General features: G+C 43.0%; 2 protein-coding genes across 9 annotated transcripts; both read left to right on the plus strand.

The window, feature by feature from the left end:
* Positions 1–3,838: 3,838 nt before the first annotated feature.
* On the plus strand, positions 3,839–31,555 carry LOC147633071 (pentatricopeptide repeat-containing protein At2g33680-like). 7 transcript variants are annotated; one of them, XM_086806080.1, is made up of 6 exons: positions 3,851–4,129; positions 4,263–7,282; positions 7,413–7,522; positions 7,642–7,750; positions 7,851–7,922; positions 31,100–31,555. In XM_086806080.1, exons 1-2 carry the CDS (start codon positions 4,017–4,019, stop codon positions 7,135–7,137), a joined length of 2,988 nt encoding a protein of 995 aa, XP_086662206.1. In that variant the 5' UTR covers positions 3,851–4,016; the 3' UTR covers positions 7,138–7,282; positions 7,413–7,522; positions 7,642–7,750; positions 7,851–7,922; positions 31,100–31,555. The 7 variants fall into 7 exon arrangements, with proteins under 7 accessions (XP_086662207.1, XP_086662206.1, XP_086662201.1 ...); XM_086806075.1 differs by lacking the exon at positions 7,851–7,922; XM_086806077.1 differs by lacking the exon at positions 7,642–7,750.
* A 26,625-nt stretch (positions 31,556–58,180) lies between these two features.
* On the plus strand, positions 58,181–102,871 carry LOC147633072 (ABC transporter B family member 1-like). 2 transcript variants are annotated; one of them, XM_086806082.1, is made up of 11 exons: positions 58,181–58,963; positions 70,011–70,065; positions 70,485–70,660; positions 70,819–71,019; positions 71,234–71,493; positions 73,017–73,330; positions 74,969–75,192; positions 92,306–92,649; positions 92,740–93,329; positions 100,846–101,087; positions 101,201–102,871. In XM_086806082.1, the coding sequence occupies exons 1-11, from the start codon at positions 58,493–58,495 to the stop codon at positions 102,413–102,415; spliced, it is 4,092 nt and encodes a 1,363-aa protein (XP_086662208.1). In that variant the 5' UTR covers positions 58,181–58,492; the 3' UTR covers positions 102,416–102,871. The 2 variants fall into 2 exon arrangements, with proteins under 2 accessions (XP_086662208.1, XP_086662209.1); XM_086806083.1 differs by lacking the exon at positions 58,181–58,963 and adding an exon at positions 68,931–69,299.
* The last annotated feature ends 19,025 nt before the right edge of the window (positions 102,872–121,896 follow it).

Genomic DNA, 121,896 nt, shown 5'->3' on the forward strand with positions numbered 1-121,896 from the left:
ACATGATATAAGCATTCAGAACTGTGTTGCAAATAGCAAGTCTATCATGAAAAGGACTCTCACCCCTTCCCACTTCTTGAGTTTCACCAGAAATCTTTCGATAGCCCACTCAGAGAGTTGTTTATTAGTGACATCCACACCAAAAGGTACTCCCAGATGTCTGACAACCTGGCCCCTCCTAATTATCTCACACCCCCATCTCTGAATATCAAAGTCATTATCCTCTGTTAGGCTGATCATTTTGGTTTTCTGGATATTACACTTGGACCCAGAGGCATCAACAAAATCTTGGACAATAGATAAAGCCCGTCTCAAGTTATCCCCATCAACTCTAAGAAAAAGCAAGGAATCATCAGCAAAACATTGGATGATCAATTGCCCCCCATCTTTTAGCTTCAGAGACCAATAACCTGCCTTTCTCACAAGCCTCTTCTAAAGCAACAATAAGGGGATGGGAGGCAATGGCAAATAGAAGAGGGGCTAAAGGGCATCCTTGTCTGACAGACCTCCTTATTTCAAAACCCCCAACTATTCTACCATTTGAAAGAAGACTAGAGTATCCACCCAGAGACAGAGTGTATATACAAGAAGCAATCCTGGGGCCAAATCCTAATTTCTTCATTACTCTTGCCACATAGGACTAGTGAATCCTATCATAAGCTTTTTCCAGATCAAGTTGAAGCATTATACATTTTGGTTAGTTCTTATAGCTACATCTCTCCCAATCATAGTAGCCAGAATGTTGTCATAAATGGATTTGCCTTTTATCAACCCATGTTGTTTCCTAGAAATCACCTTTTGAATCACTGGGGTAATCCTTAAGGCTATGGCTTTGGCCAAGATTTTATATACCACTGTTAGCAGCAAGTAACCTATTTTGGGATGAGTTTCACCACCCCCTCCTTCAGGTCTTTATCCAAGCCCCCATGATTGAAAGCTTGGCTGCCATGGAGGGCCAAAATGAGATGAAAAACTCTACAGAAAGACCATCCCACCCTGGAGACTTTTCCTTGCCCAACTTAGTAATGGCTACCCAACATTCATCTTGTTCTATGTTCCTTTCGAGCTAGCTGGCCTCTCATGTATCTATGCTATGCTTTACCAGTCTAAGAATTTTACTTTCTGCACTATATCTTGTTCTATGTTCCTTTCGAGCTAGCTGGCCTCTCATGTATCTATGCTTTACTAGTCTAAGAATTTTACTTTCTGCACTATATCTTGTTCTAGAATCATCTTCCTTGAGACTCAAAGTGGAGCCTAAATGATCTACCCATTTATCTTGAATCTCTACCCCATTTTCATCCCTAATACTCCTCACAATCTCCCTATTGTCTCTCTCTTGGGTTCGCTTAAATAAATGTCTTTTAGGTCTCTTACTGGAGGAGAAGGCATTCCCTTTAAAAGCACCCAATCTGTACCTTGCTAGTTTGTCATCTTCTTCTTTAAGGCTTAGTTTGAAGCTTGTGTATAGGCTAATTTCTTCCTCTGAGAGTTTCCCTAGCTGTCTTTTCCTTTGTAGAGCTTCCAGTTGATCACTCCACTTCTTCCTATTCTCTTTCCTCTCATAAACTCTCAATTTTCCTGTTCTCCTTATGACTCCTTGTATTTCAATAGCAAAGGCCCTCTAGGCACCTTCCCAAATGCCTCTTGTCCTTAGTCTACTAATCGCTTCTTCAGTGCTTTTTATAAATAGCTCATCTTTCAATAAGGAATTATTTATCCTTAGCTTTTTGGTTGGGAAATGTCACAGTTTCTCATCATCCCCATTTCCAACATGCCACCCCCATATTAAGGGCATATGGTCAGATAGCATAGGAATTATCTATCCTAATTTCCAAGGTATGAGGCACCCAAGAAGCCTGATGACTGAAAAAAACTATATCCAACCTGGAAGAAGAGCCAAAGTATTGTAAACTAAAGTATGTGTGTCTGGGGTCATTCCTCCATTCCCCAAGACTCCAACCATCTACTAGGCCCAACCTTCCTCTAAGTTCTCCATGTTTCCTCTTCTCTTCCATAAGAATCCCCGAACATTGCAGTCCCATATCCTTCCCCTTTCTTTGTAATTATGAGGTCCATAAATGTTAATAACCCAAAATCTCTCTCCCTTTACCTGGAATTCTACCACCAGCGCTCTACCATTGGGGTGGTTAGCAATAAGGGGCAAGGCTTCATGGATTCCTTTATGATAGTCATAACTCCACTGTAACCTCTATCAGTGCCCCCATAATACACTACCCAACCCTTAAATCTCCCCCTTTTAACCTCCTTTCCACCAAAAAGTTACATTTTTCTTTTTATCCTTGATGCCCTTAACATTCCGTGTACATCCCAACCCCTTATCTCAGACTTATTAATCATTGAATCGCTGTCTCAGGGACCATCTCCACCTCTTGACTATCCTCATCAAGGTTAGGGTTCTGGGCCATTTGCCAGATAGTTTCCACTTGTCGATTGAATTTTTCCATGGAAGAGGTCTCACCATCCATTTCCCCCCAGAGGACTAAACTGGTTAGAATATATCATGGGACTAGGAATCATGGGAGAGTTAACTATACCCTTCTCTTTTTAGGAGACTTATTTCGGGGTCTTCTAGCTTCTTCTTTGGTTGATCTAAGATTGTTTTGCTCATGGGTTTTTCGACCACCTTAGTCTAACCCTCTTCTGTGCACCTACTCCCTTGAGGGTCCTGAACACCTTTCCCCTTATCCTCTTTAGCCTTGCTCCCTTCTTTTTCTATATTATTTAGTCTCTCACCCTCAAGGTCCATGTCCTCCTTAATATCTTCCTTCTCTTTATTTTTGGAATGAGCATCACAAAACCTAGCTATGTGCTCGAGATCACTACATTTAAAACAGGCTCCGGGAAAAGGACCGAATTTGAGAGCTAATTCAATTTTGCCCAGATCCCCAATATCTATCTCTAGAGTTTTCAGAGTTTTGAAGCTAGTGTTCTAAGCTTGATATACATATGTTGTTCGCTTGGCGGCCATAGTCATCCTCTTTGGGGATAAACAGAGGTGGACCAAATGATTTCTCCAACTCTCCTAGAGCCGATCGAAGCTAGGGAGGGAGACCTACCACCTCCACCCACACAGGACAAGCCTTTTTCAAACTATGGTTAACATCAAACAGGGGATCAAATGGGATTGCATGCACTAGCTTGGGGCCCATAAACAGAGGCGCTTTGGAGAAAATATCAGAGACAGCTTGTCCTTTAGAGAAAACGACGTTAAAAAAACCTTTCCCTAGATAAAAGGTACGTAACACCACCTTTTCATGCAGAACATCATCAAGCCATTTTCCCAGTTTAACTTTGGAAGGGGGCCTACTCGAACAAAATAGAATAATACTGCAGTAGGAAAACAGATTAACCTGCTTCTTCACTAGGTCTGCAGAGAACTTGGTGGGGACCGACGGCGGCTGTACTAGTGAAGGATGTAGTCTGCTCGTCGTTACCTAATCAGCTTCCTGCACTCTCTTCTTCTCCTAAGTCTCCTCACCTTCTTCGTGCATCCTCTTCATTTCTTCCAAGTCTTCAGCGCCCCAATCACCCCAACTTTGGGCTTGCTCCCCTCTGTCCCCCATACCTTGCATCCAGTCCGCCATGCGAGTCATCAGCCTCCTTGCATGCGTGACGTACGTCGCCCGTGCACCTCACTTGATTGCCGTCGGCCACGTTTTTAGAGCCCCTCAACATGCAATAATCACCGTGTAAGATTCTCTCTTCCACACCATTTTTTTAAATTTATTAAAAATAAATTACGTGCCGTAGCAGTTTTCACTCGGTTGTATGCTCCAAGGGGGACTTTGGTTCGCACAAGGTATCGATTGAAGATACTATTAAGCAAGCTCATGAATAACCCTCATGAATAACAAGCTTATTAACTAAGGTTAAACACAATTACTTTTCTCTTCCGCGGATGTGAATCGTATAGACTAGTTGGCCTTTGCCTCGCATCGACGTTAAGCGTGCCATAGCCTAGTGCTAACCAAGCATGATACAGACATTGCTTTATGATACAAACTGCCCCTTATGATTGCAAACTTACCAAGCATTTGTGTCCCTTGTACACACTGGACAGAAGGCTTCTCACACCTCTGCTTTACAGGATGGCAGTCTCAGACAGGTGGGTATTTCATGTCATTTTATTGCATACGTTTTGTTCTTGATGTTCTGAAATTTGCCTAGTGGGCCTTATATCTGCATAGACAACATTGCACTGTGGTTCTCACAAATTTTCCCATGCATTGTGTCAAAAGATCTCAGTTTTCGTATCTGCTAGCTTCGAATTCGATGTCTTGTATCAGAGTTTCTGGATTTGCTGATGACATCTGTAAATACCGGAGACTGGATGAAGAGCTTCAGAGTATGGAGCTCATGGATAAACAAGGAGCTCCAATATCCAGAGACAGCATCTATTACTTACTGCAGGAATGCACAACAAAGAAGGACCTGACAACTGGAAGACGTGTTCATGCCCTCATGATCAGAAGAGGTCTGGATTCCATTGCTGTTTTAGGGAATCACCTGATCCGGCTCTTTGCTTCTTGTGGGAGTTTGCGGGAATCAAGTGAAGCTTTCTACAAGGTTTCAAAACCAACAGTATATACGTGGAACGCGCTCATCTCAGCACACCTTCAACATGGGGACACAGAGAGGGCTCTTGCTTTATATCAAGAAATGCAAGAGAAGTGCATGAAGCCTGATATAGTCACGTTTTTGTCCATCTTGAAAGCATGTAGTATCATAGGAGCTGTATTGCTAGGCCGGTTGGTACATGAACACATAGTAAAAAGTGGAGTTGAATCTAATATAGCTGTTGCTAATACCCTTGTTGACATGTATGCCAAATGTGACATCTTAGAGGAGGCACATTGGATTTTTGGAAGGTTGACAAAGCGCACTGTGGTCTCATGGGGTGTGATTATTGCTGGTTGTTCCAAACACGGACAAGGTGTTGTTGCCATCAACCTCTTTGAGAAAATGCAGCAGGATGGCATACACCCAGATAAAGTGATCTTTTTGGGCATCTTTAAAGCATGTGCCAGCATAGGGGCAATAGATCAGGGGAGGCAATTTCATAGTCAGATGATAAGCAGTGGGCTTGATGCAGATATGGTTGCTGGGAATGCTGTTGTTGACATGTATGCCAAATGTGGTAGCCTGGAGGAGGCCCGCAGAGTATTCGACCGCTTGTCAGGGCACTCCTTGGTGTCGTGGGGTGCATTGATTGCGGGGTATGCCCAACATGGGGGTTTCTCCTCTGCTTTTGAAATGTATGAAAAAATGCAAGAGAGGGGGGTAAAACCCGACAAAATCACATTCTTGTGCATCCTGAGAGCTTGTAGCAACATGGGTGCCATTGATAAGGGCAGGTATATACATGAACAAATCATTAATAGTGAATTCAAATCAGATGTCAGTGTTCTAAATGTTGTCATTGATATGTACGCAAAGTGTGGGAGTCTAGAAGAGGCCTTCAAAGTCTTTAACAACTTGCCACATCCGAATGTAACATCATGGGATGCACTGGTTGCAGGCTACGTGCTTAATGGGGATGGTTTCTCTGCTCTAAAGTTCTTTGAGAGGATGCAACAGGATGGCTTAAAGCCAAGTGAGGTAACTCTTTCATGTGCTTTACAAGCATGTGCAACCATTGGAGCCATAGGGCAAGGTAGGGTGATACATGATGAGGTTAGCAAGCATGGGCTTGGTTCAAATGTTGTTATTGGAAACACACTAATAGACATGTATGCCAAATGTGGGAGCCTGAATGAGGCACACCGAGCTTTTGACAAATTGCCAAATCGGAATGTGGTGTCATGGAGTGTTTTGATCTCAGGGTATGTCCAGCATGGGCATGGCCTCTCTGCCCTCAGCCTTTTTCAGAGGATGCAATCAGAAGGTGGAACACCAAGCAAAGTTGCATTTTCATGTGCTGTGAAAGCTTGTGGCAGCACAGGAGCTTTAACCCAGGGCAGGCTGATACATGATGAGATTGTCAGCATTGGACATGAAGCGGATGTGATTGTAGGGAGCTCTCTGGTTGACATGTATGTGAAATGCAAGTGCCTAGACGAGGCGCGTAAAGTGTTTGATGAATTGCATAATCGGGATGCGGTGTCGTGGGCTGCAATGGTTGCGGGGTATGCCTTGCATGGGCGTGGCATTCCCGCCCTCCAGCTTTTTGCAAGGATGCAAGAGGATGGCATAAAACCAGACAAAGTCACATTCTTATGCATCTTGAAAGCATGTGGGAGCGTAGGAGCCATCAGGCAAGGTGAGCTTGTACTTGACCAGATCGTCAGAGATGGATTTGAAGATGACGTGACCATGGGGAACACGATAATCGACATGTATGTGAAATGCGGGAGGCTAGAAAGTGCTCGCAATGTTTTCGATAGATTACCAACTCGAACTGTGGTTGCATGGGGTGGGATGATTACTGGACATGCCCAGCATGGCAACTTCAAGGTGGTCCAGCTATATCTAGACGACATGCGGCATGCAGGAGTGAAGCCGGATGATGTGATCTTTACCAACATTCTTGCAGCGTGTAGTCACGCTGGTCAGCTGGCAGAAGGTCGTCGGTACTTCAATTCAATGAAGGCACAGCATGGTATCACACCAAATGCGGAGCAATATAGCTGTATGATTGATCTTCTTGGGCGTGCAGGATGCTTCAAGGAGGCAGAAGATTACCTCGAGAGCTATCCAGGTTCTCCCGATTTCATAACGTGGGTATCTCTGCTATCTAGCTGCAGATTTTATGGCAATCTCAAGTTGGGAAGGCGATGCTTTGATCAAGTCTGTAAACTGAATACAGATGATGCATCTGGTTACATGCTCATGTCCAACATCTTTGTGGAGGCTCAGCTATGGGAGGAGGTTGATAAGCTTCAAGAGCTCAGGAAAAGTGCACGTGCTTGGAAGAAACCCGGGATGGCATGGATTGAGGTTGATGATTTTGTGCATGAATTCATTGTCGGAGGTGATAGCCACCCACAGAATTCAGAGATCTGTCCCAAGCTGCAGAGTTTGAACAAGGTCTTGAAACAGGATGGGTACTGGCCTCAGTTGGACTCAGTTATGGAGCCAATGGTAGATGAGAACATAACTGTATGGGCATTTTGAAGGAGAGAATTCCAAAGGCTTTTCTCACATTGGGTAATATAGATATTAGAGGGTCAAAAACTCCCATCTCGATGCCTCCCTCCAGAACAACGAGCTTTGGGTGTAGGCAGTACTGTATCACGTGCACAAGTTGCGGGCTTGCGAGGTATGCATGTGGCTATTGTTGATCTTCTTCATGATTTCTATAGACTTATTTGGCTTTGTTGCTTATACTCTTGAAGGGATAGGTTTTATGTTGGGTGCTTGGGTTTACTTTTATCTTTTAACCTGTCCAGGTTTTTGTGTCATGGATGCCTGGAGCCAACTGATTACAGTGGCCGAATGTTCTTTTGGTGCAATATGATATTCAATGAGAGCAGCTCAACCTCAGCCTTTGGTCAACCAGGTGTTTATTGTATTGTTGAAATGTAATTGCATCAATCCCCTGGATATAAGGAAATATAAGGGTCCTTATAAAAGCCGCTATGAGGACTAACCTCGGCAGTTTGCTGGACTGCATGGTAGGGTCAATGCTGTGCAATCCTCACCGGGTCGGCCTAGCACAAGTTTCGCCCTCAAAGTTCCTCAATATAATTCTTTGCCTTGGAAACCTGCATAACAAACCAATAGACTTGTAAGAAGTTAATTTAGCAAAGAAGCAAAGTAAAAAGAAATGTGAAGGTTTGAATTTTTGTAATACTTCTTTTAGTGTCGGATGTTGCTGCTGTCTGCAGGCGCACACGCATCGCACTGTACAGGAGTGCTTGTACATCAAAGGAGAACAAAGTGGTGCCAGACATCTACAAGTGCACCCCCTTGTCATGTCTCTTTCAAATAATTAATTGCTTTCTCAACAACCTCCTGTTCAGCATAATCTGCTATTGAGTACTAGAGCTTATTCTAGGATTTGAGTTGCGCCATACACCTCGAGCACTTGAGCCCTAGAGCACCTTGACCACTTGCACCATAGACCTCTAGCACTTGTGTTTACTAGATCCCCTTAAGGACTACAGTCCAAGATGAGAAACTCTAGGACTCCCACTCGTTTCTCTTTTCTCCTTTGCAGGATGTGAGGACTCTAATATGCAGGATGACACTCTTTTGCGCTACGTAAGATTAGCTGAGTCTGGTAAAAAGCCCCCCCCCCCCCCCAAGAAAAAGCTTAAATTTTCGGCCACACTCCGAGAGACTTTTTTTCAAAGTAGTATCTTTTCAGATACTAAGTCAAATTTGCAAGCTCTGATGATCCCATGCTTGTGCCGCCCAAGAGACAACATAGAGTTTGAATGTGGCAGGTGGCAGGGTGAGGATTGGGCTCTTTCACAAGTGGCAAGGGCATTCGGTAGAGGATCTGTTGTCCAGATCTGGGAAACGGATGGAGAGGGAATAGGAGACGGAGAAAAAGGGGCTGGAAAACGAGTGCGCTTTTCCAGGGCCAAGATCCGCGCCTTCAGCTCTTCCAATTTGGTGCTCTGTTCTGCGAGTGCTTGCATCATCTGCTGGAACATATCCTGAACACTCATGTCTGCCGCCCTTGAAGGACTGCTTGGTGCATTTGTTTCGAAGTTCGTCGTTCTCTCTCTTCGTCGTAGCTCGTTGTCACGTGCACCTTGCACTGGGGTACACAGTGACACACTGGCATGATCTTTAGTGCAGCATTTGTACAGAAGTAGAACCTTTTCTAGGATTATTTGTCGTACGCCATGACCCCATTGTGAGCCCTCAGTCCAGGGACAGTCAGGCACGAGCTACGTAGGTCAGTCTCTTACCTTCTAGGCTCTTGGTGATTGCCTTGGTGAGTTCCTCTTTGATGGCCTCTTTGTTAACTTCCACAATCTCCCCCTCCTCCCGTGGTGGTCGATCCTGTAGAGAGATCACCTCCGCTTTGAGGATGTCTATTGCCTCCTTCATAGTGTCCCGTTCCTTCTTCCATCCCTCTTTCTCCTCTTTCCATTCTTCTTTCTCCTTCTTCCCTCCTTCCTTCTCTTTCTCCCTTTCCTTCTCCCAAGTCTCCTTCTCCCTTTTCCAAGCTTCCTTCTCTTTTTGTAAAGCTTTCGATCTCCTTCTCGACTTTGGAAAGTCGGTTGATGATGTTGTTGATGGCGGAGTCCGCCGTCTTCTTGTTTTCTCTGATGGAGATGTTCACCTTATCCTTCATTTTGACTATCTCCTCTTTGCTTGCACCCTTGGCCATGTCGATGTACCTTGGAGAGATAGAACCCTAACACTTATGTTGCTGCCTTGGAGACCTAAGCTGTTGGGGTAAAGGCATTATGCCCACCCTTATAGTGTGTACAAGCCCATAAGTTATAGTACATAGTACACTTAGTACTTTTAATGTACTAAGTGCACTATGTGTACTAGTGCAATATACATGTGCGATAGGGGAGTCACACACTCAATGCTTGAGTTGACTTATCCCCACAACTCTCTCTCTCTCTCCCTTGTTTCTCTGTGTATGTCTCCCACATGAACTCTAACCCTAAATAACTCTCCCATTCAACTGGTATCAGAGCCTTAAGCTTAACTCAGCAGTGGAGCAGTCGTACTGTTATGCTGAATTCTGATCTGAGCTGAATTCTGGTCGTGCTGAATTCTGATCTGAGGGTCGCCTTGCCTTTTTTTGGTCGCCTTTCTCTGCCTAGCCACCAACAGGCGTGGGCTGCTCAACTGTTGCCCAACAGCTGGGCGTAGGCAGCCCAGCTAGCGTGGGCTGCTCAGCCAGCCCCAGCCAGTAGCGTGGGCTGCCGAGCAGCCACGAGGACTGCCCAGCCACTCAGGCGCAGCCAATCAAGCATAGCAACGAGCACCTGACTTCTTCGCTCGCCTGCCAGGAGTTTGACGCCTTGTAGAAGGTGACGTGGAGCTCAGCGCATAGCACGTGTCAAAGAGCGAGAAGCTGCCTGCCAGCGAGAGATTGGAGGCGCCCGCCGCAAACGCATCCCGCATACTTCAGCGCAACCAGCTCAACGTAGTAGAAGGCTCCCAGCCTTGGATTCTTGAGAAGAAGCGTTGGGCAACACTGTGTGCCCCTCCCCTGCGACCTTCAGCCAATCAATATTTCAGACTGAAGCAGCTCCTTCAATTGCCCACTTGCACAGCAGCAGCATCATCACCCCCTTTTCCTGCAACAAAAACAAAAAAATCAGAAAATTACCTGAGGTATTTGCTTCAATTTTTTTGGAATTTGCATGTCCAATTTGCAATTGAGCAGGTACAATCATCAATTGAGCAGGTCAGGTGCCAAATTGCTCAAATTTTGAGCAAACTTGGCAAAATTGGGTAACAATGGTCACAATCAGGATCAATTTGCAGGAAATTGGATGTCGAAATTTGGGGCTTTTGATGTAATTGTGCAATTAAGCATTCATACATGCTGTATGATGTGAGAAATCACACATTCGGGCAAAATTGCTGCAAATTGCAGTGCAAATCAAGGGGCTTTTGTGCCGATTGGATTGATTTGCATGCAGGCAATCGCATTTGATGCTTTGGGCAACGTGTTGATGCCTGTCAAGTACTCAATGTGCCTGTAAATCAAGGGGCTTTCATGTATTGGATGTATATGTGGCTAGGGGGAAGCACCGTGAAGACTTTGGATGCCTTCATGTGCGTCAATGTACCATGTATGATCAGAAATTGATCTTAAATCAAGGGGCTTTTCAAGATCGTATGCTTGTTGAGCTTGGCAAAGCAGCAGGCAAGACATTTATGCCTTGAATCCTCAGAAATCAGCTTGCAGTCAAGGGGCTTTTGCCCAATTTCTGTTCGGGACTGTTGTATGCAGTGTTCGGGACTGTAAAAGTCTAATTTTCACTCATTTGGACAGCCAGGAGAGCATTTATTGCTACTGTACCTGTTGGTACAGTTTTGGTACAGCTTTGTACGAGTTTTGGCATGGCTGCAAATTGATTTGAGTGAGCAAAAATCTCAATTTCAGTTGCTATACTTGCCGGTACAGGTTTGGTACATCATTGGTGAGCACTTGGTACTGTTGTACAGTACTTTGGAAGGGCAACAGAGCACATTTAAGGTGCTGTCCTAAATCTGCAGCAACCAGATTTTGGTGATTTCATCACATACAGTGGGAGTAGAGTTGCATTTGTGCTTCCGCAGTGGGAGATAAAGCTTGGGAGAACAACTGTGAGCACTTTGTGTGCTTTTGGTGCAGTGTTTGCACATTTTGCAAGGAGTCAGGCATTGACAGGTTGCATATTGCTATGGCAACCATAGGTGAGAGCTCTTCATTGCTTCACATCAAGAAGCTTGAAGGCTCACATAACTATGATATTTGGCAAACCCAGTGCTATAATGTGTTGCTCCAGAAGAAGTAGCACAAGCCTATCAAAGAAAGGGGTGTAATGCCCGCTTCTCTTACTGCTGAAGAGTGGGAAGATATGGATGAGCTGGCAAGATCTACTATCATGTTGTCTGTGTCAGACTCTTTACTTTTTAGCATTCGTGAAGAGAAGACAGCTTGGGGAATGTGGCAGAGATTGCAGGACTTGTATGCCCAGCACAGTGCCTCAAGCAAAGTGTATTGGTTGAAGAAACTCATAGGTCTTCAGATGAAGGAAGGGGCATCTATGACAGCCCATCTAAATGAGTTTAATGGTATTGTCAGCCAGGTCATTAATCAAAAGTTGGCAATGGACGATGAGTTCAAAGCCACTTTTCTCTTATGCACTTTGCCAGAGAGTTGGGACACATTCAGGACAGCCACTAGCAATTCGAATGCTATGCTGTCATATGCAGATGTTGAGGGTGCTCTTCTTCAAGAAGAGATGAACAGGAAAAACAACTCTGTTGGAAAGTCCAATGCAATGAATGCACGTTGGAGATCCCAGCAAAGGGGTAAAAGCCAAGAACGGGGAAGGAGCAAGTCTTGCTCCAAAAAGGACTTGGAATGCCATTATTGTGGCAAGAAGGGACACATCAAAAAGCAATGCTACAAATGGAAAAATGATCAAAAAGAAAAGGGAAAAGGCAAAGACAAAGACAAAGATGAAGCCAAAGATGTAAAGCCAAAGGGCAAAAGTGGAGTCAAGATTGAAGAAATCAATGTGTCACATGCAGGTGACAGTGAGGATGAGGTCCTATTCACGTCTTCACTTGATGCCCGTTCACTTCTTACAGGAGATGGTCATGGTATGCACTCATGGATCATTGATTCAGGTGCCTCCTTTCATGTCATAGATTGCAGAGACTTGTTTGTCAGGTATACTGCTGGCAACCATGCATGCAAGATTCTTGGCAGAGGTGATGTGAGGCTTGTGTTTTCAGATGGCTCACAGCTTATGCTCCATGATGTCAGGCATGTGCCTGAGATCAAGAAGAACCTGCTTTCTACTGGACAGCTTGATGATGCTGATTATGTTACCACATTTGGTCGTGGAAAGTGGAAGATTAGTAAGGGCTCACTGGTTGTTGCCAGAGGCTCTAAGGTGGATACTCTTTATTTCATGCATGCAGGTGTTTGTCACCATGCTAATGTAAATGCAACCGAGCTGCCGGAAATCTCTATGTGGCATAGCTGGTTGGGACACATGAGTGTCAAAGGAATGGAGCAATTGTCTCGTTTGGGTTACTTGCCTTCTCTAAAGTTTTCAAGTTTTCAGTTTTGTGAGCATTGTATATATGGTAGGCAACTCCAGTGCCCCCACAAGAAAGCTCTTGGACAGAAAGATGCTCAGTTAGAGCTTGTGCATACAGATGTATGTGAGATGCCTCAGCTTTCTTTGGGAGGGGCAAAATATTTTGTGTCTTTCATAGATGATGCCACACGCAAGGTGTGGGTTTATCCTCTTCGTTTGAAGAGTGATACATTCTCAGTGTTTTAGAAGTTTGTTGCTCATGTTGAGAATCAAACTGGCAAAACACTGAAGGCTTTGCGTTCCGACAATGGGAGAGAGTATATGTCCAAACAGTTTCAGGACTTTTGTGATGCTAAAGGCATCAAGAGGGAGCTCTCTACTCCTTATGATCCTCCACAAAACGGGACAGCAGAGAGGATGAACATGACCATTCAGGAGAAGGTCCGTTCTATGTTGTCACATGCTGCGTTACCTCATGGTTTTTGGGCTGAAGCTGTTATGACAGCCGTTCATCTTATAAATAGGTCACCTAACACGAGGCTTGGTAGGAAAGTGCCAGAAGAAGTATGGACAGGGAAGCCTCCGTCATACAAGCACTTGAGAGTGTTTGGTTGCGTTGCGTACGTGCACATACGCAGGGAAATGCGCACCAAACTTGATCCTAAGTCTCACAAATGCATATTCCTAGGATATGGTGACAGAGGTGAAATGGGGTATAGACTTTGGGATCCCGTGAATAGAAAGATTATACCCAGCAATGATGTCATTTTTGATGAAACATGCATGTATAAGGAACAGGAGCCACCAATGGGTGATATGCAGGCTAGACAGCAACCTGCAAATGATGGTCATTGGGTACGGAGGTCCACTAGACCCTCCAGAGCCCCTGACAGGTTTGTTCCAAGGGTTGACTACTTGATGCTCACTGACTGTGGGGAGCCCTCATGTTACAAGGAGGCTTTATAGAGGGCAGACAAGGCTCTTTGGGAGCGTGCCATGAAGTCAGAGATGGATTCTCTGCACAAAAATGGAACATGGAAGTTGGTGCATTTGCCTGCAGGCAAGAAGGTTTTGCCATGCAAGTGGGTATACAGGCTCAAAGTTGCACCTGATGCAAAGCCAAGATACAAAGCCAGGTTAGTGGCTAAGGGCTTCAAGCAGGAATATGGTGTGGACTTTGATGAAATCTTCTCTCCAGTGGTCAAAATGACCACACTTAGAGCTGTGTTAGCTTTGGTTGCACATGATGATCTGGACTTGATTCAGATGGATGTGAAGACTGCTTTTCTTCACGGTGATCTCCATGAGGAGATATATATGCAACAACCAGAGGGTTATGCAGTGAGTGGAAAGGAGAAGCTTGTATGCAAGCTAAAAAAGAGTCTTTATGGGCTCAAACAGGCACCAAGGGAATGGTATCATAAATTTGATACATTCATGAAATTGTTGGAATTAGGGTTGCAGGAATGCACACACAACTTCAAGAAGATGAGGAAGCTTGAGCACAACACAGTAGTGTATTATGAGTGCCAAAAATGAAAGATAACAAGCCCTAGAAGATAATGGGCGTATATACAATGCACGGGGGAAAAAACCTCCTAGTGAGGGAAAAAGTGCCCCGGCGGTCCTAAGTGTGTTCACACACATCACTACTATAATATGGTAACAAATCCCCCCTGGAGTGATGCGGTGAACAAGAGCTAGCACTCATGTATAGGGAAGTGTCTAGCTATGTGGACGAATCCACAAAAGGGAGTAAGCCCAAAGCTTTGCGAAAAGCTTCGAACTTCTCACGAGGCAGAGCCTTTGTGAAAAGGTCTGCAAGGTTATCCTGTGTTGGCACATAAGCCAAACTGATCTCTCCTGCAGAGAGTCTCTCCCTGACATAATGGTAGTGCACCTCAATGTGCTTCGTACGAGCATGGAACACTGGGTTCCGCGCAACTGCCAATGCGCTCTGACTGTCAGTGAAGATGGTGGTGGCAGATGGCTGCCCAACACCCAAATCAGCCATAAGGCGTCTGAGCCACACACACTCAACCGTAGCTGTGAAAGCTGCCCTGTACTCAGCTTCACAACTAGAAGTGGCCACAGTAGGCTGCTTCTTGCTCAACCATGATATGCATGAGCTTCCAAGCATGAAGCAAAAACCACTCGTGGACACGCGTGTGTCATAACAACCAGCCCAGTCAGAATCTGAAAAAGCATGTAAATCTGGCGGCAATGATCCCCCCTTGGGATAAAACAACCCAAGATGCCGAGTACCACTCAAATAGCGAAAGATACGCTTCACTGCCTGCCAATGCTTAATGCCTGGGCTATGCATAAATCTGCTCACCTGTGAGACTGCAAACTGAATGTCTGGCCTCGTAATGCATACATAAATGAGGCAACCAACAGCTGTCTGATAGAGTGTGACATCAAAGTGATCTCCAGCATCATGAAGACTCAACTTCAAACCTGTCTCCATTGGAGTAGCAATAGGCTTGCAGTCTTCAAGGCCAAATCTCCGCAACAATGTTTCAATATACTTTGTCTGACACAAAGCAATACCTCCATCACACTGCTTAAATTGTATCCCCAAATAATGATGCAAATGCCCCAAATCTGACATCTCAAAAGAGGCATTCAAATCAGCCTTAAAATCAGCAATATGACTCTTATTTGGTCCTGTGAGCAGCATGTCATCGACATAGAGAGCAATGATTAGATGTACACCATCCACACGTTTAACATACAAAGTGCTTTCTGTTGGACTATTCTGAAACCCATGTGCAGTCAAATATGCATGTATTTTTTCATACCAAGCTCGTGGAGCTTGCTTTAAACCATATAAAGCCTTTTTTAACCTGCACACTTTGTTTTCCTGCCCTCTTTGAACAAAACCACGAGGCTGCGATACATACACCTCCTCATGCAAATCTCCATTTAAGAACGCAGTCTTTATGTCCAGCTGATGTACATTCCAACCATTATGAGCTGCTAATGCACAGATGCTACGAACAGTGGTCATACGACATGTGGGAGCAAAAGTCTCATCAAAATCAATGCCCTTCTCTTGAGCATAACCTTTTGCAACAAGCCTAGCCTTTTGGCGATCCACTGTGCCATCAGGCTTACGCTTCAATTTGTATACCCACTTAGTGCCAATGGCCTTCTTGCCAGGGGGCAAGTCACATAAAGACCATGTACCATTCTTCATAATAGCATCGTATTCTGCTTGCATAGCAGCCATCCAATTTTCTGAACTTTGTGCCTCATCAAATGAAACAGGCTCACTTTCATCGCACATACTAGAAACAGCCAATGCATAACAATCTGACGCATAAGAGGCACCATGAGAGCCAGAACGAGTGCGACTAGACAAAGGGGCATCCAACTTGCTGTCACGCAAAGTCTGCACCAGCCATCTAGGCATATTCCTAGAGCCCTCAATCTCTTGTCTCTCATCCTCAAGTGCATCATGCACATCTGCATCAGATATAGGCTGATCTGTGCCATCATTTAAAACCTGCATAGGCTGAAAAACTGCCTCATGAGGTATTGCACTTGACTGTGCACCACTGAAAAGAGGCAACAATGTATCATAGACATCACGTGAGCTGATATCTGTCTCCTTAGTACATGAAACCAAGGGCTGAACTGCATCTTCCACAAATACAACATCACGGCTAACCAAAATGCGCTTTGTCTGTGGATGATACAAACGATAGCCTTTGCTCTCAGCACTATATCCAACAAAAATACATTTGACAGCTTTGTCATCCAATTTTCTGCGATGTTGCACAGGCACTAATGCATATGCCAGGTAACCAAAAACACGTAAATGGCCAACAGATGGCTTGCGGCCATGCCAAGCCTCATATGGAGTGACAACCTGTAATGCTTTGGTGGGACACCTGTTTAGTACATAAGTGGCACACATGACAGCCTCAAGCCAAAAACCATGTGGTAGACTTTGACTCTTAACCATACATCTTGCCATTTCCATGAGAGACCTGTTTTTCCTCTCAGCCACACCATTTTGCTGTGGTGTATACGGCACTGTACATTGGTGTTTTATCCCACGCTCAGCCAGAAATGCATTAAATTCTGAAGACATATACTCCCCCCCTCGATCTGAACGGAGGGTGCCCATCTTACTTTCTGACACATTTTCAGCCATAACCAAAAACTGTTTGAAGCACAAAAACACTTCGGACTTTGCCTTCAAAGGATATACCCATGCATGCCTGGTAAAATCATCAATGAAAGTCACGAAGTAAAGGTAGTTTCCAAATGATGGAGTTTGCATGGGACCACAAACATCACTGTGAACAAGCTGCAATTTGCGTTCAGCTCTCACTGATCCATCTTTGGGAAAGGAAGCACGCTGCATTTTACCCAATATGCAGCCCTCACAAACATGCTTGACAGGTGCCTCAAGCTTAGGCAAAGAAGACACCATTTCAGATTTCTGCAGGCGCAGCAAACTTGCAAAATTCAGATGACCAAAACGTGCATGCCACAGTTTTGCATTTGAAATAGCCTGCGTATCCATAATAGCACATGCTGAATCCTCTACACATTTGCCATCCATATTGAGCTTATACAGCCCTCGACATAGTGAACCAGATGCTACAATGATGTCACCACAAGAGAGATCATGAACAGTACATCTGTCATCCACAAATTTTACAACCAAACCTGTTTTGGCAAATGCGGAGACTGACAGCAGATTCTTTTTGATCCCTGGCACATACAATGCATCAAAAAGTGTAAAGGTGTTGCCATTTGCAACATTCAGCACAATCTGTCCAACTCCTTTAACGGGATAAGAGGAGTTATTGGCACAAGTGACAGTATTCCCTGTGGGAGCAGACTCAAGGAAAGTGAATAAACTGCGCTGCGAGGTGATATGCTTAGTGGCACCACTGTCAAAGTACCATACATCTGAATCTACTGCAGACATACATGTGTCATGCAAAGATGGGTCATAACTGCACTGCGCATTGAATGCCCATTCTGTATCTAGCACAACATTAGCAGATTCATTGTTAGAAGGAGAGGCATCTGCAACAGCCATACCAGCCTCTTTCTTCTTAGCCTCTTTCGCAGCCAGCTTAGGACACGCTTTGATGACATGATCATTTCCCTTACAGTACTTGCAAAATGTCTTCTGTTTGTCACCCTTCTTCTCATCTTTGTCTTCCTTCTTTGGTTGCGCAGCATTTGCAGATTTCTGCTTACTAGAAGAAAAGCCAGCTTTACCTTTCCCGCTTCTCTGATTAGCAACGAAAGCTTGATCTGCGACACGCATACTATTCCTGTTTTGCCTTGACTGGTCTTCTTGCAGCAAAACAGAAACTAACTCCTCAAATGATAAGGCATTGGGATTGCCTTTCATCATCAAGCGAAGAGTGGAAGCAAAACCCTGATAAGAATCTGGTAGACCATTCAAAACAGTCTGCACAAGTGAACTGTCTGACAGGATTTCATCTGCAGAAATGAGCTGCTCTTTGAAATCCTTGATCTTTGTCAAAAAGCTATCCATAGAATCACCTTCGTTCATATGCTCATTCTCCAACTGTTTTCGGAGATAAGCAACACGAGCCTCATTTCTTGCCTGATACAATGTGGCAAGTACATCCCAAGCATCCTTAGAAGTCCTGCAGGAGCGAATATGTGGGATAATGGTACGTTTGACAGACAGCGCAATCAAGGCATGAGCCTGCGCATCTCTACCATCCCAACGAATCTGCTCTGCTGAAAGTGGTGGTTCTCGAACAGCTGCTACAGCACTTGTGCCTGCACCATCATCAACAGTACCTGTTTCTGATGTGTTTGCAGCATTCCCAGCCACAATAGGACGTGCATCAATACCCTGCACAATATTCCATAACCCCTTTGCTACCAATACATGTCGCATCATATATGCCCACAATGGATAGTTGGTGCCATCCAACTTATCCTCAGCAGCCAACATGCGGAATACATCATTGTTGTCAGCCATGGCCAATGACTGTACTACTAGATGTAAATGCTGTCTGCAAGAGGTAAACCTGTATAAAATCGACCTGTGCTATATAGCACAGCCCAAAACAGACGAATGGGCACCTGTCCTGCAGATTTTAATCTTGACAGAAAATCTGCACAGTAGGACGATTTTGCCTGCGCAGTACTTGGAATGCAAAAACGGAGGGCGAAATGACTTCAGATCAAAATTCTGAAAAAAACGAGCCCTATGGGCTCTCCCACGGCATATACTAACCTGCAGACGCTCGTGAAACCTCGTTGCAATCGGAGGAGATGAAGCGGCAGGTGCCGGTGATGCTGCCCGGGAGGAGGAAGCCTGCTCTGATACCAATTGTTGGAATTAGGGTTGCAGGAATGCACACACAACTTCAAGAAGATGAGGAAGCTTGAGCACAACACAGTAGTGTATTATGAGTGCCAAAAATGAAAGATAACAAGCCCTAGAAGATAATGGGCGTATATACAATGCACGGGGGAAAAAACCTCCTAGTGAGGGAAAAAGTGCCCCGGTGGTCCTAAGTGTGTTCACACACATCACTACTATAATATGGTAACAGAAATCACAGAATTTCAGGAGAAGTGACATAGATCACTGCTTATACACCAAGAAAGCTTTGGATGGCAGTCTATTGATCCTCATCTTGTATGTTGATTGCAAAAAAATCTCGTAAAGAGATGGATGCCTTGAAGAAGAGGCTGCATCAAACCTTTGATATGAAGGATTTGGGTGATGCAAATCACATTTTGGGTATGCGGATACTTCGGGACAGAAATCAGCATGTGTTGTATTTGTCTCAGAAGGAATACATTGGCAAAGTTTTGCAGAGGTTCAATATGGACGGGGGGAAGAAGACTAGTACTCCTTTGCCCTGTGTATGTCTCCCACATGAACTCTAACCCTAAATAACTCTCCCATTCATAAGCAAGGGTGGGTGAGGAAAGGGTAGCGAACATAACCTGGATTGGGCTGGGGCTTCACATGGCGGCAGCAGCAGCACAGGCGGCGACCAAAACGTAGCGACGGGGAGGGGATGCGCAGGCGACGGGGAGAGAGAGAGAGAGAGAGAGAGTTATGTTGCTGCCTTGGGGGCTTCAAGAAGGGTGGGTGGTTGGGTGGGAAAAAGGGTACACAGCGGGCGGCGAAGGGTGGATGGGAAAAGGGGGACACAGCGGGCGGCAAATAGAGAGAGGGAAAGAGAGAGATGGCGTGGTGTGCTGGGCACAACAGGCGAGGCAAAACAGGGGGTGATGGGCAGCGGGCGCACAGTGCGAGAGCGAGCGGGGGCGATCGGGAAACAAGGGGGTGATGGGCGGCGGGTGCAGAGAGGGAGGCGGAAGGGAGGCACATAGGGCGACGGGGAAACAGGGGGTGATGGGCGGCGGATGCACAGAGGGAGGCGGATGCACAGAGGGAGGCGGAAGAGAGAGAGAGATATATTAACGTCTACAAGAGGCCAAAGTGGCCTATGAGACAAAAGTACCAATACATCCAAAACTCAAGGAAACTAAATGTCCCGAGTAGAAAATGAAAAGCATAAATTGAAAAACAACTAGCTATAACATGTGGCCAAAGAGGAACTAGTGGCCTGATACAACTGCAAGAAAAAGGCATATCTGATAAATGTGTGGAATTGGGAAAATGGTAGGCTATGGGAAGCAGCTGAGATAGACTCATCCCATCAGCATAGACAGGCTGAAGCGCCGAGGTCGTGCCAATATCGCATGTATCCTCTGATAATGTCTTGGTTGGGGCCGCGGCCCAGCGGGTTGTGGACGCCGTGCTCTAAATAGCTTTCCAGCTCTATCCAAGGTGACCCCTCGAGGTGGTTGTGTGGGCCCAATCAACTCGTGGTCAACGATACGCGAGGTCGCTGCTGCTCTGAAGAAGTCGGTAAGGGTGCGCTGGCTTGTCTTGGACATGTCCCCCTGTTTGGAGCGTAGCATGTGGTCTTTGTGTCTGCGTAGCTCGAGGAGAAAAAGCCCAATGCAACGCTGGTGTAACATGTGGAAGCTTCGGGGGAGATCAGTAACTTCAATGCTCAGAAATTAGCACACGTTTCACGACGAGAATAACACACAAAACTGAAAATAGATGTGCAGAAAATAGAGGGAGAGAGAGAGAGGGAGAAGAGGACATAGTATTGGGTCCCGAATACCCTCTGTAGGCCCCCTACCACGAATGGGGTATTTGCTTTTATTTGGTATCATGCAAAATCTGAAATAAAAGACTGAACCTGAACCTGAACCTTCTTGGCTGAGATAGATCTCTGCCCTTGACCTTCAATCCTTCACCCTGGCACCTGCTGCTCTAAAGAAGTCGGTAAGGGTGCGCTGGTGTGTGTCTCGGATATGTCCATCCTGTCTGGAGCATAGGATGAGGTCTTGGTGTCTGCGCAGCTCGAGGAGAAAAGGCCCAAGGCAACGCTGGTCTGAGTAGCCACTTTGGACAATGGCCCAAATCCATCTCGGAAGAGGCAATGAAAGCGCCCCCGGATCTCGTAGTACACTAGGCACCGACATATGTAGTGCTCCTCAGTCTCTGGCTCTAGCTGACAGAGTTGGCAAATCCGATCCTTAGGGGCAAGGGAGACGGCTCCATATCGACTGGTCTCTATCCTCAGCTTTCATGTGAAGACGTGCAGATTTGGCCAATAGCACATCTAACTCCATGAGAGAGGTGAATGTCCATGTACCTCGGGTGGACAACAAAACCATCAGGGGATAAGTGGAGAAGATGCTCTCGGTAGAAAGCTATCTTTGTCCCTAGTGGCTCGGCTGGTGTGATCCATGTGCGTGCTATGTGTAGCTGAATGATATCCATCCTGATGATCTTGTTGAGCTCACTCCAGCTCAACTCCAGGAAGGGGGAGTCCAGGCTGTATTGTAAAGGTGGAAGGCGGTCCATATACATACCATGTAGCTATAACCATGTGCTAGTCTGGGCATACCAGCACTCTGTGTTGCCCTGTGATGCGAGCTGTCTGGATGACTCTAGCACGAGTCTAGAGTATTTGTGCCTGGAGAGGCTCCATAGCCTATGTATGAAAGTGACCGTCGGGAAGAGGGCCTCGGCTACGATCGGTGGGGCTCCCATCTTTGCCCGGACTATCTCATGTGGTACTGATGATTTACTCTTGATCATGCGGGAGATCATCATCACTAGTGGTCTCTCCATCTGCTTCCACCCATCATAAAACTGACCTCCACTCGAGGCTGGCTGCTGTGCTGTAGATCCACTGCTTCGCCTGTGATTGTCACATGCGGAAGCCTCTGTGGCCAGATCATCACTCATAAGAAAACGCAGCACCCCCACTGGATGCTTGATGCACAAACAACTGGAAGTGACCTAACCTACTCAAAATCTTATTCATATACTTGTCTATTACAAGGCCATGTAGGAAGCTTAGCTTCCCTTGAAAAAGGTTACTTGTACTCCTACCTATGACCTAAGTCCCAAGTGGGAACTTGAATGACTGACTAAGAGACCTGGCCCTCTTTATATAGGCCCTTATAATCTGGCCGACTGGACCAAACCCTCATTCCCTGCCGTGTCTCCTCACTGTCATCCTTGGACGTCTGGCAACTTGACTTGACCTGGAAACATTGCTATCCTCCGCGATTGCTCCGCTTGAAGAACTTGCATCGTGATCCACTGAGTCCCCCTACCTTCATGCGCTTTCCCTTGAACACGAGGTCTTGGTGTCCTTCCTTGAGGCTGATCATTGGCATCTTCGCTCCACCCTTGGATGACTACCATCCCTTGGAACCAGTATTCATATGGGCTCACCGGTATGCCCTTTGGCATCCACCCACGGACTGCCTTTTCCCTATGGCTTTGCTGAACACCAACCATCCTCCTTGGAGATCTACCCTTAGCTGTGTTCCTTGCCTCTCGGACTGTGCACCTTCTCTTGGGACTGGTCTTGGAGCACTGGAAATCCTGCTGAGTGCTGGCGCTCTGATACCAATGTCACATGCGGAAGCCTCTGTGGCCAGATCATCACTCATAAGAAAACTCAGCACTCCCACTGGATGCTTGATGCACAAACAACTGGATAAAAACGCAAGAGAGAAAGCAGTGACCTAACCTACTCAAAATCTTATTCATATACTTGTCTGTTACAATGCCATGTTGGAAGCTTAGCTTCCCTTGAAAAAGGTCACTTGTACTCCTACCTATGACCCAAGTCCCAAGTGGGAACTTGAATGACTGACTAAGAGACGTGGCCCTCTTTATATAGGCCCTTATAATCTGGCCGATTGGACCAAACCTGGCCGACCAGCATTTAATGCTGCCGACCAGCACTTCTGGGCGTTTTCCTCCTGTTGGGCTACTGCTGGCTGCCTACCGACTGTGGCTATACTACTGAATGCTCCACGCTGCCCTTCACAGCCTTGTGAGGCTGCCGCCTGGTCCACGCCTTCTCATCCATTGCTGCTGGTCACTGGCTATAGTCCTCTTGGTCCCACTCAGCCCTAAAAAGGTGTCTGACCCTGTCCTACCCTGTCCTACTGCCTGTCCAGATCAGAAGAAGCATGTCCACATGGCATGCATGTGACAGTGATAGAGACTCGGCCCCCAGATGGGAGCGCCGTACAAAAGCGTTGGTGTAACCAACGTGTCAAATAACCAAAGCTTCGTCCGAGGTTCGTGAAACTAGATGTGTACACACTGGCTCTCCAGGGCTCCGAGTGCAGCATATCCTCTAGTCAATCTGTCCTCCGCCGCCCTCCTTGTGGTAAAGTGCGGTCCATCAAAAGTGACCCCCAGGTAGACATATCTCCTAATTCTCTGTACTGTCTCCCCACCATCATAGTTGCAAGCATTCGTTGCATTCGTGCATTCGCATTCAAGTTTGCCAAGTTTGCTAAAGAATGCTTCAAACCTTGGCATAGATGCATTCGTCACATTTTTATGTATGCATAAAATCATAAAACTAGTGCCCAAATTACTGATTTGCTTAAAGCCGCTTTTTTAATTGATACTAGATGGCCAATTTCCAAAAGAAAACCATCTCGGTAGACTAACATGTCAAATTTGGGGCTTTTTTGGGAGAGTTTCAAATTTCAAAAATATCAACAGACACGGTTGCAGGCTTTAGGTTATAGCGGGCTATGGTTGTGGTGCACATCACACACCTTCAAGCTTCTTCACAATGTTGAAAGGTGAATGGCAATCGTACTCCTTGCATAGCAGTTTACTTGAGCGCGATTCCCAACATTCAGCAACGTTTTAATTCGGTATGCTTTGATGAGCCATACCACCCAATGTTTAGTATTTACACGCTACCCAAGAAAAGCCTAAAACATGGCCGGCCACCCAAATTTTTAAGTTGCAAAAAAAGTCAAGTTTGCAAGGTGTTGCAAACGTGAGAATGTAGCAAATGTTTGCAAACCTATGCAAACGGGGATGTTTGCAACTATGCCGACCATAGGTGAACTCAGGCAACCGGTCGGGTCGGCCCACTATTGAGAGGTGTTAAACACCAAGACTGAATCTTGACTTGCACTTTTGACCTTGGTTGGAGCACTTCCCCTTGGCTGTCCTGGCCCTTGGAACGCACCACCACTTCGTGAATAATGAGATGCTTCTACTAAATTCAACGCTGGGTTTTTATACCCCTCTAGATGGCTGGCCGCTGGTCAGCTTCCCCATATAGGGGTAGGCCTGCTGAATATCCGCACGACTAGATAAAATCACATTTTATGTTGCTTTTTGCCATCGTTTTACACTATATAAGTGGCTGGCCATCCATGCGTAAATGCTGGGCTGCTGGGCAGCCACTGCGCAGGCTGTGGGCTGCCCCACACTTGGCCGACTGGCTGGGCAGGGCCCAGGGCCCTGTCGGCTGCCTGGCCAGGGCCCCTAGGGCTGGCCGACAGCCTGCCCAGCCCACACTAGGGCTGGTGGGCACAACTTGGGGCCCTCTTGGCCCCTTGGGGTGGCTCTAAGTCTACCCCATGCCCATGCAAGAGCCTTAGGCTTTGTTACGGGGTAGCCCTATGGCTGGACCCCTTTTCTACATGCAAATCTTACATGCTTCTACAGGTGTGGCATCCGGTTGCAAACCAGATACCTAGATCATCTGACATTATTCCAGAGGGAGACTCACCTTATGGACTGGCACTGCTTCATGTGCAGGACGATGCACACTTGACCTCAGACGCGTAGAGTGGAACCTTGGCTGACTCGCCCCGGACTGGGCTCACATGGGACCAGTTTCCACCCCAGGTCCTTGTCATGTGCATAGTGTGTATCTGCAGTGTGCTATACACACACACACAAGACTAGCTTCAAGGCTTGGGGAAGCTTGGAGCTAGGCAGGCTGATTGACGAACGGGCGGGCATCCAAGTATGGACGGTCGGGTGCCCAAGTGTGGACGCCCGGTGACTGGCCAAGAGCCTATAAAAGGGTGGCCAAGGTTAGTCAATAGTTCATAGAGTCTCGCATGTCTTTGTGAGAGCTCTATGGTCAGGAGCCTGGATCTAGTGCAGACGTGCACTTGCTTTCTGCAGCCAAGGCCGGCAGCCGTCTCGAGGCTCGCGAGGGTAGCTTCATGGCGGTATGGGACGTCACGAGGTAGAGATTGGTCGGCACGTCCAACTAGTTAGCTCAACTCGTGGATTGGTGGGGACAACCAAGACATCTCAGTTTGCCAGTTTGACCATGACCTCGCAGAACCTCACTTATGAGGTGTACCTCCAGAATCCGGATTCAGGACTACGAAGATACTCTGGAGTGCTATATTATGCATCTAGAGCATGTAGACTTGTTATTAGGGATTGAGTGGTTTAAGACTCTTCAAGTCCAGATAGATTGGTCTAGTCATACTTTTTCTTTTGAACATAGGAACACCCAGTATTGTATCTTAGGTGATTGTATACATCCCTCTCAGGGACCTCTTGTAAATATAGTTGATTTTGGAAATATAATGGATTCTTCTTTGTATAATGCTTTCCATTGTGTCTTGATTCCACTTTCTTCATTTCTCATACCTACTATGGATGTTAATGAATTAAGCGTGTTTGAAAGCAACGAATTAAAGAAGATACTTGATTTGTTTCAAGATGTATTTCCTAAGGGACTGCCATCAGGCTTACCACCTGAAAGGGTAGTAGATCATCGTATTGACCTGGTCCCTGGTGCTCAACCTGTTAGTATTTCACCGTACAGGATGAGCCAAGCTGAGGAAGATGAGTTGGCCAAACAACCCGAAGATTATTTGAGGATGAGTCAGATCCGTCCAAGTAAATCACCTTGGGGTGCACCTGTGTTACTCAGGAGAAATAAGGACAACACCTGGAGAATGTGTATAGATTCAAAGTTGTTTCCAACTTCTCAAAAACAAGTCTCCAAAAGTCACTTGTAAACTTAGAGTCCCTATGAGTGATTATGTCCTGCGTTAACCCGTACAGTCTAAACAATTGCTCGATAAACTACCTTACTAATTACGTAGCTGTAATGGTCTTCCGTGTCGGTAAAAATCTAGTCATTTTTGTCAAGCGATCCACCACAACCCAAATAGAATCGTGGCCTTGACATGTTCTTGGTAATCCAATAATAAAATCCATGGAAATACTTTCCCATTTATTACCTGGGATTTGCAAAGGATGCAACATCCCAGCCTGTCTAAAGCGTTCAGCTTTATTTGCTTGACAAACTTGACACTTGAGAACATAATCTTCTACATACCCTTTTATCTTTGGCCAATAAAAAGTGTGTTTCACTAAAGCTAATGTCCTGTGTACCCTAGGGTGTCCAGCAGAAGGGGAATCGTGACACTCCTTAAGAATCTTGGACCTAATGTCCGGGATCTGTGGTACACAAATTTTGTCATTACGGAATAGTAAACCATTTCAAATCATCCACCGGCTCCTACAGCCTGAACGGTAGGCTAGTCAGTCATTGAGTCTTGGTCAATCAATGAGCTCCCATCCTGGATCTTTTGCTAATATGGACCAAAATAACTATCAGTCCTGTAAAGCCCTCTCAATGACTGAAATAAGTCAGTAGAAATCTTGGTGAACGACAAAGTATTCACCTCTCTAATTCGACTAAGCACATCTGCGACACTATTCATGGACCCCTTTCGATAACGGATTTCAAAATCAAAATCTTGCATTAACTCAGCCCATCGAGCTTTTCTTCCTCTCAAATCATCTGCATCACACACATACTTGATTGACTGATGATCAGTCAATCAGTCAATACCACAAACTTGGAGCCATATAAATAATGTCTTCAAACCTTGAGAGCGTGAATGACAGCATAAAGCTCTTTTCAAGGATTGGCCAACGAGATTGAGTGTCGTCTAGCTTTTTACTCTCGAAAACAACATGTCTACCATCTTGGAATAGAGCAGCCCCGATTGCATAGTCACTGGCATCAGTCTCAAGAACATAAGGCCTACTAGGATTGGATAGTGCTAAGATAGGTGCTTCCTTGACTTTATCTTTCAAAAGTCTGAAGGCCATATCCAGATCGTTATTCCAAGTGAAAGGAAAGGCTGATTTGACTTACGTCCACAACCTTTCAACAAGTCGGTTATCGGTAGTGTGAGCTGAGAGTACTCCTGCACAGATTTCCGAAGAAAAACAACAAAACCGAGAAAAGAATGAAGTTGTTTCACAGTCTGCGGTATAGGCCAGGCCAAAACCTTTTGAACTCAGTCATAATCAATGCTCAACCCGTCTCTAGTGATCTTGTGTCCCAAGTAAATGATTTCTGTCATAAAAAACTCACATTTACTTAATTTAGCATACAGTCGATTCTATTGTAAAATAGTTAAGACAATCGTGAGGTGTCTAACGTGATCCTCAAGAGTACGACTATATACTAAAATATCATCAAGGAACACAACCACAAATTTTTCCAAATGTTCACGAAAAAGATCGTTAATCATTTGCTGAAAAGTGGCTGGAGCATTGGTTAACCCAAAAGGTAATACGAGAAACTTGTAATGGCCATACCTGGTCCGAAAGGCGGTTCTTTCGACATGCCTTTCATGAATACGCATCTGGTGATAGCCAGTACGTAAATCTATCTTTGTGAAATACTTTGCTCCGGCTAACCGGTCAATCAGGTCATCTAATCTAGGGAGAGGATAGCGGTTCTTGATTGTCAACTTGTTCAATCTCTTGCACAACAACAGCAGGGGAGCTGGGTTGAGAGAGAGAGCGAAAAGTATACGTCTCAAGAATGATGTGATAGTTGCTTGAGTAATTTACAATGAAGTACATGTACCTATAGAAGTACAAAGGTTCTCCTGCTGACATCACTACTTATGTCACATCACACACAAATATCTAGATATTATTTATACCCCTGTAAGAGGTGGTTAACACACACTAACACATAAGTGGGTGTTTTTACTCCTTTGCTAGAGGATGTTCACACGCGCACTCATATTCAGGCTTAATAGCCGTTCACACACAAGACCAGGCTTAATAGCCTTACCCAGAAACGTACTACCACACATATATGAGTGGGTACACACACAGGTAAGACCTTGATTCCCAACATCCACTACCCTCGGAGACGAACATGGAGGCAGACACAATCGGGGCCATAGGATTTGGAGAACTGATTAGTGATCGACAGCGTGCAAGAAGCCTCCCAGGGTCACCTCCACCTCACCAAGGGAGGACCCACTGGCCAAGGTGCCACTCCCAACCAAACCCACCACAAACAGTCGCCCCCACATTCCTCTTGAAGAGCTCCCTTCCACATGGCAACATGACCAGTATGGTGACTTCAAGATGGACGAATGGCCAGCACATGACCCCACCATTCTCAACCGGGCGTGAGCTTCCTGATTCTCTTTTCGTCAAGGAATTCAACCTTGGCATAGCGGAGGAGCCACGCCCGATCTTACTAGCCTCCTGGTTGTGGTACCACCCAACCTTGCTTGCACAAGCTTCTGCTTTCTTCCACTCCTACAAAGATGTCTTGGCTTGGACCTACAAAGACCTAGAAGGTGTGCCCACAAACATAGGCGTGGACACCATTCCTCTACAAGACGGTGCCTGTCCTGTTTGTAGGCGTGCATATAAGTTGAATCCCAAGTATGCTGAAGAAGTGAAGCTGGAGCTGGAATACATGGAGGCTGCCAATATCATTCGCCAATCGAGCACTCCGATTGGCTGTCCCCCATGGGCATCACGCCTAAGAAGAAGTTCAATAAGATATGTGTCGAGTTCTGCTCTCTTAACAAAGTGACCATAAAAGATGGCTTTCCTCTTCCATTCATGGACAGGATTCTCGAGGATGTAGCTGGTCACACGCCCTATACAGCTTCATGGATGGGTTAAGTACAACCAATTTGTCACTCAACCAGATGACTGTGCCAAGACAACGCTTGTCACGTAGTGCGGCACATACATCTACAACAAGATGCCATTTGTGTTGTGCAATGCCTTTGCAACATTCCAGAGGATTGTCACCACCAGCTTAAGAGAATTTCTCCTCACTTTCCTTCGCTCTTTTGTGGACGGTTTCTCCAGCTTTACTGGCACCGACCTCTCCTCCACTTTAAAAGCTTTCAGTGAGCACGTCCTCCGATTGGCCCAAATCTTCAACAAGTGTCGGTCCTCCCACGTGCATCTCAACCCTTTCAAATGCCACCTTTTGGTGGTACAAGGCACCCTCCTTGAGCACATCACCTCTGCAGAGGGCCTTGTCCCAGATCCGGAAAAAGTCATTGCCATTCTTTGTCTCCCTCCTCCCATTAGCTCAAAGGGCACCCAAATCTTTACTTGGCACATTGGCTATCACAGGCGCTTCATCAGAATGTATGCTGACATTGCCTTGCCCTCACCCGCCTATCCAGTGGTCCACTCATGAGGCCACTACCTTGAACTATCTCAAGCAATGCCTCACAGAAGCTCCCGTCCTTATTCCACCAGATTGGTATGTCACATGTTATGTCCCAACCTAGCACCAAATTTCAGCTGGGCAGGCCCATCTACTACAGCCGCCTGCTCAACCGAGCCAAAAGAAATTACAACACAAAAGGAGCATGAAGGCTTGGCAATTGTCTATGCACTCCAAAAGTTTTGTCACTATCTCCTGGGTGTCCACTTCATTATTTTCACCGACCATCATGCCTTGAAATATCTTCTCAACAAGCCCCAGGTCCTTCTCTTCCAAGAATTTGATTTTGACGTCCTGCTCTGACAAGGAAAGCATCATGTCATGGCAGATCACCTTTCTGGCATAGATAGTGGTGACCCTGCCACCCCTGCAGGTATTGACTCCCTGACAATGTGCTTTTTAAAGTAGATGCTGATCCTGCTTGGTATGGCAATGTGCTTGCCTTGTGGGTAGGCAGCTTTACAAAGCCGGTCATGATGGCCCTGGGGCGCTGTGCCTCATGAAGTTCCAGACCTGGTGGAGGATGCTCATGCTGGACTACCCAGGGCACACCACAGCGGAGTGCATATTTCACGCTGGAATATGGTGCCAGCATGTTCAAAGACAACAAAGCATATGCTCAGAGCTGCGACATTTGCCAACTGTGGACCAAACCCACCCATCAATCCAGCTGCTCCCTGTAGGTCTCCCTTACTTGGTCTTGAAATCCTTGGACCAATTTGCGTTAATTATTATTGTTCAGGCTAAATCTAGTAGTCTTTCTGTTTTAATCTTCTCTTGGTTGCTCCCAAAAGGCTTGTAAAAGATGGGTAGAATGGGAAGATTCAAGAGAGGGGTCCTATAGGCTACTATAGTAAAAGTAGGCCAACTTACAAACAAAGCCTTTGTACCTGAAGGGGGAGACAATGTGGTATATCTGAACAAGATTTGGAAGCTCAAGTGGCCTGAGGAAGTGTGGAAAGGCTGGTTCAAGGCTTTGTGGGAGTCTACACTTCCTCATAAGATTAAGATAAAGACTTAAGAGTACTCATGGGTGCTCTTCCCTTAGGATTTAAGATGTTAAAGAGGAATATGAACTCTGGCAGGTGTCTTAGATGTAGAACTTGAATTGAGGCCCTTGGCATGCTTTCTGGGGCTGCCTTGCTATTAGGAGCATGTGGACTGAGATGTACAGATGGATTTTGGCTGTGCTTGGTTACAGGGTGTTTTGGTCTCATTGGCTCCTTGGCAAGGCACTAGGCGTGCTGAGGAAATTAACACTATCTTTGGTATGTCCAGATTCATTTGTCTTTGGAACTGTGGGGGTCCAAGAAGGCCTTGCCGTATTGGGATCATGTCACTTAGGGGATGGATCCAAAGAAACTTAAAGCATTATGCAAGGCCAATATTCAATATCTTCTTGTGCAAGTCAATGACTGGATTGGCATTCTTTGGAGAGGTTATGAGTCTCCTATTTAATATGATAATTTTGTTTCTAATTTTGATTTGTGCTGTACACAGGCCAGAGATATCAAACAGGGAAGGCTGAGGGTGTTCGAAAGGAGAAGTGGGTATATCAGAAGTAAGGGGTCCTGCCTATCATTCAGAATGTGCCCTCTTGGAATCCAATTGGAGGCTACTTGTTATCATTTGGGACTGAATGCATCTTGGCAATACGAGAGGTTGGGGATGCAGCTGGTCTTATGTTGTTGGTTTTTTTTTCTTTAAGGGGAAAATGTTTTAATTGTATATGGTATTTTTGAGGGGTGGCTCTTCATCTGATTATACTTGTTGCCCAATGCTATAGAGTCTAGCTGCTCGAGGGATATTTTTGTATCTGGGAGACTGTTGTTTGGCTTTTATGTGGGAAGCTTATTGGAGCAGAGGGTCTTCATGCTATGTAGGCAGGAACTTTACTAATATAAAACCTTTTTTCTTAAAAAACATTCCTCAAAAAAAGAAAAAGAAAAAGAAAAAGTAGGCCAACTAAGTCATGCTAACTTATGTAAATTTGAATTTTCCATCAATTGCATTTACACAGCCTCTTTTGTTCCTTATTAGATTAGGGCTCACAACAATGGCTAAATCCTCCAATCCTAATCCCAATCCTTAACTCTAATCCTTATTGGTAGCCTAGCATGACACATGCACCCAATGATTGAGGATGATACATGTGAAACTTTGTGGATCAATTGGAATCGGTGCTATTGCAAAAATATGAGGCTCTATATTGGAATCTTGATATAAGACTATCTCCAAAAAAACTTAATGCTTGGTGCACCAAAATTGTTCTGTTTGTGTCTAAATCAAGATATGCACTGCCTGCACACGTCTCATTGGACAGTGGAATGGGTACAATATGAATTTTGCTTGATAAATTTGATGAATCCAAAAAGTGTCCTATGCTAGGTACATGATTTTGGAGGATAGGGAAGATTAGAGGTAACGAGGTTTCTAAGATTATATCTAATCACTAAAGGCAAGATTAAACACAAGTTAGGTCCACTAATCGAGGTAGTTTTATTGCTAATTTATCTCACACAATGAGTAGAAGAGTACATCATTTTTATAGCTATCAAATGACATCTAGATTCAAGTTCTTCTCCCTTGATTCTCTCAATTGAGTCTTAAAATCTTTAAACTTTGATTTTCTTATCTCCATCTCCCATGTGATGCTTACATTATTTGCATTTGCATTTATCTTTTCACATTTTGTATTTCCTAAGGTTAATTTTCTCAACCATTCTAGCACCCTTACAATCTAGCATTGCCATTTACTCACAAATTTTCACATACCTCAATAACAAATCAAAGCAGGTTTTAAGGAACCAAAACATAACGACTTTGTGTTACATGCATAATGGCCACTAAAGTTTTTATGAAAATGGTAATGTTGTGCTCTCGTTTAAGAATCTTCAGCACATACATCACCACATCCTCAAGGACAAGGACGCTCATAGCACTTTCCCATACTGCTGGCAATGGGGAGAGCATTGGGTGGGGTGCTTGAAGACAAGGCCACGGAAGGTTCATGTGGATTTGGGGAAGGTCGAGACGATCGTATTGTCGTGCTCTCCTCTACAAATCTTGAGCACATACATCACCACATCCTCAAGGACAAGAATGCCCATAGCACTTTCCCTTAGTGTTGGCATCTTGCAAATGTACTAACCTTTATTTTCTATGCTAGATAGATAAATTTTTCAGCTCCCCAAGTAATAGACTCTTCTCGTCTATGGGGAATTGTAGTTTATCCTCGATGTTCACATTTATGATTAAGTACAATAAACAATGTTATTTTCCATTCATTGAGATCAAATTGTTTGATACAGTACACAAAGACTTGAATAATTTGTTGATGAGATTTCAAAGGTTTCAACAAGGCCTTGTACTTTCATATTGATGTTGCTGTTTTTGCTGTTTGCTACCATACTGATGTTGTTGCTACTATAGCTGCAAATGGAAATGGAAACCATTAATGCGCTCATGGCCTATAGTGCTTAGCTGTAAACAAGTTGAAGAGAAGAAGCATCGTGTGCGTTGTGCTAAGGACTTCTTGATGGAAGAGGAGAGGATATAGCATGGGAGTCTGTAGTTGGTGCACAGAAGTGGACCATCTTGCTTACTACCATAGCCCATGCCTGCTAAACTAAGAAAGGAAACTGTTAACTCCACAGATATGCACAAATTAATGAATGGAGGTGGAGTTGAATGCTCAGCTACTCACTAGTGGGGAATATTTTTTGTGAGCTTTGGACTGCGAGCTTTTTTGACAATTTTGCGAGCTTTTATTGCACTCAAGAAAGAATCTATTATTATGAGATAAATGGAAGCTAATATATCATGTTTGCAACAAATACAACAACAATTATCAAAAAGAGAAACCTTTTATATTAGAAAATGGCTATCGAGTTGAGACATAGATTAAGTCCCTTTTGCATTTAACTTATCAAAAGGAGTATCTAACATCATCATGTCTTTGCTTAAGTATGAAAAAATGATAATCTATAAGGGAACCTAACTCCCTTGGAGTTGCTTTATAAAAAATAGTAGCTAGCACTTCTTTCACATATGTACATGACAATCATCAAAATGTAGACAATTTTGTTTCCAAAAAGTAGTCTTTTAAAGCATCCCCATCTTTGTATCCCGCCCTCAAGGATGGTTCCTTCTTGAGCTTAGAACTCTTACAAGATCTGTTTCCTTGATGCACAAACATATGTTGATTCTCATCAAGGCCCAAGACAACTAGGAATATAAAATAGATGTGCTTGCAGGCTAGATATGACTTATTCCCTGTTCCTCTCTTTTGAAAATCAGGACATGTGCAAGAAGGGTGGTCTTTGACATACACATCATATTGCAAACCATCCATGATAGATCTTGTTGATATTACATAAAAGATGCTCTTCTTTAATGGCACTATAGCTGTCTCTCCCTTTAAGACAAATGGTTCTAACCGAGCTTTGGCAATCCTCTTACTTACATCCCTAGATATTGTATATCTCCATCTAGACCTTCGTTTCCCTATGGAGGCATCTCTTGGTTCTTCTTGCATACTTGTACATGCATCCTCAAATTCTGCATGCATAGTTGGACATGCCTCTCTTGGTTGTGCTGTGGAGGTGCCCTCAACTTCTGCTTGTATACTTAAATTTTCAGACTGTTTATTTTGTTCTTGTGTTTGTAGCCTAAACCCTGCTTGCATAAGCACTTTTATCTCCTCTTTGGTGATGCTTGTGCCCTTCTCTACAATCCAAATGCTTCCAAATGCTTGGAAGCTCAGGAACATGCATGATGTTCCAATCAGGATGCCAAGTGTGTGTGACATCATCATTGCAAAAGTACATCATCTGAGCTTTCCGCAATCCTAGACTTGGATGTCTTCTCTCAGAGTAGAAACCAAGGAGCCACTACAACTTTTGTTGAACTTTGGATGTAATAATTACACTTTACCTTACCTTCCACCCAACCCAAACATTTTAATTTAGAGTTCATTGGAGTCTTGCGTATAGCCCAAAAAGTTTTGTGCACAGATTTTTCAACTATGCCCAATGAGACATCTCTATTTGATTGTTGCTATGGAACTGTTCCATGGGTCTACAGTCCCCCTGTAGCTCCAAAGTCAAAGGTGATCTTCCTTGGCCGACCCCTTTGCTTTCTATCCCTATTCTCCATCACATAAGCAGGTCGATGCGAGCTATTCTTCTCTATCCCAACATTGTTAGATGATCGTCTCTTTCTTTGAACTGTCTCTCTATCTCCATGAATCTTTGGTATATCTTCATACATTGGACTGCCTCTGCAACTGCATTGTGAACAATATGGCACTCACCTGTGGTGGGGTTGGTGTACTCTTAGAAGTTGCTCTAGTTATCAAGGCCTCATGCTTGCTATTCATAAATATAAGCATATTGTTTTGCACTTTGCAATAAAGCATTTGCCATATCAGCTATACAGATGCATCATATAAGGGGATCTTTTGCTTGTTTCCCTCTCCAGCTAACCAGATTCCATGCATACTCTCGTCCAGATTTGTTCTTGGAGTGTGTGCCTCTTCCTGTAGGCTTTTTTGCACTTGAACAAAATAGTAATTAAGAAAATACATGTAAGTAAAAAAATGAATTTATATCCAATAAAAATCAAGAAGATTCTATCCAATGAAAATCATGAAGGATTTACCATAGACATGAGATTCCCCCCAGTGGGTATCCTCACACCCCACCAACATAGCCAACTATCCAGTGCCGAAATGCTCTTTTTGTCTTGAGCTGCTCCTTCTCTCCACCATTTCCTTATCACTTGCATTTGGGCAAGGGCCTCATCTTTGGTTATGCAAGTTTTCCATTTTTCACACATGGATATATTTTCTTCATGTAAACCCTTCTTTATGTACTTCTTGGTATGTTGGTGTAGACTTTGTTCCCAATGGAACAGACATGACCTTTCTCTACCATCCATAATCCTTTTAGGGTCTCCATTATATACTACTCTCACTGCTCTTCAATTTGTCTGTGCCTCATCTGCCATGAAGCCATAGAAATTTGCACTATTGTAGCCACACTGCTTCATGGTCTTATTAAGCATATCCCAAAACAATATTTGGCTTGTCTCATCTTCCTCCTCATCAGCTCTTGAGCACTTTAAAAACATACACACACCTAGTCAGATCCATCCAAATATATTATTTTTTAACACAGACTATTTATTTAACATAGTGATAAGTAATCTTACCTTGGATCATACACATGGCATGCCATAGTGACCCATTCTAGTACTCTATGACTATGGTCAAATTGAATCCATGACATGTTGAGGTCACCATTTCCATCTCTTCTCATCGTATTTACAAGATCTACACCAGAGGCAGGTCATCTTGAATACAAAACATCTTTTTTCTAGAAACCCTTGTCCTGGGAATCGGCTTCATGGAAAAAAGGATACCTTGACCTCTTCTTTAGTGCCAATAGGCTACCATAGCCTTCTCCCATTGGCATCTTTAATTTCTTCTCTTTTGCAACTATTCTCTTGAACTTGAGGATGGAAACAAATATATTTTCATGGAACAATAAAAGATCTGGCTAGAACAAAAAGCTTGAGTGAATTATTATTTAAGTCTCACCTTTGATTCTCAACGAAGGGGGATAGCTCTTCAAGGAAATTTGAAAGTTCGGCATCTCCAAGTGGAATAGTCTCTATCTCATCTTCCCTCTCATCCCTCAACAAAGATGTTGTCAAGAGCTCCTCTGTGACATTCATCTGCACCTTTCTTGGTCCTGCATTCTTGTCAACTAAAAGAGCATTTGCACAACTAGTTGTCTAGTTTTGTCTATTCTTCTCTTAGAAGTGCCAGGTTGTACCCGAAGGCGATGATCACCAATATGCACCATTAACCTAGTCATAGTGTTTGAGGGAGGCAAACCATAATATACTTGATAGTTGCAAGTGGCAAACACAATTTTAGTGTTTGAGGGAGGCAAACCATAATATACTTGATAGTTGCAAGTGGCAATTTTAATGTTCAATAAATGATGCACCAAATCTTAGGTTTGAAGATTTCATACACATACATATATGTATATATACACTGTTAGAAGTATTACGTCTATGGTTGTTATGGTCGATATTATGTACTTGATCTAAGTACATGTGTGAACGGTTGCTAAGGCATGTTGTGTGTGTACTTGGTCAACTTATTATGTGATTGTATGTCTTATGCATGAGGTAGTGTGTTTTGTGTGAACCACCTCTTTTCTGTTGGTTACGACACTCTAGTTTTTATGTCCTCTATTCTTAGGCACACACACTTCTACATTAAGTTGAAAGGCAACGAGATCAAAAGGAGTATGGGACCGAAAAAGAACACAGAATCAAAAGGTACATTATCTCATTTAAATCTTATTCAATCATGAAGACATTAATTTACTCTTGTTTTTGTGTATCAGCTCTACAAGGGATTATAGACTCCATTCTAGACATATTGGTATCAATGAGGAGTGTACATCTAGAGTTGGATCAATACAGGAGGTGCCTTTAGTATCAACTAATCTTGACCCTACTTTGACACAAGTTGATGAAATTGAGATAGCCCATCCAATCAACTGTGATATTGCTCAAAGAGGAACACGAGGTGAGGGCCAAGAAGTTTAAAATGAGAGCCATCATCCGATTCTTGGCAAGGAGATCTAGTTGGGATTGTTGTAGGACACATTTACACAGTTTCATAGTAGGCAATGTACCACAGAGCCTCCTCTTATACCACTTTGTAGGCTTGTGCCCAATGAAGCTATTTGTACAACTTTAAGTAAGTAGAGCTCCTAAAGTCAAGCTTTGAATCAAAGGGCTATGTAGTCTCTTCTTCCCCTTTCTTGGTTTCTTTTCAAAGGCCAGGTAATCTTGACTTTTTCATGTCACCTTGGAAGATCATCAGTAATGGAGTCCTACTTGGACTCACCTTTTAGACATGTTTGATTTGGAGCTCAATGATGAGCGGAGAGACCCTAGAGGGAAAACATTCTTAGTATGGGGGGATGACAATTATTTCTATTTGTGCATTTTCTTGTTAGGCTCATCAAGCTCACATTAAGCATACATTCTCTCATGAGGTGTTCTTATTCCAAAAGTTTGGAATTGCCAATAAGACATCTCTACTTAACCTCTTGACAGATGAGGAAAAGAGATGGGTGGAGGTTGAAATGGCCTTAGAGAAGAAGTTAAGCAGCAACCCATGGTATAATGCTCCAGTGTCAATTCTTGTGCACAACTCGTTTGGAAGGTATATGGTGTCTATTGCTATTGATCAATGGGACATTATTATGTATACTTAAGTGCTCTCTTGGTTCATTATGATTGTGCATACAAGAAGAATTTATAACTGCTATGCAAAAAGCCACCACTCATTTGGATAGAGCGAATAACACTAGAATAGTACACAAAATCCTACAGCAAAGCTTGGGATGAAGTAGAGATTCAATATAGGGATCGTGCTTACAAAAGATGGCCCCAATCTCCAATCCAGAAAATGGAATTGGTTTCTTCAAGTTGCTCTTTTCTTACGATTGGAAAAAGAGTGATGCTCTTATTTCCAAGGACAAGCTACACATATTATGAACTTCAAGTATCTCCCCAGAGAGGTAAGAATGTGTGTTGTTCTAGTTTAGTATACCTAATTATATGTGCTTTTATATTAAAAAGATCCATCTCTTGATCTCTTGATCGGCGAAAAGAGGTCCTCCATCTCTTGATCACCCCACTAAGAAAGATTACCAGAAGAAAAATGGCAAGGAAGTAGGCAAGGAAGTGGCTAAGGAGATGTATGGAACGAAGGATCTTGCTCTTCAACTTAGTAATGCTAACAGGTTCTGCTTGTACATGAAGAAAGAGACATATTGGGGATTTATGCTTGATGTAGGAAAGACACTTGTGGAAGATTTATGTGTGCAACATGATCTTCCATTGCCTGCTACATTTGAGACCTTTTACAAGGAGAAAAAATGATTACATATGTGTGATGCCTTCCCTGATCTATGGAAGGACATGAGGAGTGTTTGTGGACCAGACAAGCAACTTGAACTAGACAAATCGACACTATGACTGGTTTATAGATATTTCTCATCATATATAAAGAAATATGTTTGTGGAAGGACATGAGGAGTGTTTGTGGACTAGACAAGCAACTTGAACTAGACAAATCGAAACTATGATTGGTTTATAGATATTTCTCATATATAAAGAAATATGTTTTTGATAAAAAAGAATACATTGTGTGACTCGTGATCACATTCCTACCCATGGTAGGTGGATGAGGGTGTTGTGCAGGGACAAAATCTTCCATGTGATGCCCTAGATTGTGAGAGCTTGGGCTAATCTTCACAGTGATGATGAGAGCATGTACTCACCTAGATATAAGGACTTTGGTCTTTCTCGATATGGGAACTCAATGTTTGTCCTTGGTGGGTGGATTACCCAATAGGAAAACGGCATCCAACGGAAGATGACATGCATGCAAGTGAGTGTCATATCCATAGACCTCCATTTCTTTTCCACCCATTATTTGCATCTCTTAATGTTCTTCATATTTGAACTTTTGTAGGCTTCATTGAAAATATGACAACCCACCAAGAAAATGAACAAGAAGATGTAGATCATGAGCAGATTAATGAGGAGGCTATAATAGGGGAGAACGAGCACCAACTTCATGAGGAGGGATCTGCAATGAAGAAAAAAGCATGTAGAAAACTTTATGATTTAAGTTTCCATTTTGTGGTCTCTTACAATTAGTTATTGAGTATTTTTACTTGTATGTAGCTTCATCTTCTCTTGTAGAGAGAGTTGCACAAAAAAAAAACCTAGACTTTGCAAAGTAAAACTGGAAAGATTACAAGGTCAACAAGTATGAATAATTGATTTATAAAGTATTATTAAGGCTTGTTACTTTATGACATTCATGATTTGATTTTGTGTCTTGAAGCAGGTGTGCAATTTCGTACATACATATATGTGCTTGCAAGAGATTTGTCTATACTAGCATACAAACATTATGACATGTAAGGATTGCATGTTTGCACACCAATTATTGGCTTGATCATAATACATGTAGGTTATCAAATGAATGTTTCTTTCAGGATATATGACTTCTTGGACAAGGTGGATGGAAAGGACCTATCATACAATGGCTCACCTAGTTGAGAGGTAGTGAACTTAGTATGGGATGACTTCCCCACAAGTTTGCAGGTCGAGCTATTGGCTTCAAATGACGTTTCAGAATGGAATGTCTTTAATCATGATCTCTCCTTTTAGGTAAGAATAATGTTTACATGGAATGTCTTCAATCACTACTCTATTTATGTAGATTCATCATTAAGAGGATTGTTTCCCTATAGGTTTCCAAGTTCACGGATAACTACACTGCTGCGATGAGGGATGGTACATTACATGTAGCTTGGCAGACCAATTCCCTTTTATATGTTACCATTCCAAGAAGCTAGGATTTGATTTGCATCAGACATATATGTTGATGGTGGACCGAGGATATGTGCGTGAGGATGGGGAATAGGTAACATTGAAACTCCCATTATTACTTTCTTGCCTATTAATATGTGTTGTGGAATTTTGTTAATGGATATGTGTTCCAGGTGAGAAGTTTTCTCTTGGCTCTCTTTGGAAAGAAGGATACCTAGTCCCAGATATAAATCAAGAAGAGATAGACAAACAATTATTTCTAGCTCAAAGTAGTGTTTTGAGAGAGTAATCATTGAATGACACCTCACATGATTCAACCTAGATCTTATGTCCGCAGAGGTTCTGAGAGATCTGAGAACATACATAGATGAGCGGATTCCACTATAGTGTTTCTATAACCTTAACATCATTATCATGATATTGATATGTAGCATGTGAGAGATATGAATATTGTATTTTGCTATGCTAGGTGGTTAATATGCACCTTCACCGAGCCAGGGGATTCAGTGATGATCGATGTATTTGCAGATTGTGGAGGAATGGGATGGGCATCAAGGGATTTATTGCACCACTGTTTCTGCATTGAGAGGGATGCTAACATAGTCTTGCATGCCATTGAATCTTGCTTGCTTGATGGATCCATGCTAGAGAGGTTTGGTTACATTAGCTTCCCCTTCATTTCCCACCTTTTGTGAGAGCGAACCATCGCAAAAAGGAACATCTCTTGCTGCCACCATCTAGGCATAGAGAGATCTCCCTTTGGCCCTTTGGCAAAGAACCATCCCAGTGTGACAAACAAAGTGAGGACACATGACGAATGAGTTGGTGTATTTGCAGCATGGCGCACACATGTTTTTGCAGCATGGTGGTGATCTTTTTGAGCCCTGGAAGTGTGTGCAACGTTCTCTTTGGAGTTTGACACCATGGGTTGCTCTTCTTCATCAATAGGAACATGGTTGGGTAGCCATTACAGCATGGTGTTTTTGCAGCATGGTGGTGATCTTTTTGAGCCCTGGAAGTGTGTGCAACGTTCTCTTTGGAGTTTGACACCATGGGTTGCTCTTCTTCATCAATAGGAACATGGTTGGGTAGAGCCATTACACATGGGAAAGGTGTTGCCTCTTATTCCTCAGAGAGTCCATGGCCTCTTCCAACTTTTCTAAAGGTGGTGTTGGCACATGAGACAAGGTCGAAGCCACTACTCCTTGCTTGTACTTAAGCTATGGGGTTGGCACCGAAGGCATGGCTTTGGGTCTCCACATCCACTTAAATTTCACATTAGAGGGTGCATTTTGCGACGGGAGTTCGAGGCATGGCTTTGTTTGATCTGGATATCCATATGTGGGGGTTCCCTTCATCGAATCCTTGCGCTTCTAGTAATTTTACCAAGATACAATGAAGCATCAAATTTTGAGGTGGTTACAGGGTACTGAGGCTATCGCCTAGATCTTTTTGGCTTCTAGGGTTGTGCGGATGATGCAGGTTTTAGGACCCAAATAAGGACATATTTCCTTTGTAGAAGCTCTAGGCTTCTAGCAGCTTGAGGAGGATCCAATAGGGCTTGAGGTTTGGGTAGAACAATATTGCATAGGGATTCTACTTGTTAGAAAATCTCCACTCACAATTAGGGCCAAATGGTGGCTCGATAGTCCTTGTATGGGCATCATACTTTTCATGGCTTGCCAAGGTACTCTCAGGTACCCATTCTTTCTTGGTGACCTCCATGAAGAGTTGTTGAGATTGAGGCTTGGGGGGTAGTCTTCATCTTCACTCACTGCTGAGGTTTAGGATCTTAAGAATGGTTTAAGGGGGCAGGCCCAACATGGAGAGGCAAGTGTTGTGTAATGTTAGAGGTTACCTTAGGGGGTGGCTTATAATTGGAAGAAGAGGATTGGGATGTTGATAAGTTCGAGGCACCCTCATCCACCAGGGGTACGGTAACCATTCCGAAGGGGAGCTTGAGCTGTGTAGTCCTTCCCCAATTGAAGATGCAATCCAATGATGCAATTCATAGCTATGATCCATCCCCTTCTAAGGATGATGCTCACTCTCATGGTACCTACAAGGGTCATATAAAACTTACACGATGCAAGTTTAGATCCAATAAAGGCAAAACATTGTCACTAGCCTTGGTGTCAACCAAGGCGGCAGGCCACGTAGCTAGGTGGGATTTCTTGGGAAACTCGAGCTGATATACGTAGTGTCATTCTTGAGGTCAATGAGAACTCACATGTCCCAATCATGCATTCTAAACTCTTTAGGAGAATGTTTGAGTATGAGAACCCTAAACCCATTCAAGAGGTGGAAATTCCAATATCACCATATGGTAGAGAGGTGACGCCTACTCCCTTAAACATCCCTAAATTATTGTTCATGGTTTCTAAAACAAAGACTACGTGCTTTTGTGGAGATCCCGAAATCTTTAGGGCATTGAAAGCTCTTTTAAATGGAGAACTCGACATAGGACTACCACCATTTGTTGCAGAAACCCACAAGACTCAACCCTACTATGAAATTTCATTGATTCAAGTCATAGAAGATCCAAGAACCCAAGTAGAGGATGAGTATGCCAAATCAATGGTCAAAATTTTGTTGTATAAATTGGGTCAATACTTTAAAGGTGATGAATCCAACACATTACTACTCGTCAATAAATTGGGTCAATACTTTGAAGGTGATGAATCCAATGCATTACAGCCACACCACCAAGGACATCATAGTAATGGGAGTCCTTGATGATGGTGCAGGAGTAAGTATAATCACCAAAAAATGTAGGAAAAAAATGGCCAAACCCATGCTTGAATTCTTAGACATTGTGGTTAATGGCTGATGGTATTGTTACCAAACCAATGGGAATGTTACACAACCTTAAGAAGATCAAGGTGTTGAAACATCGGGCGAGGCATATGTTCATTGTGATGGACTTTTCCAAGCAACCTGATTCTTATGAAATTATCTTAGGAAGACCATTTGTGCGTGAAGCTAAAATGGTCCTTAATTGGTCCAAAAACCAAGTCTACCTACAATTTGATGACTCAATTCTTAGAGCAGACCTAGTGTGACTGGTCACGTACATCCAATGGGTAGTGGTGGACTATTCAACTAGAGATCTGATACTACCATCCATTCGACCCCTTTGCAATATGTGCTATACTTGTAGACAAGAGACCGATGTAGGGACGGACCTAGCCTACAAGCTATTGAGCCTGAAGATGATCTAAACTGGATACATATGATGGCCATAATCGATAGGCTGGGGAGCTAGAGGATCTACATGGGTTACACTTGATGGTTAGGAGCTCTCTAAGGTCATGCCCCTACGAATGATTCATGCTCTACCTTTTGATGCCAAGGGGATTGGTTATAGTGAACTTGAGTCCACATTGGGGATGACTCAAGCTCAAGCACCAATGGTGGTGAGGAGTGAAACAAAATTGGAAGCGACATCAATGCCCTAGTCACCACAAGAAAATGTAGCAAGTAGAGTTGATAACATCAAAAGAAAATGTAGCAAGTAGCTTTGAATATGATATGGATTCCCAATCTAAAGAAAGGAATGGAGTTCTTAAAAACACCAAGGAGCATCTCCAAAGAGGAAAAGATATAAAAACTATGCATCGAATCATCATAGAAGGCTGTGTGAGAAAGAACAACTATTGCCCACTGGCTCCAGTACATGGGTGCAATAGACTTACATAAAAAAATTATAGATTATTGGGGAGAGGAGTTTAAAAAGGTTAAGTATTGTAGGCCACCCCCAATTGATATAGCCACTGGTGCAAGACTTGCCTAGTGGCTCCAGTACATGAGTGCAATAGACTTACATAAAAAATTTATAGATGATTGGGGAGAGGAGTTAAAAAAGGTTAAGTATTGTAGGCCACCCCGAATTGATATAGCTAAGGTGAAAGTCTTTGAAGAACCAAAAATCGAGTCGCTTAGTCAGGAGGAAACAAAATTGTGAACTTGCACACAAAAGGAATTAGAGGCTAAGGCTACAGTTGTGAAGCAACTGATGAAGGGAAGGGAAATGAGCCTGATTTGCGCCCAACACCTGAGCATTACAAGTCATAAACCATAAGGGAACACAAGTTAGAGTTTGATAATGCCAAACGTAACCCCACAAGTCAGAGTGGAGGAGTGTATAATGGGCTTGCAGAGGTCAAGGAAGTAGACTTGGCTGAACTAGGAGAAGATCCTAAGACTATCTGCAAAGCCAAGGACTTAAATATGGCCAAGGAGGCTAAACTTGTAGCTCTCCTCAAGGAGTATATGGATTTCTTTGCATCGACATACCATGATATGAAGGAGTTCCCGCGCAGAGGTGGTTCAACACACCATCCACATGGTACTCGATGATAAAATAGTCCAACTGTGACCCTATCCAATAAATCCCAAATATGCATATATTGTTAAGAGGTCGATAAACTCATTGAGTATGGATTCATCTATGAGATTGAACACTCAGAATAGGTCTCACCCATTGGTTGTGCCCAAGAAGAATGGAAAACTTACGAGTGTGTTGATCTCAAGAAAGTGAATGTTGCCACATGTAGGGATCACTACCCCTTGCCATATTTTTTAGAGCATGTGCTCGAAGAACGATTTGCGAGACGATAGAGGAGTCTTATAGGTTTTTGGATGGATAATCAGGCTATAATCAAATTTCGATTGCACTTAAAGACTAAGCCAAAATAGCTTTTGTCACACTGAGCATGCTCATAGAGTTATGCCATTCGGTGGTCTAACCAATGCATGAGCCACATTCCAAAGACTTATGAAAATTTCTTTTAAGGACTTGTTTCTCTAAGTTTTCTTGGATGGTTTGTGCATTCATTAATCTTGGAAAGAGCACCTAGCATGCCTAAAAAGGGTGTTTGAAAGATGTCGACTATATCACATATCCTTAAACCCTTACAAATTACAATTTTGGGTAAAACACGGAGACATATAGTGTCCAAGAATGGGATTTCCACTGATGAGAGTAAACTCAAGATCATCTTGGAATTACCCCCACCAACAAACTACAAGGGAGTCCAGAGATTCATGGGCCATGTCGGCTACTACCGCCGTCAGTTTATTCTTTTCTATGTAGAAATAGCTCATTCTTTGTATAAGCTATTGATTGTATTTATATGGACCGAGGAGTGCGTCTTACCAACTTGTTGCCAGAACTCTTTATAGACATGGTAAGAATGACATATGAAGAAGCTACCCTAGGGAGGATGAATACTTATACATCATCGAGCAAGCACACCAAGGGATACCTAGTGGACACTTTGTAGGCGATGTTATGGTAAGAAAAATACTCCAATCGGGGTATTGGTGGCCCATGCTCTTCAAAGGATGTGACAAGTGTCAACGTTGTGCAAAGCCACATAAGAAAGACATGATGCCACTACATTCTCTGAGAGAGTCAACTAACCTTTTGAAAAATGGGGATTATATTTCATTGGCCTTATTAGTCTTGTTGCACGTGACACACAAGCACACTTCATCATTGTTGCCAATATATTATGTAACCAAATGGGCTAAAGTAAGAGCTTCACGGAAAGTGGATGCCATGGTGGCAACTGCTAAGTTTCTCTATGAGAACATCATTACCTGCTTTGGATGTCCATTTAAGCTAGTGAGTGATCAAGGTAAGCATTTCATCAACAATGTTATAAAAAATCTCACTAACACCTTCATGATCGCACACTGTAAGTCAACACCATATTACCCATAGGCAAATGGCCAAGCAGAGAGCACCAATAAGGTTCTTATTTCAATATTGACAAACACTGCAACTTTATGGACCTGTTGCACACCATACAAAGCTGCAATTGGCTGCACATCATTTAAGATGGTGTATGGAATTGAGGAAGTAATGCCTTCTTGGGAGTTCATGATTCCTAGATTAAGGATAACTGTAAGTGAAAAGCTTGATGGTGATGAATTGGCTGACTGGTTATTTGTTTTAGAATAACTTATAGATAAAAGACAAATTGTAGTGCAAAACATGCTGATAACAAAGGATTGAAGAAAGAAGTGGTTTGACCAAAATCTCAAGGACAAGGATATCGAGGTAGGAGATCTTGTACTTATGTATGGAATGCTTAAATATACTGGAAAGGGACCATCTAGGGTTTGTGAAGTTACTCCACAAGGTACTATACGTGTTGAGACTCTTGACGGAGTTGAAACTGTCGGTTTTCTTAATAGTAGTAAGTTTAAAAAATACTATGGACCACTTATCGAAGAATCCTTATCTGCTTCTCATGATAAGAAAGCCGCCAAGGAAAGAGCCGTTCAAAAGAAGACCCAAGCCCAAGAGGAGGAAAAGGAAAGATGAGCCAAACTTTAATAACATCAAGAAGTAAACCTTAGACCTGCTGCACAAGCTTATGTTGGAGAGGTAATTGACATGGAGGATCACATCCCAGCTCTCAGAACACCCATTGAATTGCCTAGCCCCTATGTAAAGTGTTTAATAATGCTATGCTTAACACATTGTGAGGTTGTTGGGTGATGGTCTCTATAACACCACCAATAGGCATATAAGAAGAAAACATAAAGGGATCAAAACTAGGGGATACTATGATCCCAACTCCAAGGGCACCAATCAACTCTGCACCTATCCTCAGCCCTTCAGCTGACATAATTAGACACCTCCACACTTTCCAATCCAACTCACCTGACTCCTCCAACTATCCTCCCAAGTTGGTTCTGACCTCTAACACCTCTTATCTTTCACCTATATAGCCCAACTGACAACCAAATGACCTAAATCCTCCCCAGGCTGACACATAGCTAACTGTAAACCGAAGCGAATGGTTGATGCTAACTCCGGTCCGATATGTGTCCTCCAAGCTTTACTATTATCCTCTACCATTAGCTAACCTTAGATCCACAACCCCAAGACCTCATTGAACTCTTTGTTGATGCTCTGTTGACCTTCTACTGATGCATGTCTGACTGAATCTGACCAAAATGGATTCAGCTCTGCTGTCGACTGAATCAGTATCTCCATGAAATTAATCAAAGCAACTCGTTTACCACAACAAAAACATCAAAACATAAACACTGCATCCATTCATAAAACTGACACAATCCATACTCCCAGACTTCATCATATAGACAAAAACAAATCAGTGTCTTAACAGCCTTGAGATGTGGGCACAAACATAAGAAGAAAACACCAAAAAGCTCAAGGATCCCCCACAGGTAGACCTCAGCCACAACTCTCCAAAGCTTTATCTTCAGCCAACGACTTCAAACCTCACATAATTCATTGCTGCCACAAGCAGCATGTCTTCTTCAAACACATACAAAATCTGTTTTCATCTAATAGTTAGCAGCCCAACAGTTGAGCAGGAACTAGTCTGAGTCATGTCTCTAATAGAGATGCTGCACAAAGAACCTACGGGACACACATCCTAGTCGACTCTCTAGTCTCAGTACACTCTCTGCTCTAACCCCACCAAACCTTCTCACATTGTTCTGATCTTCTCTGTGAACTTGAAAATATGCAAGATCTCCAGCTTGTAACCTTCAAAGGAAAACAGACCTACAAGCAACTTCTCTTCTGCACTCTCATTCGACTCTCTCTCTTTTTCTAGTGGTCTCTCTACCCACCCGTTTCTTAGAGTCCCTCGAAAACCACCCATTTCTCCTTCTTCCACTCGTTGTTGCCACCTCGATTTCTTTCAAGATGTTGCACTGCTTGACTTACTTGATCGCCCATACACTTTCTTCTTTCATTCACACACTTGCGCCTTTACACTTGGTTGCCACACGTCACTTTTTCCACTTAGGATCCTCTACACACCATCTTATATACATTTCATCTTCCTATACATTGTGTTTGGATTGGGCTTAAGATTTCCCTCACAATGTGGTAGTCATATCTACTCTCCTTTGCTACATGAAATCAAGTGGGTAAACCTTAACTTGAAAAGTCAAACATGAGAATAGAGGAGGGTATAAGTGCCAAGAATACCAAAGTACTTGGTTTGAAATACCAACGTACTTGGCTTGCGTAGAACTATCATGTATGGTGATAACGGGCACTTGGTTATTAGCTTTTCGGTCATGCCCGTTAGGAACTTTAAAAGAAAATGTCATGCTTGGACGGACCTGGATATGATAACGGCTCACTGCAGAATCAACTTGGCCATAAGGAGTGTCACAATGGAAAAAAATTCTAATGCTACACTTTTATACTCCTCCATGAACATTGCCTCCACATCAAATGCATTGGACCAACAAGCATTTGAATGCTACAGTAACAAAGCCTTCACAGCGACACGATCCCATGTTGTTCCCTCCCCATTGGCATCCACTTCACCACCACAAGGTTCTTCATCTTCAAGCTCCACATTTGCATATACCTCCATACTGAAAAAACCACCAGTAGGGAATTAGCATCATAGAAAGCCACAACCTGCCCTCCTTAAGTGGGTCCCTAAAGCCTCTCCACTAGTTCTCAATCACCAAACTACTATAAAAAAACCCAAAAGGCCCCGTCATATAACAAAAATAAATCCAAACCATAGGTTACCACTTGATGGATTCCAACTCGTCCTCTTGAAGCTCAAGGATACTACGAGGGTAACACATGGATTTGGGTGCCGAAGAGGATGCAAATGTCTATAGCCTCATCATTCACAGACACGATTACCACCTTTAATCCTCAATTACTCAACAACATCAACAACCAACTGTGTCCCAAAGCAAGGGTCCCAAGTGGATAAAAGCTGGAGAGGATGTCTACAGAAAGCTTACATAAGCCTTCGTGAAGTCCAAGGATGACCTCCTGTAGTAAGGAGGTGTTCCCATAAATCTTAAATCTTTACCCCCATGCCTTTCTCCTTGAAAAAATTCATGTCCATATATCAAGAGGGAGCCTGTTGGGAAAAGCTACCCCATTACAATATAGCTTGCACCAACATGTACATCAATATAACGCCTATACACACTAAAAAAATCCAACTAACCATAAAATTTTTTAAAAAGATAATGATAAGGAGCATATGTTAAAATAAGAGAATGAAGTATGATAAGGAGCATATGTTAAAATAAGAGAATGAAGTATGACTCTGCTGTGACTACAGGTGGTGAGCATGGACTTTTTTGTGGATTGATACGAGTGACCTTTTCTTGGACCCAGATTATCTAGAATGGTACTATCAAGGGTAGCTAAACTATTTTTATGCACCACTAGGGGAGTGATGTTGTGGAGCCACCTTTGTGGACCTATTCTACCTACATTTTCCTCCCCTTGCACCATGTTTTACATGTGTCACATGTTGTACGCAGCATCTTACTTATGTTGGCACTATAGAACCTATTTTAGGCACTATGGGACAAGACTATTACAGTCCATGGTAGGAGAGACACCACAACAACGACATGACGATCTGTGTACTTTACCCAGTGAGAGGACCCCATTAAGTAAGAAATACACAGGAAGAGCTTGCAGAGCAGGGGAGGAGGGCAAGAACTTATGGACTTACACCGTCATTCTATGAGATAATGTTACCGACCCCTTGGCCCTTCTAGAGCATGGTGGGTTATTTCCTTGACAGCTTAGCGAGCGATAGATACTTAGCTCACTTACCTATAGTACCTATGCCTTTTCATAGCCAGGATACACATAGACCATTGCCTTCCCATCTAGCCGAAGGTTATCTTTAGAAAACCCTATTGAGAGGAAAAATCAACATAGTGATGTTGAATTAGAGCATGCGTACGAGCTATGGTTATTTGATGATGAGCTTGCTAGATGAGTTTGAATTAAAGGCTATTAAGGTGCAGTCGTGCAGACTAGATCTAGATTTACAACTTGCAGTGGATGTGCAACCTCGATATGGATCGAACTTTTCCATGTGTTGACTCACTCTTAACTTTGAAACCTCCTAGTGAGGGAAAAAGTGCCCCAGTGGTCCTAAGTGTATTCACACACATCAGGGTTGTTGCAAGATCAGGGTGTCCAGTTTTGTCCAGTTTATGCTGCTGGACTAGGACAATGCTTGGAGAGCAAATTTTGGGGAGAAGGTAAGGTACTTCAAATGAGATCAAGAAACTAATAGAAAATACACATGAAATCAAATTAACCTAATATAACTTAAATTAATACAACTTAGTCTAATTTATCAAAATTAATAAAAAATATGATGAAATGATAAAAATATATATTTTCGTACTTAAAGTGATCCAACATTTTTTCATAGATACAACATTACAAGTACACTAGTCCCTATAGGTTTTAGATTATTTACATCAAAAATATAATTTTATTAATTAGATTATTAATATTTGTAGGCCTTCCAATAGCATGAGAGAATTTTGAAAAAGAGATCATTAAAAATCTAACCATTGAATTTGCAATTTTGACTAACCACAACATTCTACTAATGTCTCACTATCTACCACTCTTTTGATCTACAAGATTGAGCATTTTAAGTGGTAGTTATTGTGGGTGCAAAAAGTGACATATATTATAACACTTTAAAGGCCTTGAAATATTTAAAGAAATATAGATAATAGCTTAAAATATTCTCAAAAAATCAAGTTAAGCTCTATATTTTGTGAAAGACCTAAGGTCCAAAGTGGGAATCTCATATGAATTTATATGTAAAAGATATTAGCATTTTATGGAATCAATCTGAATTTGGGGGACAGGGTGTATACATTGAATTTGTACCTAAGGAAATGAGGACTTTCGACTATCTAATGCTTAATCAGATTATGTAGCTATATTCCCAACTTTACATGTGATGTTCCAACAAAAGAACTTAAAAAGAAATTCCTTCGTTAGCTAGGAGAAATTGGCCACTAAAGATAAACAAATGCTTGTTTTGTTTACTGTTTACAAGGTGCTTGAGTGGACAAAACTGGGCACCCTGATCCTGCAACCACCCATCACTACCATATAATGCTACAAATTCCCCCTGGAGTGATGATGTGAACATGTACAAGGTATGGCCGATCAATCCTGAAAAGGCAGTAAGCCCAAAGCTTTATGAAAAGCTTCAAACTTTTCACGGGAAAGAGTCTTCGTGAATAAATATGCCATGTTGTCATGTGTAGGCACATAGACCAAGTTGATCTCTGTTGTAGAGAGTCTTGTCCTGACATAGTGGTGGTAATGCACCTCAATGTGCTTAGTGCGAGCATGAAACTGCTAATGCGCTCTGGCTGTTAGTGAAATTAGTAGTGCTAGACAACTGTCCAACATGTCTGAGCCTCACACACTCAACTATAGCTGTAAAAGCTACCCTATACTCAGTTTCACAGCTGGAAGTGGCCCACTGTAGGCTGCTTCTTGTTGATCCATGATATACATGAATCACCAAGGCTGCTTCTTGTTGATCCATGATATACATGAATCACCAAGGTGAAAGCAAGACCCACTAGTGGACACTTGTGTGTCATAACATCCAGCCCAATCTGAATCACTAAAAGCATGCAACTATGGCTCACCCCCTTTTGGATAAAACAATCCAAAATATTGAGTGCCCTATAAATAGAATAGAAAACTTGCTTAACAGCCTGCCAATGCTTCATACCTGGGCTATGCATAAATCTGCTCAACTGTGAGATTTCATACTGTATATTTGGCCTCGTGTTGCATACATAAAGAAGGGATTCAACAACCTGCTGATACAAACTAGCATCAAAAGAGTCTCCTGCATCTTGAAGACTAAGTCGAGTACCTGTCTCCATGGGTGTAGCCATAGATTTACAGTCTTCAAGATTAAACCTCTTCAATAGTTTCTATGTATATTTAGATTACAGCAGCAGCATAACAATGCCATCATTGCACTGTATAAACTGAATCCCCAAATAGTAATGCAATGGCCCCAAATCTAACATCTCAAATGATGACTTTGCAAATTAGCCTTAAAGGTTAAAATCTAATCTATATCGAGTCCTGTGAGTAGCATGTCATTAATGTATAGAACGATGACCAAAATGTGTCCTTACTCCTCACATAGAGGGTACTCTCTGTTGGATTGTTGCAAAAATCATTTACAACCAAGTATGTATGAATCTTCTCATACCATGCTCTAGGAGCTTGCTTAAGGCCATAAAGATCCTTTTTCAACCTGCATACTTTAGACTCTTCTCCTTTTCACAACAAAACCAAGAGGCTATGATACATACATCTCCTCATGTAAATCACGGTTCAAGAATGCAGTCTTAATGTCCAAGTGATGTACATTCCACCCATGATGTACTGCCAAAGCAATGAGACACCTAATGGTAGTCATACGAGATGTGGGTGCAAAGGTCTCATCATAATCAATGCCCGTTTGCTGGGCATACCCCTTTGCAAAACAAGTATGGCCTTGTAGCGATCAATGCTACCATCTTCTTTGCATTTTAACTTGTAACCCACTTGGTACCAATGGCCTTCTTGCCATGAGATAGATCTGTTAAATACCAGGTGTTATTGTTGAGTATAGAGTTATACTCATCTTGCATAGCAGCATGCACCCAATGATCATCATCCTGTGCTTCCTCAAAGGAAACATGTTCCTCCTCATTACATAAAGTAGAAATGAGAACATGATCCACATGAGAATAATTTGCATGAAGAGAACCTGCACGAGTTTTGCTAAGTAAAGGAGCTGCCAACTTGCTATCCCTCAATGATGACTGGACAAGCCATTTTTAGCATACGCCTAGATTCTTCTATGGCTGCTCTCTCCTCATCCACTACATCCTCAATAATTGCCTCAAAAGGCTGATTTTGCACTTGCAAAGGCATAATTTCAGCACTTGGTTGAGCATTTAATTGCTCTACATATGGCTGCCCTCCATTAAACAAAGGTAGGAGCGAATCAAACATGTCATGTGAGCATACATTCTGCTGTTTTTTGCATGAAAGCATGGACTGAACCTGTATCCCATAAATATGCATTTAACTGCCTTATTATCAAGCTTTCTACATTGTTTCTCAAGCACAAGAGCATAAGCAAGACAACCAAAAACAGCAAATGAGCCAGAAAAGGCTTCTTGCCATGCCAAGCTTCATAAGGAGTTTTAGACTGCAAGGCCTTGGTACGGCATTTGTTCAACACATAGTTTGCGCACATATTTACCTCTAACCAAAAACCATGAGGTAAATCTTGGGCTTTCACCATATATCGTGCCATCTCCATGAGAGACCTGTTCTTCCTCTCAGCCACACCATTTTGCTGAGGTGTGTATGGCACTGTACATTGATGCTGCCTTATGCATTTTTAAGCCATATATGCATGAAATTCCTTGGACATATACTCCCCTCCTCGATCTGAACGAAGGGTGGCAACTTTACATTCACATGCATTTTCAGCCACGGATACGAAGTGCCTAAAGCACATAAAAACCTCTGACTTTTGCTTTAATGGATACACCCATCTATATCTAGAGTAATCATCAATAAAAGTGATGAAGTAGAGATATCCCCCAATAGATGGTTTCATCATATGATCACATACATCACTATGTATAAGCTGTAATTTCTTAACAGCTCTCACAGATCCATCCTTTGGAAATGATGCCCGATGCATTTTACCAAGAATACACCCCTCACATACATGTCTAGTAAGGGTATCAAGAGTTGGCAACTCAGACACCATATCATGCCTTTGAAGGCATAACAAACTGCCATAATTTAGATGGCCAAATCGTGCATGCCATAATTCTACATCACTCATAGCACGAGTCATAGAGACTGAGCAAGCATCATGCTGCAACTTCTCAAATACATCCATCTTGTATAGGCCATGAAACAAGGTACATGAGAGGCAATGATAGAATAGCCATCATTTCTATCCTGAACTGCATATCTGTCATCCACAAATTTCACCGTCAATCCTGACAAGGCTAAGGTTGAAACTGACAGCAAGTTCTTCTTAATGCCTAGCACATATAAAACTTTAGAAAGAGTAAATGCACCCCCATTTGCAGCAGCAGTGAGCAAAACTCTACCAACTCCTTTGACAGGATATGAGGAACCATTTGCACATGTGACAGTTCCTGCACTTGGAACATATTCTAAAGATGAGAATAATTTTTTTTGTGAAGTAATGTGCTTACTAGCACCACTGTCAAAGTACTTTGTGCCACTGACATGCATACATCATGAACAGAAGGGTCATAACTGTAATGTACAGTCCATGCCCAGTCATCTTGAGCAAAACTTGCAGATTCCTTCTTCTCTGCACTTGGTGTAGATGCATCAGCCCCACCACAGCCATGCCCGATTCTTTCCTTTTCTCCTTATCTAGCCTTTTCTTGCACTCATTTATGTAGTGTCTTGATTTCTTGCAATAGTGACACTTATCCTTCTTTTTAAACGTATCGCCTTCTTTCTCTACATCCTTACATGATGAGGATTCTGATTTTGGCTTATAGCCACCATGTGAAGAAGCTTTACCTTTGCCTTTCTGATTGGTCACCAACTTGCATAACAGATCTGTTTTACCTAGACTGCTCTTCTTGCTTATCAAATGTAAGGGAATTTGGATTTCCCTTCATCATGAGTCTAAGGGTAGAGGCAAAACTCTGATAAGAATTCGACAATGCATTGAGAACTATGAGCACCAATATACTATCATGATATTTCTCATCCACACTACCAAGATGCTCCTTAAAATCTTTAATCTTGGTTAAGAAGAAGTCCATCGGAGTCTCCCTCATTCATGTGCTTAAACTCCAACTGTTTGCGCAGATATGCAACATGTGCTTAATTGCGCACCTGGTATAATGCAGCAAGTGCATCCCATGCCTGTTTTGAAGTCTTACATCACCGAATATGAGGAATAATGCTTTGCTTCTTCACAGAAAGTGTAAGCAATGCATATGCATATGCATCTCTTCCATCCCATCTCGTTTGAGCAACAGTGGGAGATACTGATGGTGCATGTGGAGGAACCACATCTATATCAGATTCTACTTCAGATGTACCTACAACACCTGGTTGCACTGGTACTTGTGAAACAAGACGAACTTCACCACCAGTGACCACATTCCACATGCCTTTAGCAACGAATACATGCCTCATCATATAGGACTACAATGGGTAGTTAGTCCCATCAAGTTTATCCTCAGCAGACAACATGTTGAATACATCACTACTGTCATCCATAACTTTCTACCAAATGCAAAATCTTTCAACACACTTACTTAGTATTCACTGAATGCAATCCTGGATGGCTGCCAACTAACTGAATCACCTGCAAAGTGTATGAAAAATAACACAGAGTAGAGAATAGAGTATTACTAGTGAAAGTATGATGGTCGATGTTGTCGAAGATACTATAGATACTGCTACATACCAAATCTTTGCTGCTACACAGCCCAAACACCCAAAATTGAGTAGAAGCAATCCAAAATGATACCTCTCCAGAACGTCTGCACAGAAACCTTGCAATGCCCAAAATGTGCCCAAATCCCACCGCGCGCAAACCCTGAAAAATTATGTATACAGCACACTACAATACATACCTTCTTCTCCTAAGGGGGTATCTCAATCGGAGACATAAAAATAGGGTCGTTGAGGAAAGAGGCAAACTACTAGATGAAGTGTCAAGGAAGCTAGCTCTGATACCAATTGTTGGAATTAGGGTTAGGGTTGTAAAACAATGCACACACACACAAGATAGAGAAGCTTGAGAGCACACAAACTCACTAGATTAGAATGAACAAATGTGTGCCAGATACAAAAGATAATTACACACCTCAAAATGAGTAGAAAAGAGGATGTACATAATACGCATGGGGAAAAAAACCTCCTAGTGAGGAAAAAAGTGCCTTGGCGATCCTAAGTATGTTCACACACATCACTACCATATAATGCTACATATTTTACGTGTGCTTGTTACTTGTATATTAAAGGTGCACCACGGGATTTTAGGTGGAGAGTGCTAGACTTAGAATAGGTGTTTACACTAGCTAGAGTGGTCAAATGAGTCAGAGGACCATGCTTTTAACTTTGGTTGCCCAAGAGTGTGAACCCTAGAGGTTACCTATAAAACCTAAAATGTAACTCTCATGACTCAATAGAGTGCTCTTCTTCTTTATCTACTATCTTATGATATTGCTTGCTTGGTTGTGTGAGCTCTTATGTGTGCTTGTTTGCTTGCATGTGAGAGAGTGAGTGTGAGAGAGTAAGCTATGAGGAGGGTCGAGCTTCCTTTAGAGTGCGGCAGTGGTGGCAGTAGCAGCGTGGAGCTTTGGAGTATGGCTGCACGGCAACATCATCTCTTACAAGAATCCCAAGCACAAGTCACGAGGTGAGTGACATATTGCCCATGAAATTGTGAGCTAGGTCATGGGATATTGGCTTCTTGGTTGAGCTGTTTTATGCTCCCAAGTGTGGTTGGGAAAAGCCCCATGACATTGGTTTGTTTTTGCACTGTTTCTATGGTGCAAGGACTTTCCACTCCCAAACAATCTTTGGTGATTATGCTAACACCAACACTACTATCTAAGATTACAAAGACCGTCACTCCTTTATAAATGACACGTAACATGACATTCATTTAATTGCTTTTAAAGTAGTGTCCCAACTTGTCATGGGCACTTTTAGCTATCCTTTTGTCTTGGGTATTATGAAAGAAGAAGGCTCTTTGTGACACATCTCATTCTTCTCCTCTACAAGTTCAAGTTTAGTTGTGTGGGCTCTTAGATTTCCATTCATCCACTCGGATAAGTCTCTCCTAAGTTGAGAATTTCCTTGTAAAGAGAACTTCCAAGGATAAGAAGGCCGTGAGGACTACTATGTCCTTGATGCGATATTCGTACTTAGCTTGTACTTGCTCAGTGTGGTGGGCTTGGACTTGCTAATGTGTAAGAGATATTCATTGATACTTCCCTAGGAGGTGGTGCCTCTGATGGGGTCAAAATGGAATTTTCACCCATCATTGGAGAAACTATTATGGTGATTATGATGACCCATGCAAAGCCAACTTTCACCTCCATTGATTCCTCCTATGATTCCTCCTTCACTATATTTAGCAATGCAGAATTTGGTTGGATCAGTTGCAAAGATAGAGGCTCGGAGCCACCTCTTTTTACGACCTCTTAAGAATGGTTAAGGTTTTAGTCCAGGCCTTTGTAGTAGGCACGCACTAAGGTTCTCTCACATTGATTCTAAGATTGGCTTTGGAATGGGGTTAGGGATTTGCTAAAGGCGGTATATATACAAAGGTTTGAGGTCTTAGTCTTACAAAAATATTAGTACCAAAATATGAAACCATAATAGGTATTCACATGTCTTCCAAAATATCTCATTGTAGTTGTTCCACCCTCAATTAACAAATAATTTACCACTCAATCATCGCCTACATCAAAATAATATTAGTTAGCGCATAAAAGCCGATTAAACACATTAATCCTAACTATATCATACTAGTACAAACAGTTGCTTACACACATTAATCTTGAAAGATGATATAAATAAAAGGTGTATCCAAAATAAAATATTCTCAAAATATTCTTGATAAAATAATAGATATCTCCATAAAGGTTATGACTAGCAATGTTCCAATGACGTTTACAATAGATCAGTACCTGTTTCTGGTTTTATTTCTAGAGATTGAGGTGGACTTAACTAAGATTCCATGTATGCATTTAACTAGATAAAATCGATACAACTCATGAAAATAAGTGATTTTTCACCATTTAATATGAATAATGTAACCAAATTCAGAGCATAATCTAGGGATACAACTACATTACACAAATCTATCTAAGGCTAAGATAATTTAAGACAAATCTATCTAAGGCTAAGATAATTTAAGGTTCCTATCTAGAAAAGAGGAGGAGGCTAGAAACAAGGTTTTTTCAAGCACTTTGATCATCAATCATGCATTATTATTATTCAAAGTTTGTTGGGGTTATGGATCATTGGAGAATGTAGTGAGAGATATCTTTAGACGTGGTGGACGATGAGTGTGCTATCAATAGAATGGAATAAATATGATGAACCAAAGTGGGAATAATTTTTGTAATTAACCTAAGAGCTAATGGCTTAGGTATTAGTAGCAAAGCATGGCCGGCCAAGAACGGCCAAGAAGGACGAGGGCAAACGGCCATGGAATATTAAACATCTAAAGACGAGAGCGCCCAGATGCTCTTTGCGCGCGCTCTATGGAAGCTTGCGTGATGTATATAAATCCAACGTCCTCCTGGCTTGTGCTCGCTGCAACAGCTCGCCCTGTAAGTGATCATCACCTGTGCAGCTATGGAGGAGGCACCCAGGATAAGCTAATCCAACGTCCTCCTGCCCACCATCAAAGCTGCACTCTGGCTTGTGCTAGCTGCAACAGCTACTGTACGTGATCATCACCTGTGCAGCCACGGAGGAGGCAGCCAGGATCATAAGCTAATCCAACGTTCTCCTGCTTACCATCAAAGCTGCACGCTGGCTTGTGCTAGCCGCAACAGCTACTGTAAGTGATCATCACCTGTGCCGCTATGGAGGAGGAGGAACCCAGGAAATCCAGCACCAATGGAGACTCTACACTCAAAAGCAAAGAGTGCTTTGATCTTTCTGACGATGGCCATATTGATAAGGATGCATTATCATCATCTGCTGCTGCTGCAGGCCATGGAGGCGCAGTCTCTGATGGGGCAGGTGATCAGACCACCATCAAAAAATTGGCGGCGCAGGAAGCATCAGCTGGTGATGAAACCTCCATCGCAGGAAGGGCGAGGACTGCCGAAGGAGGAGGGCATGTTGCTGCTGAAAATATTAAACAGGTTTCACTGTGTAGAATGCTCTCTGGTGCTGACAAGTGGGATGCGCTCCTCATGGCAGCAGGCTGGCTGGGAGCCTTGTGTTTCGGCCTCGTGCAACCAGGCTTCTTCGTGCTCTTCGGCAAAATGATCAATGCGTCCGGAGCCATCGCAGATAACCCCAAGTCTCTGGCTGCTGAGCTCGCTAAGGTAAGCATCCTCTCTCTGCACATCTCCTCAAAAGACTATATAGACACAGCCTTGCCTCAGCCTTTTAGCCATAATTAGGCCATAATTTTAACTTATGTAATGTAGCATTTTACTCCTATAACATTTGAATATAGACTGCATTGCCTTAATCCACCCAAGTTAGTCCCTAATCCCAAACCACAAGTCTCTGTCTCGGCCATCGCATGCTCACAACAGGAGGAATTCTTCTGTCATGGATAGCTTCCATCATTTTGTGCATCCCTTCCTTGATGTGAGTTGATCTTGGGTTAAGCCCCTTACACACAAAATCAGGATTTCACAGTCAATTTAGGTGGTGGTCCAAGTGCCTATTATAAGCGAGCTATATGCTAAGGCTTTAAACGAAACATTGAGCAAAAACATGGTTTATATCGTGTTAACTGACCTCTCCATTCCCTCGGAAAAGAAGGGACGTGTTCATATGTATATATTATTCATACATACATATATTATAGCTAGATACATACATACATATATATGTGTACGTATTACACACATATAGATGTATGTATGTATGTATACAAATAAATGTATATATTCATACATACATACATATATATATGTGTGTGTATTACACACATATGTATAAACATACACATACATGTAGATATTTACATATATGTGTGTGTATGTGTTTGAGAGAAATGCATACATGCATGTACATGTATTATTTTAAGTATATACACACAACTAGCACTTCCAGTTAACAACTATCAATCACCTCTTCACAAATAGTGAAGTTAAGTTTCATTCTAAAACCATCCTTCAAAAAATCCAGTCTAGAAAGGCATTATACTCGTGTAGCCAAAAATAAACTCATGTGTAAAAGGTATCATACATGTGCAAGTTTATACCAGCATAAAGAGATGAAGTACAAAATCCTTTATATAAAGAAGAGTTTCAAAAAGATGTTAAATTCAAAAGTGTTCTTCAAACCAATCAAGCCATCAAGCACATTATGTTGATGTGGCCAAAAATACATAAAATCAATGGATAAAAACAGCTATGCAAGAAAGACATTGATTATAAATCAATCTTTGGTCCAATATGCCATCCGTCTAGTGTGTAAGGCTTACCGGCCACACACTATACTCACGCGCCCCCTAAAGCACCATTGGTACCGTGTACTACATACCATTGCGTCTTTTGGCCCATAACCGTCACCCACAAACATCACATGTTCACACTTAATGTCATAACTGCTAGCGTGCATTCGTATGCTGCCATTGGATTCCACGCACGATCGGCATGTCTCATGCTTTACCCTATATCCCATGCTTAACTAGCATCTCTTCAATAGGATCTTAACATTCTCTCTCTTTTAGGAATCATTATCTTTGATGACAGATTCTCAATAACCAATGTCCCAAACACAACTAGAAATCTTGAAAAGCATGATATCACAATTGCCATGCTCTTTATTCCATTCTACACATCCCAAACTACGCATTTCTATACCTGTCCTGATGATTTTTCTCCAAATTACCACAAGTCAAATCATGCTCACCCTATAGAAGCATTCAACAAACTTTTTCACTTATGTTTCATTGCTACTATTGCAGTCCTTGTTTGACACCATGATAAATTTCTTCAAACATACTTCTCCTTAAAAGGAATGAAGCTATCAATACTTCTCCTGAAAAGGAATGAAGTTATCAATACTTCTCCCTAAAAGGAATTGTACATTAGGAATTTTTTGGACCCAAAAAGGGCCTCTTATAAGAATTCCTAATTTTAAAGGATTAGAGCTTAAAAAGCTGGGCTTAAGGGAGACAAAGGCTATGATGACCCCTATTTTTTGCCTTGCCACATCAGCCATACCTCCCTAGTTTCACTTTTTAAAAAGAATATTCTCATACTCTCTCTCTTACTTTTTAACTTTTCTCATATTTTCTCTCATACTTTTTGAATTTTTATCTTCACTCTCTATAAATTGAAACTTTCTTGTCAGTTTGAAATCTCCTTTCTCATTAACTCCCACCATATCTCCCTTGCACACATCAGCAAAACATTCTCGTATTTAGGTGGACCCCAAAAAGTGAAATTTTTTTATTTTTTTTATTTTTTTATTTTTTACATTTTGAGGTAGAAAAAACACCACCCAACCAATATGTATGATGAAAATAAATTTTTTCCTCCAAAAAGCTTGTAATTCAAGGGTCACGTCAGAAGCCTGTTAGGATCCAGTATATTCATAACTACCTGTCAAGTCTCCACAACCCCATAAACATAACTAACTGTCAGATCTCGAAATTGTGGGGAGCCCAAAAATTATTATTTTTTATTTTTCTCATAAATGTAATTTACTGATGAAAAACTCCATGTTAGTATATTTGTATATCAAAAATATCATTTTCTACTTAGAAAAACGGATTTGTGTTAAACCTGCAACAGCAAAGTTTTAACAGTCTCTCTCTCTCTCTCTCTCTCTCTCTCTCTCTCTCTCTCTCTCTCTCTGCTTAGCTATGGAGCCTTTGCAAGCTGTGTGTATAGCCCCTTGTGAAGCTAGAAAATGGAAGGTTGATTTACACATTCGTATTCCTGAAGAGTATGGCAGCTCTAAAAAAACCCATCCTACTGATGCACAATCTGTCCAAGCAAGTAGGATAGCTAAGGAGAAAAATGTAGATCTTTGGGTTGATGGGCATCTCTATCCAGTTGACCCTCCTTTCGTATTCCTGAAGAGAATGGTTGATGTAGAAAACGGAAGGTTGATTTACACATTTGTATTCCTGAAGAGTATGGCAGCTCTAAAAAAACCCATCCTACTGATGCACAATCTGTCCAAGCTCGTAGGATAGCTAAGAAGAAAAATATAGATCTTTGGGTTGATGGGCATCTCTATCCAGTTGACCCTCCATTAAGAGCAAACCCTCCTTTCTGCAACTCATTATCTTTTATGCAATTTGTTGGTGAAGGAGGAGAGCTTGGCTTGTTAGGATACTGCAAAAGATTGACTACAAGTAGAGCTTCGCCAACCCATATTCTCCAATCTCAATTGCAAGCATCACAATTCAGCCTTTTACAATGTTAAGAAGGACTTAAAACATCATCAGATAAAATGAAAGAGATCCTCGCAGAGAATGTGGAGAAGGATGCAAAGATTCAAAGGCTAGAGGAACTTATCAAACGACTCAAAGCAACGCCAAATGGTGCTCCGTGAACGCAAAAAGACATTGGTTGGTATAGAATCTCTTGCGTTTAAAGTTGGAGCACGGAAGAAAAGAATTCGTACAACAAAGTAACATAAACTAAATTCATTATACACTCAGTGATTTAAATAAAATAGTCATGATTTGTATTCTGCCAAGAATTTTCTGCAAGAGGTGTGTGGTTCTAATGAAGAGGGATGGAAGGATTTGGTCAAAGCCATTCTGAATACCAAGGATATTCTCTCAATTATTACTGACCCTCATCATCCTAAAATATGCCAAACTGTTGTCAGCAATGTAGTGAGCGAGATTACCATCTCCATCGATTCTTCATTAATTCAACATGCTTGTGATGCGGCTGGAATCAGCATGAAAGGGTACCAAGCAATCCGTCAGGTTGTAAAAGTGCATTTCTAAGACAAGGAATCACTGGCACTTTATTTCCTACACTCAAGGTGATTCACAATGTCAAGCGTATCAATAATGATGATGTGCAGCGAGCTATAGAACAGTTTTATCACGTTGAGGGCACACTAACATTGGACACAGCGTCGAGTAGAAAGAAGTATAGAATTTCACTATGATGTTTACAATAACATCTTTGTTCATATTGAGAGACTACAACAAGCTATGGTGAAGTTCTATGGTCTTTCACTAGAAGGTGAGAACTTGCAATTACTACTATTCATGTTTTTCAGGCCATGATTTGTGCATGGGAAAAGACTAGCAAACCAGCTTTTAGTGTGCAATCTGAGAAAGAGGTCTGGTGGCTTGGTGCATTCGAGGTAACGAAGAAGACACATGAGGTATTGACATGGATGTTTGAAAGGACTCCCTGGATAATAAATGTAATCAAAAAGCAAATTGGTGGATGTAGAAAACATAAGAAAGTTCAAGGTGGATTGGCATCTTGGAAGAGATTTGAAGACAATTAAATGCATAATGGATTGTGCTCAAGGCGCGACATCAAGATGGCCTTGTCCATAATACTACAGTGCTCAGATTGATATTCCTAGGCAGAAAAAGACAAATGGAAAAGGTATACAAAAGGTTGGTTCCGTTGGGAAGGATGCCTCGAAAGGTCCCAAGAAAGGGAATAAGCAACAAGAAGATGCAGTAGATCCAACCAAGTCAACTGATGATGAAGATGAGGAACAACCAAATGCAAGATGGGTGGAAGGTGTCATGTCTCGTGATATGCTAGGAGAACCAAACAAGAATTTAAATTGGAGCCCCATCATTAATTATTCACTAAAGAATATTCACTTTTACACACTTCATGCATTCATGAGAATCTTTGATCGATTGCCTAAGTGCCATATCGATTATGCATAATCAATGCCTACGCAAGAGAGGAAAGTTGCAGCCCTTGGTAAACTAGAGCATCTTTTGAATTCTTTGGGCTGCCATGGCGGAAACGTGAAAATTGGAGTGAATAAGTAAGCCTGTGGTATGTCATACGAGGTTGCTCAAAAGGTCTCCATGATTGGATCAAAGGCAAGGAGATTTTTAGAGAAGCCAACAAACATAGAGAATTCAAAGAAGACTTGGGGACTTTGGAGAGACCTGTGTGCAATCACCACAAATCTAGATTGTCCAATGCCAGCTCTTGTAAATATGCACAAACAGCTTTGGATAAATTTCAATAACATGGTTCGCATTATGAATCAAAGTAGCACAACTGCCCAAGAACGAGTATCATTCCAACAACATATCATAGAATTCACCAAAAGTGTGCTAGGTGCTTGGGGAGAGAGTAAAGTAACACACTATATGGTAAGTTATACAGTAAAAAAATAAACTGGTATTTTAACCTCGACTTTTTCTAATTAAATTCTATTGTCATGTGTACAGCACATAGTTTATGTGCATGGTGCGTATTTCATGAACAAGTATGGATCGCTCGACATGTGGAGTATCCAAGGGATGGAGAAATCACATTATAAAGCAAGAGGGGTTTATTTAAAAAATACAAGACATGGAGGTGGAGCTTCTGTAGGAGGAACACATACAAACTATCTACAAGAGATGTTCAATTGGTTTTATCGCACAACATTTGGAAGGGTATTGGTTAGGGAGCGGGCCCAAAAATCTAAGCTTGCGCAAGAAGCACGCAAGGTTGCAAAAAGTCATGCTCGGCTTGAATGGCTGCAGACCAATGCTCCCCATAGGCATGGTACTTGGGGTGCACGAATGAGGAGACAAGGGAGGCGTTGGGTTGTGCACGTACCAACATAAATCTAGATGTAATAAGGCTAAGAAAATAAGTTTAGTTAGGTTTTTTTTTCCCCTTTAAAAAAAACTATTAATAGTTTCTTCTCTCACTTCATTTTGATTTCACTTTTTTAGAGAGCTTGAGCTCAAGATCTACGTAGACACCCACGGAAGGACACCAGCACATCACCACGTTAGCATAGTCGTACATGGATATGGCACGCACCAAGAACACCGCACGTGTTACCATGTCTTCACAAAACACAGTGCAAGACATCCAACGACCACATACTGGCGACACCACGGAAGAGAGTGACCCCTTGGATTCTAGGACATGCCCAATGGGATCACCAGAGTCCAACCCTCCTCCCACAACAACACCAGCGCACACACATGCAGGCCCTTCTAGTGGGAGCAAGCGTGTGAAGAAGACCCCACAATAATACAGCCACCCCAGAGATCAAGACAGAGAGGCCAATGATGTGCAGTTCGACTAGGTTGGTGAAAACATTCCTACATTACACAGCACCATAGGTGGCAAGACCCTTCTACCAGGACAGGGTCCCCTACCCGGGAGGAACTTGATACACAGGTACCACAGCAACAGGAGGAGGATTCAGACTATGAGAGAGACCAAGAGGAGGTTCCTGCAAGTGCGCGCAAGCGTAGAAAGGTCAAGCTCTCCAAGCCAAGAAAGTCCCAACCTCGCTAACGCACTAACACAACACAGAGAGCTCCAAGGAGAAGGATGCGCCAAGGACATAGGGCTCTACAAGAAATCAAGTTTTATCAGAGGAACACTGAGTTGCTGATAAGAAGAGCCCCTTTTGCTCGCACAGTGAAGGAGATTCTCCAACGATATAGAACAGAGTTCCGTGTGCAGGGGATTGCCCTTGAAGCATTGCAAGAAGCCTCTGAGGCTTACCTTGTTGGGCTTTTTGAAAACACCAACCTCCTTGTAATACATGCAAAGAGGATTATCATATCTGCCAAGGACATGCAACTAGCTCGGCGCATTCGAGGCGAGCGAGACACCATCTAGAGATCTTAGATGTTAATCTTTTTTTTGAAGCAACTCTTTTGTTTCAAATCCCCCTTTGTAACAAGCCTATCTGGCTTTCATTTGTAACCTTTTGAATTAAAATTTTAAGTTTCTCTTACAATGTCTCGGTGTCATCATGTTTGTTTAACATGGAGTATCTATCATGTGCCAGTTTGTTGCCCAAGGCATCAGAAATACTCCTGGAGGACTGAGGAATCTGTGCCAGAATAGTGCAAATTTGACCTCTGCAACGACGACGATGTAGGCTCAAAATTCGCACTATTCTGGCACTTCTCTCCTAGCCACTTAGGATCATTTTTGATGCATTTATAATAAAGCTGAGCACACTAATTGTGAGAAACATTAATTTATAAGATAAAAACACCTTTAATCATGTGTAAAAATATAGTGTTTATCATCCAATGCATCAGAATTGCTCCTGGAGGACTGGGGAAGCTATGCCAGAACAATGCGAATTTAAGCTTTGCAGCGACGGTGCAGGCTCAAAATTCGCACTGTTCTGACACTGCTCTTCCAGCCACTTATCAGGATAATTTCTGATGCATTTATAATGAAGTTGAGCACACTAATTGTGAAAAATAGTAGTTTATAAGATAAAAACATTTTTAATGCATGTGTAAAAAAATAGTGTTTATCATCTAATGCATCAGAATTGCTCTTGGAGGACTAGGGAAGCTATGCAAGAACAGTGCGAATTTAGGCTCTGGAGCGGCGGTGCAAGCTCAAAATTCGCACTGTTCTGGCATTGCTCCCCCAACCACTCAGGATCATTTCTGATGCATTTATAATGAAGTTGAGTACACAGAAACCATAGTTTGTAAGATAAAAAGAGCTTTATATTGTTTGTTATCCCACTGCATCAGAATTGCTCCTGGAGGATTGGAAAAGCTATGCCAGAATAGTGCGAATTCAGGCTCTGCAGCGACGGGTGAAGGCTCAAAATTCGCACTGTTCTGGCACTGCTTCCCCAACCACTCATCAGGATCATTTCTGATGCATTTATAATGAAGTTAAGCACACTAATTGTGAGAAATATTAGTTTATAAGATAAAAACACCTTTAATCATATGTAAAAATATAGTGTTTATCATCCAATGCATCAGAATTGCTCCTGGAGGACTGGGAAGCTATACCAGAACAGTGCGAATTTAGGCTCTGCAACGACGGTGGAGGCTCAAAATTCGCACTGTTTTGACACTGCTCTCCCAACCACTCAGGATCATTTCTGATGCATTTATAATGAAGTTGAGTACACTAATTGTGAGAAATAATAGTTTATAAGATAAAAATACCTTTAATCATGTGTAAAATTACATTGTTTGTTATCCAATGCATCAGAATTGCTCTTGGAGGACTGGAGAAGCTATGCCAAAACAGTACGAATTTAGGCTCTGCAATGGTGGTGCAAGCTCGAAATTCGCACTGTTCTGGCACTGCTTCCCCAGCCACTCAGGATCATTTCTGATGCATTTATAATAAAGTTGAGTACACTAATTGTGAGAAACAATAGTTTATAAGATAAAAACAGCTTAAAATTACATTGTTTGTCATCCAATGAATAAGAATTGCTCTTGGAAGACTGAGAAAGCTATGCCAGAACAGTGCAAATTTAGACTATGCAACGGCGATGCAAGCTCAAAATTCGCACTGTTCTGGCATTGCTCTCACAGCCACTCAAGATCATTTCTGATGCATTTATAATGAAGTTGAGTACATTAATTATAAAAACAGTAATTTATAAAATAAAAATACCTTTAATCATGTATAAAAATACATTATTTGTCATCCAATGCTTCAGAATTGCTCCTGGAGGATTGGGGAAGCTATGCCAGAACAGTACAAATTTGAGCTTTAAAGAAATAGCATGTGTCGTATGCACGTGGCCAACAAGCTTTAAAGTATCTATAAACACGTGTCCGTTGCATGTGCATAGAATCCAGAAGACGGAACAGTTAGAAGGCAGTACAGTTAGCACCAAGAAGAAATAGCATGTGTCGTTTTGATGCTTGCATGTGCTATCATGGTTGCATGCATATGATATAGCCTCACCACCATAATTTACTATGTATCCAAAAAGGTAAATAAAAAATGTTTAAAAAATAAAAAAATTTACCACAGTTCAAGAGTCAACGAAATTACCACACTTGAGGGTTGTTCGTCGATATGGCAGATGTGTTCAGAGCAACCCATCGTCTTTGGCTGATGACACGATGAGATGAAACAACACAACTCTAGCGGTAGAAAGTTCATGAATACAGAAATTGCCACAGCTCAATTGATAGGAAGTTAAATAATAAAAAACAACACAGCGAGTTACCACCATTCCACGACAGAGCAAATTACCACTATTCCACAACAGATGCATTCAGCGGAGCCGTCTTTTGCTGCTAGCAAGATGAGATGGAACAACAAAACTCCAACAGTCACCAGTATTGGTCGAACAAAGGGAGGATTTAGGACGAGGCATGATGGCACACGAACACACGAGCAAGGGATAGCAAACGAGCAAACGGCGAGCATGGCAAATGAAGAGACGAGCATGGCAAACGAGACGAGCGCACGGCCAGAGCAAGTTACCACCATTCCACGACATTCAGAGAAGCCATCTTTCGCTGCCGGCAAGATGAAATGGAACAAACTCCAGCAATCACCAGCATTGGTCGAACAGAGGGAGGGTTTAGGACGAGGCATGATGGCACACAAACAGACGAGTGAGGGATAGCAAATGAGCAGACAACGAGCATGGCAAACAAAGAGACGAGCATGGCAAACGAGCAGACGACGAGCATGGCAAACAAGGAGACGTGGCAAACGAGACGAGCACACTCCATGCAAAAAAGACAACGCCACGCACAGACGACGAAGACAACTTAACTCTGCATGTGAATCAGCATATCTTAGGTGGCCTTACAAAAAAAAAATCAAACGACACATGTAGCGTTAGCTGTGTTGAGAAATTAATTAGTCGTGCGTCCCAAAAATTATTTTGGGGGTATGTAATTACATATCGTAAGTGGCGTGTATTACGTGTAATGTCTACTCAAAATTGCTTACTGCGAAAGCGATTCAAGTAAACATGGCGATGGCTATGGTAAAGGGGTGCCAACCAAGCCCTTACTGTTTGAAGCATGTCCACCACGACAAACGTGATTGTTACTTTCTCCTCCCAACGAAACACTCTCTCCCCCAAGAACATCACGATAAAGCGATAAAACCACAACAAACCAAGCCAAGACAGAGTGATCTCTCTTGCTTCCCCAAAAATCAAAACCAAAAGCTCTGATGCAACCCTAACCCTATTTCTGCAAAAACGTGATGAGGAAGAAGACGTGTGTATTCACGCGCCCTTTATGTCACCGCTAGTACCCACTGCTACACACCATTGGGTCTTCTGGATTACAGTTGTGGGTACTACACACCATTGGGTCTTTTGGATTACAGTTGTCATCCAAAAACATTACCCATTCCCACTTAATCTCATAATAAGTTGCAACGTGCATTCGTATGCCACCATTGGATCCCATGGACAGCCAGCATGTCCCATACTTTATTAGTGTGTCTTCGTTAGGGTCATAACACTGAACAGCCCTTTCATGCTCATAGGTCCACGGTATAGTGTGTCTTTGTTAGGCTCATAACGTTGAACAGCCCTATCATGCTCATAGGTCCATGGTATACAAGTGTATTTGACCTGGAGACATCCACGAGAGTTCGAACACCCAAGCCCTATATAGCATGGTGTAGGTCATGGAATAGAAACCATGGCCCCACACCTTATGTACCATGGCAATGTGTCCAGAGATAACGGTCCAAGCAATGGATACAGATGTGTGACTGACAAGTTGTGGCTTCAACTAAACATTGAAAGGTAAATTAGTGTGAGTATTAAATGAATGCACTAATTCTTCAACTGCAACAATGCCCATATGATAATGAGGGCATTCTCATGATCAACGTGGAGCTAGGAGGGCTCATCAGTGCACAATGAAACCAGCGGCATATAGTGACATATACATAAATACAAAGACATTAGTGTGAGTATTAAATGAATGCACTAATTCTTCAACTGCAACAATGCCCATATGATAATGAGGGCATTCTCATGATCAACGTGGAGTTAGGAGGGCCATGAATAGTCATCAGTGCACAATGAAACCAGCGGCATATAGTGACATATACATAAATACAAAGACATCTATATATATATATATATAGAGAGAGAGAGAGAGATGCACATCTATCTATATATGTCTCTATATTTATGTACATGTACATATACATAAATATAGAGACATATACATATATAAAAATATAGACATTTACAAATACAGCTATAGATATGTATTTATATTTGTCTGTGTGTACATACATGCATACATATATATGCATGTAATTATTAAGACAGATATAGATATTTCTATGCACGTGCATACACATAAATAAAGGCATATGTGTGTGCACGTATACACATGTATGTACAACACATGGAAGATGGCAAGAATTGTCATGGACTCATAATTTTTCAGTTATTGAATAAATTTGGAGACAAGATGTTAAAAATGTTTCTGTTGATTCGCAGCTTGCATTCTCCATGTTCGCGATCTCAACAACAGTGATAATATCTGCATGGGCTGGTAGGTGATGCTCTGAAGTTTAAGCTTGTAGTTCATTTCATGAAAGTGGTGGCATTGTGATTACACTCAAAATGCTCCCGCATAGATGACTACGGGCAGAAATTGTCCACAAAATTTGAGAGACAAGAGTATGGCAACAGGGTCTCCAAGCCATAGCTCTACCTGAGTATCTTTCCCCCTAATCACTGTGCTGACCACTATGCAGCCATCCTGTCAAGAAGTCCTTGCATGCCATACCACCAATACCCACCCACTCTCTTAGACAAACTTCTGGAGCTACATCAAAAGCTCTTAGCTGAGTTCATAGAGAAACCGTTGGAAAATTACAAGCCATAATTGATATTGAAGTTTCTTCAATAAATTGTGCTGCAACGATTCTTTCTTTCTACTCACAATCAGATAATGGTTGCAAATGGCAGAATCAACATGTTGGATGTACACAGCCGAGCGACAAGTCTGCAAGCTAAGATCCAAGTTTCTGAAGGCGATTCTATATCAGAATGTTGAATTCTTTGACACTCAGTCAAAAACAGCTCAAATCATTGGAATTATGTCAAGTGACATTGCTATTATCCAAGAAGTTATTGGATTCAAGGTAGGTAGGGGTGTGTGTGTGTGTATGGGGTGTGGGTGTGGGGGTGTGTGTGTGTGTGTGACCCCTTGAGCTTAACTAGCTCAAACTAAGCATGAAGGCAACAATGCTGCTTATTAAAGCAGTGATTTATTCATTTCTCAACTTTAACACTCTGGCAGATGGGAAAATTCGTTCGGTTTATGACTACATTCATTGCGGGTATATGTGTGGGCTTGTATTATTGCTGGCAATTAGCCTTGCTCACTATTGCAACCGTACCACTGACAGCAGTTTTGGCTGGGGTGTTTACTAAAGCTGGTGTGAAAATCACTGCCAAAATACAAGATGCTACTGCTCGATCTGCTGATGTTGTTGAAGAGGTAGGAGTTCATCCATTTGACTTCCTTGAGGGACCTAGACTCTAAAACATCAACACTAAAAAGAGTATTGATCCTAAATCCTAAACTCTAAAATATAAACCCTAAAAAAAGTATTATCAGTAATTGATAAAACAAAATCATAACCAACACAGACTACAAACACATAACTGGTTCTAAACGTGCTTCTTAGTTTTGCTTGACTTCAATTTTGCAGACCACATCACAAATCAGGACCGTCTATTCGTACACTTCAGAGATGAGGCAAACCCAGAAGTTCAGGAATGCATTAGCAGAAAAAAGCCAGCTGGGTGAGAAAGGAGGGTTGGTTAAGGGACTTGGCATAGGTGCTCTCATTGCTACAGTAAATCTGTCATGGGCGTTGTTACTATGGTTTGGAGGAATTCTAATAACAAAACACGCTACCCAGGCTGGTTACATTATCACAGCAACTTTTAGCATAGTATATGCTGGCCAGTAAGTTTCTATGATATTTTTTAATAAGAGAACTTCTTTACTCGTCAAACCCTTTTCAGTAAAACCACAGTTTCAGTCCAGTTCTAGACTAGTCAGAGTAAATTTTATCTAAAATGCAATTGGTCATCAAACACATTTATCTTGTGTAATGTAAGCGTCTAATGAATGTGCGCGCCCGTGTGCACGAGAGAGGGGGAGAGAGAGATCTGTGCATGCATGTGTGTGTGCGTGTAGAATGTATGTATGAACGTAATGTATGTCTATTATGTATGTAGCTTGCAAGTATTGTGTATATAATGTATGCACGTTAAGCGTGATACCTACCCCTCTCTCCTTATAAAGGCCATGATCCACCCGAGTTCAAGTCCCACCGTTGGTCGTATATGCCCTCGTGTTGCATTCTACCGACGTTAATACCTCTCTCTCCCAGTGTGTGTGTGTGTGTAATAAAAAAGGACCCTCGCACTACCTTTCTACCACCCACAAGTAGGGCAGATTGGCTAGTGTGAGTGCCCTTATAAAGGCCATGATCCACCCGAGTTCAAGTGCCACCGTTGGTCGTGTATGCTCGTGTTAAATTCTACCGAAGTTCATATCTCTCTCTCCTTGTGTGTGTGTAATAAAAAAGGACCCTCGCACTACCTTTCTACCACCCACAAGTGGGGCAGATTGGCTAGTGCGAGGGCCCTTACAAAGGCCATGATCCACGCGAGTTCAAGTCCCACCGTTGGTCGTGTCTGCCCTCGTGTTGCATTCTACCGACGTTAACACCTCTCTCTCCCAGTGTGTGTAATAAAAAAGGACCCTCGCACTACCTTTCTGCCACCCACAAGTGGGGCAGATTGGCTAGTGCGAGGGCCCTTATGAAGGCCATAATCCACCCGAGTTCAAGTCCCACCGTTGGTCGTATATGCCCTCGTGTTGCATTCTAGTGTGTGTGTGAGATAAAAAAGGACCCTTGCACTACCTTTTTGCCACCCACAAGTGGGGTAGATTGGCTAGTGTGATTAATACCTCTCTCTCTGTTTCTCTCTCTCAGTTGAGGTGAATGTACCTAATGCCTAACCTCATATCTCTATTAGTTGATTAGTAGGATTTTTCCATGCTTTTGGGTGCCTTTTGCTTACTAGACCACAAATAGATCTTCATGGTCGTCATGTTGTGTACTAGGTCTCATAGATGAGTTTGGCCTTTCACACACGTTTATATAATTTTCTTTCTTCCTTTTCTCTCAAGTCTGGGTGTCGTGGGTGTGCATGTGTGAACGTTTTATGTTGATGCATATGTTCTGCAGAGCATTGGGAATAGCAACACAATGTCTACAAAGCATCGGGTGTTTTGCTTACTAGACCACACATAAGACCTTCATGGTCTTTATGTTGTGTACTAGGTCTCATAGATGAGTTTGACCTTTCACACACGTTAATATATATATTTTTCTTTCTTTTCTCTCAAGTATGAGTGTGGTGGGTGTGTGTGTGTGAAGGTTATGTTGAACATAACCATATGCATATGTTCTGCAGAGCATTGGGAACAGCAACACAATGTCTACAAAGCTTTGCAGATGGAAAAACGTCCGCAGCCAAAGTACTTCTGCTCATAGACAAAAAGCCTCTAATTCCCAACATTGATGAAGGCATTAAACCCAATTCTATCACTGGAGCAATCATGCTGAAAACTGTCAGCTTTAGATATGAGTCACGACCGGATGTGCTTGTCTTACATGACGTTTCATTAGAAATCCCTGCAGGGAAGATACTTGCTCTGGTGGGAGGTAGTGGATCTGGTAAAAGCACCATCATCTCTCTGATTGAGAGGTACTATGACCCGGAAAAGGGTACGTCATTTATACTGATAACCTAATCTACCATATAATACTAACATGAAGTATAAAAATGCTGAATAGAGATATTCAATGGTAGCATTTCTCCTAAGCTCTTAATGACTCAATGATGAGGGACTAATCAATGAATGAATATGGCTAAGGCCTAGACTCCTACTTAATAGTGTCTAATGTCGGTGAGTTGGCTACCAACTCTACCAATCCTAATAATAATGTCCAACTAAGTGTAGTTCACACAATATCCCAATAACTTTGTCCAAACTTGGCTGCTAGGCGCCTGGACAATATTACAATGAATTGCACACTAGCCAGGCTTACAAATAGATGAATCCGTCCACATATTCGACCTTTGAGCTGACCAATGTGTAGAAGCATGTCGACATCACACTCGCGAGAGCATGCACGTGACATAGGGTTCATATTTTTGCATTTTCATCTCATTTTTTCATGTAGCATAGGTTGCATATAGACTAGGACCAGCAAAAGACTTACCCTAGGTCTAACCTAGGTAGGAAACGGCTTCTTTCGAACACTCCCTCGATGAGAACTTCACCTAGGCAGTGGTACAGACAGGTTTGCAAAGTGATGAACTCTTGACATCCGCCACAGAGAGCTGAAGAGATTGAAGCCAAGCACAAATGGCAATTTCCATGGAGAGAAGCTAAGTACATGCGGCGAAAACAAGAAGACCTCCAAGAGCAGATCCATCAGTTAGAGGAGAAGAATGTAGCCCTGGATGAACAGATACGAGAAGGATAAGAAGCTTGGGAACGTAAGGAACAACAACGAAAGGAAGAAGCGCATAAAGCACAACTTTGGGAAGAGCGACAAAAAGCCCAGATGATTGAGGAGGTGACCGATAGTGTGATGGAAGAGTTTATGCCCAGGGTTGCAAAGCAACACAAAACCAAGAGCATGGATCCAAGTGAGGGAGAGCTTCCAAGACGAGGAGGTCCGAATAATGCTATCACAAGATGGGGAGACTTTGGCAGAGGTGCCATTGTCTAAGATGCAAGTGCCATAATCCAAACTAGAACCAGAACCTGAACCCATACGTAGACTCTCCAATTTCCGTTTGGAGGAGGATGAGATCAGTCCAACGGTTCTCAAGGAGGTGGATCTCTCCCAATCTTGTTTTAAGGACGATGAGGTAAACCCGACCACATGAAACCGAATGCAAGGACCTTATGCTTTAGTAGAGAGTTTATAGTTTTCCTTTCTGTACACTTGCCAAATCTTCCCTTTTTCTTTGATGTCCTCGTCCCCTAGCATTTGCCTTGGCTCTCAAAAACCCTCTCTAGTCAAGTTGGTGAGGGGTTCGGGTTTCTAGGCGTGTGCCTAGGTTCGATTCCTACTGAATGCAATTGCAGATGTGATGTCACATGTAACTAAATCTATAAATTACTCCTTTTGTTTGAAGGACAAACATCAAGTTTCCATTAACAATGATAAACCTTGAAGGTAAGGAGCTTTTCTCCCAGCCTTGCCATCAAGGGTGGCACCAAACCATGTGTGCATCACCCTTACGATAGCCAAAGATACATTCGTATATTTCGAAATGCTTGATTTTAGCATATCCTATTCAGAATTCTCAATATATCCTTTACTAAAGAATTATGATTCTTGTTGCAGGTGACATATTTCTCGATGGATACAACTTGAAAGATTTGAACCTAAGATGGCTGAGAACACAAATTGGTTTAGTAGGGCAAGAATCTGTCTTGTTTGCAACAAGTATAATCGAGAATCTTATGTATGGTAAAAAGGATGCCACCATGACCGAGATCGAAGCTGCTTCTAAGGCTGCAAATGCTCACTCATTCATACTCCAATTGCCTGAAGGATATCATACTCAAGTACAAGACTTGAACCAGCAACGCTTTATGAGTATCTTTGCATTTGGTCTCATAAATGCTCTGTACAATCTAATGATGAATAATAATACAAGAAAATTTTCAACTGCTTTAGTAGAATTGTTATAAACAAGAAGGCAAGGTTGCCTTTTATAGGGGCCTAACTTTTAAGTAAACCACCATATCACCTGCATGCAAAGGGTAACATAAATATCATTTACTGTATGTATACAATCTTTCAAGATGCATATTTAGCACCCCTACTGCATTTCAAACACATTAATGAGATACCTCATGTAAATGTAAACTCTACATGTAGACCAAATTAAGAAATAGTGTCCTATGCATGCAGGTGTTATCATGCATTTTTTAAAATGTCGTCCTTGGGGCCAATGGAACCAGAGTCAACAAAATATTAGAGTGAGTGAGTAATCCCATAAATGAGTCAGCTTATTGATAAAGTCAGGGGCATATGTCAGTGAGTTAGGAGAACCGATAACGTGTATTGTGTGTCAGCATCTGGCTGTCAAAATGGATCATACATAAATTGGCTTATATGATGGTATTAGGCTGATGCTTTAGGAGACTAAAGACAAGGTTTCCTTGGGTGTAAAAACAGAAGTGCTTTTACCTAATAACGGAACCCATATATACGTGAGTGGATTGCTCATAACACAGGATCTCCTGAGAAGATTCCCGAGGAACAAAGACCAAGATGAGGCTTGTGTCTCACTAGGTAGGCTCTAGTGGTATGGGACACTAGGGTTTGCCTTGGCCTGAGCATTTGGCGCAATGTTAACCTAACAGGGCCCAGAAGTGTGCTCTTTCCCCTCTGGCCTATGCTACAGATCTGATGTTATGTGCAGTTACATTGGCTGAGAGATTGCTCATGTAAGAAGCCCAAAACTGCCTACAAGGATATGTCTAGCTCTGCATTCACTTATGAGCTTGGTATTAATGCATAAGAGGCTTTCATGATAAGCAGGTTACAGCTAGCCTCGGTTTAGTGACCTCACAACTAGGATTGTGATCTCTTTTGTTTGCTGCCTACATCCACAACATTCGCTACCCTCTGTAACTACTCACTGCATTTCGATCTCTTCCACCCTCTTACTACTTAGCTACCACCTTTAGCTTAAATGATTTCTGTAGCATCTGGCTTTGAAGCCCGCACTCACATCCCATGGGGCATCTTTGCTCTCGCCCAATACAATCAATGGGAGCCTAGCTTCACTTCAAACAGCTTCCTCCCCTAGCTCAAGCAAAGTAACTTGCAGAGATCAAAGGGGGGAGGAACCTTGCCCTTGACATTGACTCAACCATTAATAAAGCAATCCAGTCCATAGTTTCAAAAAATGAACTTGTCTCGCCATATATTTTAATGCTTGGAACTCCGACTCACGGTTCCCATGCACCAGAAATGGAGCTGCTAACAACCCTCTCTCCCGTCGTCTGGTTCATTGAAGCGTGGAGATCATCTTCTCCATCATCATCTACTTGGGCACGAACCAAGTCATGGAATTTTTCATCACTGCCCGTTGACTTTAGAGCGCTTTCATCGGCTGTAGTGCCACGTCATCATTTGTACATACGACTATATGGATCCGTGCAGCCGTACGGAACTGCACGGACTGAAAATTCAGAAGCCCTAAAAATTTCAGAAACTCTTAAAACTGCTCGAAAAACCTTAAAAACTGCTTTTTGAAGGTTTTTATCGCCCGAAAACCATTAAAACAGGTTTTAAATCAGTTTTCTTGCCAGAAAGAGCTTTTCCATGGTTTCCTTCATCGACAAGGTTGTAGGAGTTATGGAGATTACTCATGGGACGAGCAAGTGATTTTTGGACTTGGATTAGGATCTAGATTTGGACTTGGATATGAACTTGGATTTGGATTTAGACATGGACTTGGATTCATTGGACTTGGATTTGGATATTGGATTTGGTATTAGCCCGGTGAGAGTTTCTTGTGTGGGAGACGTCCGGAGGCTTCCGGAGGCTGAAAACCAACCGTCCTTCGAGGGACAAGAGTCACTCCGAAAGGGGTAGTCCACCAGCGTCTGAAAACCAACCACACGAGCGAGAAAAAATTCTGGTTTCTTTGCTGAACCTTTGCACTTGAAGTAGGCTCTGATACCACTGTAACATGCGGAGGCTTCGGAGAGGATCGGTAACTTCAATGCTCGGAAATCAGTACTCTTTTCGCGACGGACTTAACGCACAAAAAAAAACTGAATGAAGATGTGCAGAAAATAGAGAGAGAGAGAGAGAGAGAGAGAGAGAGAGAGAGAGAGAGAGAGAGAGAGGACACAGTACTGGGTCCCAAATACCCTCTGTAGGGCCCCCACCACGGATGGTGTATTTGCTTTATTAGAATGATGTGAATCTGAAAAGAAAATACAGAAAACCTTGACCTCTTGGCTGGGAATTCCCTGCCCTTGACCTGCAGTCCTTCACCCCTTTGCTTAGCACCTTCTTGGCTTGTCTAGCCCCTTTATGCTTGAGCTCTTGGTGAAATCTGAGACAAAATAATGGGATTATGGACTCTCCTATTTATACTATGTTGGGGTAAAGGCATAATGCCCACCCTTATAGTGTGTACAAGCCCATAAGTTATAGTACATAGTACACTTAGTACTTTTAATGTACTAAGTGCACTATGTGTACTAGTGCAATATACATGTGTGATAGGGGAGTCACACACTCACATCATGAGTTGACTTATCCCACAACTCTCTCTCTCTCTCTCCCTTGTTCTCTCTGTGTATGTCTCCCACATGAATTAACCTAACCCTAATTCCTGTTTCTCCCATTCAACTGGTATCAGAGCCTTCAACTGGAGCACACAGTCGAGCTGGCAGTGAAGCGCAGCAACGTTTGAGATTTGAGCTTCTTGTAAGGAAAGAGAGTGCTGAGCAGCGCACAGTACTGCACAGAGGGCAGGGCGCCAGGCAAGAAGGCGTGGGCTGCTCAACTGCTGCCCAGGCACAGCCACGCTGCGAACCAGAACCAGGCGAACCAGCTATTCTGGCGTAACCAGGCGCATAGCCAGGCGAACACGCGTGTAGCGCTGGTTGTAGATTGGCGCTAGGCGAAGCAGGCGGAAACACAGGCGAAGACGTAAACCAATCGGGCATCAATACAACAAGTGCTGGCCGCTATCGCCTGACGTAGGCAACTGAGCGTGGAGCGAAGGCGTGGGCCAGCGCATTCAGGCGAAGCAGTAGGAGGCGGCGTCAACAAACGAACACGCAGCGTTTGTTTTTTTGGTCGGGCGCCGTGCGAAGGAGGGCGCCTAGTAGCCAGCCTGCGCTGCTGGCTGGGCACGAATGAATGCACGCTCGCCTATGAATGCACGATCGCCTTCGCTGCCTCTGCCTGGTGTGAAAAAGGAGCAGCTCCATCGGGTGAGCAGAAGCCCAGTGCGAGCAGAACCCCGGTGCCCGTCAACAGCACATTCAACAGAAGCCCGTGCATCAGCTACAGTTGCAGGAGCATCAGAGCATCAGATTTCTGCAGCAGCACCAAATTTGCAACAACAAAATTCAGCCTGCAAATTGAAGAAAAATCAGAAATTACAAGGTATTTTCCTCAAATTTTTTTTGGGATTTGCAATTGAGCAAGTACAATCAACAATTGAGCAGGTACAGGTGCCCAATTGCTCGATTTTTTGAGCAAAATTGGCAAAATTGGGTGACATTGGTCACAATCAGGATCAATTTGCAGGAAATTGGTCACAATCAAGATCAATTTGCAGGAAATTGGATGTTGAAATTTGGGGCTTTTGATGTAATTGTGCAATTAAGCACTCATACATGCTGTATGATGTGAGAAATCGCACATTTGGGCAAAATTGCAGCAAATTGCAGTGCAAATCAAGGGGCTTTTGTGCCGATTTGGTTGATTTGCATGCACGCAATCGCATTTGATGCTGTGGATAATGTGTTGATGCCTTACAAGCACTCAATGTGCCTGTAAATCAAGGGGGTTTCATGTATTGGATGTATATGTGGCCAGGGGGAAGCATCGTGAACACTCTGGATGCCTTCATGTGCGCCAATGTACCATGTATGATCAGAAATTGATCTTAAATCAAGGGGTTGAGCTTGGCAAAGCAGCAGGCAAGACATTTATGCCTTGAATCCTCAGAAATCAGCTTGCAGTCAAGGGGCTTTTGCCCAATTTCTATTCGGGACTGTTGTATGCAGTGTTCGGGACTGTAAAAGTCTGATTTTCACTCTTTTGGACAGCCAGGAGAGCATTTATTGCTATTGTACCTGCTGGTACAGATTTGGCACAGCTTTGTGCAAGTTTTGGCATGGCTGTACACTGTTTTGAGTGACCAAAAGGTTCAATTTCAGCTGCTGTACTTGCCGGTACAGGTTTGGTACATCATTGGTGAGCACTTGGTACTGCTGTACAGTACTTTGGAAGGGCAACAGAGCACATTTAAGGTGCTGTCCAAAATCTGCAGCAACCAGATTTTGGTGATTTCATCACAAACAGTGGGAGAAAAGTTGCATTCTTGCTTCCGCAATGGGAGATAAAGCTTGGGAGAACAACTGTGAGCACTTTGTGTGCTTTTGGTGCAGTGTTTGCACATTTTGCAGGGAGTCAGGCATTGACAGGTTGCATATTGCTATGGCAACCACAGGTGAGAGCTCTTCATTGCTTCACATCAAGAAGCTTGAAGGCTCGCATAATTATGATATTTGGCAAACCCAGTGCTACAATGTGTTGCTCCAGAAAAAGCAGTACAAGCCTATCAAAGAAAGGGGTGTAATGCCCGCTTCTCTTACTCTGCTGAAGAGTGGGAAGATATGGATGAGCTGGCAAGATCTACTATCATGTTGTCTGTGTCAGACTCATTACTTTTCAGCATTCGTGAAGAGAAGACAGCTTGGGGAATGTGGCAGAGATTGCAGGACTTGTATGCCCAACAAAGTGCCTCAAGCAAAGTGTATTGGTTGAAGAAACTCAGAGGTCTTCAGATGAAGGAAGGGGCGTCTATGACAGCCCATCTAAATGAGTTTAATGGTATTGTCAGCCAGGTCATTAATCAAAAGTTGGCAATGGACGATGAGTTCAAAGCCACTTTTCTGTTATGCACTTTGCCAGAGAGTTGGGACACATTCAGGACAGCCACTAGCAATTCGCATGCTATGCTGTCATATGCAGATGTTGAGGGTGCTCTTCTTCAAGAAGAGATGAACAGGAAAAACAACGCTGTTGGAAAGTCCAATGCAATGAATGCACGTGGGAGATCCCAACAAAGGGGAAAAAGCCAAAAACGGGGAAGGAGCAAGTCCCGCTCTAAAAAGGACTTGGAATGCCATTATTGTGGCAAGAAGGGACACATTAAAAAGCAATGCTACAAATGGAAAAATGATCAAAAAGAAAAGGGAAAAGGCAAAGACAAAGACAAAGATGAAGCCAAAGATGTAAAGCCAAAGGGCAAAAGTGGAGTCAAGATTGAAGAAATCAATGTGTCACATGCAGGTGGCAGTGAGGATGAGGTCCTATTTACGTCTTCACTTGATGCCCATTCACTTCTTACAGGTAGTCATGGTATGCACTCATGGATCAGTGATTCATGTGCCTCCTTTCATGTCACAGGTTGCAGAGACTTGTTTGTCAGGTATACTGCTGGCAATGAAGGAGTGGTTTATTTGGGTGATAACCATGCATGCAAGATTCTTGGCAGAGGTGATGTGAGGCTTGTGTTTTCAGATGGCTCACAGCTTATGCTCCATGATGTCAGGCATGTGCCTGAGATCAAGAAGAACCTGCTTTCTACTGGACAGCTTGATGATGCTGATTATGTTACCACATTTGGTGGTGGAAAGTGGAAAATTAGTAAGGGCTCACTGGTTGTTGCCAGAGGCTCTAAGGTGGACACTCTTTACTTCATGCATGCAAGTGTTTGTCACCATGCTAATGTAAATGCAACCGAGCTGCCGGAAATTTCTATGTGGCATAGCCGGTTGGGACACATGAGTGTCAAAGGAATGGAGCAATTGTCTCGTTTGGGTTACTTGCCTTCTCTAAAGTTTTCAAGTTTTCAGTTTTGTGAGCATTGTATATATGGTAGGCAACTACAGTGCCCCCACAAGAAAGCTCTTGGACAGAAAGATGCTCAGTTAGAGCTTGTGCATACAGATGTATGTGAGATGCCTCAGCTTTCTTTGGGAGGGGCAAAATACTTTGCGTCTTTTATTGATGATGCCACACGCAAGGTGTGGGTCTATCCTCTTCGTTTGAAGAGTGATACATTCTCAGTGTTTGAGAAGTTTGTTGCTCTTGTTGAGAATCAAACTGGCAAAACACTGAAGGCTTTGCGTTCCGACAATGGTGGAGAGTATATGTCCAAACAGTTTCAGGACTTTTGTGATGCTAAAGGCATCAAGAGGGAGCTCTCTACTCCTTATAATCCTCCACAAAACGGGACAGCAGAGAGGATGAACAGGACCATTCACGAGAAGGTCCGTTCTATGTTGTCACATGCTGCATTACCTCATGGTTTTTGGGCTGAAGCTGTTATGACAGCGGTTCACCTTATAAACAGGTCACCTAACACGAGGCTTGGTGGGAAAGTGCTAGAGGAAGTATGGACAGGGAAGCCTCCGTCATACAAGCACTTGAGAGTGTTTGGTTGCGTTGCGTACGTGCACATACGCAGGGAAATGCGCACCAAACTTGATCCTAAGTCTCACAAATGCATATTCCTAGGATATGGTGACAGAGGTGAAATGGGGTATAGACTTTGGGATCCCGTGAATAGAAAGATCATACGCAACAATGATGTCATTTTTGATGAAACATGCATGTATAAGGAGCCTGCAAGGCAACAAGAGCCTAGCAGAGTCATCTTTGATGATGATGGACATCATGGACAACAACCAAGGGCTGTAAATCAGCCATTACAGCAGCAAAACCAGCCCTTAAATGGTGCTGAAAATGGTCCAAATGGACAGCCAGACATGGCAGAAGATATCCCTATGGATATACCACAGTTAGAGGAGATACCGGGCATGATTTTTCAGCCTTATGGCATGGAACAAGAGCCACCAATGGGTGATATGCAGGCTGGACAGCAACCTGCAAATGATGGTCATTGGGTACGGAGGTCCACAAGACCCTCCAGAGCCCCTGACAGGTTTGTTCCAGGGGTTGACTACTTGATGCTTACTGACTGTGGGGAGCCCTCATGTTATAAGGAGGCTTTACAGAGGGCAGACAAGGCTCTTTGGGAGCGTGCCATGAAGTCAGAGATGGATTCTCTGCACAAAAATGGAACATGGAAGTTGGTGCATTTGCCTGCAGGCAAGAAGGTTTTGCCATGCAAGTGGGTTTACAGGCTCAAAGTTGCACCAGATGCAAAGCCAAGATACAAAGCTAGGTTAGTGGCTAAGGGCTTCAAGCAGGAATATGGTGTGGACTTTGATGAGATCTTCTCTCCAGTGGTCAAAATGACCACACTTAGAGCTGTGTTAGCTTTGGTTGCACATGATGATCTGGACTTGATTCAGATGGATGTGAAGACTGCTTTTCTTCACGGTGATCTCCATGAGGAGATATATATGCAGCAGCCAGAGGGTTATGCAGTGAGTGGAAAGGAGAAGCTTGTATGCAAGCTGAAAAAGAGTCTTTATGGGCTCAAACAGGCACCAAGGGAATGGTATCACAAATTTGATACATTCATGAAATCTCAGAAATTCAGGAGAAGTGACATAGATCACTGCTTATACACCAAGAAAGCTTTGGATGGCAGTCTATTGATCCTCATCTTGTATGTTGATGATATGTTGATTGCCGGGAAATCTCGTAAAGAGATGGATGCCTTGAAGCAGAGGCTGCATCAAACCTTTGATATGAAGGATTTGGGTGATGCAAATCACATTTTGGGTATGCGAATACTTCGGGACAGAAATCAGCATGTGTTGTATTTGTCTCAGAAGGAATATATTGGCAAAGTTTTGCAGAGGTTCAATAGACGGGGGGAAGAAGACTAGTACTCCTTTGCCTCCATATGTGAAACTCAGTGCTATGGACAGCCCACAGTCAGATAGAGACAGGGCTGATATGGCCAAGATTCCGTATGCTTCAGCTTGTGGCAGTCTCATGTATGCCATGGTTGCTACTAGGCCGGACATTGCATTTGCAGTGGGAGTGGTTTCTAGATACATGGCCAACCTTGGCAAGAAGCATTGGGAAGCAGTGAAAGGTGTCATGAGATACCTGAAGGGCACACAGGATATGTGCATTTGCTTTGGCAAACAAGATGCATTAGTGCATGGTTACACGGATTCGGATTATGCCGGTCATCCAGATAACCGGAAGTCTACTACCGGTTATGTGTTTACATTCACAGGAGGTGCTGTGTCATGGATATCCAGGATGCAGAAGTGCACAGCCTTATCTACTACAGAGGCCGAGTATATTGCAGCCACACAGAGGCTTGCAAGGAGGCATTATGGCTATCTCGGTTAGTGGTTGATTTGGGTTATACAGGGGATATTCCATTGTTGCATTGTGACAGTCAGAGTGCCATCCAGTTGGCAAAGAACCCTGTCTTTCATGCAAAGACGAAGCATGTGGATGTGAAGTATCACTTCATCAGAGAGGTGATAGAGAACAAGCAAATTCAGCTTGTTAAGATTCATACGGATGACAACCCGGCTGATCTGTTGACAAAGAGTTTGCCTCCGGAGCGGTTTGCTCATTGCAGACACTTGATGGGCATTGGATGAGGCCAGTTTCAGCTTTGATATGGCCTTGTATATTATCATGTACATGCTGATTTTTTCTTTTCCGCACTTTGCCTTTAAGTGGGAGGTTGTTGGGGTAAAGGCATAATGCCCACCCTTATAGTGTGTACAAGCCCATAAGTTATAGTACATAGTACACTTAGTACTTTTAATGTACTAAGTGCACTATGTGTACTAGTACAATATACATGTGTGATAGGGGAGTCACACACTCACATCATGAGTTGACTTATCCCCACAACTCTCTCTCTCTCTCTCCCTTGTTCTCTCTGTGTATGTCTCCCACATGAATTAACCTAACCCTAATTCCTGTTTCTCCCATTCATACTACTCCACCTAGAGCAGTCGGCCAACTAAAGTCCAGGCAGCCGGCATTAAATGTCCCACGACTGAGTTTTTCAACATTTAATGCTGAAAAAAATCACATAAATTGCTGCGCATTTTTTCCTAAATGGCTGGGCATTATGCGCATGCTTCTACATGGCTGGACAATGCTTTTGCAAACATCTTGAGGGCTGGGCAGCCTGTATGGGCTGCCCCATACCTGCCCTGCAGCCATACAAAGGCTACATCTCCTGCATGTCTGCCTTTAGATTGCCCCTAGGGCTGTCCTACAGCCCCTCCATGGCCGGTGGGTTCAGCCAGGGCCTTCTTGGCCCTCATGGGGGTGGTTCCACACTATCCCCATGCCCACACAAAGACCCGGGGTAGCCCTATGGGCTGGCCCCTTGTTCTAAAAGCAAAGCCTAACTAACTACTCAATGATTTGGCATATCCGGTACCATACCAGATACACGGAATCACTGACATCATTCCAGAGGGAGACTCACAGCGCGGACTGGCACTGTTTTCATGTGCAAGACAGTGCACACCTGACCTTGGACTCATGTGCAGGACAATGCACACCTGACCTCGGACGACTGAGATGGATCCCTGGCTAACTCGTCCCGAACTGGGCTCACATGGGACCAGTTCACCATCCCAGGTCCTGCACCTTCTGTACAGATATGTCTACGTGGCATCCAAGTGCGAGATGCACGTGACACCTTTGGCCTTCCAAAAGAAGTATTAAATTACCTTTCTAACCCTTCCTATGACCTGACTCCTTGAGGGAGTGAGATGACCTACAATGAACAACCTTTTCTAGGCTCTTGGTAGCCAGGCCAACTGGTCGATTGCTGTCGGCCAACTCTTGTAATTCCACCCGTTGATGTGGAATGTTTGGTTGAACACAATGATAATCAATACACTTAAAACACTAAGTTTTAATGGACAATAAGCACAATACAAAATGTAATTTGCCGAATTGGCAAGAGACACACAAGGAGATAGAACAACCGGCCCCTTCCTTAGATAATGTATATTGATCTCGAGAGAATCAAGTACATAGCATCACGGGCATTTTTGACCATATTTCCATTCAATGCATATGAAAACAATATTACAAACAATATGGTTGTCAATGAGGATCTCCAAGAAGCAACCTTTCCACACTACCCTCTCAACTGCCCATGTTTCCTTCCATCTGCTCTCTATTGTTCCACCCAAACATGGTAGAAACAATCTTCAGGAGCGCACGTAGGACAAGAGAACACTACACAAAGTATGTGAAAATGGAGTCCTTTCCTTCCCCCTTGCTACTTGTTGCCATAATTGGTCATGTGAGCTTATCAACATAGCCGAAGTCTTCGCGATGAAAGCATTTGGAAGGCTGAAATCTTCATTCGTCGCGATCTTTCACGACAAAAGTCTTCAAGCACATGCAAGAAACCCTAGAAAAGCTTCCCCTATGGTTCTACTTAAGAAAGGATGGCTGAAATTAGGATTTTCAGCCAAAAGACCAAAAATTACAGCAAACAAATGGACTGTTTTTCTGAATTTGAGTCATTGGGAGTGTGTAGGAGGAAAAATATGACCCGGAAACAATCTTGGGTGCTTGACAAACACTCTAGCAAGCTTGGATATGGAGTTGGGAGAGTGGAACTGTAGAAAATACAGCCATCTAGCCCTCTTGAAGTAGACGCCCACTATTGAGAAGGAAGGAGAGAGTGGGAGAGAGAGGGAGAGAGGTGTCCACCTACGAAAGGTAAGTGCAAAGGGGTAAAAGGTGGAGGTGAAACATGGCTGGAAACTTACTTTGGACAAAGGAATAAGGCTTGGACACCTAGACACTAAGTTGTAACCGCCTCAGGACTTCAGTTGAGTGTACACAAGGTTGGTCATAATTTATAAGTGAGTTTTGGTCACCCAGAACTTATAAGTGTGAATACACTCACTTATAAATTAACACTAAGCCCTAAGAGATAAATTAACGCAATTTGACCAATACTCACCACCTGTCCACATCCAACATAACCATGTTAGCAGACATCTTCACACGCACAATTCATGGGCGGACGTCCCCTTACCCGGAACTACACATTGGTCATGCAAGCATGAAAACAGCATGCAAATTCAATTTGCAAGCAAGCACATAAAGATGTTATGCAATGCAACATTGGTATGGATAATCCCCGTTCATGAGCCTATACCCAAGGGACGTTTCCGGGCAAGACCAGCCCTAGCACCAACACCAACCCCAATGGAAAGCCAATCCTCCAGGCGTTTCTGAGCATATACACACAGTCGCAAGTCCTAGCGAAAAGCCAATCCTCCAGGCGTTTTCGGGCATGTAGACACAAGCACAACTCCTAGCGGAAAGCCAAGTCCACCAGATATTCCACGCATGTACACACAAGCACGAGTCGCAACGGAACATCTAATCCCAAACATGACATTCCGAGCATGAACACATCAAGTCCCAACGTAAGATCATGTCCATAGTATCAAATGATAGGTGACAACCCCATGCATAAGCATAAACCAACAGCCATGGACGCCAATCCAATCATACACATAGTGAGAAAGCAAGGGTAGACCATTTGGGTGGTCAAATGGTGACAGCTCTAGGACACAAAAAACACATAATCACCGCCGACTTGAGGTAAACCTCTACAATGCCTCGCCGACATCAACTATGTCCAACCTCAACCTTTCCTAAGCTTGTCTGAGCCTAGCTAGTGTCCTAAACCGAATGTTTATCTGCTGCAAATCAAGGATTAGCTTGGATCAGCCATGTCCATCTACATGCACATGACACTAGAATCCTATTTATAGTGTCTAATATTGGTGAGATGGCTACCAACCCTACAGACCCTAATAATAATGTCCAAGTAACTATGTTCACACAATAACCCAATGACTCCGTCCAAATTGGACTGTTTACTAGGCGCCTGGACAATATTACAATGATCTCACATAATAGCCCTTACAAACACATGAATTCGACCACGTACTCAACCTATGAGCTAGCCATATTGTAGATGCTACCTTTCATGCTTGGATCTAATTGTCAACAAGTTGCCAAGTCACTCTCCAATTGCTAAGTAATCTCCTCACCCATGTCTATATTATATCGTTCCACTATGCTCTTGTAGAGATTGATGTTGGTGGACCATGTTTTCTCCCAAGAAACCAAAGAGCTCTCTGACATCTACCGAAACTCCATGTTCTGCACGCATGTACCTGCTGCACACGTACGTGAAGAAAAACAAACACGCCTTTGTAAGCTTTCATCCTTGCACGATGGAGGAAGGGTGCGAGTAGCCAATTGGCTAACCTATAGCGTCCCCTTCTAGGCACCCTTCTAATGTGTTTTGTTGTTGTGGATGGCCACCTACTCTGTGCTTTCTTGCGTCCTGAATAGGGCTGCGTTTATGCTGAATCTGGCCACCCTTATGCTCTCCCAGATCTGGCCTTTGAGTGCCCACCACGGGACCCCCCCTCTTTCACCCGTCTCACTGTGTTTTAAAGCACCAACACGCCACCTTGCTTGCTTGCTCTTTCCGCCCTGTACTTGGTGCACTTGGCCCTCTTTCTTACCCTTTGGCTGAGGCTTGAGCACCCCTTGCACACATCTGGTACAAAAGTGGTAAATTGCTGCCTTGATGAAAAAAACACAAACTTGAGTGAAAATGATGACAATGATAGGGTTCTTCACGATGGATCTTCACGCCCTAATGAGAAAAAAAGTTGGAGCCTTTCTGCTGTCAAAAATTAAACGCTCTAATACCAATGTAACATGGTGTGCTTACGGAAGCATGTTTATTAATTGATTGATTGCAATTAGCACCTAATTAGAGACTTAAACCCATGCACAACAAACTACTTCTTCATGCTCAATACACAATAGCGAGAGATGACCTAATCTACCATGTATTACTAACATGAAGTATATACAATGTTGAATAGAAATACTCAATGGTAGCATTGCTCTTGAGCTCTCAATGATTCAATGACTGAATAATCAAATAAATAAATATGACTAAGGCCTAGACTCCTATTTATAGTGTCAAAGGTTGGTGAGTTGGCTACCAATCCTATCAATTCTAATAATAATGTCCTAACGAGGTTTCAAAGACCCGACATCGTACACATCGCATGATGGCGATAGATTGTGGCTAGCGACTCACCACCCAATGATAGAGTCCTATGGGCTCACCCATGAGCCTAAGGCCTAATTGTTGCGAGCCTACTTGGTACCAATGGCCCCAACTAGCATCCCATACCAAGTAGGCCAAACCACCCACCTTGGCCATGACGTCTTGCACAACCCTAATAGCCCTCTTGTTTACCGCGTGGATACCTCAATAACTCTTATGTGCCCCCAAGGTCACTTACATAGCAACAACCTGGCCATTATTGGCCCTTGCTTTATTTATAAGCTTTCATGCTTTATTTATGACCTTTAAGCCATTATTAGTTCTAGGCTATTAATTATAAGCTCTTAGCCAATCTAGACCTCATCTTGCTAGCGCCCTTAGCACACATGCGAACCCTCCAAGTCCCCATGCCCCAACTAAGCCATAACCCTAAACTGGGTTAGTCCACGTCCCTGGCCTTGTCGAGATGTAACATCTCTCCTCATGTTCAATTCACGTCCTTGTGAATGCATAAGGACACAAGACGCTGTAAGTGAATCCCCGAATCCAAACATCCATCCATAGCATCTACTCAAATCTACTGCCTCTTACCTAGGCCAACGTAAGACTTTTCTTGTCGACCCTGCTACACAAATCTAGTTGCTTACTATCAATCTGACTCTCATCCAAGAGCTAAATCCCAATAGAACATCCACTCTTAAAGCTCTACCATAGCAATCCTTGCAGAGATCCATAGCACAACTCAACTATCATACCATCCGACATTAGTTGTTGGCAAACTACCAAACACTAGTCCACTTAATGCACAAACAAGTCCTAGTGCCATGTTCTTCTAGTACAATATTCCAACCACAAGATCTCCTCTGTCCAATCCTCATCTAAGATTGAACGGAGATTGTGTTTTAACACATAACCAGTAGATACTCACGTCTACTCTAGGGAAAACACAAAACTCCCCATCAATGCATATTACACCCCACCAAATTGGAATGAGGTTACCAAAGGTCCACACAATGCCATTAATAGAGATCCTGAAGGATAATGGTTATAACATATTCCACCCCTAACATGTCCATGGGTTACACCCCATCGAACAGGTGAAAAACCTTTGACTCCAAAGTCTTGAAATCAAAATAACGCAGTGGGACTCCGTCCACCCTAGAGTATCAAACGGTCCAATTGTCAACCGGTCTAGACATTCAATCTAAGACCAAGAAGTTCCAAACTTCTCAACTTTCTCATGTAGAATTCCGACGCTGCCACTTGCATCAATATTTTGGTCATCACGAAAGAGTGTGATGAATCATAAAACTTGTGACCCTACGAGTGACATGCCAATGCTTAGATAACCAAGAAAGTCCCTTATCTTGTTGTCACTCACAAATTAGCATTGCTCCTTACAATTACCAAAGGTTAACTATGCCAAAGCATAAAAAGAAACCCACAAAGCCTCGGGAGATACTACATGGGAATACACTCTAGCATCCGATACCACCAGAGTACACTCCAAATAAAACCCCTATGAAATAAAACCCCTATGAAGCATGATCATAGGTAGAATGGCGAACATTCCCCCCCTACAACCCAGCCTTGAAGCAACCGAATTCTTCTCTAAACACCAAGGCCAAACCTCTTCAACGTTTTAAAAAGAAGTTTCCACTCATGTGGGAGAGTTAGAGCATGCAACAAATTAGATTCCATTATAGTTTGGTAAAGACCTCAAAAAATTAAAAATTATTAATTAGAGAATGAACCAAAGTAAAAAAAAGTACTTGAAAACAAGCATCACCACTTAGGGTCTATGAAGTCACAACTATTGAACCATTCCTAGACCCACCAATGTATGTGTGAATTCAAACTGGAATCCCACTTAGTTAAAGCCTTTTGACACCACTTCGATCATCATCGGTTAGCGAAGGCACGGTGCACCCATCAAGCTTGGGCCCGACACTATCCTCCCTCAAGGGATCTTGGATGGCGTGTTCCTGTTTATCTTCCAGTGTTACACAGCAGGTGGCGGATAAAATCCTAGCCATCCCGGTGGCTTCACTTTCTCAAAGTCGTCATTGCCGATCGCTCCACGTCATTACTACTGGATGACTCCACGGAATTACAGCCCACTTACTACATATATCTCCGGTGCAAACGAAATCGTGCGTGCTAACTTGGAGAAAGGCAATGACTGAAAGGTAACGTCTTACCGAATCTAGTACGGAGGAGGATGAGACAAGTGCTACGGAAGTTCCTGTGGTGATAGAGGAGTTTCTCATGTCCTCAATTTTGGCAGAGCATCCATTTGTGAAGGATGCGAGAAGAAGTACCAACGGTTCTAGTGAAAGGCAGCAATGGCAGAGAAGCCAAAGAGGTAGGAGATGAGCCTACGGAAGAACCAAGTCAAGAAACGAGAAGACGTGCATGGTTTGCCCCTGCGCTCCAAGTTTAGCAAGGCGCGATGTCACGTGCACACCCTAACATGGTGTCACGTAGACATAATTATTGCTTGCAGCCCCTTAGAGGAAAAGTTAGAGACCGTATATGGGCAGTTTGGAGCAGGCTTGACAACCCTAAAGATGCCCCACGATGCCCAAGACATGCACCAATGGTTGGGAAATATTATGAGCACCCTATAAAGGGCAAGTCAAGGGTTGTTCCAAAAGCATTCAAAGACAGTGATTGCAAAGCCCAAAAAAAGGGCAAGAGAGCCAAGAGGCATGGAGTCACAACATTTGGATCAACCAAGTACACCTCCCGTGGGGGACAACAAGACAATAAGCATGATATTCATGCATAGCACTCTCAATTCATTGTAATTACTCATTCATTTAGTAATATACAGTAGTAGTAGGAGTAGATTAGGTAAAGAGTATCTCTTCTCCTCCTCTCTACTTCTCTATGTCATCATGGTGCATGTGATTAGTATTAATCTTTGTTGCTTAGCGTTAATCATCATTAAGAGCACTTCACATAGTTAGCATGTTAAGGTGGCATTGAAAATTCAGATTCTTGGGAGGAAACTAAGAGTCTTTGCAGACAGATTACCTGCCCATTGGACCAAAGCGAAGGTTGAAACTTGAAGGGAGGAGATCTCCCACCTACAAGGGAGGGACAGGAGGATGAAATCTCTTGTTTTCACAAAGAGGGGTTACATCTGTAAAGACCTTAGAGGATAAGCCATAAACTTGCTAAAAATATCCACAATTGTGTGTACTTTTGCATATCATGTAAGCATGTGTACATAGTTCAAGAAAGGTCTTTCTCGACTGCCTTCAGACAAGTCTACATAGAAAGCTCTCAAAATGGTGATGTGCCTGCTTCCCATTTTCCTCTTGTCCAAAGGCCTCTTCACAAGGTCTGCACATATGACTTCAATAAAAAAATGTTTGCCACCCCAATACAAGAAGGCAGTGGGCCTAGTGGTTGAAGTAAATCATTCTATAGGTGGTGGTGGAGGGTTTGAATTTCCTTGACCCCATGCAGGTTATCTTTTTTTGTGTGTGTGAGTGTGTGTGTGTGTGTGGGTGGTCCAGCTTGTCCAAGCCAGGTAAAATTCCTAGAACTCATGCTAGACCCCTTAAGCATATGTCTGCAGCTAGTGTGAATATATTCTCGGGCAGACAACAAATTTGGTCTGATGGCATCCCGTCCTGCACAGTACAGAGATTGACCAGCGGATGCATCTTGACCTGCCCTAATGAGATTTGTTTTGCAGCATTTGCACATTAACTTGTACTCTAGTGGAGTCTGAAACTGCCCATGCATAAGATTGCACGACTTCAATACCCTCATTAAGGAATAGATTCACCCACAATGCAAAGAAAATCCAACAATGATACATGAAACAAATGACCTAATTTGAAAATATTATGCAGGTTGGAGAAGGAGGAGTTCGATTATCAGGAGGACAGAGACAACGGCTAGCTATAGCCAGGACAATCCTCAAAAACCCTTCAATTCTACTACTCGATGAAGCAACCAGTGCACTCGATTCGCAATCCGAAAGACTTGTTCAAGAAGCCCTGGATGGATTCATGCAAAGCCGTACTACAGTGGTAGTTGCACATAGACTATCTACGATCTGTAATGCAGATACGGTTGTGGTGCTCCAAAAGGGGCAAGTGACTGAGACAGGTTCGCATGACTCTCTGATGAGACTGGGGCCAAATGGTTCTTATTACTCGTTCTTGCGGTCACAAATGCTGAGGACAGATCAGAGGTACTGCAATCTACTTGGCATTGAAGCTCTCTGAACCTTCATAGAAGTCCATTATGATTTTTCATCACCCTATTGTGTAAATTTCTGCAGGGAAAAGCTCATACTTGGCTTCAACTCAAAGCATGAGGGCGTATCTCCCAGGCTCTATGAGTCCACACAATCAAAAAAATCCATTGAGCATGGGCGCAGACCCCATGGTGCACGCAGCACTTCCGTATCCTTCTCCTCTTCAATATTAGGCACACCAATATCTCCTCAAATTAGCACACCAATATCTCCTCAAATTAGCACATCAATTCATGACAATCTCTCTATTGGAAACAAAGCTGAGATCAATTCCAGGATGGAGAAGACTGAATTGGGAAAATCCAGCATTACAGGGACAATGTTGGCTGCCTTAAGAAGATTAAGCTCGTCAAAGAGAAGAGAAACATCCTTGGGTATTATAGGAGCTATTTTCAGTGGGGCAGCAATGCCCATTTTTCTCTTCTTTCTATTCGATGTGTGCATCGCCTACATAGATGCGGACCAATCCAGAAGGGACAAAAAAATACACCGTATTCTGTTGCTCCTAGTGTTCCTTGCCATGGTCTCCTTCTTATCAAATCTATTACAACACCTCAATTTTGCCAAGGCTGGTGAATTTCTGATGACAGATATATTGGGCAAAATGTTTAAAGGTATGACACTCCACCCTCTGTAAAGGTCAAAATAAATTGACTAACTTTTGCAGTACGTTTAAACACCTATTGCTGCCACAAGAACAAACTGTCCTTGCCTGTTTTCCTGCCTTCTTCTCACATCCAATGCCTCATCCTCCCTCTCCGCTTTCTTTTTAGTTTCTACCACACAAATTTGAGTTATCCCAATTTATAAGTTGTCAGCCCATGTTATAACTTTTATGTCCACGTTTAAGAGTCATGTGAACATGCCACGAACACAATGGTTATAATGCCATAATAATAATAAATTGGGCCTTGGAATTATATTTTCCCTTCAGAACTTATAAATTACACCTGATGACTCATGCCTCAAACAAGTTCATGCACGCGTGCCCATGGGGTTTACAATCCAAGCAATGTCCACACCAGAAAACAAGTTCATGCATGCACATCATTCCCAAGTGAACATGCTTAATGCAACAGCATTGTTAACTCGGCAATCTCCCATCTTCCAAACTTGTACTCCTTAGATTTAACAGCAAGGAGTCAAGCTAGTAACACTATCAAGCCATGTTCTGGTAAGCTGCCCATAGGTCTCCTCAACATCTGGCTAACACTCTATATATATATATATATATATATATATATATAGAGAGAGAGAGAGAGAGAGAGAGAGAGAGTTGATTGAAAATGTAGGATGCTAAAAGACATTAAACCTGACAAGAAACCAAGTGTGAAGGAGAGATCCACAATGATCTCCTATAAGTGTACCCATGCAAGACCTCACCATGTGCCTCTATTAATGCAACTCCAAGGCAAACAAGTGGGTGCATCCTTGTATCATGCTCTCCTGTGCGAGGCTGCCTTTCTCTGTTGAGCTGTCACTGGTATTCCCTCATAAACAGAGATGGCTACCTCCTCTTGAATCCCACTAGGTCAGGTAACAATCAAAATATGACTCAACTAGCCGCAGGAATTCTTTGTACATGCTCTATGCATCTCCTATTACAAACTGTATACACATTATACCGCCTTGGTCTCATAGGCCATTTCAACCTCTTGCTGAAAAAAACTTGAAAAGAGTTGCCTGGGCATGTTTCTTTTAAAGATGAGGTGGCATAGAGACAGATTAATCAGAGCTGGTGCTCTCAATTCTGAACAATATACATGAAGCCTTATCAAATCTTGATTTCGACCAGATGAGAACCCAAAAAGACCTGTGGAGGAACAGACCACACAGCAGAGAAATAGAAGATGAAGTGGGTAGGTCACTGTAATAAAGCATATGCCTCTGTGTGTGTGTGTGTGTGTGTGTGTGTGTGTGTGTGTGTGTGTGTGTGAGAGAGAGAGAGAGAGAGAGAGAGAGAGAGAGAGAGAGAGAAATGAAATGAAATGAAATGATATATTAACGTCTTCAAAAGGCCAAAATGACCTATGAGACCAAAAAGGTTACAACAATTGGTGGATCTAATACAATGTCTGTGTAAGAAAAGCTAAAAACAACTAACTGAAACTGAAATAACTATGAGGAAAAGTACGGTACTAGGAGCTCCTAATGGATAACATCTGGGAGGAAAACTCCAGCAACAAAGGTAAGCATCATACACATCACTGTCCAAAGAAGTCTCTCATCGGTCGATGGCGGATATCCTCAATGTCCTCCATGGTGAGTACTCTGACTGGACGTCTCCCATGCCGTGCTAGTATGGTCCTGATCCTCTGTTGTAGTCTCCGCCGGTGTCGAGATGGGCCTCTCATCTTGGGGCGCCTCGACCGCCCCAGCTCTATAGCCCGATCAATCAGTGTACCTCTAGTGCGGCTATACTCTGGGGCTAGCTGCAATGCTTGCTGGCCTGACTGCTCAATCTCTGATCGAAAGAAGTCTGTAATCTGCCTCTGTAGGTGTCTCTCCCTCTCTGATCCCCTCCCTCTCAAGAGACCCTCTCTATGTCTACGAAGCTCCAGCAAGTATAATCCGAGGCATCTCTGATCCTGGTATCTCATGACTCTAGAAAGTGGTCCAAAACCCTCTCTAAACAGGCAGTGAAAACGGCCTCGTATCTCATAATATACTGGACAGTGACATATGTAATGTAACTCTGTCTCTGGCTCCATCTGGCATAGCTGACAAATCCTGGCCTCAGCTGGTACTCCTCTGAATCTGCCAGTCTCAATCTCTAGCTGGTGTGAGGATGTGCGCATCTGACCAATAGCACACCGTACCCCATGAAAAAGATGAGTATCCATGTAGCTGGGTCTAATCACAAACCCATCCTGCGTGAGCTGGAGAAGATGATCTCTATAGAAAGCCATCTTCGTACCAAGCTCCTGTGTCGGCTGTATCCATGTCCTCCTAGTGTCCAGCTGAATCAAGTCCTGCCTGATGAGTCTGGTAATCTCTGCCTGTGTGAGAGAGAGGGAGGGTGCATCCAGGGAGTACTGAAATGGAGGTAGCCTTTCCATACTAAAGCCATGCAACTGGAACCAAGCTGTCATCTGTGCATACCAACATGATCCGTCTCCCTGTGATGCCAACTGTCGTGAAGACTCCAGGGCTAAGCGAGCATATCTGTCTCTAGGGAGAGCCCAAGTGCTATGTATAAAGGAGACTGATCGAGTGAGTGCCTCTACTACCAATGGGGGGGCAGCCATCTCTGCACGGATAATATCATGTGGTACGGAGGCCTTGGCCCTAATCATCCGGGAAATCATAGAAACCAAGGGCCTCTCCATATGTCTCCATCCATCAGTGCTACCAGCTCGGCTGTGGTGATCTACTGAGGGTCCCCATATCTCCACTCCATACAGCATGGCTGAAGTGACCAAAGTGTCAAAGAGCCAGAGCTTTGTTCGAGGTTCCTGAAACTGAACCTGCGAACACATCCTCTCTAGTCTCCCCAATGCTGCATAAGCTCTGGTCAATCTGGTCTCCGCTGCTCTCCTCAAGGAAAATAGTGGGCCACTGAAAACCGGTGTGCAATGCATCCAAATGACACTGCATCCCCTCTGGAGAATCTGAGATCAGCACAATATCATCAGCATACAATAACAGCGGAATCCATGTCCCTGCTAGCTGTGCTCCTCTGTCACCCTCCCGCTCTACATAGTCTGAAACCTCATCCACGTACATCCCAAATAAGGTGGGAGAAAGGGGGCAGCCCTGTTTCACCCCAATAGTGGAGTGAACCATCTCAGATATACCCTGAGTAGTACGTACCTGCCCCACAACTGTCCTGTATAAAGCCATGATTCCCCAAATCAGCTCTGTGGGCGCTCCCATCTCCTGTAGTCTACGCATCAGTCTGGCTCTCGGTACTGTGTCAAAAGCTTTGCGGAAATCCACAAAGCAACAATAAATCCTCCTGCCATATAATCTGCCCTCCTCAATAATAGCTCTGAGTGTCAAGATATGGTCAAGAGTGGAGAAACCTCTCCTGAACCCTGCCTGCCCTGATGCACGTATGCCCTCTCTCTCTGCCCATCTACTCAACTCCTGCTCAAGAATAGATGCATATAATCTAGCCAATGTGTGACCAATCATGATGGTACGATAATTCCCAGGAAGCATGGGATCCCCTGACTTGAAGATAGGCACAATCGTGGACATATTCCAAGTCTCAGGAAAACCCTCACACATGGCTCGGTTAAACATCATAGCAATAAGCTCTGCAAGCATATCTCTGCCATGAATAAAGTGCTCTGCCACCAAACCATCATGATCATATGCTCTCCCAGTCCTCATCCTGTCAATAGCTTTCCTTACCATCTCAGCAGTAAAGAAAGCACATGTCTTTGGGCATGGCTCCGATGGGTCTGGCAGGGGCGGCTGTCCTGCTGCTGTGTACAGGGATGCTGCATACTCACTCCAAATCTCTGTGGAGGTAATGGCTAGTGATGGTGAATGCTCATGGAATAGTCTCCATGCCTCGCCTGAGTCCTGACTCATAAATAACTGATACAAATCTCTCTCTAACTGAGCAAGATAAGCCCTCTTCTTCCGTCGCACTAGGTGCCAGAAGGTAATCCATGACTGTCTGTGAGTGGTAACACCCATGAGCACCTCTCTCTGTAATCTGATCCTCATCTCTCTGCACTCCTCATCATACCAACTGTTCTGGGGCATGTTCCCAGATCGTCTCCGTGTAGGCTGACTATGGGGATATGCCTCTGATGCTGCAGCATGAAGCGTATCTATCAATATCTGAGTGAGCTCATCTAATGGCCGTCCTGGCTCCTCGGCACATAAGCGTCTGCATATCTTATCCGTGTACACGGTGTCAGTCTTCCTCGTAAAGGTATAACGAGTGTGTGTGGAGACCTGTCCCAATGGAGCGGTGCTGAACTGAAATGTAAGAGTGAAGGACAAGATAGCATGATCCACTGCTATTCCAACCGGCCTAGTGCCTACCATAAAATCCTGAAAAGAGGGAATGAGACTGGGCTGAGCCATAACATAGTCCACTGTACTAGCACCATGCCTATGTGGAAAGCAAGTGAAACCGCCCGATGTCGGGAATCTCTGTAGGCCATTCAGGATGGCCAATCCATGTGCAATCCCCATGTCTATCAAATACCGCCCATACACTGTATGCTCCTCATCCTGTGAGAGTCTAGATAGGCCCATATCCCTAACATCAAGCTCCCTCAACATCTCCTCTGAGGTATCATAAAATACTGTCTGGTTATCGGCGGTCCTGGCATTGAAGTCCCCCAAGAGAACGATGTCACCATCCCTGGAGAACTCCCAAATGTCATCATCCAAAATAGAAAAGGGAGACTGCCCGCTAGGTGATGCATACACTGATGTACTAGGAGCAAAACAGCATATAGCAATGTAGAGATATCTGCCCGTCTCTGCCCTCAGTCTAACCCACATGTACCTAGCCTGCTCATCTCTGCGGACTATATGTATCAGTGGCTGTAGCTCCTCTCTAAACAATACTGCCACTCCTCCTGAGCCCCGTCCTCTATGCTCTGAACGAGTCTCCTGTCTACAAGCTGTCTCCCATCGGTATCCACTAACATGTGGCATGGACTGTCCAGTGCCTGATGCGTCTCACAGTAGAAGATGATGTCCCTTCCAGTGAAACTATCCTCAAAAGCCCCTACATCAAGACGTAGAGATCCATTACAATTCCAAGTAGCAACTTTGCGTGTAGTCCCATAGGTCTCACGCCGTCATGAAGAGCGCCTCTCCATAATCACCACTCTACCATCTCTATAGAAGGCCACTTTCCCTTTCTCTCGGGCTGCCCTTATCTCTGGCATAACTTCTTTCATGTGGGCAAGTTGCGAGAGTGTGAGGTCATCTCCAAGAAATATTCCCGTCTTCTTGAGTGTAGGACGTCTCTTCAAGAAGTCCTTCTTCGCTTCCACGGAGGGGAAACGAATGATAAGTGCTCTCTCCTTAGAAGATTCGCCACCACTACCTTCTCTCTTCTTTCCCACTCTCCATGCCTTTGTGTGCGTGGCTTCAATGCCCATCATAGAGAAGAGCTCCTTGGTTTCCCCTTCCGCATCATCACGGTCTTTTAGACCAGACACTCGTACATGTAAGGCCCGGCTCTTCCTCCTTTGCTCCTCTTCAAGGGTCATGTTGATGATGGTGGGAGTGGGGATGGGTGGCGATTCTTTACCTTTCCCTTTCTTGGCGACCTCGATCCATTTCTCCGCCTCATCCATCTTCTTTTGTGTCTTTGTCATAGTTGTCACGGTACGAAAATACGATACGGTACGGTACGATACCGTACGGGAATATTCGGTACGATATGAAATTTTGGGATACGGTACGATAAAATACGGTTTTTATTTTTTACACTTACAAGCTATGGAGCTTCAAGCTTGAATGTGAGGAAAGGTTGGGAGGGGAGGAGTCTACAGTGCTTGAGAAACCAGTACATGGATATGTGTCTCTCCCGGTTGGATCTCCCGATTGTCTCCAAAAAAGAACCTGGATGGGTAATGCAATACCAAAGGTCTCCCAGTGTAGCGTTTATGACTAAGGGACCGTCCTTGCACAAATACGAGGAGTGCATCTAGGGTGATAAGTTTAGGGACTCCTCTCTAGATCAAAATGGCCATGTCCAAATGTTCTCCCTCGTGCATAACTTGAGAATCTAATTGTCTAGCCTACCTATACCAGGGATCCCCAAGTGATGTAGCAAGGTTCTCTCATCCTACCAATCAAGTGTACACTACCAGTCTACCTCGCCAGATTTTTTAGGTCTCTCCACAACCCCATATGGAATACTGAGTGGACACGAAAGTTGCGAAGTATTGCAAGCATTTGGGATCTTTGTAAAGCAGGGTTTCTATTTTTTTTTTAGCATTTGGAAATTCTTTTTCAAGGAAAAAAAATTTTGTGGGAAAAAAAAAAAAAAAAAAAAAAAAACCTAACTCGTACCGTACGATATCGTACGAATTCGTACGGTATCGTACCGTACGACTCGTACGTACGAACAGGTTCGTACGCGTACGAGAAACAACTATGGTCTTTGTGATCACCTCCACCCATGAAGATGTCTTCTCTTTATGTTGCTCCTCCTCCTCTGAATGATCCTCATTTGTTCCTTGATGGTATTCAGCTCTTCAAGAAAGGAGGGCTGAAATTTTCCATCCTCAAGATTGCTTTTTGAAGTGGCTGCCAACTCCTTTTTGAGGGCTGAGATTTCAGCCGCTTGACTCTTAGCATGCAATTTGGCCTCCACTAGTTCCTCCTTTAAAGCTGAAATCTCAGCCTCTTGCTTGGAAGATCTCTCTTCGAGCTCTTGGATTTTGTCAAATCCCTTCTCGAGTTTGGAGAGGCGGTTTATGATTGCAGTGACGGAAGAGTCGACCATCTTCTTGTTTTCTTTGATAATTGTGCCGCGCTTGTCCTCCACCTTCACGAGCTCCTCTTTAAACCCGGTCTTGGTCATGACTTTTTGCATTCCCACAGCCAATGGACTGAAAATTAATCCATGACACAGGAGCAAAACAGCAGCAACAGGGGGGGTTCAAGTCATGTAGGGAAAAGGGGAAAAGAGGAGAAGAGAGTTATGTTGCTGCCTTGGGGGCCTGAGGAAGGGTGGGTGGGAGAAGGGGGGCGGAAAGACGGCGAAGAGGGGGGGGGCACAGGGCGGCGAACAGAGGGCAGGGCGGCGCAGGCGGAAAGACAGGCAGGCAAACAGCGAAGAGGGGGGGGGGCACAGGGCGGCGAACAGAGGGCAGGGCGCAGGCGGAAAGACAGCGAAGAGGAAGGGTGGGTGGGTGGGAGAAGGGAGGCGGAAAGACAGGCAGGCAAACAGCGAAGGAGGGGGGGGGGGCACAGGGCGGCAAAAAGAGAGCAGGGCGGCGCAGGCGGAAAGACAGGCAGGCAAACAGCGAAGAGGAAGGGGGCACAGGGCGGCGAACAGAGGGCAGGGCGGCGCAGGGGCGAAGGGGGGCGCAGCGGGAGGGGGGGGGGCGCAGGCGGAGAGAGAGAGAGAGAGGCTTGCTTTGAACTGCTAGCTTTCAAGATGCCTTGTTTAACAATGATCGTGTTCTTTGAGCACAGCTCTTTTGCAGAAGAAAGTGAGCTGGTATGACCAGGAAGAAAACACTAGTGGTGCTTTAACTGAAAGCTTCCTGGACAGTGTGGTCCCTATTAACTCAGTAGTAACAGAGTTTGCTAGCACCATAGTTCGAACAAGTTCTACTTTCTGTGTGTGTGTGGGGCTGGCATTCATAGCATCCTGGCCAATGGCTCTTCTAATGCTGGCTATCTTGCCGGTGGTGACATTTGGTACACTTCAAAGAGTAAGGCTCTCCTTTTATTGGTGCATCTCATAGGTTGAGCCTCTGTAGACTGAGGTGCTTAAGATTGAGGAAAGGTGTGTAATAGTGTTTTAATGGGTGTGTCATGTGTGCAGAGCAAGGACATCAAATGTACACATTCCAGAGAGATGAGAAAAGCTTGTGACAATGCCAATATGATTGCTGGGGAGGCTGTGAACAATATACGGACAGTGGCATCATTCACAGCCGAAGAGAAGATCCTCGCTCGATTCCAAGAGAGCCTCCAGACGCCCTTCAGAACCAACTCCAAGAGAAGCGTTCGCATCGGTTTGATGATAGCATTAGGGAACAGTGCTGTGCTTTTCTCCATATGCTTTATCTTGTACATAAGTGCTTTGCTAGTGGGAGCTAAGAAGGCAAGCTTTTTGCGGTGCTTGCAAGCATCTCAAGTCCTAAACTACACGGCTGAGAGCTGGGGAGAGGCCATATCCATTTCACCCATCGTCGAGAGTGCAAGGAAGGCTTTTCAGATGGCGGTTTTAGTCATAGGGCAGAAGATAAAGGAGCAGACAGATGATGGAGGAGACCATGGCCTTGAAACTACACAAGGAAGAATCGAGTTTGCAAATGTGAGCTTCGCTTACCCTTCAAGACCCGGCATTTTGGTGCTGCGTGACTTCAACCTGGAGGTTCCGGCAGGAAAGACGGTGGCGATCGTCGGAAGAAGCGGGTCCGGCAAGAGCTCCGTCCTTGCTCTACTTCAGCGATTCTACGAACCCCAGACGGGCCATATCAGGCTGGATGGCACAGACATTTCGGAGCTAGGGTTTCGATGGCTAAGGCAGAAAATGGCGGTAGTGCAGCAGGAACCTACCCTCTTCACAGCAACTGTAGAGGAGAACATAAGATATGGGAGAGAAGACGCAACAGAGGCAGAGCTGAGAGAGGCAGCTAGGGTTTCGAACGCAGATGCATTTGTGAGCTCTTTGCCGGAGGGTTACAAAACGCACGTTGGAAACAAAGGAGTGCAACTCTCCGGAGGGCAACGGCAGAGAATCGCCATAGCTAGGGCTGTTCTGAGGAAGCCCAAGGTTCTCTTGCTGGATGAAGCCACGAGCGCGCTCGACACACAGTCGGAAGCCATTGTCCAAGAGGCACTGGAAGGTGTGGTAGCACACACACGTGCCACGGTGCTTGTGGTGGCCCACCGTCTCTCCACAATCCGCTCTGCCCACATCATTGCCGTGCTGGAGCAGGGCCGTGTCAGGGAGCTTGGGTCCCACGACCAGCTCATGCAACGCCCCTCTGGCGTCTACGCTCGGCTTGTCCGGCTTCAAAGCACTCCATAAGGCGTGGGAATATGAAGAAACAAAACATGACCTTATGAAATACCCTTGAAGAGAGTGCTAGTAATAAACTTCTTTATACGAATGTCCCGACCCGTCTCGACGGGTAGGAAGCATTTTACATTTTCAAGAAATATGTGTAAAATCACCTTTCCTTTCATTTTAGAAGCTAGGCACATCGAGTTACACACAAACACGCATAATGATGTATGTATGTATGTATGTACATGTATGTATGTGTACATGTACGTATACTCCATTGAAACCATACATGTTACAATTGGAAGATATGTGTATGTGTGTGTGCACCTATGAACGCATGTGTGCATGTCATACACACATGTAAATATGTGTGTATGCGCACGCACCCATAATATCCATAGATATTGTTCACACTCATACTACATATATGTATACATTGTCCTCAACTTGCCAACCTTCTATATAAACACATCATGATTGCCATATATATCCATATAGAAGCTTCTAAAGCACCAACCTTGGCATATAAATATACATCTAGCATTACAAACCCATAAAATGATGACAATCTTAACACACCTGAACACGGCTTTAAACGGACAACTGGATTATCTCTCCTTGGTAGCCTATGCCCCATGCCTCCATCTGGCAAAATGTATGCCTAAAAAAAACATTAGCATTGAAGATATAATTCTCGTTTAGACAAGGATAAAAGCTTACAAAACTCATTTGGTGGATCAATATTTGAGACAAACGGCGTTTGAACAAGCTTGTAAACAGCAAATCAAAAAATTCTATATTGTCCAGTGTCTATGCACCGAAAATCTAACTTATCAAGCTTTTCATAATCCACAAACATTACATGTACATGAAGTTAATCTACAACCTTCTGCAATCTTAGATTGTAAATTCCAAGGAGCCCAAAGCTCTCTCGTAAAAACTGTCTCGACCATACAAACCCAACAATAATCTGGGTTCTAAAAAGTAAAAATATTCCCTCTTGTGCCACTTTCATATTCCACAATATGCTTTACGCACACTTTCACTGCATCGGCGGATAATCTAACACGTGACATAGCAACGTACAGTATCCATGTGTGAATACTTGTGTGGCCAGATAAAGTCCCAATACACTCAATGTTTGTCCTTGGGACTTATTTATTGACATACCAAAAGCTTGTTGAGATATCGAGCTCATCTAATAAGGCGGTGGACACTGATGACCCGCTTATGGGATAGGCCCCACACTTACACCACTGGCATGGTTGGTGAGATCATAGGTAATATGCAGCCAGTGGGATGACAGATTGTGTGACAGCCATTCTAGAGATTGGCATAGTTATAGCGCCAGCTCATTTAGTTGGGTTCACACTATAGAGAACCCTAGTATGTATTTGGTTGAGTACCTTTTCATATCGTGTGTACTCTTATCTTTGTATATGGTGTGTTGAATGTTGTGTGAAGAAGAAGAAGATTTTCAGCCTCTCACCTTGTGTGTTCTCTTTTAGGGTTTTGTGAGTGTGTGTGTGCTTGCAAGAGCTCACGCTCTCTTCTCCCCTGCATCTTTTCATGGTATCAAAGCCTGGTTCATGCTAAGGGCTGAGTTGCAAGCAAGAGAAGCACAGGAAGCGGTACGAGGGTAAGAGCTTCATCTATTCTTCCCTATTTGTGTTGGCAACTACACCCTTGTCGGGAGCTCTACAGGAGGCATCGCCACGGCAAACGATCTCTGATTGAGGAGCTTTCTTCGTGGGAGTAAAGCTATATGGCAACTACATTATCCTATACCGGACGACATTTTGTGGGCCGAAAATGCGTTTCGGGCGCGTTAGGACCTCTGTTTTTCAGAAAGCAGGCGATTTTAAGCACTGTGGGTAAGTCATCGATTCTATGCAGAACTTTGTTTTAAGAACTGCAGGAAGACAGATTGGTTGTGTAGACATTGTGTGTGCTGTAAGGAGGTCAAACAGTTGCCATTGGGTGTATGTATGCACATTGAGGCCACTGGTTGTGACATTTGAGTGTAGTACAGTACCGCTGCAGAAAATACAGCAATTTGTGCAGGACAAACCAGAGTGTTGTTTCTGGTAAATTTGTGTGTCTGGCAAGATGTCAAATGATGGCATAAACCAGATTGTTACTGAGAAGCTTGAGAAGCTTCTCAGTAAACCAGATTGTTACTGAGAAGCTTGAGAAGAATAACTTCCATGCTTGGAGGTTCAGGTTGACAAATTTCCTGATGGGAAAGTGTTACTGGGACTACATAGAAGGTGAGCATGAAGAGGCACCGGCGGAGATATCGGAGATCAATCCGACTACTGCAGATGTGAAAGAGTTCAAGAATTGGAACCAAGGAGCAAGAAAAGTTATGTATTGGCTCTCTATCAGTATACATGACACCATGATTGGGCACATACAGGATGCCAAGTCTCCCAAGGAGGCGTGGGACACCTTGGTAAAACTCTATGAAACGAATACCAAGACACGAAAGATACAGTTAAAGAATGAACTTCACACTGTGGAGAAAAAGAGTATGTCTGTGAATGACTATGCATTGAAGATCAAGGGTATTGTGGAATCCCTTGCATCTATTGGTGTTTCAGTGGATGATGATGATAAGGTGGAGGTCTGTCTACGTGGTCTCGGGCCATAATACAAGGCATTCAAGACATCTATTCAGACTTGGGAAAACATTCCCAATTTCACAGATTTGGTGTCTATGTTGATTATAGAAGAGAAGAGCTTGGGTGAAGACCAACAGCCTTCACAAAACAAAAAAATTTCAGAGCAACAGGCCTTCTACACAAGTTCAAGAAGAGGACGAGGTAGAGGAGGCCGTGGACGCGGCCAAGGAGGTGGCCGAACAGGTAATCAGAATTATAACCAGCAGCAGCAACAACAACAGTCCCAGAATTCACAAACAACAACAACACGCATGTGGAAGAGGCCAATTCAGAGGCAGGGGGAGTCAAAGAGGTCGTGGAAATTGGCAAAGGCAGTATAATGATACACGTGGATGCTTTTATTGTGGTAAGCCTGGACATGTGCAGGCAGATTGTTATAAGAAGTAGGCTGACATGCAAAATGGGAAATTGCAGCAAAACAACTATGCATCCTCAAGCAGAAACAATGAGGATAATGAAAGGTTGTTTGTTATGCAGCATGTCGTTAATGCCATGTCTGAAAATGTTAAAGCAGCACATAAAGATGATGTATGGTACATTGATTCAGGTGCTTCGAACTACATGACAAGTCATAGGGAGTGGTTCAAGGAGATGAAAAACCTTGAAAGACTAGGTTTTGTGGAAACAGGGGATGACATTGCTCATCCAATTGCCCATGTTGGAGATGTGACATTGTCTATGCAGGATGGCAAAGTGAAGTACATTGTAGATGTACTTCATGTTGGAATTAGGGTTGCAGGAATGCACACACAACTTCAAGAAGATGAGAAAGCTTGAGCACAACACAGTAGTGTATTATGAGTGCCAAAAATGAAAGATAACGAGCCCTAGAAGATAATGGGCGTATATACAATGCACGGGGGAAAAAACCTCCTAGTGAGGGAAAAAGTGCCCCGGCGGTCCTAAGTGTGTTCACACACATCACTACTATAATATGGTAACAAATCCCCCCTGGAGTGATGCGGTGAACAAGAGCTAGCACTCATGTATAGGGAAGTGTCTAGCTATGTGGACGAATCCACAAAAGGGAGTAAGCCCAAAGCTTTGCGAAAAGCTTCGAACTTCTCACGAGGCAGAGCCTTTGTGAAAAGGTCTGCAAGGTTATCCTGTGTTGGCACATAAGCCAAACTGATCTCTCCTGCAGAGAGTCTCTCCCTGACATAATGGTAGTGCACCTCAATGTGCTTCGTACGAGCATGGAACACTGGGTTCCGCGCAACTGCCAATGCGCTCTGACTGTCAGTGAAGAGGGTGGTGGCAGATGGCTGCCCAACACCCAAATCAGCCATAAGGCGTCTGAGCCACACACACTCAACCGTAGCTGTGAAAGCTGCCCTGTACTCAGCTTCACAACTAGAAGTGGCCACAGTAGGCTGCTTCTTGCTCAACCATGATATGCATGAGCTTCCAAGCATGAAGCAAAAACCACTCGTGGACACGCGTGTGTCATAACAACCAGCCCAGTCAGAATCTGAAAAAGCATGTAAATCTGGCGGCAATGATCCCCCCTTGGGATAAAACAACCCAAGATGCCGAGTACCACTCAAATAGCGAAAGATACGCTTCACTGCCTGCCAATGCTTAATGCCTGGGCTATGCATAAATCTGCTCACCTGTGAGACTGCAAACTGAATGTCTGGCCTCGTAATGCATACATAAATGAGGCAACCAACAGCTGTCTGATAGAGTGTGACATCAAAGTGATCTCCAGCATCATGAAGACTCAACTTCAAACCTGTCTCCATTGGAGTAGCAATAGGCTTGCAGTCTTCAAGGCCAAATCTCCGCAACAATGTTTCAATATACTTTGTCTGACACAAAGCAATACCTCCATCACACTGCTTAAATTGTATCCCCAAATAATGATGCAAATGCCCCAAATCTGACATCTCAAAAGAGGCATTCAAATCAGCCTTAAAATCAGCAATATGACTCTCATTTGGTCCTGTGAGCAGCATGTCATCGACATAGAGAGCAATGATTAGATGTACACCATCCACACGTTTAACATACAAAGTGCTTTCTGTTGGACTATTCTGAAACCCATGTGCAGTCAAATATGCATGTATTTTTTCATACCAAGCTCGTGGAGCTTGCTTTAAACCATATAAAGCCTTTTTTAACCTGCACACTTTGTTTTCCTGCCCTCTTTGAACAAAACCACGAGGCTGCGATACATACACCTCCTCATGCAAATCTCCATTTAAGAACGCAGTCTTTATGTCCAACTGATGTACATTCCAACCATTATGAGCTGCTAATGCACAGATGCTACGAACAGTGGTCATACGACATGTGGGAGCAAAAGTCTCATCAAAATCAATGCCCTTCTCTTGAGCATAACCTTTTGCAACAAGCCTAGCCTTATGGCGATCCACTATGCCATCAGGCTTACGCTTCAATTTGTATACCCACTTAGTGCCAATGGCCTTCTTGCCAGGGGGCAAGTCACATAAAGACCATGTACCATTCTTCATAATAGCATCGTATTCTGCTTGCATAGCAGCCATCCAATTTTCTGAACTTTGTGCCTCATCAAATGAAACAGGCTCACTTTCATCGCACATACTAGAAACAGCCAATGCATAACAATCTGACGCATAAGAGGCACCATGAGAGCCAGAACGAGTGCGACTAGACAAAGGGGCATCCAACTTGCTGTCACGCAAAGTCTGCACCAGCCATCTAGGCATATTCCTAGAGCCCTCAATCTCTTGTCTTTCATCCTCAAGTGCATCATGCACATCTGCATCAGATATAGGCTGATCTGTGCCATCATTTAAAACCTGCATAGGCTGAAAAACTGTCTCATGAGGTATTGCACTTGACTGTGCACCACTGAAAAGAGGCAACAATGTATCATAGACATCACGTGAGCTGATATCTGTCTCCTTAGTACATGAAACCAAGGGCTGAACTGCATCTTCCACAAATACAACATCACGGCTAACCAAAATGCGCTTTGTCTGTGGATGATACAAACGATAGCCTTTGCTCTCAGCACTATATCCAACAAAAATACATTTGACAGCTTTGTCATCCAATTTTCTGCGATGTTGCACAGGCACTAATGCATATGCCAGGCAACCAAAAACACGTAAATGGCCAACAGATGGCTTGCGGCCATGCCAAGCCTCATATGGAGTGACAACCTGTAATGCTTTGGTGGGACACCTGTTTAGTACATAAGTGGCACACATGACAGCCTCAAGCCAAAAACCATGTGGTAGACTTTGACTCTTAACCATACATCTTGCCATTTCCATGAGAGACCTGTTTTTTCTCTCAGCCACACCATTTTGCTGTGGTGTATACGGCACTGTACATTGGTGTTTTATCCCACGCTCAGCCAGAAATGCATTAAATTCTGAAGACATATACTCCCCCCCTCGATCTGAACGGAGGGTGCCCATCTTACTTTCTGACACATTTTCAGCCATAACCAAAAACTGTTTGAAGCACAAAAACACTTCGGACTTTGCCTTCAAAGGATATACCCATGCATGCCTGGTAAAATCATCAATGAAAGTCACGAAGTAAAGGTAGTTTCCAAATGATGGAGTTTGCATGGGACCACAAACATCACTGTGAACAAGCTGCAATCTGCGTTCAGCTCTCACTGATCCATCTTTGGGAAAGGAAGCACGCTGCATTTTACCCAATATACAGCCCTCGCAAACATGCTTGACAGGTGCCTCAAGCTTAGGCAAAGAAGACACCATTTCAGATTTCTGCAGGCGCAGCAAACTTGCAAAATTCAGATGACCAAAATGTGCATGCCACAGTTTTGCATCTGAAATAGCCTGCGTATCCATAATAGCACATGCTGAATCCTCTACACATTTGCCATCCATATTGAGCTTATACAGCCCTCGACATAGTGAACCAGATGCTACAATGATGTCACCACAAGAGAGATCATGAACAGTACATCTGTCATCACAAATTTTATAACCAAACCTGTTTTGGCAAATGCGGAGACTGACAGCAGATTCTTTTTGATCCCTGGCACATACAATGCATCAAAAAGTGTAAAGGTGTTGCAATTTGCAACATTCAGCACAATCTGTCCAACTCCTTTAACGGGATAAGAGGAGTTATTGGCACAAGTGACAGTATTCCCTGTGGGAGCAGACTCAAGGAAAGTGAAAAAACTGCGCTGCGAGGTGATATGCTTAGTGGCACCACTGTCAAAGTACCATACATCTGAATCTACTGCAGACATACATGTGTCATGCAAAGATGGGTCATAACTGCACTGCGCATTGAATGCCCATTCTGTATCTAGCACAACATTAGCAGATTCATTGTTAGAAGGAGAGGCATCTGCAACAGCCATACCAGCCTCTTTCTTCTTAGCCTCTTTCGCAGCCAGCTTAGGACACGCTTTGATGACATGATCATTTCCCTTACAGTACTTGCAAAATGTCTTCTGTTTGTCACCCTTCTTCTCATCTTTGTCTTCCTTCTTTGGTTGCGCAGCATTTGCAGATTTCTGCTTACTAGAAGAAAAGCCAGCTTTACCTTTCCCGCTTCTCTGACTAGCGACGAAAGCTTGATCTGCGACACGCATAATATTCCTGTTTTGCCTTGACTGGTCTTCTTGCAGCAAAACAGAAACTAACTCCTCAAATGATAAGGCATTGGGATTGCCTTTCATCATCAAGCGAAGAGTGGAAGCAAAACCCTGATAAGAATCTGGTAGACCATTCAAAACAGTCTGCACAAGTGAACTGTCTGACAGGATTTCATCTGCAGAAATGAGCTGCTCTTTGAAATCCTTGATCTTTGTCAAAAAGCTATCCATAGAATCACCTTCGTTCATATGCTCATTCTCCAACTGTTTTCGGAGATAAGCAACACGAGCCTCATTTCTTGCCTGATACAATGTGGCAAGTACATCCCAAGCATCCTTAGAAGTCCTGCAGGAGCGAATATGTGGGATAATGGTACGTTTGACAGACAGCGCAATCAAGGCATGAGCCTGCGCATCTCTACCATCCCAACGAATCTGCTCTGCTGAAAGTGGTGGTTCTCGAACAGCTGCTACAGCACTTGTGCCTGCACCATCATCAACAGTACCTGTTTCTGATGTGTTTGCAGCATTCCCAGCCACAATAGGACGTGCATCAATACCCTGCACAATGTTCCATAACCCCTTTGCTACCAATACATGTCGCATCATATATGCCCACAATGGATAGTTGGTGCCATCCAACTTATCCTCAGCAGCCAACATGCGGAATACATCATTGTTGTCAGCCATGGCCAATGACTGTACTACTAGATGTAAATGCTGTCTGTAAGAGGTAAACCTGTATAAAATCGACCTGTGCTATGTAGCACAGCCCAAAACAGACGAATGGGCACCTGTCCTGCAGATTTAAATCTTGACAGAAAATCTGCACAGTAGGACGATTTTGCCTGCGCAGTAATTGGAATGCAAAAACGGAGGGCGAAATGACGGCATATACTAACCTGCAGACGCTCGTGAAACCTCGTCGCAATCGGAGGAGATGAAGCGGCAGGTGCCGGTGATGCTGCCCGGGAGGAGGAAGCCTGCTCTGATACCAATTGTTGGAATTAGGGTTGCAGGAATGCACACACAACTTCAAGAAGATGAGAAAGCTTGAGCACAACACAGTAGTGTATTATGAGTGCCAAAAATGAAAGATAACGAGCCCTAGAAGATAATGGGCGTATATACAATGCACGGGGGAAAAAACCTCCTAGTGAGGGAAAAAGTGCCCCGGCGGTCCTAAGTGTGTTCACACACATCACTACTATAATATGGTAACACTTCATGTTCCAAACATAACAAAGAATCTGGTTTCAGTTGGCTAGATGATTGAGCAGGGTTTGCAGGTTCGGTTTAACCTTGATGGTTGTTATGTTGAAGACTTTAAAGACAAGTGCAGGTTGGTTGCAAAAAGCAACAGAGTGGGCAGAATGTTTACATTGAATGTAAACATGCCTGAAGTGAGTGTTGCGATGTTTGCAAATGGTTCAGGAATTGTTGCAAACACAGACATTTGGCATAAAAGAATTGGACATGTGAATGTGCAGAGAATGAAGTCTATGCAGACTAAAGGAATTGTGACAGGGCTGCCAAAGTTTAAAGTTGAAGGTACGCAGAAAATATGTGAAGCATGCCAATTTGGAAAGCAAACAAAGCATGTATTTCCACCTGACAGAAATGTGAGCAGAAATGCACTAGATGTTGTGCATTCAGATGTATGGGGTCCTACGAAAACCATGTCTATGGAAGGCTGTAGGTATTATGTGACATTTATTGATGACCACACAAGGAAAGTGTGGGTATACTTCATGAAGGAGAAGAGTGAGGTGTTCACTCATTTTCAGAATTTCAGAGTTATGGTTGAAAAGCAAACAGGGAAACATGTAAAGTGCCTAAGGTCAGATGGAGGGGGAGAGCCTTTTCTCTCTTTGAGGTACAAATCCCATATTAACATAGAAGTATGCTCTACCATTACAGTTGTAAAATATTTGTATAAGTATGTATACAAAGGACACGATAGAGCTACTATAGAGTTGCAAGACAGAAATGGGGTTATTGATGAGATTCGTCAATATTTGGAGGCCCAGTACGTTTCTACTTCAGAGGCATGCTGGCACATATATCAATATGATTTGCATGATGAAAAACCCGATATACAAAGGTTACATGTTTTCCAATGCATAATAATGTGCTTTTCAATGACCTGGATGACTTGCGTGATGTGACTAGTTGTGATAGAAACCAAAGAACATCTCTCACCAAATGGTTCAAAGCCAATCAATTGTATGCGGATGCAAATAGCTTACTGTATGTTGATTTTCCTTGCAAGTGGGTGTGGAATTCAGCTCTTCGCTCATGGACTAAAAGGAAAAGAGGTAATATGATTGGACGTATGTATAATGTTAGTCCGAGTGCAGGTGAGCAATATTACTTAACGGAGGCTGCTCACAGTGTGCAAAGGGTGCAAATCTTTTGAGGATTTGCGAATAGTGAATGGACATTTGTATCCATGTTTTAAGGTTGCATGTGAAGCCAGAGGGATGTTGGAGAGTGATGAGGAGTGATACATGTGTCTCCATGAAACAACAATTCAGAATACAGGATTCCAGTTGCGTCAACTGTTTGTCATTTATAATGATTTTTTGTGAGCCTATATACCCTGGGTAGCTTGTTGCCATAGATATAGGCAGTGATGTGTGTGAAAACACTTAGGACCGCCGGGGCACTTTTTCCCTCTTTAGGAAGTTTTTTCCCCCGGCTTGTATATACGCCCATCATTCTAGGGCTAACTTATCTTTATACATTGACACAATCTAATACACTTTGTGTTGTGTGCATTCTTGCTTCTTCTTCTCCAAGCTTTGTGTGCTTTCCTGCAACCCTAATTCCAACAATTGGTATCAGAGCAGGCATTGGCTCCCAGGGCTACACCACCAGCACCCTCCGACTCACGTTCTCCGATTGAGTTCTGCACAGGTGTTTTCGTCATTTTCTGCAGAAATTTCGACAGTGCAGTTTTCTGAAAAATAGGCATACATACTCTATTGTGGACCGTGCTACATAGCACGAGTTGTTTTCTGTTTAGTCTTTGCTTCATTACAGGCAACTTTTGCATCAGTTTCAATCAGTGGCCATGGTTGATAACATCAATGATGTATTTCGCATGTTGTCTGCTGAAGACAAACTGGATGGAGACAGCAACTACCCACTTTGGGCATACATGATGCAGCATGTTCTGGTTGCAAAAGGAGTGTGGAACATTGTGCAGGGTATGGATGTACGTCCAGGTTCTGTGGATATAGGATCTGTTGAGGATGTTGCAGGTTCTAGCAGCTCTACTGTTGCTGCTGTTTTACCCACTGCTGAACAAGCTCGTTGGGATGGTAAAGATGCGCAGGCTCATGCCTTGATTGCACTTTCTGTCAAACGTAACATCACCCCACATATTCGTTCAGCTAAAACAACAAAACAGGCTTGGGATATTCTAGCTGGTTTATATGCAGGTCGTTAACGAGGCAAAAATCGCTTACCTGTGTAAAGAGCTAGAATTGAAGATTATGCAGGAAGATGATGACATGAATGTTTTTCTTGCTGAGATTAAAGATCTCAAAGAACAGTTGATTTCTGCAGGTGAGATTATTCCTGATCATTCTCTTGTGCAGACTGTTCTTGATGCTTTACCTAAGACATATCAGACTTTTGCTTCCACGTGGAGACTTCTTAATGAGGACAGACCTAATGCTGTCAAGTATGATACTTTAGTCAACAAGTTCTTGCAAGAAGCGCAATCCAGGCAAAACAGGGCCAGGCAGCGTGCAGTTGATCAAGCATTTATTGCTGCCCAGCAGCAGAGAAAAAGTGGTAAGGCAGTCCCTTCCACTGTTTCTTCTCCTATTAGTAGGTCTGCAACTTCCTCTCCTTCCACAGGTAGCAACAATAAGTCTGAGAAGGCTCTTGATAAAGGCAAGAAAAAGACCAGGTACAACTATTGTAAGGCAAATGATCATGTCATTAAGAATTGCCCTAAGCTAAAGGCTAAAGAGGCAAAGAAGAAAGAGTCAAATGCAGCCACAACAGCGGATGCTTCTACAAATGCAGATTCTGCAAATGTTGTGCAGGATACAGAATGGGAGTTTAGCGTGTATTGCTAGTATGACCCATCTGTACATGATGCATGTTTGGCAGTTTCTGTTGACTCTCATGTATGGTATTTTGACAGTGGTGCTACAAAGCACATTACCTCGCATCGTGATATGTTCACTTCTCTTAAGGCTATCCCTAATGGGAATACTGTCACATGTGCCAATAATGCTTCTTACCCAGTGAAGGGCGTTGGTAAAATTATGCTTACTGCTGCAAATGGCAGCGTTTTCACACTTTCAGATGCTTTGTATGTGCCAGGGATAAAGAAGAATCTATTGTCTGTCTCTGCACGCTTGCTAGACTTGGATTTGTAGTCAAATTTGTGGATGACAGATGTACTGTTCATGATTTGACTTCTGGTGATACGATTATTGCATCTGGCACCTTGTTTCGTGGGCTATATAGGCTCAATTCTTATGACAAGTGTGTGGAAGATTCAGCAAATGCAGTTTCTAATGAAAATGCAGTTTCTGATGAAAAGGCAGTTTCTGATGCAAAACTATGGCATGCTCATTTTGGTCATCTGAACTTTGCTAGTTTGTTGCGTTTGCAGAAATTTGATATGGTTGCTTCATTGCCCCCTCTTGAGGCACCATTGAAACATGTTTATGAAGGCTGTATTTTGGGCAAAATGCAGCGTTCTGCATTTCCAAAGGATGGTTCTGTGCAGGCCACTCGCAAATTGCAACTTGTACATAGTGATGTATGTGGGCCTATGCAAACTCCATCATTTGGTAAACACTTTTACTTCGTGACTTTCATTGATGATTACTCAAGGCATGCATGGGTATATCCACTAAAGGCAAAGTCCGAAGTGTTTTTGTGCTTCAAACTGTTATTTCTTATGGTTGAAAATGTATCCAATTGTACTGTGGGCACCCTCCGTTCTGATCGAGGAGGGGAGTACATGTCTAAAGAGTTTGATGCATTTCTGGCTAGTCGTGGGATAAAACACCAATGTACAGTGCCATATACCCCTCAGCAAAATGGTGTTGCTCAGAGAAAAAATAGGTCAGTTATGGAGATGGCACAATGTATGGTCAAGAGCCAAGCTTTGCCACATGCGTTTTGGCTTGAGGCTGTCATGTGTGCTGCATACGTACTCAACAAGTGTTCCACTAAAGCCTTGCAGTCTATTACTCCAATGAAGCTTGGCATGGCAGGAAGCCTTCTATTAGTCACTTACGTGTCTTTGGTTGCTTGGCCTATGCTTTAGTGCCTGTGCAACAACGCAAAAAATTGGATGATAAGGCTGTCAAATGCATTTTTGTTGGTTACAGTGCTGAGAGCAAGGGTTACAGATTATATCATCTGCAATCAAAGCGTATCTTGATTAGTCGAGATGTTGTTTTTGTGGAAGATGCTGTGCAGCCTTTGTTATCATGTACCAAAGAGACAGGTGTGAGCTCATGGGATGTATTTGATACGCTGTTGCCTCTGTTTACAGGTGAAAATTCAAATGTAAGTCCTAATGAGGCAAATATTCAGCCTATGCAGATTTCAAACGACATCATAGATCAGTCTATTTCTGATGCAGATTTACAGGATGTAATTCATGAGGATAGGGCTGAAAATGAACAGGCTAGAGGTATGCCTAAATGGCTGGTGCAAACCTTGCGCTTTACAATGCCTTGCGCTTTACAATGCCTAAATGGCTGGTGCAAACCTTGCGCTTTACAATGCCTTGCTATCTCGATTGCGTGGAGAGAAGCACGTTGCCTTGGCATGTGCATCGTCTAGAATAGCCACATTGTTACTCTCAAATGGTCGTACAGCTCACTCATGTTTCAAAATCCCATTGGTACTCAATGCTTCTAGCACATGTGGAATTAAAGCTAATAGTCCATAAGCGGAGATGTTGAAGCTTGCAAGGTTAATCGTTTGGGATGAGGCTCCAATGATGCATAGGCACGCATATGAAGCACTGGACAGGACATTGAAGGACATTATGCGAAGTGATACAGTGTTTGTTGGAAAAGTTATGCTCTTTGGTGGTGACTTCAGGCAAATCTTACCGGTTGTGCCAAAGGGATCGCGCGAGGACATTGTTGATGCAACGTTATGCCGGTCACATATTTGGAGATATGTGAGTGTATTAAAGCTCACCCAAAACATGCGAGTTAGACAGAGTGCTTTGAGGAAGCACAGGATGATGATCATTGGGTGCATGCTATGCAAGATGAGTATAACTCTATACTCAAAAATAACACCTGGTATTTAACAGATCCACCTCATGACAAGAAGGCCATTGGTACTAAGTGGGTTACAAGTTAAAATGCAAAGAAGATGGTACTAAGGGGTATGCCCAGCAAAAGGGCATTGATTATGATGAGACCTTTGCACCCACATCTCGTATGACTACCATTAGGTGTCTCATTGCTTTGGCAGCACATCATGGGTGGAATGTACATCACTTGGACATTAAGACTGCATTCTTGAACGGTGATTTACATGAGGAGATGTATGTATCATAGCCTCTTGGTTTTGTTGTGAAAGGAGAAGAGTCTAAAGTATGCAGGTTGAAAAAGGATCTTTATGGCCTTAAACAGGCTCCTAGAGCATGGTATGAGAAGATTCATACATTCTTGGTTGTAAATGATTTTTGCAACAATCCAACAGAGAGTACCCTCTATGTGAAGAGGAGTAAGGACACATTTTGGTCATCGTTCTATACATTAATGACATGCTACTCATAGGACTCGATATAGATTAGATTTCAACCTTTAAGGCTGATTTGCAGTCTTCATTTGAGATGTTAGATTTGGCACCATTGTATTACTATTTGGGGATTCAGTTTATGCAGCGCAATGATGGCATTGTTATGCTACTGCAAATATACACAGAAGCTATTGAAGAGGTTTAATCTTGAAGACTGTAAACCTATGGAGACAGGTACTCGACTTAGTCTTCAAGATGCAGGAGACTCTTTTGATGCTAGTTTGTATCAGCAGGCTGTGGGATCCCTTCTTTATGTATGCAACACAAGGCCAAATATACAGTATGCAGTCTCACAGTTGAGCAGATTTATGCATAGCCCAGGTATGAAGCATTGGCAGGCTGTTAAGCAAGTTTTCCATTCTATTTACAGGGCACTCAATATTTTGGATTGTTTTATCCAAAAGGGGGTGAGTCACAGTTGCATGCTTTTAGTGATTCAGATTGGGCTGGATGTTATGACACACAAGTGTCCACTAGTGGGTTTTGCTTTCGCCTTGGTGATTCATGTATATCATGGATCAACAAGAAGCAGCCTATAGTGGCCACTTCCAGCTGTGAAACTGAGTACAGGGCAGCTTTTACAACTATAGTTGAGTGTGTGTGGCTCAGACGTCTTATGGCTGATTTAGGTGTTATTGTCTAGCACTACTATTTTCATTGATAGCCAGAGCGCATTAGCATTTGGCGATGAGGAACCCAGTGTTTCATGCTCGCACTAAGCACATTGAGGTGCATTACCACTATGTCAGGGAAAGACTCTCTACAACAAATAGAGATCAGCTTGGTCTATGTGCCTGCACATGACAACATGGCATATTTATTCATAAAGGCTCTTTCTCGTAAAAAGTTTGAAGCTTTTCGTAAAGCTTTGGACTTAGTGCCTTTTCAGGATTGATCGGCCATACCCTATACATGTTCACATCATCACTCCAGGGGGAATTTGTAGCATTATATGGTAGTGATGGGTGGTTGCAGGATTAGGGTGCCCAGTTTTGTCCACTCAAGCACCTTGTAAACAGTAAAAAAAATAAGGCATTTGTTTATCTTTAGTGGCCAATTTCTCCTAGCTAACGAAGGAATTTCTTTTTAAGTTCTTTTGTTGGAACATCACATGTAAAGTTGGGAATATAGCTACATAATCTGATTAAGCATTAGGTAGTCGAAAGTCCTCATTTCCTTAGGTACAAATTCAATGTATACACTCTATCCCCTAAATTCGGATTGATTCCATAAAATGCTAATATCTTTTACATATAAACTCATATGAGATTCCCACTTTGGACCTTAGATCTTCACAAAATATAGAGCTTAACTTGATTTTTTGAGAATATTTTAAGCTATTTTCTATATTTCTTTAAATATTTCAAGGTCTTTAAAGTGTTATAATATATGCCACTTTTTGCACCCACAATAACTACCACTTAAAATGCTCAATCTTGTAGATCAAAAGAGTGGTAGATAGTGAGACATTAGTAGAATGTTGTGGTTAGTCGAAATTGCAAATTCAATGGTTGGATTTTTAATGATCTCTTTTTCAAAATTCTTCCATGTTATTAGAAGGCCTACAAATATTAATAATCTAATTAATAAAATTATGTTTTTGATGTAAATAATCTAAAACCTATAGGGACTAGTGTACTTGTAACGTTGTATCTATGAAAAAATGTTGGATCACTTTAAGTACAAAAATATTTTTTTTAATCATTTCATCATATTTTTTATTAATTTTGATAAATTAGACTAAGTTGTATTAATTTAAGTTATATTGGGTTAATTTGAGTTCATGTGTATTTTCTATTAGTTTCTTGATCTCATTTGAAGTACCTTACCCCCCCAAAATTTGCTCTCCAGGCATTGTCCTAGTCCAGCATAAACTGGACAAAACTGGACACCATGATCTTGCAACAACCCTGGTGTGTGTGAATACACTTCGGACCACCGGGGTACTTTTTCCCTCATTAGGAGTTCCCCCCCCCGGTTGCATATGTGCACCCTCTTATCTACTCATTTTGGGGTGTGTACTTATCTTTTGTATCTGGCACACATTTGTTCATTCTAATCTAGTGAGTTTGTGTGCTCTCAAGCTTCTCTATCTTGTGTGTGTGTGTGTGCATTGTTGCAACCCTAACCCTAATTCCAACAAAATATACAAAACATGATTTTCAAGTGAATTCTATACATTTCAGTGCCTGCGGCCCAAAGGTGGTGAAAATGATGTGGTGGTCAGCAACAATCAACGCCATAGAGGTCTCCTGCAAGAGTTAATATACCCCTCTTCCTAATGTAGATTCTTTCCTTGGAATATGTTGGTGAAGACAAGTTAAGGCCATCAATAGGAAGGTGATGATAGTTGAAGGCCAAGTGTTGGATACCTGCGTGAAAAATAAATCAGCCGGTAAAGAGTTCTTTATAACAATAAGATAAAATATGGTTATGCATACATTTTTTATTTTTTATTTTTTTAAATGCATGGGTTAACTTTAAGTTGTTCTACAAAGAGGAAAGGTAAGGCTAATTTAACTCAGAGATTAGTAATAAGCCTATCTATACCTAAACTAGTCTACAAAGAGGAAAGGTAAGGCTAATTTAACTCATAGATTAGTAATTTAACTCAGAGATTAGTAATAAGCCTATCTATACCTAAACTAGTCTTAGTCATATGCGCACGGTAATGGTTCAGTCTCAAGTTACACAGGCTTTAGTGAAAAGTGCTAAGTTAAAAGGTGTTTTTTTCTTTTGGATTAGTAATTATAATATAAGGGATAAGGCACCAACCCATGGAGACTAAGGCAATGGTTAAGAGACGTCCGCTAGAGTATCTAAGGACCATTAGGAATCTCCTAATACGGTGATGGTTATTATTAGTTTTTTTACGACACAAGGTCCTACCCCATAAGAAACAAGGCATTGGTCTCAAGTTACCGCATCACTAGTAACCCAGAGTCCTACCAAGATCCTATATGGCGATAGTTATCTTCTTTGTCTTTTTTGTGTGTTTTTTTTATTTTGGCCTTTTCTCTCTTTTTTATTTGTTTATCTTTTCACCTACAACTAAGCTAAAAGGTCACTAAAAGTTGAGTGGGAGTATTTTGCATACTCCATCGCGGCATAATTTAAGGTCAATCTCATAGATACGTAGGAACATTACTAAGTCTAAGAAAGAATATGGCCTTAAAGTTTCTCTAACTGGCACTTAGAAAGAAAATTTTACCTAGTCGTCACTCATAAGGTCTTTTAGTTCTATGAATGCATGTAATGATGTGAAAGAACAGTTTCAAAGTTAAGAGTGAGTCAACAACAGGTGGAAAAGTTCAGTCCATATCGAGGTTGCACATCCACTGTAAGTTGTAAATCTAGATCTAGTCTGCACGACTACACCTTAATTGCCTTTAATTCAAACTCATCTAGCAAGCTCATCATCAAATAACCATAGCTCGTACGCTCAACATCACTATGTTGATTTTCTCTCTCAATAGGGTTTTCTAAAAGATAACCTTCAGCTAGATGGGAAGGAAATGGTCTCTGTGCATCTTGGCTATGAAAAGGCATAGGTACTATAGGTAAGTGAGCTAAGTATCTACCGCTCGCTAAGCTATCAAGGAAATAACCCACCATGCTCTAGAAGGGCCAAGGGGTCAGTAACATTATCTCATAGAATGACGGTGTAAGTCCATAAGTTCTTGCCCTCCTCCCTTGCTCTGCAAGCTCTTCCTGTGTATTTCTTACTTAATGGGGTCCTCTCACTGGGTAAAGTACACTCACATCATCATGTCGTTGTGGTGTCTCTCCTACCATGGACTATAATAGTCTTGTCCCATAGTGCCTAAAATAGGTTCTATAGTGCCAAAATAAGTAAGATGCTGCGTACAACATGTGACACTCACATGTAAAACATGGTGCAAGGGGAGGAAAATGTAGGTAGAATAGGTCCACAAAGGTGGCTCCACAACATCACTCCCCTAGTGGTGCATAAAAATAGTTAAGCTGCCCTTGATAGTACCATTCTAGATAATCTGGGTCCAAAAAAAGTCACTCATATCAATCCACGAAAAGTCCATGCTCACCACCTGTAGTCACAGCAGAGTCATACTTCACTCTCTTATTTTAACATATGCTCCTTATCATTATCTTTTTTTTTTTTAAATTATGGTTAGTTGGATGTTTAGTATGTGTATAGGCGTTATATCAATGTACATGTTGGTGCAAGCTATATTGTAATGGGGTAGCTTTTTCCAACAGGCTCCCTCCTGATATGGACATGAAATTTTTCAAGGAGCAAGGCATGGGGGTAAAGATTTAAGATTTATGGGAACACCTCCTTCTTACAGGTCATCCTTGGACTTCACGAAGGCTTATGTAAGCTTTCTGGAGACATCCTCTCCAGCTTTTATCTTGGACTTCACGAAGGCTTATGTAAGCTTTCTGGAGACATCCTCTCCAGCTTTTATCCAGTTGGGACCCTTGCTTTTTGGGACACAGTTGGTTGTTGATGTTGTTGAGTAATTGAGGAATAAAGGTGGTAATAGTGTCTGTGAATGATGAGGCTATAGACATTTGCATCCTCTTCAGCACCCAAATCCATGTGTTACCCTCATAGTATCCTTGAGCTTCAAGAAGACGAGTTGGAATCCATCAAGTGGTAACCTATGGTTTGGATTTATTTTTGTTATGACGGGACCTTTTGGGTTTCTTTATAAGTAGGTTGGTGATTGAGAACTAGTGGAGAGGCTTTAGTAGGGACCCACTTAAGGGCAGGTTGTGGCTTTCTATGATGCTAATGCCCTACTGGTAGTTAGTTCAGTATGGAGGTATATACAAATGTGGAGCTTGAAGATGAAGAACCTTGTGGTGGTGAAGTGGATGTCGATGGGGAGGGAATGGCATGGGATCGTGTCACCTGTGAAGGCTTTGTTACTGCAGCATTCAAATGCTTGTTGGTCCAATGCATTTGATGTGGAGGCAATGTTCATGGAGTATAAAAGTGTAGCATTAGATTTTTTTTCCATTGTGACACTCCTTGTGGGCCAAGTTGATTCTGCAGTGAGCCGTTATCATCCAGGTCCATCCAAGCATGACATTTTCTTTTAAAGTTCCTAACGGGCATGACCAAAAAGCTAATAACCAAGTGCCCGTTATCACCATAGATGATAGTTCTATGCAAACCAAGTACTTTGGTATTTCAAACCAAGTACTTTGGTATTCTTGGCACTTATACCCTCTATTCTCATGTTTGACTTTTCAAGTTGAGGTTTACCCACTTGATTTCATGTAGCAAAGGAGAGTAGATATGACTAGCACATTGTGAGGGAAATCTTGAGCCCAATCCAAACACAATGTATAGGAAGATGAAATGTATATAAGATGGTGTGTAGAGGATCCTAAGTGGAAAAAGTGACGTGTGGCAACCAAGTGTAAAGGTGCAAGTGCGTGAATGAAAG

Source organism: Cibotium barometz, chromosome 12 (genome assembly GCF_041138505.1).
Source record: "Cibotium barometz isolate CiBa-2024 chromosome 12, ASM4113850v1, whole genome shotgun sequence".
Taxonomy (NCBI): domain Eukaryota; kingdom Viridiplantae; phylum Streptophyta; class Polypodiopsida; order Cyatheales; family Cibotiaceae; genus Cibotium; species Cibotium barometz.

Bases quoted from the DNA above. Each gene is read 5' to 3' on its own strand.
- LOC147633071 (XM_086806081.1), top strand. From the start codon at position 4,017: ATGATACAAACTGCCCCTTATGATTGCAAACTTACCAAGCATTTGTGT. The intron at 4,130-4,262 runs GTGGGTATTTCA...TTGTGTCAAAAG, and splicing joins AGGATGGCAGTCTCAGACAG to ATCTCAGTTTTCGTATCTGC.
- LOC147633072 (XM_086806082.1), top strand. From the start codon at position 58,493: ATGGAGGAGGAGGAACCCAGGAAATCCAGCACCAATGGAGACTCTACA. The intron at 71,494-73,016 runs GTAAGTTTCTAT...TATGTTCTGCAG, and splicing joins AGCATAGTATATGCTGGCCA to AGCATTGGGAACAGCAACAC. The intron at 101,088-101,200 runs GTAAGGCTCTCC...TCATGTGTGCAG, and splicing joins CATTTGGTACACTTCAAAGA to AGCAAGGACATCAAATGTAC.